This window comes from Nomascus leucogenys, chromosome 18, assembly GCF_006542625.1.
Source record: "Nomascus leucogenys isolate Asia chromosome 18, Asia_NLE_v1, whole genome shotgun sequence".
NCBI lineage: Eukaryota > Metazoa > Chordata > Mammalia > Primates > Hylobatidae > Nomascus > Nomascus leucogenys.
In genome coordinates this window covers 28015281-28158961 of record NC_044398.1, presented here as the reverse complement: position 1 = coordinate 28158961, position 143681 = coordinate 28015281, and the positions used below count along the sequence as shown (strand labels likewise).

At 45.4% G+C, this 143681-nt stretch overlaps 2 protein-coding genes across 7 annotated transcripts; one reads left to right on the top strand and one right to left on the bottom strand.

Annotated features, from left to right (window-relative positions):
* Positions 1 to 72499: 72499 nt before the first annotated feature.
* RPS24 (ribosomal protein S24) lies at positions 72500 to 79746 on the bottom strand. Of its 6 annotated transcripts, none has more exons than XM_003274491.2 (8): positions 79601 to 79746; positions 78092 to 78157; positions 77789 to 77998; positions 75888 to 75998; positions 75752 to 75754; positions 75223 to 75240; positions 72973 to 72994; positions 72500 to 72586 (listed from the first exon to the last, which is right to left on the bottom strand). In XM_003274491.2, exons 1-6 carry the CDS (start codon positions 79601 to 79603, stop codon positions 75235 to 75237), a joined length of 399 nt encoding a protein of 132 aa, XP_003274539.1. In that variant the 5' UTR covers positions 79604 to 79746; the 3' UTR covers positions 72500 to 72586; positions 72973 to 72994; positions 75223 to 75234. The 6 variants fall into 6 exon arrangements, with proteins under 6 accessions (XP_003274539.1, XP_003274534.1, XP_003274538.1 ...); XM_030797606.1 differs by having other exon boundaries at positions 72504 to 72586; positions 75212 to 75240; XM_003274486.2 differs by lacking the exon at positions 75223 to 75240.
* A 4484-nt stretch (positions 79747 to 84230) lies between these two features.
* POLR3A (RNA polymerase III subunit A) lies at positions 84231 to 143178 on the top strand. The gene is made up of 31 exons (XM_030797605.1): positions 84231 to 84401; positions 87843 to 87978; positions 88314 to 88451; positions 88908 to 89079; positions 89347 to 89501; positions 98701 to 98940; positions 99063 to 99225; positions 99403 to 99539; positions 101831 to 101934; positions 103370 to 103511; positions 107274 to 107414; positions 112243 to 112312; positions 112790 to 112917; positions 113106 to 113244; positions 114891 to 115055; positions 118030 to 118202; positions 120843 to 120954; positions 122048 to 122166; positions 123002 to 123139; positions 124962 to 125132; positions 127167 to 127280; positions 132198 to 132284; positions 132372 to 132454; positions 133015 to 133185; positions 134058 to 134151; positions 134345 to 134437; positions 135542 to 135706; positions 136040 to 136204; positions 136783 to 136914; positions 138069 to 138201; positions 140703 to 143178. Exons 1-31 carry the CDS (start codon positions 84358 to 84360, stop codon positions 140849 to 140851), a joined length of 4173 nt encoding a protein of 1390 aa, XP_030653465.1. The 5' UTR covers positions 84231 to 84357; the 3' UTR covers positions 140852 to 143178.
* Positions 143179 to 143681: the final 503 nt, after the last annotated feature.

Below are 143681 nucleotides of genomic sequence, written 5' to 3'. Positions count from 1 at the left end.
ACCCAATATTCCTTTTGTGGACATTTTTTAATATGTTGGTTGAGTCCATAGATGTGGAACCCATGGATAGAGAGGGCCAGCTATATACACACATACACACACACAAAAGGTTTACATCACATTTCTACTGAACAGCCATGCTCTACATCATACAATTGCCTGATCACCTTTTCTTGGGTCAAGCTCTAGTTTGTCAACATCCACTGACAACATGTGGTCAGGACACTACATGCGAACTGATATGGCCTGAGTCTATTGGGTATTTTGCATGAATTTTGGGGGTAACCACTTCACATCCACACCTCTGTTTTTTTGAATGACCAATGTCCTGCCAGGTCTCCCCTAGCCTTCACATGTATTCTCTAGATTTTTGAAATGTTACCATTTTCAAGACATTACAGTTTTCCCCTTCAATTTCTCCTGTTTGTTTCAGCCCATTATCCCTGCCAGTCAGGGTCTCCTTGCATCTTGATTCTGTCACTCAGTATATCCTTCTCAACCTCACAGTTTCCTCATATTTGATAAGCTTGCCTTTGTAGGGACCAGCCCCACAGGGTCGGTGGGTCTTTCCCCCATGCGGCAACAAGAGAGTGTAAAAATAAAGACACAAGACAAAGAGATAAAAGAAAAGGCAGCTGGGCCCAGGGGACCACTACCACCAATGCAAGGAGACCGGTAGTGGCCCCGAATGTCTGGCTTTGCTGTTATTTATTGTATACAAAGCAAAAGGGGCAGGGTAAAGAATGTGAGTCTTCTCCAATGATAGGTAAGGTCACGTGGGTCACGTGTCCACTGGACAGGGGGCCCTTCCCTGCCTGGCAGCCGAGGCAGAGAGAGAGAGAAGACAAAGAGAAAGACAGCTTACGCCATTATTTCTACATATCAGAGACTTTTAGTACTTTCACTAAGTTACTACTGCTATCTAGAAAGCAGAGCCAGGTGTACAGGATGGAACATGAAGGTGGACTAAGAGCGTGACCACTGAAGCACAGCATCACAGGGAGACGGTTAGGCCTCCAGATAACTGCGGGAAAGCCTGACTGGTGTCAGGCCCTCCACAAGAGGTGGAGGAGCAGAGTCTTCTCTAAACTCCCCTGGGGAAAAGGTGACTCCCTTTCCCGGTCTGCTAAGTAGCAGGTGTTGTTCCTTGACACCTTTCGCTACCGCTGGACCACGGTCCGCCTGGCAACGGGCATCTTCCCAGATGCTGGCGTCACCGCTAAACCAAGGAGCCCTCTGGTGGTCCTGTCCAGGCATAACAGAAGGCTCGCACTCCTGTCTTCTGGTCACACCTCACTATGTCCCCTCAGCTCCTATCTCTGTATGGCCTGGTTTTTCCTAGGTTATGATTATAGAGCAGGGATTATTATAATATTGGGATAAAGGGTAATTACTACCAACTAATGATTAATGATATTCATATATAATCATATCTAAGATCTATATCTGGTATGACTATTCTTGTTTTATATTTTATTATACTGGAACAGCTCGTGTCCTCGGTCTCTTGCCTTGGCGCCTGGGTGGCTTGCCGCCCACATGCCTTCATGTCTTCAACCAGGGCAGCAATTAACTTGTTGATGGGGATAGGCCACATCTAGAAACTTATCTCTGGCCCCCAGAGTCCTGCTTCCAGGTTGACAGCAGCCCGTTTATCAGCACCCTTTGGGTACCATTGTTCATGCTGGCTGGCTGTGCCATCACCCAAAATCTGCTCCTTCCTCTATCTGCAGGAAGGCAAAAGAACTTGTCTGCAACTCAGCTGAAATTCCATTGCCAGGAAATTGCCCTAAGGAAATAACCATGGATGTATGCAAAAGTAAAGCCATAAGGAAAATTATAACAGTGCTGTTTATAAGAGAAAATAGTAAGGAATAACTTGCATGACGTCTGCACTAGGAATTGGTTAAAACAGAATATAAGACCACTTACTAGAATGATCTGCATATTTTTAAATGATGTTGTAGAAAAATATTTAATGACATGGAAAATTGTCCTTAATATATTTAAGTGCTAAAAGCATATTATTGAATGATGCTATTTTAGGTATGTATTTATATATTTGGAAAAATGACTGTTACAAAAAATACACTGAAATGGTAAACATAGTTATCTCTCAATGATGAAATCAGTGTTATTTTCCATGCTGCGAGGTCTGTTTGCATTGCCTTGTTTAATACTTACAATTCTGTGGAGTAGGTGGGATCATCTGCCTTTTAAAACAGAGCTCAAAACTGAGATTCAGAGAGATTACCCAGCCTGTCCTAGGCCCTTCAGTGTAAGCACAGGGCCACTAGAGAGCCAGTCTTTCCATAGGCAAAATCAGAGGGCTTTTCCCCAAGATTTACTACACCCTCTTAGAGAGTGGGACTTGAAGGGTATAGGATATCTGAATTTCTACAAAATGTCTAATTACAGCCAACCTTCCATAGTTAGATCCTCCCTTACCTACTCGAGAATGTGGCTTCAGCAACCCATCCTCCCTCTCCTATATCACATTCCCCTCTCTACAGAATCATCCCTTTCAGCATATAAACATGCTATCGGGCCAAGCACGGTGCCTCACACCTGTAATCCCAGCACTTAGGGAGGCCAAGGTGGGCGGATCACCTGAGTTCAGGAGTTCAAGACCAGCTTGGGCAACATGGCAAAACCCTGTCTCTGCAAAAAATACAAAAATTAGCTGGGTGTGGTGGTATGCGCCTGTAGTCGCAGCTACTTGGGAGGCTGAGGCAGGAGAATTGCTTGAGCCCAGAAGGCAGAGGTTGCAGTGAGCAGAGATCACCACACTGTACTCCAACCTGGGTGACAGAGGGAGACCCTGTCTAAAAAAAAAAAAAAAAAAAAAGAATTATCATAGTATCAGCCAACTGTGGTGGCTCACACCTGTAATCCTAGCACTTTGGAAGGCCAAGGCAGGAGGATCACTTGAACCCAGGAGTTTGAGACCAACCCTGGCAACATAGTGAGGTTCCATCTCTAGAAAAAAAAAAATTTAACCAGGTGTGGTGGTACACACCTGTAGTCTTAGCTAACTGGGAGGCTGAGGTGGGTAGATCACTTGAGCCCAGGAGCTCAAGGCTGCAGTAAGTTATGATTGCACCACTCTACTCCAGCCAGGGCAACAGAGCAAGACCTTGTCTGTAAAATTTAAAAAAAAAAAAATGTTTCTTTAAATGCTATTTTCTTTTAAAGAAAAAAAAACAGCCTCTCCTAACCCCACTTTTCCCCCCAATTACCACTCCATGTCTCTCCTTCCTTTTTCAACAAAACTTCTTGAAAACAGAGCACAAAGAAGTTCAACAAATGGTGCCTGATATTGTTTGGATCCGTGGCCCCACCAAATCTCATGTCAAATGGTAATCCCTAAAGTTAGAGGTGGAGCCTGCTGGGAGGTGGCTTGATCATGGGGGTGAATTTCTCATGAATGGTTTAGCACCATACCCTTTGATATTGTCCTCATGATAGTGAATGAGGTTTCTCCTTAGATCTGGTTGTTTTAAAACGTGTAACACCTCCTTCCTCACTCTCTTTCTACTGCTCCTACCATTGTAAGCTACCTGAGGCCTCCCCAGGAAGCTGAGCAAATGCCAGAATTATGCTTCCTATATAGTCTGATGACTGGCCACAGGTACCCACCATTGGTGTGTGCCACAACCTGCCTAGACAGATGGGCCTTGTACCCCTTCACTCTCTCCAAGGATGGGGCTCTTTCCCTTGGCTGCATCTAAGTGGGCAGGAAACAGAATTATTCCTTGCATTTGCTTTACTGACACCTGGAGAGGGTATGTTCTCTGGGTGAGGGCCAACATGGTTGGAGGGTAAAGAATCTGATCTTAGTTTCTTGGAACACAGGAGAAATTCTCTAATTCAGCTTTGACAGTGAGTAAGGCAGATGTCTGTAATTTTACATTTGCTATACAATTTACATATTGTCACCTGGTAAAATTAATGGTGACTCAGTGCTATGGATGGAATTGTGTCCCCAAAAATTCCTATGTTGAAGCCCTAATCCCCAATGTGATGGTAGTTGGAGATGGGTCTTTTAGGGAGTAAGCGGGGTTAGATGAGGTCATGAGGGTGGGACCTTCATGATGGGATTAGTGCTCCCTATAAGAAGAGACTCTAGAGAGTCTCTCTCTCTTTCTCTCTCTCACTCTCCATCGCTCTTACTCTCACTCTCCCTCGCTTTCTCTCCAACCATATGCACTGCAAAAAGGCCACGTGAAGACCATGTGAAGTGGAGCAGGCTCCACCTCCAACTTTGGGGATTACCATTTGACATGAGATTTGGTGGGGCCACAGATCCAAACCATATCAGGCACCATTTGTTGAACTTCTTTGTGCTCCATTTTCAAGAAGTTTTGTTGAAAAAGGAAGGAGAGACATGGAGTGGTAACTGGGAAAAGTGGGGTTAGGAGAGGCTGTTTTTTTTTTTTCTGTAAAAGAAAATAGCATTTAAATATGAAGACAACAAGAAGACAGCTATCTGTAACTCAAGAAGAGAGCCTCACCAGACACCAATCCTGCTGGTACCTTGGTTTTGGACTTCCAGTCGCCAGAACTATAAGAAATAAATTTCTATTGTTTAAGCCACTCAGTCTATGGTATTTTGTTATGGCAGCCCAAGCTAAGACACTCAGTCATTTAATCTGATGTACAAAAAAACTGATGTGTATAATCATAATATTTTGGAGATACTTATCAAAAATATAATATTTATTAAGACAGTTAATCTTTTCCATCAGTCAAACTGTAGGTGCAAAAATGATGACTCAGCAATTTCTGAAGAAATAAATGCTTATGAGATACTTCAGTGCTGTTCTCATGCATCCTGGATCGTTATACAATGCCCCTCCCATCTTGATCTTGGGTGTGAGGCAAGAGCCTTCTTTTAAATTTCCAGGAAAATTAAAAAGAACATAGGTTCTTTGAAAAAGACCAAAGCAGACCTGAAGTGGACAAGAAATTAGACTTCAGGAAAGAAATGAAATAAAACAATAAAATTAATTATAGAAATGCAAACTGTGTTATTATAGAAACAGTTATAATAGAAACAGTAAGAAGTAGATACAGGATCAAGACATGAAGACAACTTTAGAGAAATATGTAAAATTTAAAAATCAGAGATAATCTCTATTGGTAAAATGACAGATATTCAGGACAGATAAACTACATACAGCAAGCACTTTCTTGATGTTCCTGAATTTTAAAAAAAAATCATAAAGCAGAAAAATAGCCAAAGATATGATAGAAAATGCTATGCTTTGAATGTGTCTCCCAAAAGTTTATGTGTTGGAACTTAATCCACAGTGCTGAAAGGTGAGACCTTTAAAAGATGATTAGGCCATGGAAGCACCACCGTCATGAAGGGACTAAGGCTGTTATTTGAGGAGTGGGTTAATTATCTCAGGAGTGGGTTCTTGACAAAAATGATGAGTTCAGCCTGATTTCCTCTCTCTGTCTCACACACTCTCACCCTCTCTTGCCCTTCCTTGTGATGGGATGACCCTCACTAGACACTGGCACCATGCTCTTGGACTTCCCAGCCTTCAGAACCATGAGTCAAATAAACTTTTTGCCTTATAAACTACCCAGTCTGTGGTATTCTGTTATAGCAGCAGAAAATGGACAGAGACAGAAGACAACATCCTAAAATAAAGAAAGATCTGAAATTGCAGATAAGATTTGCAAAGCTACAGTTTGTGCTCTCAGACTAATTTACTCAAGAAATGAAAACTCCAATGGACAACCCAGCAAAGAAATCAAGTCAGCTATGAGGGGACACAGTGAGCTTGCCTCAATGTTCCTCTCTGCAATAGTCAATGTCAAAAGATGAAAGGAAAACTCACAGAATTCAGGGGTTGGAAGTGGGCAGGATATGATCCACAATTTTTATAAACCCTGTCAAAGTGTCACCATGTATAAAAACAAATGAGAATTTCTCAGGAAATATAGCACCAATCAAACCCTTCCTAGTGATAAGATCTAGCCAACCAATAAAGGAACCCAAAAGAGGCCTGGCCTTACTAATTTGATCACTGATGGGCTGGGAATACCAGCTGGGCAGTAAGAACCAGCTCCAGGGCCTCTGCTGGGGACTTCAGGAAAAGGGTACTCTGTCTTCTGCTGGCATTGTTTAGCTGGTAGGATGTACACCTGAAGCAACTGGTGGCAATTTTTGGAGACCCTGCCTCAGAAGTAACCCAACACAGAAGAAGCAAAGCCTCAAGATATTTCTGATAATAAAATAGGTCCAGCAATGCCTGGATTCTCATATTTTCAATTACTAGTGTCAATAAATTTCTCATTTTTCTTAATCTAGTTTCTATAATATGAGTTTGTTTCTGTTCTGGCTAGGACCTACAGGACAAGGCTGAATACAAGTAGGAGGGCAGACATCCTTGCTTTGTACATGATCTTAGAGGGGAAGCATTCAGTCTTTCACCATTAAGTATGATGTTAGCTGTGGGTTTTTCATGGATTTCCTTTATTAGGTTGAGGAAATTTCCCCTCTGTATTAGTTTCTTAAGACTGCCATAACCAATTGCCAGAAGATTCATGACTTAAAATAACAGAAATGTATTATCTTACAATTCTGAAAGCAAGGTCTAAAAATCAAGGTGTTGTAGGGCCATGCTCCTTCCAAAGGCACTGCAGGAGAATCCTTTTTTGCCTCTCCTGGCCCCTGGTGACTCTATGTATTCCTTGGCTTGTGGCTGCATCACTCAATTTCTGCCTCCATCTTCTCATTAACTTCTTCCCTGTGTCTCTATGTCTTTTCTCTCTTGTAAAGACTCATGTCATTAGATTTAAGGCCCACTAGAATAATCTCATCTCTAGATCCTTAACGACATCTGCAAACACCTGTTTTCCAAATAAGGTCACATTCACAGGTTCTGGAATGTGGACATATTGAGGAGGAGGGCACCATTCAACTCACTCCATCTTCTGTTCCTAGTTTGTTATGTGATTTTAATATAAAAACATGTTGCATTTTAAGTGCTTTTTCTGTACCTCCTGACATGATCCTGTGGGTTTTGTTATTCATAATATTGATATGATATATTGCCTTGATTGAACATTTGATGTTAAACCAACCTTGCATTCCTGGGATAAATGCTACTTGATCATGGCATATAATCCTCTGTATATGTCGCTGGACTTGATTTACTAGTATTTTGCTGAGGATTTCTGCATCTATATTCATAAAGGATATAGTCTTTAATTTTAGTTCTTGTGATGTCTTTGGTTTTGATATCTGGGTAATATGGTATCTGACTTCACAGAATGTGTTGGGAAGTGTTTCTTCTGCTGCTGCTATTTTTAAGAGTTTGTGATTGTTACTAATTCTTCTTTAAATATTTGGTAGAATTCACTAGTGATGCCATCTGGCCCTGGTATTTTTTTGTGGAAAGTTTAATTACTAATTCAATCTCTTTACTCATTATAAGTCTGCTCAAATTTTCTATTTCTCTTGAGCCAATTTTTGTAGTTGGTGTCTTTCTAGGAATTTGTTCATTTTACCTAGGTTATCTAGTTTGTTGGCATAGAGTTGTTCATAATATTCCCTTATAATCCATTTATTTCTGTAAGACCAATAGTTACATTTTCTTCTTACTCCTGATTTTAGTCACTTGATACCTCTCTTTTCTTCTTAGTCAGTCTAGCTAAAGACTTACCAATTTTGTTAATCTTTTTAAAGAAACAACTTTTAGTTTCCTTGACTTTCTCTATTGTTTTTCTATTTTCTATTTTAAGTTTATTGAAACTTGGTTTATGGCATAGCATGGTCTAAACTGGAAAATGTTCCATGAGTACTTAAGAAGAATGTGTATTTTGCTTTTGTTGGGTATTCTATAGGTATCTGTTAGGTCTAGTTGGTATAGAGCATTGCTCAAATCTTTTATTTCCCTGTTGATCTTCTGCCTTGTTGTTCTATCCATTATTAAAGGTGGGGTATTGAAGTCTTCAACTATTATTGTTGAATTGTCTATTTCTCCCTTCAATTCTGTCAGCTTTTTGCTTCATGTATTTGAGGGTCCATTGTTAGAAGCACATATTTTTATAATTGTTATGTCTTCATAATGGCCTGACCCTTTCATCATTATGCAAGTCCTTCTTTGCCTCTGGAAGCAAGTCCTATCGTAAAGTCTATTTTACCTGCTAATAGTATAGATGCTCCAGCTCTCTTCTGGTTATTATTTCCATGGTATATTTTTCCATCCTTTTACTTTAACCTTATTTGTATTTTTGAACCTAAAGTGTGTCTTTTATAGATAGCTCAGCAGTTTATTTTAAAACAAATGCCAAACATCACATCATTTCCTCTGTAAATCCTTCTGTAGATATTTCTAAAGGATTGGGACTTTTTACAAAATGTAAACACAATACCATTATCACAACCAAAAAAATTTCACAATAATTTTCTAATATCAACAAATACCCGGTCAGCAATTAACATTCATTCTTGAAATTCCCCACTCACAGGCTCCTAGGCATAGTCCTCTCCTGGTCTCTGCTATGTCTTAACGCGATCTCCTCTTCCTAGGGGCTACAATTCTTGTCTAAATCTTCAAAAGATATCTCTTTTCCCTGAAACTCTGTCTTCAGCTCTCTGATCTTCCATCTCCACATCCTTTCAGGCAACACATCTTTTCCTTGGGGACCAACAATCAGCTCAATATGAGAGATATCCAAGATTTGTTTGCACGCACGAGTTTCACACTTTCATCTGTCCGATGGAGTATCTGCATGGGAGCCCCACTTCAAACTTCACATTTCTCGAACTTAACACCTGATCTGGCACCCAGACTTGCTCTCCTCCCGTCTTCTTCATCTTGGTCACTCACCAGCATCCTACTAATCAGCTACACTAAAGATTCCTGTCATCTCAGCCACCTGCTTACCACATCCCACACAAGCCCACAGGCACACAATCCTGCCAGGACTGCCTGTTGGTGCCCACCACTACCTGTCTCTGCCCATTTCCCTCTGGTACATCCTTGGAGTTTCCACTCTCATAACTCATCCTTCCTAAGGGGAATCCATGTCACTGTACTGCCACTCAGCTTGTCTCATCACCAGCAGGTCCTCAATAAAATCATCCTCTCAGAGTCCCTTAGATTTGTATAGGGTATATTTTCTTTGAGACTTAAAATTAATTCATTTCTCAAGGATGCACAACTATTCATTGGAGGCATTGAGACCTCATCCAGGTCTATCCATCTCCAAGTCATTACTTCTTGCTTGGTATGAGGCATTTCACTGGTTTTCTATTAGGTTGGTGCAAAAGTAATTGCAGTTTTTGCCATTACTTTCAAATGGCAAAAACCAAAATTACTTTTGCACCAACCTAATAGAGGGGACAAAGATGACTAAGCCACAGTCCTTGCCTTCCAGGAGTTCACCATTTTGATGGGAGCCAGAACATAAACAAGAAAAAAGTCTATTTTTCAAAACAGATTTAAAGCTCAGCAAAGCAGCAACAAAAGAGACAAGAGAAGGATTCTCCAGATGCTTGAGGGATAAGTCTATATTTTTATTCCCATTTTATAGGTGAGAAAAAGAGGCTCAGACATGCTAATTATTCTCTCAAGTTCTCAAGGGTAGTAAGTGATGGAGCCAGGACTTCAAGCCCAGCCCATCTGGCCTCTGAGTAATATACTCTACCATTGTCCCTGCTGGGACATTCCTCTTTGGCTAGTTGCTAGACCCACTCTAACTTTGTTTTCCCTATTTCAAATGGACTCAGTGGCCTCTAAGGTACTTTTCAGGCCAAGGAGGCAGAGAGCATAGTTTGAATTTGCAGTTCTTACAGTGAGGCAGGCATCTCTCTCCTCTGCCTGTAAAGTGACACCCTGTAAAGTGACAGTGAGGGAATTTAAGAGGCATAAACACAAGACAGCAAAGAGAACAGGGATAGAACATCAGTGGAGAGAAGATTTCACATATGTCTTGAATATAGAAACTGATTAGAAATTGATGACGTAGGATGGAAGAAAAGGCAGCCTAGAACACATGGGAATGGGGTTACAGCCAGTGCGGAAGCCATCCTGCCATGTCCCACCACAGAGATGTTTGAGACTCAAAGTTGCCACGTAAGAAGGAGGGTGGGAGGGCAGAATGGGGGTGAAAAGGGTGGGGGTTAATTGAAGTTTTTATGAGGAGTGCCTCCCTTTCCCTCCATATCCAGTTAGGGAAGGATGTGAGAAGGAAGTGTGTGCTCTCAGGAACTGGAATAAACTACCTGGGAAGGTGAAAGACAGCTCGTGTGAGCATTGTGGTCCCCACCTTCTGGTACTGAAACTCTCCCATGGTATTAGTAATTTCCTGCTCAACCTCCATGGGGGAACCCTGCAAGCCCTATGTCCTCAGAGTTTCCAAGCACCTCTTTCTTACACACAAAATGGACAACTAAGGATCCTCAGCCATTTGAGGCAAGCCTCCAACACAAAAGCAAGAGACCAAGAGATAGAAAAACAGATCTTTGAGGAAGCATCAATAAAAAGCAGAGCCAGACAGAAGTTAAAGTGGTAAAGGCAAATTTCATTCAGTACTAATGCAACTGGGGAAAAGAGTCCCCAGAATAGAACTAGGCTCCATTCCAAATACAGCAAGGACAAGTGCAGATTTATAGCCAAGGAGCAAGGAGGTCAGTGGACAGAAAATTACTAAGGAGGCATCAAGTGTGGGGGAATTCTGGCTGAAACACTCTAAAAGGATTTCTGCTGAAGACAGGCCAGGTAATCAGATACCCTGGGTAGGGGACAAGGATTTTTTTTATCAGATTCATGAGTGATCAAGTATCAAGGGTGAGGGATTCTTGCTAAACTAACTTAGCACAAGGCTCTTTACCAAAATAGAACTTTGCAAGGAAGCACACAGATGGGCCTAAGAGAAAGTTCAGACACCTACATTTTGTCAAGCAAAGAATCTCTGTCAGAAGCTATGATAATTCAGTAAATGGAAAAGCAGAGAGAGGCCAGGCACGGTGGCTCATGCCTGTAATCTCAGCACTTTGGGAGTCTAAGGTGGGCAGATCACCTGAGGTCGAAAGTTCAAGAAAAGCCTGGCCAACACGGCGAAACTCCATCTCTACCAAAAATACAAAAATTAGCCGGGCATGGTGGTGTATTCCTGTAATCCCAGCTAATAGGGAGTCTGAGACACAAGAATGGCTTGAACCCAGAAGGTGGAGGTGAGCCGAGATCGCGCCACTGCACTCCAGCCAGATGACAGAGCAAGGCTCTGTCTCAAAAAAAAAAAGAAAGAAATGGAAAGAAAAGCAGAGAGATTCAAGAAGATATTTAATTCAAGAAGCAAGAAATATAAGACATGAAACAAGTACAAAGTATGGTGAAGAACAGAACTAGAAAATTGCTGGAAATTTAAAATAAGATTATTGAAATAAAATTTTCCATAAGGGTTAGAAGACAGTCAAGGAAATTCTCCATAAAGTATATGTGCAAAAACAATTGAGGAAAGAATCCAGTGATTCATCCAAGAGGTCTAAAGAAAAGGAGAGAGAGGAACTTCATCAGAGAGATGCCTTCTGACAGTGATGGAACAGGCATTTCAGACAGAGGGAACAGCATGTGCGAAGACACAGAGGCCTGAGAGAGCATGAGCTGTTTAGGAGACTACAAACAGTTCTGTGTAACAGAAGGACAGGAGGCCTGAAAGGAAAGGAAAGGCAGTGAGATCTGAGGTAGATCCAGAAAGGTATTGTGAATAACACACAAAAGTGTTGGCCTTTAACCTACAGGCTTGTGAGAGTTTTTTAAACAGAGGAATAAGATGATCAGGTTCGCAATAAGGAAAGATTCATCTACAGTTCAAAACATAAGACATGAGCTGTTCCAGTTACCAGTTTCTGAGTAACAAATCACCAGAAACAGTGGCTTAAAACAAAATAACAACGGTCTTGGCCAGGTGTGGTGGCTTATGCCTGTAACCCCAGCACATTGGGAGGCTGAGACAGGCAGATCATTTGAGGCCAGGAGTTTGAGACCAGCCTGGCCAACAAGACAAACCCTGTCTGTACTAGAAATACAAAAATTAGCTGGATGTGGTGGCACAGGCCTGTAATCCCAGATAGTCAGGAGGCTGAGGCATGAGAATCACTTGAACCCAGGAGAGGAAGGCTGCAGTGGGCCAAGATTGCACCACCGCACTCCAGCCTGGGCAACAGAGTGAGACTGTCTGGGGGGCTGTTGCGGGGAGGAGTCTTATTTTTGCTTGCAAATTTGCAATTTGGACAGGTCTTGGTGGGGACAGTTGTCTCTGCTCCATGTGGCACCAGCTAAAGAGGTTCAAAGGCTGGGAATGACACGATGGCTTCAAAGCTGGAATTAAAATAGCCGCGGCAGCTCCTGTCTTACATCCCCTTCAGGAAAAGTGAGAGAACGGCTTTCCCTAAATTCCCAGCAAATGTCTCATTGAGCCTCAGAGCATCTGATTGGGTCTCACATATACATCACTGAGCCAATCACCATTGCCCAGTTAATGCAGTGCAATGATTGGCCCAGCCTTGGTCACATGCTGGCCCCTCGCTCGAGCTGGAGAGAAGCCCCACGGTAGCACGGATTGAGAGTGGCAAATGAGAGCATCCCCAAATGATAGGCAGAGGGGAAAACAAGATGGATCCTGGTGGGCAAGCATCAAGCATGTAGGCCTCTTGATCTCCTTGCTATTCCCCTCCCCTTCTGCCTGCTCTTCCATGGAAGGAAGCGCCCTGCTCCCATGTCTTGCTGGGTGGAAGGAATGGTAATTCCTCTAACTGGAGAGCTCTGTACTCAGAAGGGCCATTTACACTCTGCTCAATACGACTGATGAAGCGTAAACTAATTAATTCTTAGAGTGGGAGCATCCCTATCAGGTTTTTCCCAAATAGTAATGAATCATTATCAGCTAAAACCTTAACATCTGCTTAATCAATCCACTGCTAGTCACATGCTATTAATGTCAACTGCACTGTTGCCCCAGTACCAGGCAACCTGGATCCCCAAGCCCCAGAGTCTCATTAGCCTGTGTGGCCAGAGGACCCCAGGACTGTAAGAGGATGAGAATGTTTTTTTACCAGCACTCGGATGAGGTTTGTTGGGGGATGGCTCAAGGGCGCAGTGAAACAGTGACCTACTTCCAACTCTTTATAATCAGAAAATCTCGGAGCTGAAGGGAACTTGGAGCCAAATGCTCTTCCAATCTCCTCTTACACACCTCTGCTAACGGTGAGCTCATGATTTCACATGGCAGCACATACCATTTTACACATCTGACTATTAGAATTTCTCAGTCTGTGCCCAATTAATTAGTTAATTATATCCAAACTTGAGACAGCTTGAATGGTTGTGTCCAACGCCAAGGGGTAAAATGAACAGCAAAATAAATCAAGGAGTGTGACTAGCATGATTAACATTAGAAAAGCAAACCATCCCATTGTATAGAGCTACAAATTTGATACGAAGCTTCCTTGTGGCCAAAAGAAAGAGGGAACCACCATCCCTTACGAGTCACAGCATCAGTAAGAAATAAATAAAAGATACATAGATCATTAGACAGATACATAGATAACAAAAAAAAAAGGTTAAAACAACTTGTTACTGAAGTTTGTTTTTCCTGAACGTGTTTATTCATACTGAACCAAAATCTATCTCCCTCTAATTTCTACACATCAATTTAACTCAACAGACATTTAAGAAAGCCCCAGTGACTATCTTATTCCACAGAATCCCAGTGTCTGTGCTGAGCAAGACATCACATGTGCTCTTCGGAGTTCATACTCCCTAACTCATATCCTTTTATTCCCTTCGAGACCTTCAGCAAGTTTCTTAACTCATGAGCTTCTGTTTCCTTGTCATAACATGGAAACAGACAGCCCTACTTTGCAGGGTGGGTGGTACAAATGATATATGAGCTCTGCTCCAGCCCTCAAAGATTGAGTCCTACTCTACCCGTTCGCTCTTATCATCAACCACTCCCTTTCACAAACTGCTCAAGGTGAATCTACCTTCCCGGTATATCCTCCAGTTTCCACTTCCAGTCTCTCTTGCTCAAGATGCGTCTTCCACTCAGAATGCCTTCCTCCCTACTCCTACTCCTACTCCCACCTCCAATCTCTAAATCCTGCCCACCCTTCACAGCCCAACTCCAATGCCAGCTCCTACCGGAAGTCTACTAGGATTCCTACGGCTGCTAATTATATGTACCTTCCCCAAATCCTTTAGCTCATATCTTCACCTCCCTTCAGGCTAGTGTATCCACTCACAAATTCTTTTCTAAATTTAAATTTCCTTTCTAAACTTAAATTTCTCAGGAAGTCTAAATGTTTTCCAAATCTCAATTCCCTAAGAAAAACTGAGAAAACAAGAGAAAGTATCATAATATCCTGTGAGAATTAGAGCTTATCAATTCAAAGACATTACTGGTTCAAAGGAATTCACTGATGTCGAGCCACTCCCAAAAATAGGAAACGCTGACATCCAGAGTTGAAGGTCAAGTCTGACATCAGTCAATCTTACGTGTAACTGTCGTCATGTTATTGGTGTGTGTTTGTTGCTCTTTTTGCATGATCAATGAGTTATTCTTGCAAATAAAATAATATTAACATGTTTATATGCATAGTATGCTTTACACAAATTCTATGAGTGGTGTTCCAAGACATAAGTTTTGGAAACAAAAGAGAAGTCCCTAAATTCATAATTTTGATGTATGATTCTGCATGGTACTGTTAACCTTGCTAGGAGATCTCAATGTTACATTATTTAAATACTGTCCAATAATGTTCCCTGGCATTTTCCCATGGTTTAATATCCACTATAGGCTACAGTTCTACTCTACTAGCTTCATATTTCTTATTTCTTAAACAAAACTGTAGCTATACATAATAATGAGCAGACAGAATGAAGAACGTTAGTATCTTAAGAATAACTTATGATTTTAAAAATTCCCAAGAATCCCTTGGAGTTCTGATTTTCTTTTCTTTTTTTTTTTTATTCCAGAATCCTGAAGATTGGTATCACTACATTAAGATACTCCTGCTTTATATTTTGCATTACAGTTATTCCCTCACTGTCTCAGCTCCTCTAATAGACTGCTGGGTTTGATGACAAGGTTCACACCCAGGCACCTGCTAACCCTCTTACCTCACCTGCACTGCTTAGCATGGACCCTGCAGACAGAAAATCAAGATGGAGTCTCAAGATAGAAAGAGCACAGGCATTGGGGTGTGAATGTCAGCTTCATTATACTTTCATTGTCTGGATCTATTAGTGGCTTAAACTCTCTAAACTTTAGCTTTCTCATCTGTAAAATGGGGTAATAACAATGTCTATCTCAAAGAGTTGCAATAAGAATCAAGTGAGATAACGTGTATGAAATACACCCAATACATATGTTACCTTTCTTCCCAATAAAAGCTCAGTGCTAATAGGATGGATGGTTGAACAGATAAATGACTAAACTATATTGCAGAAAATGTCAAGTGCTTCCCATATACACATTCCCTACTCCTACCCCCTAGTTCTTGTCTTCATCAGAGAAAGAGACTAGGCTAAAACATTTTAGTGAGAGGCAGTGACGTTGCCCTAGTTGCAGGGAAAGGAACCATCAAAAGCTAGTGTGCTATCTGTGATGGCTTAGACCCAAAAGAAGCAAGAACAGATCCCATGTTCTTCAGCAAAACTGTGGAGATCTGTTGTCTCTTAAAGGGCAGAACCATAATCCTGCTAATAGGGACAAATTTTTTCTTCCATATAGGTTTAGATAGTGCTTCTCTAAAAAAAGAAATAGAAAGAGGGAGGGAAGGAGGGAGAGAGGAAGGAAGGGAGGGGGAAGGAAGGAAAGAAGGGGGAAGGAAGGAAGCGAGGGAGGGAGGGAGGGATGGAGGGATGGAGGGAAAAGAAGGAAGGAAAGCTTTTGAGTAGTGGGCTCACTTAACAGGTCACTCTATTAGTCTCCTCGAGCTGCCATAATAAAATAGACTGGGTGACTGAAAAACAGAAATTTATTTTCTCTCAGTTCTGGAGGCTGAAAGTCCAAGATCAGGATGCCAGCATGGTCAGGAGCGGGATCTCTTCCAGGCTTGCAGATGGCTGCCTTCTCACTGTGTGTTCACATGGTTTTCCTCAGTGCTTGTGCATGAAATTGCGGGGGAAGGGGAGGGTGCAAAGGGGAGAAGGGAGAGAATAAGCTCTCGGATCTTTCTGATATCTCTTCTTATAAGGGCTGGTTTCATCATTAAGGCCCAACCCTAGTTATCTGCCAAAGGCCTCATTCCAAATCCCATCACACTGGGGGTAGAGCTTCAACATATGAATTTGGAAGATACAAACATTTAGTTCTTAACAGTCACCTAGTAAGGAAACTAGCAAGTCAACAGTTCTCACTCATGGGAAAATGAAATAAGAATTAGTGAACCATGTTTTTTTTCTTTTCCTCATTGGCATGAAACTCACTCATACATACACACTAGCCTTCAAGGCTAGGCCAGCTCAGACATGGGATTAGTCAAGACTCTTTCAGCTGCAAGTGACAGGAATCCAGCTTAAAATGACTTTAGCAAATAAAATGTATTGTCTCCAGTAAAGTCCAGGGTAGACCTAAGTTCACTCAGAATTGAATATAGGAGTTCAAACCCTTTCTTCAAGCCCCTTTCTCTCCCTCAACTAACTCTCTCTCTCGCTCTCTCTGTCTCTCCCCTCCATTTTTCAGCTCTGCTCCCCTCTGTTTTGAATTCATTCTCAGGGATACAGCCTCCCTATGGTGGCTCTTGCCTGGCTTACTTTTCACCAGCTTAGCAAACTCTAAAAAGAGAACTTCTACACTAGTTAAAAAAAAAAATTAAAAATGAAATTTCCTCCAGTCACGGTGACTCACACCTATAATCCCAGCACTCTGGGAGGCTGAGGCAGGTGGATCACCTGAGGTCAGGAGTTTGATACCAGCCTGGCCAACATGGTGAAACCCCATCTCCACTAAAAATACAAAAATAAGCTGGGTGTGGTGGCATGTGTCTGTAATCCAAGCTACTTGGGAGGCTGGGGCAGGAGAATCTCTAGAACCTGGGAGGCAGGGGTTGCAGTGAGCAGAGATCACACCACTACACTCCAGCCTGGGTGACAGAGCAAGTCTGTCTCCAAAAAAAAAAAAAAGAAATTTCTTTAAAATACTTTTTCAGTAGCACCAAAAAATACAAAATACTTTGGAATGAACATAATAAAAGACCTCTTCACTGAAAACAATGAATTATTACTGAGAGAAATTAAAGAATAACTAAATAAATGGATAGATATACCATATTCATGGAATGGAAGACTCAATATGGATAACATGTCAGCTTTCTCCAAATTAATCTATAGATTCAATCAGATACCAATCAAAATCCCAGAATGCTTTCTGAGAATCTAATATTTATATAAAAATATAAAGAACCTACACAGTAAACAATTTTTAAAAAATTAGGAAATGTATACTGTCTGGTTTGAGACTTACTATAAAACTATAGAAATCAGGTCAGTGTGATATTTGATTAAGAACATACAAATAAATAAACAGCAGAGAATGAAAAGTTCTAGAACAAGTTCTCTATGTCAGAGTTGAGCAAGATCTCACAGGGCTAAAATCAAGGTATTAGCTGGGCTGTGTTTTCTTCTAGAGGCTTTAGGAGATAATCTGTGTATTTCTGCTCCCAGCTTCAAGAGGCCACCTGTATTCTTTGGATCATGGCACCCTCTTTCATCTTCAAAGCCAAGCCCACAATGGCAAGTGGAACCCCTTTAACACTTTTAATTTCTCTTGCCTGTCTTCCCTCATCTGAGTCATCCTATCTCTGATGGCAGCCAAGAAACTTTCTCAGATTTTAAGGACATGTATGATTAGATTAGGCCCAACTGGATAATCCAGGATAATCCCCCATCTCAAGGTCCTTAGCCTTAATCATATCTGCAAGGTCCCTTTTGCCATGTAGCGTAACATATCCACAGGTTGCTGGGATTACTACATAGGCATATTTGGGGCTAAGGGAAGCATGGGGTTTTTCTGTTTTGTTTTGTTTAGAGACAGGGTCCCACCCAGACTGGAGTGCAGTGGCACAATCATCGCTCACTGCAGCCTTGACCTCCTGGGCTCAAGCAATCCTCTTGCTTCAGCCTCCCGAGTAGTGGGGACTATAGGTATGCACAACCACACCCAGCTGATTTTTACTTTTGTAGAGACAAAGTCTTGCTATTTTGCCCAGGTTGGTCTCAAACTCCTGGCTGACAGCAATCCTACCGGCCTTGGCCACCCAAAGCACTGGGATTACAGGCATGAACCACCTCGCCCAGCCCAATGGGGGAAATTACTCTACTTACTGCACCCTCCAATTATGTTTTACCCCAGTTCAAATAAGCACAGGGAGCAGATCAGCAATTCCCCTGCCTAAGAAGTTAAGCCAAAAAATAAGATGCCAGTTCTATTAGTCCACTCTCATGTTGCTATAAAGAACTGTCCAAGACTGGGTAATTTATAAAAAAAAGAGGTTTAATTGACTCACAGTTCCACAGGACTGGGGAGGCCACAGGAAACTTACAATCACGGTAGAAAGGGAAGCAAACACATCCTTCTTCACATGGCAGCAGGAAGGAGAAGAATGAGTGCCCAGGAAAGGGGAGAGCCTTTATTTTTTTATTTTTATTTTTTAGCTTTCCTTTTTCTTTGTTATGATACTTTAAGTTCTGGGGTATACACATATCCAACAACGTGCAGGTTTGTTACATAGGTATGCACATGCCATGGTGGTTTGCTGCACCCATCAACCCGTCATCTACATTAGGCATTTCTCCTAATGCTATCCCTCCCCTAGCCACCCACCCAACAACAGGCCCTGGTGGGTGATGTTCCCCTCCCTGTGTCCATGTGTTCTCATTGTTCAGCTCCTACTTATGAGTGAGAACATGCGGTGTTTGGTTTTCTGGTCTTGTGTTAGTTTGCTGAAAATGATCATTTCCAGCTTCATCCATGTCCCTACAAAGGACATGAACTCATCCTTTTTTATGGCTGCATAGTATTCCATGGTGTATATATGCCATATTTTCTTTATCCAGTCTATCGCTGGTGGGCATTTGGGTTGGTTCCAAGTCTTTGCTATTGTGAACAGTGCTGCAATAAACATATGTGTGCATATGTCTTTATAGTAGCATGACTTATAATCCTTTGGGTATATACCCAGTAATGGGATTGCTGGGTCAAATGGTATTTCTAGCTCTAGATCCTTGAGGAATCACCACACTGTCTTCCACAATGGTTGAACTAATTAACACTCCCACCAACAGTGTAAAAGCATTCCTATTTCTCCACATCCTCTCCAGCATCTGTTGTTTCCTGACTTTTTAATGATTGTCATTCTAACAGGCGTGAGATGATATCTCATTGTGGTTTTGATTTGCATTTCTCTAATGACCAGTGATGATGAGCTTTTTTTCATATGTTTGTTGGCTGCATAAATGTCTTATTTTGAGAAGTGTCTGTTCATGTCCCTTGCCCACTTTTTTATGGGGTTGTTTGGTTTTTTTCTTGTAAATTTGTTTAAGTTCTTTGTAGATTCTTTGTCAGACGGATAGATTGCAAAAATTTTCTCCCATTCTGTAGGCTGCTTCTTCACTCTGATGACAGTTTCTTTTGCTGTGCAGAAGCTCTTTAGTATAATTAGATCCCATTTGTCAATTTTGGCTTTTGTTGCCATTGCTTTCGGTATTTTAGTTATGACGTCTTTGCCCATGCCTATGTCCTGAATGGTATTGCCTAGGTTTTCTTCTAGGATTTTTATGGTTTTAGGTCTAATGTTTAAGTCTTTAATCCATGTTGAGTTAATTTTTGTATAAGGTGTAAGGAAGGGATCCAGTTTCAGCTTCCTGCATATGGCTAGCCAGTTTTCCCAACACCATTTATTAAATAGGGAGTCCTTTCCCCATTGCTCGTTTCTGTCAGGTTTGTCAGAGATCAGATGGTTGTAGATGTGTGGTGTTATTTCTGAGGCCTCTGTTCTGTTCCATTGGTCTATATACCTGTTTTGGTGCCAGTACCATGCTGTTTTGGTTACTGTAGCTTTGTAGTATAGTTTGAAGTCAGGTAGCATGATGCCTCCAGCGTTGTTCTTTCTACTTAGGATTGTCTTGGCTATGTGGGCCCTTTTTTGGTTCCATATGAAATTTAAAGTAGTTTTTTCCAATTCTGTGAAGAAAGTCAATGGTAGCTTGATGGGGATAGCATTGAATCTATAAATTACTTTGGGCAGTATGGCCATTTTCACAATATTGACTTTTCCTATCCATGAGCATGGAATGTTTTTCCATTTGTTTGTGTTCTCTCTTATTTCCTTGAGCAGTGGTTTGTAGTTCTCCTTGAAGAGGTCCTTCACATCCCTTGTAAGTTGTATTCCTAGGTATTTTATTCACTTTGTAGCAATTGTGAATGGGAGTTCACTCATGATTTGGCGCTCTGTTATTGGTGAATAGGAATCCTTGTGATTTTTGCACATTGATTTTGTATTCTGAGACTTTGCTGAAGTTGCTTATCAGCATATGGAGATTTTGGGCTGAGATGATGGGGTTTTCTAAATATACAATCATGTCACCTGCAAACAGAGACAATTTGACTTCCTCTTTTCTTAATACCCTTTCTTTCTTTCTCTTGGCTGATTGCCTGGCCAGAATTTCCAATACTATGTTGAAAAGGAGTGGTGAGAGAGGGCATCCTTGTCTTGTGCCAGTTTTCAAAGGGAATGCTTCCAGTTTTTGCCCATTCAGTATGATATTGGCTGTGGGTTTGTCATAAATAGCTCTTATTATTTTGAGATACGTTCCATCAACATCTAGTTTATTGAGAGATTTTAGCACGAAGAGGTGTTGAATAATGTTGAAGGCCTTTTCTGCGTCTATTGAGATAATCATGTGGTTTTGTCATTGGTTCTGTTTATGTGATGGATTACATTTATTGATTTGCCCATGTTGAACCAGCCTTGCATCCCAGAGATGAAGCCAACTTGATCATGGTGGATAAGCTTTTTGATGTGCTGCTGGATTTGGCTTGCCAGTATTTTATTGAGGATTTTCGCATTGATGTTCATCTGGGATATTGGCCTGAGAGTTTCTTTTTTTGTTGTATCTCTGCCAGATTTTGGTAATCAGGATGATGCTGGCCTCATAAAATGAGTTAGGGAGGATTCCCTCTTTTCCTATTGTTTGGAATAGTTTCAGAAGGAATGGTACCAGCTCCTATTTGTACCTCTGGTAGAATTCAGCTATGAATCCATCTGGTCCTGGACTTTTTTTGGTTGATAGGCTATTAATTGCTGCCTCAATTTCAGAACTTGTTATTGGTCTATTCAGAAATTTGACTTCTTCCTGGTTTGGTCTTGGGAGGGTGTATGTGTCCAGGAATGTATCCATTTCTTCTAGATTTTCTAGTTTATTTGCGTAGAGGTGTTTATAGTATTCTCTGATGGTAGTTTGTATTTCTGTGGGATTGGTGGTGATATCCCCTTTATCATTTTTTTATTGCATCTGTTTGATTCTTCTCTCTTCTCTTCTTTATTAGTCTGGCTAGCGGTCTATCTATTTTGTTGATCTTTTCAAAAAACCAGCTCCTGGATTCATTGATTTTTTTTGAAGGGTTTTTCATGCCTCTATCTCCTTCAGTTCTGCTCTGATCTTAGTTATTTCTTGTCTTCTGCTAGCTTTTGAATTTGTTTGCTTTTGCTTCTCTAGTTCTTTTCATTGTGAAGTTAGGGTGTCAATTTTAGATCTTTCCTGCTTTCTCTTGTGGGCATTTAGTGCTATAAATTTCCCTCTACACATTGCTTAAATGTGTCCCAGAGATTCTGGTACATTGTGTCTTTGTTCTCACTGGTTTCAAAGATTTTTTTTTTTTTTTGAGACAAAGTCTCACTCTGTCACCCAGGCTGGTGTGCAGTGGCATGACCTCTGCTCACTGCAACCTCTGCCTCCTGGATTCAAGCAATTATCTTCCTCAGCCTCCCAAGTAGCTGGGATTACAGGCACCTGCCAACACACCTGGCTAATTTTTGTATTTTTAGTACAGGTGGGGTTTCACCATCTTGGCCAGGCTAGTCTTGAACTCCTGACCTCATGATCCACATGCCTCAGACTCCCAAAGTGCTGGGATTACAGGCGTGAGCCACTACACCCACCCCCAAAGAACATTTGTATTTCTGCCTTCATTTTGTTATTTACCCAGTAGTCGTTCAGGAGCAGGTTGTTCAGTTTCCATGTAGTTGTGCAGTTTTGAGTGAGTTTCTTAATCCTGAGTTCTAATTTGATTGCAATGTGGTCTGAGAGACTTATGATTTCCATTGTGTTGCATTTGCTGAGGAGTGTTTTACTTCCAATTATGTGGTCAATTTTAGAATAAGTGCGATGTGGTGCTGAGAAGAATGTATATTCTGTTGATCTGGGGTGGAGAGTTCTGTAGATGTCTATTAGGTATGCTTGGTCCAAAGCTGAGTTCAAGTCCTGGATATCCTTGTTAATTTTCTGTCTCATTGATCTGATGTTGACAGTGGGGTGTTAAAGTCTCCCATTATTATTGTGTGGGAGTCTAAGTCTCTTTGTGCATCTCAAAGAATTTGCTTCATGAATCTGGGTGCTCCTGTATTGGGTACATATAGATTTAGGATAGTTAGCTCTTCTTGTTGCATTAATCCCTTTACCATTATGTAATGCTCTTCTTTGTCTCTTTTGATCTTTGTTGGTTTAAAGTCTGTTTTATCAGAGACTACAATTGCAACCTCTGCTTTTTTTTGCTTTCCATTTGCTTGGTAGATATCCCTCCATCCCTTTATTTTGAGGCTATGAGTGTCTTTGCACATGAGATGGGTCTCCTGAATACAGCACACCAATTGGTCTTGACTATGCAATTTGCCAGTCTGTGTCTTTTAATTGGGGCAATTAGTCCATTTACATTTAAAGTTAATATTGACATGTGTGAATTTGATCCTGCCATAATGATGCTAGCTAGTTATTTTGCCCATTAGTTGATGCAGTTTCTTCATAGCATTGATGATCTTTACAGTTTGGTATGTTTTTGCAGTTGCTGGTACCAGTTGTTCCTTTCCCTGTTTAGTGCTTCCTTCAGGAACTCTTGTAAAGCAGGCATGGTGGTGACAAAATCTCTCAGCATTTGCTTGTCTGTAAAGGATTTTATTTCTCCTTTGCTTATGAAGCATAGTTTGGCTAGATATGAAATTCTGGCTTGAAAATTTTCTTTGAGAATATTGAGTATTGGCCCCCAATCTCTTCTGGCTTGGATCTTTCTACAGAGAGATCTGCTGTTAGTCTGATGGGCTTCCCTTTGTGGGTAACCCAACCTTTCTGTCTGGCTGCCCTTAACACTTTTTCCTTCATTTCAACCTTGGTGAATTTGATGATTATGTGTCTTGGGGTTGCTCTCCTCAAGGAGTACCTTCAGGGTGTTCTCTATATTTCCTGAATTTGAATGTTGCCCTCCCTTCCTAGGTTGAGGAAGTTCTCCTGAGTAATATCCTGAAGAGTATTCTCCAACTTGGTTACATTTTCCCCATCACTTTCAGGTACACCAATCAAATGTAGATTTGGTCTTTTCACATAGTCCCATATTTTTGGAAGCTTTGTTCATTTCTTTTCACTCTTTTTTCTGTAATCTTGTCTTCTCACTTTATTTCATTGAGTTGATCTTCAATCTCTGATATCCTTTCTTCCACTTGATCGATTCAGCTATTGATACTTCTGTATGCTTCACGAACTTCTCGTGCTGTGTTTTTCAGCTCCATCAGGTCAATTTATCTTCTCTAAACTGGTTATTCTAGTTAGCAATTCCTCTTTTTTCAAGGTTCTCAGCTTCCTTGCATTGGGTTAGAACATGCTCCTTTAGCTTGGAGGAGTTTGTTATTACCCACCTTCTGAAGTCTACTTCTGTCAATTCGTCAAACTTATTCTCCATCCAGTTTTGTTCCCTTGTTGGTGAGGAGTTGTGATCCTTTGGAGGAGAAGAGGCATTCTGGCTTTTGGAATTTTCAGCCTTTTTGCACCAGTTTCTCCCCATCTTTGTGGATTTATCTACCTTTGGTCTTTGAAGTCAGTGACCTTCAGCTGGGTTTCTGAGTGGATGTCCTTTTTGTTGATGTCGATACTATTCCTTTCTGTTTGTTAGTTTTCCTTCTAACAGTCAGGCCCCTCTGCTGTAGGTCTGCTGGAGTTTGCTGGATGTCCACTCCAGACACTGTTTGCCTGGGTATCACTGGTGGAGGCTGCAGAACAGCAAAGATTGCTGCCTATTCCTTCCTCTGGAAGCTTCATCCCAGAGGGGCACCCACCAGATGCCAGCCAGAGCTCTCCTGTATGAGGTGTCTTTTGGCCCCTACTGGGAGGTGTCTCCTAGTCAGGATACACAGGGGTCAGGGACCCACTTGGGGAGGCAGTCTGTCCCTATCAGAGCTCGAACGCTGTGCTGAGAGATCTGCTGCTCTCTTCAGAGCTGCCAGGCAGGGACGTTTAAGTCTGCTGAAGCTGCGCCCACAACCGCCCCTTCCCCCAGGTGCTCTGTCCCAGGGAGGTGGGGGTTTTATCTGTAATCCCTGACTGGGGCTGCTCCCTTTTTTTCAGAGACACCCTGCCCAGAGAGGAGGGAATCTAGAGAGGCAGTCTGGCCACAGCAGCCTTGCTGAGCTGCGGTGGGCTCCGCCCAGTTCAAACTTCCTGGCGGTTTTTGTTTACACTGTGAGGGTAAAACCACCTACTCAAGCCTCAGCAATGGTGGATACCCCTTCCCCCACCAAGCTCGAGCATCCCAGGTCAAGCTCAGACTTCTTTGCTGGCGCAAGAATTTCAAGCCAGTGGATCTGAGCTTTCTGGACTCCATTGGGTTGGGACCCGCCGAGCCAGACCACTTGGCTCCCTGGCTTCAGCCCCCTGGTGGTGTAGGTATCAGAGGGAATCTCCTGGTCAGGGCCCTGGTGGTGTAGGTATCAGAGGGAATCTCCTGGTCTACAGGTTGTGAAGACCATGGGAAAAGCACAGTATCTGGGCCGGAGTACATGATACAGTCCCTAATGGCTTCCTTTGGCTGGGAGAGGGAGTTCACCAACCCCTTGCACTTCCCAGGTGAGGCAACGCCCCACTCTGCTTTGGCTTGCCCTTCTTGGGCTGTACCCACTGTCCAACCAGTCCCAATGAGATGAACAAGGTACCTCAGTTGGAAATGCAGAAATCACTCACCCTCTGCCTCAGTCTCACTGGGAGCTGAAGACCAGAGCTGATCCTATTTGGCCATCTTGCCAGTAAGGGGAAGCCCTTTATAAAGCCAGCAGATCTCATGAGAACTAACTCACTATTATGAGAACAGGATGGGGGAAATTGCCCCCATGATTCAATTATCTCCACTTGGTCCCTCCCATGACATGTCATGTGGGGATTATGGAAAATACCATTCAAGATAAGACTTGGGTGGGGACACAGCCAAACCATATCACCAATCTTCATCAGCTCCTCCACATCTCTGAGCAATTCTCTTAGAACCCTTCACATGGAGTGGAGGACAAACTCCCCTCTAACCTCTCCCATGAGAAATCAGAGGAGCCACAATCACCATCCTCCAAGGACTCCCTAATCTCTTGAGATAAATTCTTTGAATATCTAAACCAGCACTGTCCAATGAAATATAATGCAAGATACATATGTAATTTTAAACTTTCATCATATTTAGTCATATTAAAGCAAGTAATATGACTATTGGTTGAATTAATTTTAATACTATATTTTATTTAACTCAATTATCTCCAAAATATTGCAACATGTACTCAATATAAAAAATTATTAATGAGATAACTTCACACTATTTTATTGCATAAATCGTCACCATCCATTGTGTATTTTACATTTACAGCACTTCTCAGTCTGGACTAGTCACATTTCAAATGCTCAACAGCCACCTGAGGCTAGTGGCTACCATCATTGGACAGTGCCAGACATACACTTTCATCTGTTAGGCTGGGACTATGTGGGCTTCACACAGGGCTGAGCTTCAGTGATAGCTGGAAGTAGAAGAACCCATTCAGTAGCTTCTGGGGCGTTGCCTGCACCTCTTTGTTTTGAGTATTCTTTTTTTTTTTTTTTTTTTTGAGGTGGAGTCTCGCTCTGTCACCCAGGTTGGAGTGCAAGAGTGCAGTGTCGCTGTCTCGGCTCACTGCAAGCTCCGCCTCCTGGCCATTCTCCTGCCTCAGCCTCCTGAGTAGCTAAGACTACAGGTGCCTGCCACCATGCCCGGCTAATTTTTTGTATTTTTAGTAGAGATGGGATTTCACCGTGTTAGCCAAGATGGTCTCAATCTCCTGACCTTGTGATCTGCCCGCCTCAGCCTCCCAAAGTGCTGGGATTACAGGCGTGAGCCACTGCGCCCGGCTGTTTTGAGTATTCTTTATGACACAAGTGCATTCCGCCTCTTGTCCCTACCTTTACTTCCTGATAATCCATTCTGAGGCAAGGGGAATTCACCATGGTTTTAAACATGTGAAGTGCTCAGCTCAGTGCTTAGCTCATAGTCCATATTCAATAAATACTATTATCCCACCTAATGCCGAGAATAGGGACAGACACATGGAAGGTGCCCCCAAAGAACTTGTTGAGCGAATTGGCTTTTACTTAGTCCGCAAGTAGAACTTCCCAAGTTCCATCAAGTTATCCCAACACTAGGTGCAGGGCCAGGCACAAAACTGGACTCAATGAGCATATCCACCCTACAGTGCCTGGTCCTGGGTGCCAACCACAGCAGGTGCTCAACAAGAATACACTTGCACTTCACAACAAAGTGGAAAGGAGCTTTCAGTGTAGAAATGGAAACTAGACTCCCTTCCTCAAAGCACAAAGCTATAGCCAATTAAGGAATTTAAAACATAGATAACAGTGTAGAATGTCAAAGCTGGGATAAGAGGTCTCTGAAAGGCTGCCTCATCCAACCCTTTTGTCACGTGGATATTGGGAAGCTGAGGTCTAGAAATTGAAAGGGATTTGTAGACCTGGGAAGGACAACCCAAGTCCCCTCTCAGCAAACCCAAGAGCTTAGTTTAAAATAAAGACTCCAAAATGCTTCCCAGGGCTTTTAGTGCAGAGGAAAAGCAATGTTCTGACTTTGGGGGTGGAGGGGTTGTGAGAAGTGGATCTGAAAGCTCTCATCTTGACTTTGCCTCCAACTTCCCATAAGATCTTGAGAAAGCTCCTTTCCTCTTGGATACCCATCGGGTTCCAGAGGACAAAGAGAACAATCGAGCAAATGAGATGCTGCCAAGCTTCTATCAAGTTGCCATAAAATCACACAGACCATCCATCCCAAGTTCCATTTTACAGATGGAAAAACTAAGGCCCAGAGATTGAAAGGGACTTAAATAAGATCACCCAACAAATTAGCAGCATATCCTCACTCCCACCATGAGGTTATAGGGCTCTTTCTTCTATGGTAGAAGCATCTCTCCAGATAACAGCACTCAATTCCTCTCCATCCTATCTCTTTGCTTCTGAAATATTGGGCAGAGGCGGCCACTCCTTCTTTGAAAGACAGAAGGGATCTGGAGGATGGGTGGGCAGTCAGCTGACTTTTCTAAAGATGGCTCTGACACTGGGGGAAAAAAATGGGAGTTCAGGGGCCAGGCTGGGATGATAGCTGGCAGCCAACAATCAGGCCTAGAGAAAAATGCAAATGAAATGCTGCTAAGGAGAAGAAATGCAAAGATCTGAGACCAATTCCACTAAGCTTACACACACACACACACACACACACACACAGCCTCAGCCTTGCATCCTACGTCATTCAATTCCCCTGCGTGTTCTAAACCTAGATGATCAGATAATAAGAGGTTGAGTGGTATGCATAACATCAAGTTGATTAAATTTGTTTACTGATAATTCTTTCAGGTTCCCATGAATATCGTGTAATTTCCTTGCTGTATTTCAAACAGATTTGGGCTAATGCATTATTGACAGCACCCTCGCAGACCATCTCCACAATGTCATTCAGGATAATTATTTCACAACAGATTTCCAGGGCCTCTGGTTCCTGTTGGGATTCACTTGGGCATAAATTACAGAGCCGAATATTTAATCAGGGTCCCCATTAGAACCCTGTGGCTTATTTTTAGGAATTGAGGAGGGAGAGCGGGTGGGAGAGAGGATACTTGTATTATTATGGCATGAATACATTTCTTCTGGGCTGGGTGGGTTGTTGTGGTGATGTTTTTTTTCTTTTTTCCCAAAGCTCAACCAAGCTGAAAAGCAGCCTGAAGCATTCTTGCCTTTTTTAGAAATAAACATATGCATTAATCTTTTGACAGCATTAAATTAAATATTAATGTTAACGGATCACATAATGCGAAGTTAAAAAAATGATTAACATTTACACCACATTCTTTCCTCATGACTTTTCTGTTCCGCAAATCAGTCCCTCTCTTAACTAATAAGACCTAAGAATTGTCACCCTGGAGAGGTAGGACCAGGAAGCAGGAGCTGGGTGATTGTTTGGGGCATTTCTGAAAAAAAATCAAGGCGAAAGGTGTCCACCAGCAGCCACGAACTCAACCTGCCTCCTGCTCAGGTACTTCAGCCATAAGTCAGGTGTGATGGAGTTGCTTCCTTGCAAGGAATAATTCAGGGCCAATTAGCAATGCCGAGTCGTGCTGTGCCAGGTCCAGCAGTGTTTGCATTTCCAACTAGCTGTGTGGTTCGAGCAGCAGCATCAATCGTGCCACCATCATGCCCTAGAAAACCATCACACCGGGCTGCCATGGGCCTCCTCGCTGCCCATTCTAGCCACCTCTCTTCAGCCCTCTACAGACCGGCCTCCTCTGTAGTCTATAGAGTTGCTATTACCCCTCCTTTTGAAAAGGGTGTGCCCCTGGGGTTTTGAGACTTCTCCTGAACCCCTTTTCACTGTATTACATATTGTCCAGCCCATCAGAGGCCACCAGGCAATGTGAGTCTCCCCTGCCCTTTTCCCTACTTTTTTATCTTTTTGTTTTGTTTTGTTTGTTTGTTTGTTTTTGAGACAGAGTCTTGTCCTGTCACCCAGGCTCGAGTGCAGTGGCGAGATCTGGGCTCACTGCAACCTCTGCCTCCCAGGTTCAAGCGATTCTCCTGCCTCAGCCTCCAAGTAGCTTGGATTACAGGCACGCACCACCATGCCCAGCTAATTTTTGTATTTAAGTAGAGACAGGGTTTCACCGTGTTGGCCAGGCTGATCTCGAACTGCTGACCTCAAGTGATCTGCCTGCCTCGGCCTCCCAAAGTTCTGGGATTACAGGCATGAGACACCATGCCCAGTCCTTTTTCCCTTCTTTTTCTTGACTGCTAATTCCAGCACTGGCCTCCCCATGCCTAATTCAGACTCATCAAGCATCCCTGGTTGTCCTCATCCAGACTTTATCTTTAGCCCTGGGCTTCTCACCTTACCATTGCCAGAGCCCACTTCTCAGCACAGGTTGACAGGGCACCTGTGTGGTTCCCACTGCCCATGGGATCAAGCCTCCTTGCAGCCTGGAGAATACAGGGCCTCCTTCAGCCAGCCCCAACACTGAGCCCTGTCTGGCCTCCAGCCACCCTGCCACGCCTCTAGCTACCCTGCCACATACCCCTTGTTCTAGTCACATGAATCCCCTCACCATAAAGCACTTATATCTGTGGAGAGAAGACATGAAGGCAGGAGACCTTTCTGTTTTTATAAAACATTACTGCGCACCTATAATTTGCCATGGGGTGGGCAATATCAAGGAATCCAAGTCCTGGCTGCCGTCTCTGAGGAAAGGATTAATATCTCACTCTGCCTGGGACTCTAGCAATGCAAGAATAAAGAGATCCATGGCTGGTCGTGGTGGCTCACACTTGTAATCCCAGCACTTTTGGAGGCTGAGGCAGGCAGACCACTTAACCTCTGGAATTCGAGACCAGCCTGGGCAATACAGTGAGTCCCCATCTCTATAAAAGAACTTTAAAAATTAGCTGAGCTTGGTGACATGCACCTGTAGTTCCAGCTACTCGGAAAACTGAGGAGGGAGGATCACTTAAGCCCAGGAGTTCAAGGTTACAGTGAGGAGTGATTGCACCACTGTACTCCAGCCTAGGCGACAGAGCTACAACCAGTCTCTAAAAAATAAGAAAAAGGTTGATGGGTGCACCAAAATCTCAGAAATCACCACTAAAGAACTTAGTCATGTAATCAAACACCACCTATTCCCCAAAAACCTATGCAAATATAAAATAAATAAAAATTAAAAATTTTTTTAATTTAAAAACTAAAATAAAAAGATCCAGCCCATAGGGGCTGATCAGGAAACCTCCAAAGAGAGGGGCATTTGACCTGGATCTGAAGGAAGAGGGGGATTTCAATAGGCAGAGATGTTCACTTTGATCAGTTGTCTGACCTGACTGGCACTTGGTAATGAGAAGAGGAAAATGGGACCAGGTCATGGCAGAACCTCTTCCAGCATTCCAGAAGCATCTTCCTCCTCCCTGCAAGGAAGTAGCAGTGGCACCAGCCCAAGGAAGTTCTGTAAGGTCAGCGACTGCCTGAGAATTGCCAGCTCTAACTAATCCAGATCTTGAATCTGGGACCCTGAGCTCTTGCAGCTCGGGCAAGGCAAGGAAAGCTCTCTGGGCCATAAGAGGGTGCCGCCCATCCCCTGTTCAGGTCATTAGCAACCAACAACCTCTTTCCACCATTTGCACTGGACAGGATCTGGAGCCAGCAAACTGAGTTCTATCATCTTGGCTCAGCCACTTACCAGCGATTTGATCTTAGGCAGGTCTGGGAAGAAAGGAGCCTCCATTTTTTCATGGGCAGAAAGGGGTCAATATAATCCTCCCTGGAAAGAATGCAAGAAAGGTGCCATGAATAGGAAGCCCCTGCTGCTCTCCTACTGCCTGGGTCTTCAGGGAGCAGAGTCCTCCTCCTAATACAGAAAACAATACAGGTCTAACACTTGTTTAAAATTTCCCTGCTCCTCTATACGACTAGACTCTAGCATATCACCAAGGAAGAGCCAAACAGATACCCAGGACTTACAGGTGACTTAGACAGGCAGAGTCAGGAGAGAATGAATCTCAACGGTTTAGGCAGCACCTATGTTCACAGGGCACCAGGTTGTGGTCCAGGTACACGTCCATAAGGAACATAAGCTGCATGCTAAGTTTTCCCTACAGCACAGTTTAGACTGGGGTCTTAGTGCCCAGCCACCCTCATCCTGGTTCCCCAGTTTTCCCACTAATGCTCCAAATGATCATATTCTTTTTCAACAAATTTCTTTACTACTTAAATCAGCTAGATCAATTTCTGTTGCTGGCAATAATGAAGTTGAATTAACAATGCTCACCCCAATGCAGAGTCTTCTGAAGCCAAGAGGAAATTCTGTCCTGAACTTCCTTCCCCATGTCATCAGAGTGAGCTGAGCAAGCCATCCCCAGAGAATTCTGGGGCCTTCCATTTAAAGCTAAATGGTAATAATAATTATTTATGCTTAAATATCAATTATACCTTTTTTTTTTTTGAGACGGAGTCTCACTATGTTGCCCAGGCTGGAGTGCACAATCTTGGCTCACTGCAACTCCACCTCCCAGGTTCAAGCGATTTCTGGCTAATTTTTGTATTTTTAGTAGAGTCGGGGTCTCACCTTGTTGACCAGGCTGGTGTCAAACTCCTCACCTCAACTGATCCGCTTTGGCCTTGGCCTCCCAAACTGCTAGGATTACAGGTGTGAGCTACCGCGCCTGGCCAATTATACCCTTTTCAAAGCTATGCTATCCATTGTCCCACCTCATTGTCAGAGCCCACAGGTGAGGTAGACAGAACAGGTCTTTGTTATTGGCAGGGGAGGTTGATAGGGACCAGACAGCATGAAGGCTGGGGCTCAGGACACTTAAGGATACTTTTGTTATCATTACTGTTAACAACAATAATACAAGCCACCGCTTGTTAAGGGATGGCTATTTCCAAGTACTGTGCTACCACTTCATATACATCATGCAACTCTGCAATGTAGGTATTTTGATCGCCATTCTAGTAATAAGAAACAAGCTCAGAGAAGTTTAAAAATGTGCTTAAGAGCATCAGCTACTAAGTTCAGAGAAAGGACTTGAATCTAGGTCTGTCTGGCTCCAAAGCGATAATTCTTAGCCATTATATTAAATGGCTCCCACTGTTGGCCACTGCCTACCTCTCCAGACAAGCCACATAAGCCAGGGTGCAGTGTCACTGGCTGCAAAGTGAGTGCTCTGACTTGTACACACTGACGTTTAGATTCTCCAGGTGAAAACCGAGCTCCCTTGAGACAAGGTTTTCTTGAGCTAAGCTCTGGTGGGGGAAGGAATTTAATTAGAACACAGGTCTCCTGAATCCCAGCACCAAGAATCATTGGACAGGCTCACATCCAGCCAGCCATGGGCCCCTAACTGGACATGCAGCTCATCATTAGTACGTCCTCTCTCTTGCTCTTTGGGCTGTCTTGGAGGCAGGGGGACTGGCTGGACAGGTGGACATCGCCATGTTATTAACTTGGATGCTGATCCACTCTACCTGCTAATTGGGAAGGATTCTAATTACAAAGCCCTGGGAAGCAAGTCCTGGGGGCAGGTTGGATCTGCCCATTACTGTGCCTTCCCGCACCTTGCCCCAGGGGCAATGCAGAAAGGAAGCATAGAGCAAAGGAAGGCTGGACAGAGAGGAGAGGGCCTATCTCTGCCAGTGCGGGTGGCAGCCCTGCCCGGTAGCAAGGAGGAGGACTGGGTTCTAGGATGCTCGGGTGGGGACCCAAAAAGCTAACTCAGCCCTTCCCAGTGCTCAGAGGAGACGGAGCCACACCCACCCAGCCCAGGGGGACCAATTAGGGCATTTACAGGAAAACAGGAGAGGGGAAGCACCTCCCGGCTCCATCTTGCCGCATTGGTTGAAGGAGCGCCTATGACTTTACACAGATTAACACTCCACTGAGCAAATTAATCCTTGGGATTTCATTCATTACCTGTGGCTTATACATTTTAATTGGTTCTAAACTGCCACCTGAATTGATGTGAGCGCTTGGTGATGTGAGGGAAGACATCAGAGACAGCACCACCAATGCACACGTGTAGCTTGGGATGGAGGGGAACCATATTCCAGGTGCCAAAGGTGAAGGGACAAGGGAACATCTTTCAGGTTCCCATCCCCAGTATCTCCATCTGCATTCGAGGGGGTGGGAGGAGGAAAAAAGGGGCAGCCCCCAGCCTTCTCCCACCCTCTGCTTGTCCCACGTTCACTTGACAGCTCAACAAGCTTTGGTGGAACACTGGTGTGTGCCCCGTCCTGGGCTGGGTGACGGGGAGTCAACCATTCCTCATCATTGGGGTTGCAAGAAACAAAAACCTACTCAAACTATCTTGGGTAAGTGGGGGCAGCATTAATTTGAAGACACCCAGGTGTCACAGGAACTGGAAGTCCATCAGAGCCCCATTCTGTCTGCTTCTGTCACATGCAGGGATGCAGGTCTGTTGCCTTGCTCCCTCTTTCTACACAGACAGGCTTCTCATCTCCCTGCACTCAGCCTTCCCAGCCACCCAAACATGGCAGCCCCAGGCCCTGAGTCTAATGACCTTCCAAGTCAGCACCACCTGCCAACTTTCCTTGACCTTGGGCAACAAGCATGCCCTCCACTTTTAGAGTGTTCCACTCTGGTCCTCCTGTGGCCACACCCCTCTCTCCCCGAGGTGAGGAATCTGTGAATCCAAGGGGATATGCCCATGCAGACACCATGGGCCCCTTCTAGACCAGCACTATCTTGCACAACTTTCTGCAAGGATGGAGAAGTTCTGCAGTTGCACTGTCCAGTGGTAGCCACGGCCTGCATGTGACCATGGAGCCTTTGGGATGTGGCTGCTACTACTGAAGAACTGATTTTTTTATTTTTCTTTCATTCATTTTACCTCCCGCTTGGCTCCCATCACCACCAGACTTCTTCTGTAGCCCCAGCCCCACTCAATAGCAGTTTTTGAGTCACTCCCCACTCCTATAAAATGTCAGGTGATCCTCTATCACCTGTATGTCAGAATAAAGTCTAACTTTTCAGTCTCACGCTCAAGGTTTTTGTAATACAGTTTCATCTCCTGCCATTCTTCCTCCTGCCCCCCAGCACGCAGACATACAAAGCAACGTCTGCACCCTTCTCTCTGTTCTTTGAACAAGTCCTGCCCTTTCTCACCTCCGTGCCTTACAAAGACTATTCCCTCTGCTCAAAATGTCCCTCATCCCACCATCACTCCAGTGCTAGAAAACAATTCATCCTTCAAGACCCCAAGTGAATTGTCAACTCACCACCCCCCATGACCTTTCCTGATCCCCTTCTCCTCTCTGCCTGTGGGGCATGCCTCACTTAGTGCCTAGGGACCAAGCTCAGGCCTGTATAAGCTTTGGGCAGACCTGGACCTGTGAAGACTGAACACTGAGATCACATTCATATCACTACTCTTAAATATTAATTCCAGCCAGGCGCGGTGGCTCACACTTGTAATCCCAGCACTTTGGGAGGCTGAGGTGGGCAGATCATAAGGTCAGGAGTTTGAGACCAGCCTGGCCAATGCAATGAAACCCCATCTCTACTAAAATAAATACAAACATTAGCTGGGCGTGGTGGCAGGCATCTGTAATCCCAGCTACTTGGGAGGCTGAGGCAGGAGAATCGCTTGGACCCGAGAGACAGACGTTGCAATGAGCCAAGATTGCACCACTGCATTGCAGCCTGGGCAACAGAGTGAGACTCCATTTCAAAAAATATATATATTAATTCTATCCAAGGTCCCAAAGATACACAAGCATCCCTGCAGGCCTCTGAAAAGGAGTAGTTTGTCATTTTGCAGAGATGTGGGTTTGAATCTCAGGTAGGAAGGCTGGCATGCAGGGGGAGTTGTGCAGCAGATACCTGAGCCCAACTAACCACCAGCATCCACATCTTAACACATATTGGTTATTCTCTAGTCATTATATATGAGGTAAAGTGATTTTTTAATGAAAAAAATCTTTATTTGTTGAAAAACAAATGCCCCTCTCATCAACGCCAACCAAAAAGGCTCTGTGACAGTGATGTATATAAATTCAGATGCAGGCCAGGCACGGTGGCTCACATCTGTAACCTGAGCACTTTGGGAGGCCAAGGCGGGTGGATCCCCTGAGGTCAGGAGTTCAAGACCAGCCTGGCCAACATGGTGAAAGCCCGTCTCTACTAAAAATACAAAAATTGGCAGGGTGTGGTGGCACATGCCTGTAATCCCAGCTACTTGGGAGGCTGAGGCAGGAGAATTGCTTAAATCTGGGAGGCAGAGGTTGCAGTGAGCCAAGATCATGAGGCTGCACTCCAGCCTGGGCAACAGAGCGAGACTCTGTCTATAAATAAATAAATAAGCAAATCAAGATGGTCTCAGGATGTAACCAGTCTCCTGCAGTGGTTCTCAGAGGGTGATCACTACACTTGAGCACCAGTGTCCCCTGGGAATGTGTTAGCTATGCCAATTAGCAGCCCTCTCCAGCCCCACTGCATCGGAACTCTGGGGTGGTGCCCAGCACTCTGTGTTTGAACAGGCCCTGCACTGGTGCTGATGCCCGGGTCCATTTATGTATTGTGAGAGTTTCGGAAGGTGGGGGCTCTGCCAGTCTCAGCTCTCTCCCTAGCAGGCCCTGGCCAATGCTCTCAAGTGATGAGCCTTCCTTAGCTTCATATGTGTGTGCTCAGTGAGTGAATGAATGCATGCATGGTGAATAAACAGAAAGTTCAAAACAAGTGGAAGAGAAATTGAGCATCAGATACAAAAAAAGCTCGGAGCACTTCATTCAGGCATTCATTCAGCCCTGCTGATCCAATAAGGAGGAAGAGAAGGGTGGGAGAGGACAATACAGGTGTTACAGACTCCCCTCCCCAACTGGGAGCTTACCTACCACTCCCACCCACCCCCCACCCCCACACCTGCCCCTGAACTAAGGCCTGAGTGACAACCCTTCACCACTCAGCCCCTCTAAGCTAAGTCCCAGGTGAAAACTGTCCCAGTGATTTCCTCAAACCCCAGAAGCAAGGGAGCACTTGGTCCTAAATAGCCTGTGCAGGACCCATAAATTAATTACTTAATATCAGTTACAGAAGGCCAGTTGCTCTCCAGATGAACGGAGCTAATGCTGTTCTTGGCATCCAACTTAAAGATTCAAGGCACCAGAAATACAAAGGAAGGTTTCTTTCAACTTCCAGACTAGACTGCTAAATAAAAGTGGAAGGATGGGATGAGGGTCCCTATTCAAGAAAGGAATAAAGGTTTCTTTGGTGAAGAAATATTAATCTCAATATTCACATGGCATTAAAATATATGTTTGAGATCTCCAGAATGAGATGTTCATAAATAGATAAGCTCTAAGTGGATGATTTTTTAGCCTTGATTTTCCTTTACTGAAATATAATTAACACTTCCTGAAACCAGCTAGCTTGGAATAATTTAGTTCAATTGTAAGTATGCAAAACACTTAACAATTAGCTCCATGAAATGAGACCAGCAAGCACTGAGCCGACTTCATTAATGCCCTAAGTGCATATGCTCTATTATAAGAGCTTTCAGAAATATTGTATAAATCTGAAATGGCCCCACAGAATGGAACAGGGAGGGAGTTTCGCTTATTTCCATTCATTTGAAAGCTACATCTTATAAATGCAGCAGTCTGAAAGATGATGGCAATTGGTTTTAATATTTTTACAGCCACTTCCGAGGTGGTAAAAAGAAAAGGAACTGAGATATTGTGATGGGGTCTTTAAAGCCAGTGTGACTAAACCTTCCATAAAGAGGGGGAGCTTGGACAGAGGGAAAAGCTCACAGGTTCTGAGAGTTAGAGGCCCTGGTTTCAGCTGCCTGGCTTCACACACATTCTTCCCCTATCTGAGTTGTCTCATCTGTAAAATGGGGATAATCAGGTTTACTATTTAAATACGTAACCATAAGTACAGCACGGGCCCTGACCAATTGGAGTGGATGGTGGCAATAACCTGCTTGCCCATGCATCCTGGTTGAATCCGAGCAGAATAATAATACCTCACTCAGATCTGTTGAGAGCATTGCAGGAGGTAATGAACGGGACGGGGCTTCAAAAGGGAAAAGCCTCTATTCAAATACAGGAGACCCAGATAAAAAGGAAGGTTAGGGGCAAAGCTTTCATGTGATTAAGATCAACTCAGGCTACTTCCCCTTCCAGAAGCTCAGAGTAGAGTGAAAAATGAAGAACTGCCAAAGCCAGAATGCAAACCAAAAAAAAAGTGAAGAATTTTCAATGTGTGCATTTACCAATATATTGTTTTAACCCACCAACCCAAAATAAAGTGCAATGCAATGTGATTTTGCTGGTCATAAAATAAATCCTGTATTCCTGACAAGTATGAAGTCAAAGTCAAGAGCATGACTGGTAATGAGGAGCAGGACTGAGGCATGAGTTCAAAACCCCAACATGTACATCTTCTTTCAGGCCCACCAGCCAGCTCTGGGGCTGCAAGTATGACCTCATGGGGCAATGACCTCAAAAGTCCATATTTGAAGCCTTTGATATTGTAAGCCCTGAGCTGAATGTCCCATCCATGCCCAAGAGGGACAGGCCCCAGGTGAGGACAGTTATAACATCTGGGTCCCCCAAAACAGGGGAGGTATCAAGGAGCTGGTTCAACCTCAGGGAAGCCCTGGCTGAAAGTGAGCTCTTTGTACTGCCTAGTCCTGATTCTGTCCCTGAGGGGACCCCTAAGACAGGAAACACTCAACATGACCCCCAGAGTCAAAGGGGCTATCCTAGGGAAGAGAATCTCCAGATGCATCCAAGCCTAGGAGAAGGAGGTAGCAAGATGGATTGGGTTAGAATCTGCCAAGTGCCAAGCCCACCACATCAAGTACGTTTACTGTTAAACTCTCTACTTTGTAGATAAGGAAACTGAGGCTCAGAGAGGTCAGGTGACTGGCCCAAGATCACACCACAAATGAGAGTGGAGCTGGGATTCCTGCTCAGATCTTCTACATCAAAGCCCACTCAGGCCAGGTGCGGTGGCTCATGACTGTAATCCCAACATTTTGGGAGGCCAAAGTGGGAGGATAGCTTGAGGCCCAGGATTTTGAGACCAGCCTAGGTAATATATGTGAGATCCCATCTCTACACAAAATTTAAAAATTAGGTGGGTGTGGTGGTGCACACCTATAGTCCCAGCTATTCAGGAGGCTGAGATGGGAGGATACTTTGAGCCCAGGAGTTCAAGGCTGCAGGGCTGTAGTGAGCTGTGATCCTGCTACTGCACTCCACCCTGGATGACAGAGAGAGACCCCCATCTCTAACAAACAAACAACAAAAAAAGCCCATTCTGCATCCACTCATCACAATGCTTAGAGAAACACATTGAGGTGAAAGTGCCCAGCAGCGCCTGGCCTAATAGCAGAGTTGCTATTAAATGCCTGTGCAGGCCAGGCATGGTGGCTCACGCCTGTAATCCCAACATGTTGGGAGGCTGAGGTGGGCGGATCACTTGAGGTCAGGAGTTCGAGACCAGCCTGGCAAACATGGCAAAACCCTGTCTCTACTAAAAATACAAAAAAAAAAAAAAATTAGCCAGTCGTGGTGGTGCATACCTGTAATCCTAGCTACTGGGGAGGCTGAGGCACAAGAATCGCTTGAACCCGGGAGGCAGGGGTTGCAGTGAGCCAAGACTGCACCACTGCACTCCAGCCTGGACGACAGAGCAAGGCTCTGTCTCAAAAAAAAAAAAAAAAAAAAAAAAAAAGCCTGGGAAATTTGAGTAGAAAGTATTAAATAAGGATCTTGTATTATTTTCCTACTGCTTTAGTAACAAATTACTACAAACTTAGTGGCTTAAAAAAAAACAAATTTGGTCAGGTGCAGTGGCTCACGCCTGTAATCCCAGCACTTTGGGAAGCCGAAGAGGGCGGATCACGAGGTCAGGAGATCGAGACCAGCCTGGCCAACATGGTAAAACCCCATCTCTAGTAAAAATACAAAAATTAGCTGGGTGTGGTGGCGTGCACCTGTAGTCCCAACTACTCAGGAGTCTGAGGCAGGAGAATCGTTTGAACCCGGGAAGCAGAGATTGCAGTGAGCTGAGATCACACCACTGCACTCCAGCCTGGGCGACAGGGTGAGGCTTGTCTCAAAAAAAAAAAAAATTATGACCTTACAGTTCTGGAGGTCAGAAGTCCAAAATAAGTGGGCAAGGGTGCACTACTCACAGAAGCTCTAGAGGAGAAGCTGCTCCCAGCTTCTAGAGGCTGCCTATATTCCTTGGCTCATGGCCCCCTCTTCCATCTTCAAAGCCAGCAACAAACCACCCTCGTCTTTCTCTGTGTCTGACCTTTGCTTCAATCATCCTATCTTCTCCAACTCAGACCCTCCTGCCTCCTTCTTATAAGGACCTTTGTGGTTACATTGGGCCCACCCAGATAATCTACCACAATTTCTCCATCTCAAGATTCTCAATTGAACCACATCTGCAAATCCCTTTTGCCACATAAGTTAACATATTCACAGGGTCCAGAACTAGGACTAGGATATTTTGGGGAGCCATTATTCAACCACAGACCTTAATAAATGAAATCATAATGAAACTACTCCTATAGGGTTGACGAGAATTGCATGCTTAGTTCTGGACAGAAATATACTTATAATTAAGCATTAATCAGGCTGCACTTTGGCTCACTTCCTTGTTGCTGAAAGTCAGGCAGCACTAGATCCTGACCAATTGTATCCCTTTGTTCCTGTAGACGGGATTTCTGACATTAGGATCATAAGACTGTTTAAGAATTGACTTGCGGCTGGGCACGGTGGCTCACACCTATAATCCCAGCACTTTGAGAGGCCAAGGCGGGCAGATCACCTGAGATCAGGAGTTCGAGACCAGCCTGGCCATCACGGTGAAACCCCATCTCTACTAAAAATACAAAAATTAGCTGGGTGTGGTGCTGCACGCCTGTAATCCCAGCCACTTGGGAGCTCAGGCAGGAGAATCTCTTGAACCTGGAGGCAGAGGTTGCAGTCAGCCAAGATCAAGCCACTGCCCTCCAGCCTGGGCAACAGAGCAAGACTCCATCTCAAAAAATAATAATAATAATTGATTTGCATCCCCATTGTTCCCACATACAGGATCTCTAACATTAGAATCATAAGGCTTTTGTTGAAGGATCACTTAAGATGTTTTTCAGGCCCCAATTCCAGCAACCAGTTTGAAGACCCTGAGAGAGGAATGGGATTAGCATGAGAATACAGCTGCTGCTTCTACCTGCCCAACGACTTCACCCTTCACTCTTCCACCTCCACACTTTGGCCCACTCCAAAACCCTTAAAACTCCTACCCCAACTTCCTTGAGGAGATGGATTTGAGGTCCCCTCCCATCTCTTGATTCAGTGACCCTATGATCAAATCTCTTTATCTGCTGCAACCCATGTCTCCCGTGTCTTGGCATGTTGACTTGCTGTGTGCGTTGGGCAATGAACCTATTATGGTAACAACTAAAGAACTTATTCATGTAACCAAACACCACCTGTTCCCCAAAAACCTATGGAAAAAAAATAAAAAATAAAAATAAAACCTATTAAGATTATAATAATAGCCATGCCTTCTTTAGATCTTAGCCAAAAATTATTGCATTAATCAGACTGCACTAAGTTGCAACAAACATAATTCCAGGTTTTCAGGGTAAGACTCAGTATCAAATACTGGCACTCCTTATCAATAATAATAAAAATTTAGAGCTACCACTTACATCCTTGGCAATATAAGTGTCTTCCAAAGATTGTATCATTTCATCCTTAAAAAATGTCCTGTAATTAGACATTATTATCCCCAATATACAAAGTAGAAACTAAGGTTTCAACAATTGCATGACTTGCTCCAGGTCAGACTTACTAAATGGAGGAGTTGGATTTGAACCTCGCCTATCTGAGGTTAGACTGACCATCCAGTCAGGAATTGCTGGCTCAGGAATTATGGCCACTGGACAAACAAACTATACATGGAAGAGAAGGTGCTCTGGAAGACATAAAGATGGTCTTAATATTAAAGGGAAGCACATGAAATAATATGGAAGTATCTGGGGCCAAATCCCAGTTCTGCCACTTGGGCCTTGATTTCCTCATCTGTAAAATGGCCTTAGTAACACCCACCTCCTTGGGTTGGTGTGGAGATTAAAATGAGATAATGCATGTGATGCAATGTGTTGTAACAGGGTTCCAAAAGGCCAGGCAGTCTTAAAAGCCCCAGAACAAGACTAATCCTGGTTGACCTTGAGCTACTCCCTTCTGTCTGGACCCAAGCCTCCTCTCATATACTGTGAAAAACATGACTAAATGCTCTCCAAGGCCCTGCTCCTCTGACTTTTGGGAACAAGACCTTACAGGCTTCCTCTGACTCCAGACCAAAGACCTCTGGCTTCCCAACACTGCCAGCTTCTCCTTCCCCTGGTCCCAAGGTGGCCTCAGAATCGATGGGAATGTGTAAAAAGGTCTTAAAGAATCTTGCTCAGAACCATTTTGCACAGATGCCCTTCAAGCCTCTACAGCAGAATCGTTTATCAGGCCCGTGAAAACATGGCAATGACTGTGGAACCTGGAGCCTGGACCCAAACTGTGTTCTGCGTGTGGATTAATGACTGGTGTGACCAACTAGGAAAGGCTGGCTAGGGCAGCTTTGTGCTGACACCCTCCGTGCAGCTCCTTTTGTCCCCGGGAAGAGAAGCTCCATTCCTTGCTGCCTCACACTCTTGGGACACAGCCTAGCTGCAGTGGGTGGAACAGGCAGGTGGGCCAGGCAACCAGCTACCCCTGTGGTCATGAGGCCCACGGCCCTGCCCCCAAGCCGGCACCAGGACAGTGGCAACACAGTGGCCCCGAGTGCAGGGAAGTGGCTTGTGACTGTCTGCTCTGCCTCTAATGGCTCTGTGACCTTGAGCCAGTCACCACCCTCTCTGTGCTTCAGTTCCATCAACTATAAAATAGAGGAAGTAATGTTCCTATTTCATAGGGTTGCTGTGAATTAAAATATATAAGGTGTTTAGAAGAGTGCTCACCCATAGTAAGCACTATATGCTATTAGTAGCTACTTACTATCTTAGTAGAACTTGGCTCCAAGTCCCTTGACTGCCACATTAGTGCTCTTTCCATGACATCAAAGCCACCTCTTGCCAGGTTAGGGCTCTGACATTGGTAAGTGTTTTCTCTCATCAGCTAAAATGGAAATCCTGAAGCAACAGGAACCCAAGGTCTTCTCTCATTCTCCCAACTTCTCCAAAATAGGACTGGCCTCTTCACCACATACTCTCAGTGGCGGCTTCTGCAGTAGCTCTAACACAAGGAGTTTATCATAATGACCTGGGAGCTTCAAACTAACAGCCAAAAGCTCCCTCTCTATGCAATGAAGGCAACCAGGCAGAGGGGAGAAGGCTGTCACCCAGGTTCCAGAAAGCCAGCCAAGCCAGTTGGTGCCTGCTGGGGAGAAGCTGTCTCGGATCCAGAGAGTGAGAGAAAAGCTGCTGCTTGCTCCCCAGCCTTCCGAGCATCGAGTGGTGGCTGCCACTTCAAGGAGGCAGGAGGCCTGTATGGAGGGAGCAGGACCTGGTTGGCTGTTGTGATAGCCAATTAAGGACAGTCACCTTGTCACTTTGCTCATTAAAAGGCCTAATGCCAAGGCCTCCTTTTGTCTCTCTCTCTCTCTCTCACACACACATACACACACACACACACACAGCTTGTTATTCAGTAAAGACATGACTCCAACATCAGGAGAGTCCACAGGGGCAGAGGGGACATGGCTAGCAGGGGCAGCTCTGACAAACATGGCCCTGCTCAGCCAGCTGAGCCTGCAGAGCTCCCAGACACAAACACAGTGCCACAGTGTGGAGGCCAAGCATCCCTGTGACCCCAAGATGGGGAGCACTGGGCAGGAGGAGCAGGATCGAGGACAGGAGGCAGAAATTGAGGAGGAAGGTGGGAGGGGCACACGCAAGAACTCCACTCCCCATTCCCACTTCAACACACACAGTAACCAGCTTAGGCCAAGGCCATGACAACATTCTTCCCCAGGCTGCCCCTTGGCCAGCAGAGACTCATCTTTGCCCAGAATTTTCGTATTGCGTAATAAGAGGCCATCAGGCCTGGGCTCCAATTCACATTTTTACACTTACGAGCTGTGTGACCTTCTGTAAGGAACTTAACCTCCCTGGACTTCAGTTTTCTTATTTGTAAAATGGGTTTAAAAGGGAAGTCCCTTTAATTAAATGGGGATATGACTTTTTTAATGGAACTTCTTTTATAGGGTTGTTCTAAGAATTAAAATGGATACGGGCCGGACGCCATGGCTCACGCCTGTAATCCCAGCACTTTGGGAGGCCAGAGCGGGTGGATCTCCTGAGGTCAGGAGTTTGAGACCAGCCTGGCCAACATGGTGAAACCCCGTTCTATTAAAAAAAGTACAAAAATCAGCTGGGCGTGGTGGCGGGTGCCTGTAATCCCAGCTACTTGGCAGGCTGAGGCAGGAGAATCACTTGAACCTGGGAGGCAGAGGTTGCAGTGAGCCGAGATTGCGCCATTGCACTCCAGCCTGGGCAACAAGAGCGAAATTCCGTCTCAAAAAAAAAAGGCGGGGAGGATATATACATGTAAAACCCTTAGTTAGCACGGTCTCTGGTCCATAGTTAGCTTGTAGTAGCATTATCCTTTGTACACCATCATATCCCCAGTACAGCCGTGGTACCCAGGAAGCACTCAGTAAGTACTTGATGAACGAATGGATGTGACTTCATTTGTGTAATGGCAGTAATCAGGTCCTTTTTTACTGGCAGGCTTATGAGAATGAAATGAGATTCCCTGCGTAAAATGTTAAGCACAGTGCCTGGCATGTGGGAGATGCTCAGAGCAGGGTATTATTAGACTCTTGAGTTTGTGGATGTGGGTCTCCCACAGCACTCTTCTTCAGGGGCTCCCAATGACTTGAATTCAAATGGAAACCCATCAGCCAATGGCTGTTTCGTGGTCCTCCCCAAAAGCACAGTCTCCCGGCTCAGAGCCTTCAGAGGCAGCTGCCCACTCTGAAAATATCAGACCACAAGACACTAAGCCCGGGAAGCCATGCTCCAGGTTCTGCCCTCCCGCTGATGGTCTGGAGTGAAGCAAACGTCCTCAGCTAGCCCCTGGTCCAGGCAGATGTGTTAAAGCATCTTTGTCTTAGGTGCAGCTCTAGGAAGTAGGAAGCCATGGTTGTACCACACGCTCTCCCTTGATTAGACTAGAAATAGATACCTGCCCTAAGGACCTCAAAGCAGATCATCCAACAGGATAGTTACTCAGAGGAGGAAGTCTGGCTGTGCAGGGCAGTCATCTACAGCCACACCCTCCAGGCCATCATGGCCATCATCAAGGCCACAGGCAACCTACAGACTGACTTTGCCAACCCTTTCCATATGGATGATGCCAGGCAACTGTTTGCAATGTCTTGCACAGTTGTGGGCCAGAGTGCACTCCCTGAGGACCTGTCCAGATGCCACCTGCAAACTGAAGCTGTCCAGCATCATCCGGAATCTCTGGGCTGCCCACTGGATTTGCTCCATGGGATGCCTGTTTCATCCTGCTTTGGTTACCCATAGAACACCAGCTCCACAGTTTAGCCACCTTCCACCTGAACGACCTGGAGCCACAGGGCACAGAGTGACCACGCTGCCACACAGAAGGTCGAGCTGCGGAGCTGCTTAAAGATGCCCTTCACCTCCAAGGACCTACTCTCTTCAAGATGGCTGATGTGGCAGTCAGCAGTCTGGGCAGCAGTAGACCCGCTGCTTTGAGGGCATTATAGCCACCATCTTCTGTGCAGCCTTGAGCATCTGTGGACAAGCTGAGGACAAGCTGAATCACACACACCAGAACATGAAGCTGGTTGGCAGCATCTGTGTCAAGTGGTCATGGAAACGTCTGTCATCCTCTTCATCAAGAAGAAGGACCTCGGTGAGAAGAAGATCACAAGCAGCCCCCACCATCTGCTTCCACAAGTACACAGAGGTCAGCAAGTCTGACAAGGCTGCCAGCTACATCAGAGTAAGTGAGAGGGCCTGAATAGCACAAGAACACCAGGGAGATCCATGCACACGTCACCTGTGCTGTCACCGACATGAAAAACAGAATGTGCAGAGCACAGTTGATGTCACCATCAAGAACAACCAGAAAGGCTGGGTGTGGTGGCTTATGCCTATTATTCCAACACTGTGAGAGGCCAAGGCAGGAGGATATCTTGAAGCCAGGAGTTCAAAATTAGCCTGGACACCAGAGTGCGACCCCATCTCTACAAAAAAAAAAAAAAAAAGCCAGGCACAGTGGCATGCATCTGTAGTCCCAGCTACTTGGGACTAGGATCCTGAGGCAGGAGGATAGCCTGAGCCCAGGAGTTAGAGGCTGCAGTGAGCTATGATCACACCACTGCACTCCACCCTGGGTGACAGAGCAAGACCCTGTCTCAAAATAAAAAATCACAGCCAGAAGAACTGTGGCCTCTTCTGAGGGGCGGTGAGGCTGGCAGGATGGGCCAACTCTGTGCCCCTAGCCCTGAGGGTGATGGGGTCAAGAAGACCATCCTCCTTCTGTCTGTCCCCCTGGCCACTTTTCCCCTTTTCCTCTCTCTGTTCTTGGCTCCCCCTGTCCTCTCCCTCAGCTCCAGAGATGGGAGGGGTTACCACAGGCCTTCCTGTTTGAAGCCTTCCCTTGTTCTAGGTGCCTGGAATGGCCACAGTACCCACTTCCTAGGCATCTATTCTAGTTTTTAAACATTGCCTTGCTCTGTGATGGGGAGGGGAACACATGCTGAGTCTCCCAAGGCCTGCGTCTGGAGGGACACTCACTTGTCGAGCCTGGGCACCCACTGACCAGCATCCACCCACCCCCTTCCAATGATTCTGAGCCTTGAGTGTGTCTGTGGGTTGATATCACCCTTCCCCTGGGGACACCACCCCTGCCCAGCCTTCCACAGAGCTAGGTTCCCAGGGCTGCTCCAGACAACTGCCAATGTCACCATCAGGCCCACCCCTGCCCTGGCCCAGTCCCCATTAACCTAAATGCAGCTCCTCAGCACTAACCCGGGAGCCAGTGCTGCCTCCTGCCCCCACACTCTCACTCCAGGCCCAGGCTTTCAGCACTGGGCACATCCTTGCTTTTTTCGCATGTTTTACGGAATTCTTCATCTAGTTTAAAATTACAAAATGTAGAAAGAAAAAACATAATGTAGGTAAGATGATGATGGCATTTAGGGTTGTGTGTGGTCGCAAGGGGCCCTCTAGAAAACCAAGCTACCTGCAAACTGAAGCTGGAGGAGGCACACAGAGAGAGAAGCCAAAGCAAGCAGGGGAAGCCTGGCTCAAATTGGAAAACGGAGCAGAGGCTCAGAAATAGGCAAAGAGCTAAGCCACACAGCCCAAGAGAGACGGGAGACAGAGTGAGCAGCTGCTCCCTTTCTGGGGCTTCCAAGATCCAGTTCCCACCAGCCGCTGGCCTCACTTTCCATCTAGAGATACATCCCTGTCCCACTGCAATAACCATGCCCTGCCCGGGCCCCCGCACCCGCAACCCTCGTGCCTGAGCTGGCTCCAAGGGGTTGTGTTCCACAAAATCCCGCCCACAACAATGGGACGGCGCTTCCCGTGGGGCATCCCGAAGGAGCAGTGGGGCATCTTCTTGGCCCTGGGTACCAGCTATGACTCCACACTGTCTGAATGTTCTTCCCAAGGGGCCAACCCCCACATGCCTGCAAAGATTTCCCCAAATTCTTGTGGGAGTCTGCAGATGAGGCCACCACAGAACTCAGGACACCATGGCTCAGGCACCTTTGAAGATGAGAAGAGAGATGTGAAAAATATTCCCAGAGCCACTGCCCTTCACTGAGGAAGTTTCAGCCCAGCCATGGCATAAAGAATTGTTTGTTTTGGTCGCCTGGAACTGAAAGAGTCTCCTCAACCAAATAAAAATATAACCTTTCAAGGCCAATCTAGCATTAGCCAAGCAGGTCATTTGGAGACAGAAGACTGGGGTTTAAATTCTGACTCTGCTACTGCCTAACCCTGTGACCTCAGGAAAATTTCCTAACCTCTCTGTTGCTCAAGTTTCTCCACTCCCATGGAGATAGGATCTGATGGGTATGGTTTGGAAAGGATTTAGTAAAATAATGCATCTCATGTAAAATATTGAACTAGGTTATCCATCTGCCTGCCTTTCTTTCATTGTAAGTAACCAACAACAAGCAGGCACTAAATAAATGTGTTGTGATGGGGTGGGTGGGGGTGAGCTGGTTGGTTTGTTGTCTGGTTTTAAGAAACTCATTTGTGGTGGGGGGAATTCTACCAGAATGAGAGAAATTCAGGTAGAAGTGTGAATAGTGCTTTATTTTTTCACAGGAGCTGATCTTTTCCCAACACTTTCACAAATTATGTGTTTGCTCATAACAAACACTCTGGGGGAGGCAGAACTGCAATCCCAACTCACAGAAAAAGCATCTGACTTCCGCCTGCCCTTCCCGCCTCTCACTGGGATGATCCGACTCCCCTTTGCAGAGACACCAGGAGGGAGCCCCGCACGGGTGGACCAGCTGTTCCTGTCCTGGGCACTCCCTTTCCTAGCTTCAGGGCCCAAAGGAAGTCCCAAGCCTTGGAGCTGCTTCCTTTTGTCATTGGGTGGTGGGAGGGGCCCCTGGAATAGGTCCAGGATTATTAGCACGACCTGACTCTTAGATCTCAGAAAGCAAGGAGGGCTGCCTCTGCCCAGTGAAACAACAGATCACTTCTGCCAACCCCAGAGCCACTCTTGATGGACACGGTTCAGAGCCTTCCTCTCCTGGGGGGGACCTCATCCTCTCTGTATCACACAATATGTCCCAGAACTATACCCCATAGTCTGATGCACTGCAGTTTGTTCCTGTAGGTGGGCCTGCCCCCATACGCAGATTAAAAGCACCCAGGAATTAAGAAGCACCCCTCCCCCTCTGCAGGTGGCTGGCTGTGCTGCCCACTGCCATTAAACACACACATCACAGAGCCTGCTCACAGCTCCCACTAAACCACAAACCCCTTGAGAACAGGAGCTGTATCTTCTTCATTCTGCTATCCTCCAATTCCCAGTGCAGCCTCTGCCAGAGTGGAAGAATGAAGAAATCAATTACTGGTTTCCTTATAGCATGTTCCCCTCCAGAATTGCTTGGCTCTAGTTATCAAGAAAATGCATTTAGAGGCCGGATGCGGTGGCTCACGCCTGTAATCCCAGCACTTTGGGAGGCTGAGGCAGGTGGATCACAAGGTCAGGAGATCAAGACCATCCTGGCTAACACAGTGAAACCCCGTCTCTACTAAAAAAAAAAAAAAAAAGTTAGCCAGGTGTGCAGTTAGAATGGTGATCATTAAAAAGTCAGGAAACAACAGGTGCTGAGGTGCTGAACAGGATGTGGAGAAATAGGAACACTTTTACACTGTTGGTGGGACTGCAAACTAGTTCAACCATTGTGGAAGTCAGTGTGGCGATTCCTCAGGGATCTAGAACTAGAAATACCATTTGACCCAGCCATCCCATTACTGGGTATATACCCAAAGGATTATAAATCATGCTGCTATAAAGACACATGCACACGTATGTTTATTGCGGCACTATTCACAATAGCAAAGACTTGGAACCAAGCCAAATGTCCAACAATTATAGACTGGATTAAGAAAATGTGGCACATATATACCATGGAATACTATGCAGCCATAAAAAATGATGAGTTCATGTCCCTTGTAGGGACATGGATGAAGCTGGAAACCATCATTCTCAGCAAACTATCACAAGGACAAAAAACCAAACACTGTTCTCACTCATAGGTGGGAATTGAACAATGAGAACACATAGACACAGGAAGGGGAACATCACAACCAGAGCCTGTTGTGGGGTGGGGGGAGGGGGGAGGGATGGCATTAGGAGATATACCTAATGTTAAATGACGAGTTAATGGGTGCAGCAAAACAACATGGCACATGTATACATATGTAACTAACCTGCACATTGTGCACATGTACCCTAAAACTTAAAGTATAATAAAAAAAACACCCCACCAGAAAAAAAAAAATTAGCCGGATGTGGTGGCAGGCGCCTGCAGTCCCAGCTACTCGGGAGGCTGAGGCAAGAGAATGGCATGAACCCGGGAGGCGGAGCTTGCAGTGAGCCGAGATCACGCCACTGCACTCCAGCCTGGGTGACAGAGCGAGACTCTATCTCAACAAAAAAAAAAAGAAAAAGAAAATGCATTTAGGCCGGGAACAGCAGCTCACACCTGTAGTCCCAGCACTTTGGGAGGCAGAGGCAGGCGGATTGCTTGAGCTCAGGAGTTCAAGACCAGCCTGGGCAACACGACAAAACCCTGTTTCTGCCAAAAAATAAAAAAATTAGCCCAGTGTAGTGGTACATGCCTGTAGTCCCAGCTACTCAGGAGGCTGAGGTGGGAGGATCACTTGAGCTGGGGAGGTCAAGGCTGCAGCAAGCCATGATCACACAACCACACTCCAGCCTGGGAGACGGAGCAAGACCCTGTCTCAAAAAAAAAAAGAAAATGCATTCTGTGAGTTCTCACCAGTTGCCTGGAAGAGCCAGGAGCCTAGATACGTGCTTTGGACCAGGGATCCCATCAAACTGGGATGGAGCACACCCACCGTGGATCACGTATCTGTGAATGTCCCTGGGTCACTAGGCAGAGACACTCTAGTTCTTCTGAGCCCAGGAACAGATTCTCAGCTGGGACACTGGCTCCCTGCCAATCTCTCTCAACCCACACACTCTAGGGAAGAAGGCTACCAACTGACCTCACCTAGAGGATCCCAATCCTCTTGGACAGTTGAGTGGCAGCCAGGAGTTGTGGGGAGCTGGCCAGGCAGGAACTCATAAAGATACCTCAGGGTCCACACAACACAGGTCCTTTTCCTGAAAACCATCCTGCCATGTGTAAAATGTCAATGCCAACAGAGATGGATCCAACTGAACTGCCTATTCAAGGGACCAGATGAAATCTGGGGGCCAAATTCTGCAGCAAACTGAAGGATTAAGAAAGCAAAGGGAAGTCAAAGATCAAGGAGATTAAGAATTCAGACCAAAAGCGGAGCCTAGAGGAAGGATCAGGGTGAGGGCAGAGGGGCTGGCCTTGGGGTAGCTGTCTTACCCCAAATGGTCCCTCCAGGCCACCTCCCATAGGGGAGACTTCACCATCCTCACCTACTGGCAACATGGCATCCAAGTGAGAAGATACCATGTGGTCAGCCACCCCACCCCATCATTAACTCTGTGGTAGGGTGAACGGCAGGGGTGAAGGTTTGCTGCAGAGGAGTCGAACACAACTTGCCCATGGATGATTGAAAGGAGGGAGGTGCTAGGAACAGAGTCAGGAAACCAGCTTATCTTTCCCACTCCCCACCCTGCACTTTAGACCCCAGGAACATGGAACTGCTCCAAGGTCTCAGCACATGCTAGTCCATGCCTCCATGCCTTTGTTCTTGCTGTTTCCTTTCCCTGCAATGCCTTCCTATTTCTTACTTTGCTACTTATTGCAATTCAAGACTGAGCCCAGAGATCATCCCTCCCGGAAGCCGTTCCTGTGTGCCCAGGAAAGGTGACATATTCATGCCTTGTGCTTACCTTAGCTCTTCCCATTTCATACTGAAGACCTCTCCTTGGGTCAATTGCTCCCACTGTGCCAAGAGTTCTTTGAGGGCAGCAACCATTTTTGGTTGTCCCTGCATCCTCAGCACCTATCACAGGACTTGGTGTACAGTAGCTGCTCAATTGAATGCTTGTGGGGCAAATTCTCACTATAGAGAAAACACTGGCCTGGATTGTGGGAGATGGAAGGGAAGGCAAGATGATGAGGGTGGGTATGAGCAGACTGAAAGTGGTGGGATAGCTAAAAGGACTCCTACAGAGAAAGCTCAGGGCTGGTGGAGGAGGCTTCGGGGTCTCCCGCACGGAGGGGATAATTAGAAGCATGGAGCAATTTGGGTTGGGAGGTGACTTAGGGATAGGAGTGAAGGGGAAAAGCAGGAAGACCCTCATGATGTTTCTAAAATCTTTCCAGTCCTATACCCTCAGTCTAAATGTGTGCAACAGGATCTCAAATGGGAATTTTTTTTTTTTTTTTTTTTTTTTTTTTTTTACTGTTGCCCCAAGACACTGGAAACAAAACTAAGGGCAAAGACGTGCTCACTATCACACATCTAAAGAGACTCACCAGCAGCAGACATGTCCCCAAGGTCTTCATCAGAAAGAAACACAACCAGCCCCTCTAATACCAGGCTCCACCCCAAACCACCAACACACACCATCTATAGGAAAGACTGGGGAGGGAAGAGAAAGAAGAGGGTGGTGGGTGAAGTGGTCATGTAGAGAGCCGTCATTGTGATAAGAGGAGCTCCAAGAGAATCCCTCATAGAAATGGGGGTGCCCCAGGGAGGGAAACATCACACACCGGGGCCTGTCGGAAAGTGGGGGATAGGGGAGGGATAGCATTAGGAGAAATACCTAATGTAGATGACAGGATGATGGGTGCAGCAAACCACCATGGCACATGCATACCTATGTAACAAACTTGCACATACTGCATATGTATCCCAGAACTTAAAGTATAATAAAGAAAGATATTTTAATATTTGCCTTTTCATATTCTTTTGGTTTTTGAATCATGTAAATATATTATTTATTCAAAAATTAAATGTAAAAAGAGTCCCCAATCTTCCTTACCACAAAAAAAAGAAATGGGGGTGCCCGAAAGATGGAAGCTGGTGTTTCCCTCCCCAGCCGGGTGCCTGCCGACCTGCAGGATCTGCAGCCCCACTCTGTGGCTGCAGTGGGAGAGGAACAAAATCTAGGGAGGGAGTGCTCCCATGAGGTTAACCCAGGACACCAGGAGCTTGGGAATAGATGTGAGCATGGAGCACATTGCCCACGTCCCCCTAGAGATCTCAGAAGGTGGAGGGCTTGTGGAAGACCCCCACACCACCAGCAGAGTATGGAGGGCACAGGGTAGACTGCTCAGGAAAAAAAGAGTGTGGGCCTCTGCACCCCCATTTCACAGCCCCTCCTGTGGAGCCACATGGAGATGTGGAGGTCAGAGGATGGGCCAGAATCCCAGGACAGTCCAGGAGACACAATGCCCCACTCAGAAAGAGGGCTGGAGGAGTGCACCACTCATGGGGCTGAAGAGAGCCCCAGCTTCTCTCGGAGGGGATATTCAGTGATGGATGGTGCTGGCATGAGCTGAACTCTGTCCCAAGGACACCTGCCCCACCATCTACATGGAAACCACCACATCAGCCAGGGAAGCAAACCCTGATGGAGCAGGGTCAGAGTACAGTCACCTTCCACCACCCACAGGAAGCCCTGCCTCCAACCCCAGACAGGACGACCCAAGGCTCTGGAGTGGGCAGAGGTGTGAGAGAAGAGACACTGCCCCTCTCCACTTCCCTCACCCAAGCACGGGTCCGGCCTCCGATGAGGAAGGTGGGAGTTCCAACAGAGATGAGCCAGTTTTGAACCAGACTCAGTTATAAGTGACCATAAAACTCTGGACTCTGCTCCAGCTCGTGTTAAGGATAATCTGACAGAGTTCAGCAGAGAGAAGTAGCTGGAGAAAAATAAAATCGGCCGGGAGCAGTGGCTCACGCCTGTAATCCCAGCACTTTGGGAGGCCGAGGCGGGTGGATCAGGAGGTCAGGAGATCGAGACCATCCTGGCTAACACGGTGAAACCCCGTCTCCACTAAAAATACAAAAATTTAGCCAGGTGTGGTGGCAGGCGCCTGTAGTCCCAGCTACTTGGGAGGCCACGGCAGGAGAATGGCGTGAACCCAGGAGGCAGAGCTTGCAGTGAGCAGAGGTCACGCCACTGCACTCCAGCCTGGGTGACAAAGCGAGACTCTATCTCAAAAAATATAAAAATAAAAATAAAATAATTTCACATCTCTATGCCACCAACATGACACTCATCAATAAGCCAGTTACATGGAGGCCAACACAGAAGCCCCTCTCTGGACAGATGGGCAAAGTAAAGAAGGAAGAGGTGGAATGGTCTCAGCCCTCTACCTCTGTTTCTCAATAAGACAGAACTTAAGTCAAAACCTCCTCAGTCTTAATTACCAAACAAAAAAATAACCAGACGAGCCTCTCACTGTATGTCTTTATTTATACTGTCATCTGCTCTGGCATTTTAATATCCAACTTTCCGTTGGAAGACAGATGCCTGGATGTTCACACCCCGTTCTAATGGCTTAATACCCTGGGTACTGGAGCAGGGAGGGGCTGCGAGGAAGGAGGGGGATGAGAGCCACCACCACATTGAGCACAACTTTGGAGCAAATGGGCTTGAATATTCATTGAACAACATTTAATTTAAACACCCAAACTCTGAAAGCAGCAGCATATGGCCTGTTTTATTTTACATAAACTGAATAGGAGGTTGGGCCATTAGTTTCTGCAGACATAATGTTCATTACCAATGAAGAATGCTTTCCTTTGAGGGGGCCCCCGCACTGTACTGGGCCCACTGCCCTACTCCCCCACCATGGGGTCAGACAAGCTCAAATCGAGGGCTCCGTGGCAGCCCCACTCATGGTGGCACAGCGACGTTGATCAAATCCCATTAGGGGGCAGATTAGAGCTTCCCTGGCTCCTTGGTTTGCACCTGGGGAGGGTGGATTGGGTAGAATTCTGATCCTCCTGGATTGGGCCTCCTTAGTGCCTGGGGACGGTATCCAGATGGCATGAATCTGACCTCCTCTGTCCATCCTGCCTAGGACTTAGAATCGTGTGCACATGTGTACAGGAAGCGCTGGGTACAGAGCCAGGTGTATGTGTCTACATGCTTGTGTGTGTGAGCATGTTTTGTCCCTGCAGCTCTGTGGGCAGGTATAAGTTGTGTGTACACTTCTCCGGGGGAGTGTGTGCACATGACCCCATGTGCTGCATACGAGCATGCGCATGTATACATGCAGTGTGTCTCTGACATGCCTGTGGCTGTGTATGTGTGTGTGCATTGCAGGTCCACCTGGAGTGGTAAGAGGTGTCCCCTGTAGCTTTCTCTGTGGGTAGGAGAATCCTGGTAGATGCATAGGTGCATATATTTACAGAATGTAATACACACACACACACACGCACACACAAGCATTTTTTAAACTACCTGTCACCCAGGGGCTAACTTGGGGTGCACAGCCACTACCCATGGGGTCCATGGATAGAATGCAGGGGTCCCATGAACTTGGAAAGGAAAAAAGTTACATCTTTATTTTCACTGACCTCCAAGATTTTTTTTTTTTTTTTTTTGAGACTTTTCTTGCCCAGGCTGGAGAGCAATGGTGCAATCTCGGCTCACCGCAACCTCCGCCTCCCAGGTTCAAGTCATTCTCCTGCCTCTGCCTCCCGAGTAGCTGGGATTACAGGCATGTGCCACCACCCTGGATAATTTTGTATTTTTAGTAGAGACGAGGGTTTCTCCATGTTGGTCAGGCTGGTCTTGAACTCCCTACCTCAGGTGATCCGCCCGCCTCAGCCTCCCAAAGTGCTGGGATTACAGGCGTGAGCCACCGCACCCGGCCCTGACCTCCAAGATTTTTGTTTTTTTTCTTTTGTGTGTTTTTTTGGTTCTTTTCTAAGATTTTTCCATCATGAATGTAGATAATAAATCCCTGTACTTTGAGCATTTCCAGAGATTTTGTGGCCAGTAGAAATCACAGATATTTTCATATAACATCACAGCTGTTACAGATATTTCAAATGTCACTAGGGTCTCCATCCCTACTTTGAATTATAGTAGTAATTAGACCTGCCACAAGATAGTTATTATTGCATTAATAAGGAAACACTTATGTTACTTCATCACAAATGTTTAAATATTTTGCTAAGTGTACTTGAACAGACTTGGTTTTCTTTGTAAGTTCATGTTTTTTCCGCATGTATAAATATTCCAGGAAGGAGCCCACTGGTCACCACCCACCAAGGGGCAAAGTAAGGTAAAGAACCCCACCTGTGGGGCAGCAGGAAGCCATCTGTAGCTCTAGCAAGCGCATGCTAACAGGTGCCCATGCAGATGTGTGCACAGACCTCTGGCAAAGGCATGATCAGTGCTGTCCCCTCTGATCAATACTCTCCCAAAAGGGTACGTGTCCACGGACAGAGCGGAAGGATAAAAAAAGCCAGTGACTCTGTAGGAAGACAGATCTCTTTCCATGGCCCCAGTGGTGCTAGAAACCATGTTGACAGCCCAAGCTGCCCCACTTTCAGGAAGAAACAGCTCAGAGCATTTCTTGGCACTTGCCTTCCAGACCTGGTGGGACAGAAGGCTTCTCAGGGAGTGGGACTTAGGCAGGGCTCTGGAGCACATTTCAAGCAAAAGTCACATCTGGCCAGGCATAGTGGTTCACACCTGTAATCCCAGCACTTTGAGAGGCCAAGGAGGGAGGATCACTTGAGCTCAGGAATTCGAGACCAGCCTGAGCAACAAAGGGAGATCACCTCTCTACAAAAATTAAAAACAATTAGCTGGCCAGATGTGGCGGCTCACGGCTGTAATCCCAGCACTTTGGGAGGCCGAGGAGGGAGGATTGCTTCAGTCCAGGAGTTCGAGACCAGCCTGGGCAATATAGAGAGACCCTGTCACTATAAAAAATAGGAAAAACAAATTAGCCAAGTGTGGTAGTGTGTGCCTGTGGTCCCAGCAACTCAGGAGGCAAGGCAGGAGGACCTCTTGAACCCGGGAGGTTGAAGCTTCAGTGAGCCATCATCACACCACTACACTCCAGCCTGGGTGACAGAGCAAGACCTTGTCTTAGAAAGAAATATATATATAGATATATAAAATATATATATGTGCATATATATTATATATATTATATATAAGTATATAAAATATATGTACATATTTTATATATGTACACATATATATTTTTATATATATATACACACACACACACATTATATATATATTTTAGCCAGGCATGGTGGCACATGCCTGTGGTCCCAGCTACTTGGGAGCCTGAGGTAGGAGGATCACTTGGGCCCAGGAGGTCGAGGCTGCAGTGAGCTTTGATCACGCAACAGAGTGAGTCCTTGCCTCCAAAAAAAAAAGAAAGAAAAAGAAAAAAATAGTCACATCTGTCTGGCTGTCCCCATCCACACCCACACTTCCCCATGATTCCCTATCACCCAAATATCAGTTAAGATTTCTTCCTTGACAGTGCTAGGATTACACAAGGGGCCACCCAGGAACTTGTCACTTCACTTCCTGCAGATGGGCCTTGCCTCTGGGCTCTGTCACCCTGACACTCAAACTGCTCCTACTGCTACACCTACTCTTGATCTTAGAAAGGTAAGAATTTTCCAGAATTCCTGGGGTTCGTGAGTAACATGGAGAAAACCAACATGAAACCAGATCTTTAGAGTAAAGGCCGGGCAAGTAAATGATCTCTATCTGATCAGTGATCAGCCCAGAAAAACTGTTTTGGTTTTGTTTCTGTTCTTCTTCAACTTGGCTATGTGTCTGTCTATAATTATGTGTGATATTTGTGTTTCTTTTCGTTTTTTTAATAGAGACAGGCCTCACTATGTTGCCCAGGCTGGTCTCGAACTCCTGAGCTCAAGTGATCTGCCCACCTCAGTATTTGTGTTTTTTTCATTGCTCTCAGAGGGGAAAGATAATATAGATCTTATTCCCTATACGAATATATTATAGAACCCACCACATAGAAAATCTTTAATACAATTTTTGATGAAAATGGAAAAAATTTTTTTTCTTTTCTTTTTGAGACACAGTCTTGCTCTGTTGACAGAGCGAGTGCAGTGGCGCTATCTCAGCTCACTGCAACCTCTGCCTCCTGGGCTCAAGTGGTCCTCCTGCCTCAGCCTCCCAAGCAGTTGGGACTACAGGTGTGCGTCACCACACCCAGCCGAAAAAAAAAATGTTTTCAATAACAAATGACAGATAAGCCAACTCAAACTACCTTAAACAGTATATAACATTTATTAGCCCCTATAACTAGAGTCCAAGGGTATAGATTCTTCAGGGAGGCTTGAGCAAGACTCTGGCTGTTTCCCTGCTGTTCTCTCAGCTCTGCCCTGCTCCAAATTGTCAACTGTGTCCTCAGGCTGGCTTCACTTGTGGTAGCAAAATGTCTGCAGCAGTTCCAAGCCTCAGATCTGCACATCATAAGCTCTGGAGCAAGTGCGATCTCTCCAACCATCAAATGGGAGCCTTCTTGCAACTCTGCTTGCACCCAGCCTCAATCAACCACTTTGGCCAGGGGCAATTTCATGCACTGATTGGTTCAGGTCTGGGTCACTGCCTATTCCTGAGCTATCGCTATGGAAGGAGTAGATGCCATACTTTCTTGGCTTAGGCCAATCAAGACCCACCCCAAGAAAAGCAAATTTGGGGAGCAGAAGGGGAATAGAATGAATTCTTGAAGAGGCAACCAGAAGATCCTCCAAGCTCTGTGTTTCCTCAAACTGCTAAGCAGGGATTTCAGCTTCCAAACCAACTGGCAGTGCCCTACGACAGGAGCCATCTTCTGACTCCCTATTCACCAACGCCAAGGTGACCACTGAGAAAAGCACTTTGTATGTGTCCTCAGTCACCAAGACAGACCCTCAACCAGCCACCAGGTTCACTAACAGACACAGTCACTGCCACACTGGTCTTCTCCACCAGAGGCATCTCCCCCTCCCCTACAAAAAGAGGAGAAGCCTTTAATAACAAGATGTCCAGCCAGGCGTGGTGGCTCATGCCTGTAATCCCAGCACGCTGGGAGGTTTAGCTGGGTGGATCATGAGGTCAGGAGTTTGAGGCCGCCCTGACCAGCACGGTGAAACCCCACCTCCACTAAAAATACAAAAATTAGCCAGGCATGGTGGTGTGCACCTGTAATCGCAGACACTCGGGACGCTGAGGCAGGAGAATCGCTTGAACCTGGGAAGCGGAGGTTGCAGTGAGCCAAGATGGTACCACTGCTCTCCAGCCTGGGCAACAGAGCAAGACTCCGTCTCAAAAAAAAAAAAAAAAAAGAAGAAGATATCCATCTGGGAGACAAGGGGAGCTAGGTTCTGCCCCTAACTTGGTGGGGAATTCCTTTTGTGTACCACAGTTTCCCCACATGCACTAAGAGGGGATTAGGCAAACTAAATCTAAAAGCCTTCTCGAGTGACCGGTTCATGTGCCACAGCAGACGAAGAGCTTCTAAACTTGGCATTCCGCAGCCCCAAGAACCACTGTCACCTCCTGCCTGAGTTTCCACCGCAGCCTCTACCTCACGGCCCAATCCACTCCCTACACAGCCATCAGTCATTCAACAGTATTTATTTAGTCTACTGCGTACTGCGTCCAAGGCATTGTTCTAGGCGCCGGGGGTACAGCAATGAGCTAATTAGGAACACAGACCAAAAAAAAAAAAAATCTCTAACTTCACGCAGCTTCATTTCTAGTGGGAAAATACCAATAAACAAGAAAATAATAAAATCAACTGCTGAGGAGGAAAAATTAAAACTAGGAAGGAAATCTTTAAATGTGGTAGGAGCTGCTGGAGCTGGAAGGTGGTGGGAGGCCAGAGGCCAGGTCGTGGGGGATTGTGGGGGCGTGGGGAGGTCTTTGGCATTTGGGTGACAGAGATGTGGAGCCCTGGAGGGTTCTGAACAGAGGTGCCAGCTCATCTGACTCCGATTTCCACAGTGCCCTGCCGGCTGCTGAGTGGAGAAGAAGGTGGAGGGATGAAGCATCCTCAGAAATGCAGCAAGGCGGCCACGGCAGTGACACTGGTGGTCCAGACCAGAGAGCCGGGAAGGTGGGGAGAAGCAGCTGGATTCCTGGTGGATTTCAAAGGAAGAGCCAAAAGACTTGTTGATGGCCTGGATGTAGGGTGACAGAGTCAAGGTTGCTGACAAGGCTTCTGGCAAGTGGAGGACCAAGTCGCCATCCACAGGGTGGGGACAACCAGCAGGAGCAGGTGACGCAGGCGACATCAAGGCTCCGTTTCTGACCAGTGCCCTCTCCAAAAGGCACGCCTGGCAGCACTGTTCTCTGTTTTCAGTCTTCCTCCAGGGAACGGCCACCTGTAAATACGTGCCACAGCCCCTCCACAACCTGCCACATGTCCACACGCTCCACAGTCCTGGCATTTCTACCTGCCACACAACCCCCCGGCTTTCTCTTGCCTTCCAGTTCTTCACATCTGTGCATCTCTCTTCCTGGGAAATTCTTCCCAATGCTTGCACTCCAAGCCCCAATTCCCTCATCTGCAAAAGCAGGAAGGAGAGAGTAGTCTCAGAGGATTGTCCAGGTGCCTTCCAGCCGCCCTGTTCTGCACCTGTGGCCTGGGATTCTGCACCTGTGGCCTGGGATTCTGCACCTCCCTCACTTGGTACCAGGGAAGATCAGCAGCAGTCAGAGCCAAAGCTTGATGGAAGGGCACTTGGGAGGGTTGTAAAAAGCCAGGTACCTGCAGGAGTTCAAGCCTCAAAACAGAGGGAGGAATAAAAACAGCATGGTCTGGAGTAGACAAGAACCCCCACACCAATCTGCCTCTGCCACACAGAGCCCTCCACCTGGGCCACCCTTCCCTTCCCCTCCCACTCCTCATTCATGGCCAGCGCCAGTGGCTCCTTCCCTGCACTAGTCCCCAGCCCTCCTCTGCCTGCCCAGACTCTCTGGCCATTCGCCCAGCAGCATTCCGGGCCAAGCCTTAGGATCTTGAGGAGCACCCTAGGCCCCCCCATGCCCTGGGAAAGCTCACCAAGGCATGGCCTTCACCCACACCACGTGACTAGGAGGCAGGAAACTGGACTCCGGGGTGCTCCAGGACTCTTTCCAAACTCAGCTCAAATCCCCCTTCCCCAGGAAGCCATCCTGCTTCCTCCAGACTATCCTGCTCTGGAAATTGGTTTGTAGTAGACATGTTGGTCTCCTCCCAAGCTTGGGGCTCAGGCTTCACCTTGCCCACCTTGATGTCTACCCACTCCCAGCTCTCAAAGAGTCCACCTGGAGACTTACGTACCAATATACTGTGCTCAACACAGGAGCTTTCTACTGGGAAACACCCCTTCATCCGGTGAGCAACCTGCTCTTTATGAGAGGGGAAAGCCAGAGGGGCTGTGGTACAGACGCTCCCCCAGCCCTGGCCCACTCCTGCTCCGCCATTTCCTCTCCCCTTCAGGAGCTGAAGAAGCCAAAGGGGTTCCTTCTCCCTTCTCAGGCTCCCTCACCTTCCACCCAGGGATATTAGGAGAATTAATGGGATAACAGATGTAATGCCTCCAAGGAAACGGGCCACATAAATCCAAAGTGTTGTTATTAAATTCCAAATTTAGCCCTCGGGATGGGTGAGACATGATGAATCTGGGCTGGGAGATATCCCAGCTGCGTGGACAGGAAGTCCCTGTGAAATCAGAAGCTATGACATACAGGCTCTGGGCATTCAAGGAAACACTAAAAACCCCCCAGGACTCTGAACCCAAAGAGCTTCTACAACTGCCTCACCTAGAAAGCAGCCAGGCTCTGCTTGTGTACCACCAGCAACAGAAAGCTTGCTGCTTCCCAGGGGGCAGGCCCCTTCCCTTAGCTCCAAGGTTTTTTCTTTTTTTTTCTTCTTTTTTTTATTGTTGTTGTTGTTTTTGTTTTTTTGTTTTTTTGAGATGGAGTTTCGCTCTTGTTGCCCAGCCTGAAGTGCAATGGCACAATCTCAGCTCACCGTAACCTTCACTTCCCAGGTTCAGGCGATTCTCCTGCCTCAGCCTCCCAAGCAGCTGGGATTACAAGGAACCCTCCACCACATCTGGCTAATTTTTTGTATTTTAGTAGAAATGGGATTTCATCATATTGGTCAGGATGGTCTCAAACTCCTGACCTCAGGTGATCCACCCACTTTGGCCTCCCAAAGTGCTGGGATTATAGGCGTGAGCCACTGCGCCCGGCTTGCTCCAAGTTTTAAAAACTGCCTGCTATCCAGCCCAAACCATTTCCCCATATGTTTCACACTCCAGGACAAATGTTATCCTTCTTTCACATGATAGCCCTTGACCAAGGGTACGTCTCTCTCTCCTCATTTCCAGCTAAACAGGGCTTACTTCCCATTATCTCAAGGCAGCCCCCATCAGGATGCTCTTGTCTGAGTAGACTCCTCCTCGTGGCTTTCAAATCCAACATAACCCCTAAAAGGGGTCCAAAGGGAGACAGGGCAGAGCAGAACCTGCCATGCCTTCGCTCCAGGTGCCCACCTCCCATGGCAGCAGCTGGAGGCAACATTTGCTTTTTTTTTAGCATCCTCATCACACCATGAAATGGGGACAATAATCCCCACCTTGTAAAATTCTTTCCAGGACAAAAGGTAATATATACAATGTGCCCAACACAGTGAATAGTAGGCATTCAATAAAAGGAAGGTATTATTGTTACATTCAAAGTCTCCTGGGAACCCTGACAGCAGTTTCCAAGGACAGAAAAACCAGGAACTAGGCCAGGTGTGGTGGCGGTCGCCTGTAATCTCAGCACTTCGGGAGGCCAAGGCAGGTGGATCACTTGAGGCCAGGAGTCCGAGACCAGCCTGGCCAACATGGTGAAACCCCATCTCTACTAAAAATACAAAAATTAGCCAGGCGTGGTGGTGCACGCCTATAATCCCAGCTACTCAGGAGGCTGAGGCACAAGAATCGTTTGAACCTGGGAGGCAGAGGTTGCAGTGAGCCGAGATCAAGCCACTGCACTCCAGCCTGGGCGACGGGGCGAGGCCCTGTCTCAAAAAAAAAAAAAAAAAATGGACAATTCACAGAATAGGAGAAAATATTTGCAAACCATATATCTGATAAAAGATTTGTATCCAGGATATATAAACTAACACAACACAATAAAAAGACAAATCACCCCATTTTAAAATAAGCAAAGGATTCAAACAGGCATTTTTCTGAAGAAGACATATAAACAGCCAATAAGCACATGAAAAGATGCTCAACACCATTAGTTATGAAATGCAAATCAAAACCATAATGAGATACCACTTCATACCTACTTGCATGACTAAAATCAAGTACAGATAATAACAAGTGTCAGGAAGGATGTGGAGAAATTAGAACCTTCGTACATTGCTGGTGGGAACATAAAATGGTGCTGCCTCTGTGGAAAAGTTAACCAGAGAGTCACCATAAGACCCAGCAATTCCACCCCCAGGTATATATCCAAGAGAAGTGAAAACATCCACACAAAAACTTGCACATGAATTTTCATAGCTGCAAAATTATTCAGAATAGCCAAAAAGCAGAAACAACACAAATATCCAACAACTGATGTTGATATGGTAAATCCACACAAGGGAATGTTATTTGGTAATTAAAAGGAATAAATTACTGATAACATGATACAGTGTGGACATAGCATGGAAACACAATGCTGAGTGAAAGAATCCAGTCATAAAAACCTGTACACTGTATGATTTCATTTACATGAAGTTTCCAGAATAGGCAAATTTATAAAAACAGAAAACAGATTTGTGGTTGCCAGGGGCTGGGGCAGAGGTTGAGGGAAATAGGGAGTGACTGCTAATGTCTACAGGGTTTCTTTTTGTTGTTGTTTGAGACAGAGTCTCACCCACTCTGTTGCCCAGGCTGGAGTGCAGTGGTGCAATCTCAGCTCGCTGCAACCTCCGCCTTCCAGGTTCAAGTGATTCTCCTGCCTTAGCCTCCCAAGCAGCTGGGATTACAGGTGCTCACCACCACGCCCATCTAATTTTTGTATTTTTAGTAGAGACAGAGTTTTGCCATGTTGGCCGTGCTGGTCTCGAACTCCTGACCTCAGGTGATCTGCTCGCCTCAGCCTCCCAAAGTGCAGGGATTATAAGCGTGAGCCACCTGCCCGGCTAAGGGTTTCTTTTTGGCATAATAAAAATGATCAAAAATGACTAGGTGTGGTGGGAAGATAGCTTGAGGCCAGGAGGCGCAACATAATGTAGAGATTCTGTCTCTACAAAAACTAAAAAAAAAAAGAAAAAAAAAAAACAGCTGGGCCTGGTGCTGTGCACCTGTAGTCCTAGTTATGTGGGAGGCTGAAGTGGAAGAATCACTTGAGCCTAGGAGTTCGAGGATGCAATGAGCTATGATCACATCACTGCACTCCAGGCTGGGTGACAGTGAGACCAAATAAAAATTAAAATGTTTAAAAATTAGGTGGTGGTGGTGGTTGCACCACTCTGCAAATATATTGAAACCCATTGAGTTGCACACTTTACAAGGGTGAATATATGGTCTGTGAATTAAACCTCAATAAAGCTCTTATTCTTTTTTTAAAGCGGCCACTCGCAGAGGTCTGGGAGTGACAAGAAGGAGAGAAAGACAGATGTCTCAGCAGTAGGAGTGGTGGCTGCATTGGACACATCAGCAGCCCTCCTGCCCTCAAACCTTCCCAGCAGGTGCTCCTCAGCCCCAGGTAAGTGGGAGTGGGCTCCATAGCTGGCAGACCAGTCAGCGTCTTGTCCCTGGGAAGTGGCAAGGAGGATGCAGGTCTAACTAATCTGGCCGGAAATTTGGAATGGGGAGCAATAAAATCCTGGTTGTGGCAGCCATGGGGCAGAAAGGGGAACAAAGAAAAGCCAGCCTCTAGAGAGAGAGAGAGGCACAGACTCAAAGAGGGGGAAGGAGGAAGGAGGGGAGAAGGAAGAGCTTATTTGTTCTGAAATGATTTTCCAGACCCAAATCCAGGGAGGCTGCCAGCACCGCCTACCTTTTGGTTTTGTTAGACCACCCACAGCTTCCAAGTAAACTTCCCCCTTCTGCTGGGAGGTTTCTGTTGAAAGGATCCCTATGAAGCAACCATTTTCTTCCTGCTGTGGCAAAGACTGGTCATTGTCCCCCAGAACTGTGCTCCCACATCTGCCTGAGCCTATATTTCCCAGCCCACCTCAGTTATCAGGTGTTGCAGGAGACTAAGTCCCAGCCGATGAAAGAGGAGCAGAAAAAACACAGGTGACTTCTGATCTGGCCTTTGTGGAGAGTGGATGGCCTCCCACAGGCCCCAGGACTAGGGCAAGGTACTCTTAGGGTCAAGGAGATGCTGACCTTGCACTAGCACCACCGTGGGTGAAGACCTCCTTGGATTTCACATGCTAAGCGCTTCATTGCCTCACCCAGTCCCAGCCCCACTGCGATTGGCAACTATCCCTCAGAATGGCACCAGCACTGGGAGCAAAGTGGAGAGAGAAAACGTCTAGGCCCTCGAAGACGCTGTTAAACTGCAGTGTCGACCAACCCTGAAGGCCCCTGAGCATCCAGGGGATTCTTACAGGAGCTAATAAGCAACCTCACTGTTCAAGGCAGTGTAAGCTGACTTCCCAGAGACTTGCAGCAGAAGGCCTCCTCCCTAACATACCCTCTAAACTCACGACATAGCCAGCTCAGGAGCACCAGTGGGCGATGTTTCAACTCTAGCTTCCCGGGGAACGTTTCTGTACCAGTGACACACTCTGTGAGACGACACTGGGCAATGAACTGAACAGCAGGGAAAAGGTACCCCAGACAGCATGCAGTGCTTTGTTACCTTAAAAATGCAAGACACAGCACTTGAGTAGCAAATGGCTCATTTGCTGTGGGGAGGGACGTGAACTCCAGGGGAAGACGCCTGAAGCTCACTCCTTTCCCCAGCATGAATGAGCTGAAGGACTTGGGGCAAGTCATCTACCCTCTCTGTGCCTCATCCATAAACAGAAGAAAAAGCAGCCCGTCTTGCATGCTGCATGAAGGTGCCAAAGGAACTGAAGAGCTCTCCTTCCCCGCTCCAAGGAGGCCTGATGGAAAGAGACATCATGTTTAACTTGTTTCCTCCACCAAGGACAGCTGCAGTTAACAATGTTTGCCTATGGGTTGGGCAATTTTTTTTTTTTTTTTTTTTGAGATGGAGTCTCGCTCTGTCACCCAGGCTGGAGTGCAGTGGTGCAATCGCGGCTCACTGCAACCTCCCTCTCCCAGGTTCAAGCGATTCTTCTGCCTCAGCCTCCTGAGCAGCTGGGACAACAGGTGCATGCCCCTATGCCCGGCTAACTTTTGTATTTTTAGTAGAGATGGGGTTTCACCATATTGGCCAAGCTGGTCTCGAACTCCTGACCTTGTGATCTGCCCATCTTGGCCTCCCAAAGTGGAGATTACAGGCGTGAGCCACCGCACCTGGCTGGGTTGGGCAATTTCTAACCAGACTCTCTGAATATCATCATCGACAGTGGGAGCCAGCAGAAGGCTGGACCACTCTCTTGAATCCCCTTATAACCCAGGGATGAGCACATCTATAGCGCTCTGAAAAGGCAGTTCTGGAGATTTCCTGCCCAGGCAGAGCAGTGGCTCAGCTGGGTGAGCAGTCACTGAGAGTATAGGATGCCAATCCCTGGATTAACGAGGTGAATGCCAAAGACCCACCGAGGCAATGTATTTTTGGAAGAAATACACACTGCGGCAGAAAAGAGAACATGGTATAAATTTTCCTTCTTCCAAACAGTGCAGAATAGAAACCTATAAAAGCAAATTCTGGATGTCTGAAGATACGGACTTTTTAAAAAATCTAGTTTGAGAGACTCCACCTTACTGACTTGCACCATATCCCTGGAAACGCTTCCTTAAGTGGCTACTGGAGATGGATGTCATGTAGCAGGGCTTACAGATCCCCTGCAATCAGAGGTCCTTGAGAAGCACAAGGCGGTCTCTTCCTCAACTCCCAGGGCAGGATTTTATAGTGGAAAGGGATGTTGACAGCCACTTTCTCAGCACCACTCTCTCATCCTACAGCGTAGGAAACTGGGTCCCAGAAGAGAAAAGGGTCTTGCCAGAGATCTTAAAGTGTGGTGGGGCAGAGCTAAGGCTTGAAAACAGGTCCTGGACCCAGCACTGTGGCCCCAGACCCATGCTTGTCAAAGAATAGGACAGAGGCATAGCACTGCAGGGAGAAGACTGAAGCAGAATCAGGCTGCTGGGGTTCCCAGCCTTCGCCGCCCCCTCCGCCAACAGAAACCGCAAGCTGCCTGGCTGGGCAGCTACAAAAGGGGGAATGCTGTTTGCATAGGATCTGCAGAGACCTCGCAGCACGGATGGGTAGACATCACCATGCACATATGAACAGCAGAAAGCCCTCCAGGTTCAGCTTCCCTACGAGGGCCGAATCCTATAAACAAGATTACCACCCCCATTAGACCTTCTCTGAGAAGAAAGAGTGACCTCTCCAGTTGATCTGGCATCAGGCTTTTTTCATGCTTCCACAAGGGTAGCGGTCTTGACAACAAAGCAGACCGCTTCCACGCCTGTGCCCACAGTGCCCCCTCGTGGGAGTCTGCATAGTGCATCACACATCTTTATTTCACCAAGTGAAAAGGCAGGGATGGGGCAGTCTACAGCACCATCCTTCCGGGTTTCCACAGCTGTCCCCCTGTGGAATATCCTCCCCTTCCCTAAGTTGTGGTTCTCAAACTTTAGCGTGCATCTGAATCACCTGGAGGGCTTGTCAAAACACAGGTTCCGGCTGGGCACGGTGGCTCACACCTATAATCCCAGCACTTTGGGAGGCTGAGGCCAGCGGATCACCTGAGGTCAGGAGTTCAAGACCAGCCAGGCCAACATGGTGAAACCCCGTCTCTACTAAAAAGTACAAAAAAAAAAAAAAAAAAATTAGCCGGGCGTGGTGGCAGGCACCTGTAGTCCCAGCTACTCAGGAAGCTGAGGTGGAGACTCGCACCCAGGAGGCGGAGGTTGCAGTGAAACGAGATCACCCCACTGCACTCCAGCCTGGGCAACTCAAAAAAAAAAAAAAAAAAAAAAAAACAGGTTCCCTGGCCCCACCCACAGCTTCTGATTCAGTAATTCTAGCGTGGAGCCCAAGAAATTGCATTTTCTAGCAAGGTCCCTGGTGACGCTGCTGCTGCTGTCCAGGACCACACCTGGAGAATCGCTGCCTCAGCTAATCACCTCCACCCATTTAAGGCTCAGGACCATTTCTAGCTCCTCGGCGAGATGTTCCACAAATGCCCCCAGGCTTATCATAGGATGACATAGTTGTGTAACTTTAACCAAGTTCCTTAACCTCTTTAAGCCTCAATTTCCTCAACTATAAAATGGGGGTAATAGTACTTCCAAGTGCAGGTAAATGAGGCCAGGTGCAGTGGATCACACCTGTAATCCCAGCACTTTGGGAGGCCAAGGCAGGTAGGTCACCTGAGGTCTGGAGTTCAAGACCAGCCTGGCCAACATGGAGAAACCCCGTCTCTACAAAAATTAGCCAGGTGTGGTGGTACATGCCTGTAATCCCAGCTACTTGGGAGGCTGAGGCAGGAGAATCACTTGAACCCAGAAGGTGGAGGTTGCAGTGAGCTGAGATTGCACCACTGGTGCAATCCAGAGCTCCAGCCTGGGCGACAGAGCAAGACTCATTCTCAAAAAAAAAAAAGGTAAATGAGATACTTTGTGCAAGACTTAGCTCAGTACCTGGCACATGGTAAACAATAAATTTTAGCTATTCTGCAGTCATTAATTAGCAATAGTATTACTGTTCATTTGCCAGCTTCTTGAAGACAGACAGTATTTCCATTAGAGACAGAATTCTCAGAGGCAGAAGGGATCTTACAGACCCTTCAGTCCAGTTTCCCAAGCAGCCTCACCTGGGAAGCTATTAAAACATCAGGTGCTTGGGGGCTGCCCAGATCTACTAACTCTGAAAACTGCGGCAAGAGGCTGGGCATTTGTTGTTGTTTTTGAGACACAGCCTCGCTCTGTCACCCAGGCTGGAGTGCAGTGGCATGATCTCAGCTCATTGCAACCTCCGCCTCCTGGGTTCAAGCAATTCTCGTGCCTCCACCTCCTGAGTAATTGAGATTACAGACAGGCGCCACCACGCCCAGCTAATTTTTGTATTTTTAGTAGAGATGTTTCACCATGTTGACCAGGCTGGTCTCGAACTCCTGACGTCAAGTGATCGACCCGCCTCGGCCTCCCAAAGTGCCGGGATTACAGGTATGAGCCACCACCCCTCGCCAGCATTTGTATTTTTAACAAGCCCCAGCCTGGCCAACGTGGTGAAACCCCATCTCTACTAAAAATACAAAAAATTACCCAAGCGTGGTGGCAGGCACCTGTAATTCCAGCTACTCACACGGCTAAGGCAGGAGAATCGCTTGAACTCGGCAGGCGGAGGTTGCAGTGAGCCGAAACAGCGCCACTGCACTCCAGCCTGGGTGACAGAGCAACACTCAATCTCAAAAAAAGAAAAAAAGAAAGCCCCCACCTGCCAGGTTTGGGAATTACTCATCTAGCCCGGATAGGAGACCGACACAGAGAGGGAAATAGAAGCCCAGAAAAGGGAAGTCTTTTGCCCATCCATGACCACAGTTGATTGGAAGCTGAGTGGAAATCAGGAACTGTGACTCCTGATTCCTGATCTGGTCCCTTTTTCCGAGTTATTAATAATACTTGGGGCTAGGCGCGGTGCCTCACGCCTGTAATCCCAGCACTTTGGGAGGCCTGGGTGGGCAGATCACCTGAGGTCGGGAGTTCAAGACCAGCCTGACCAACATGGAAAAACTCCATCTCTACTAAAAAATACAGAATTAGCCAGGCATGGTAGCACATGCCTGTAATCCCAGCTACTCAGGAAGCTGAGGCAGAGAATTGCTTGAACCCGGGGAGGTTGCAGTGAGCTGAGATCGTGCCATTGCACTCCAGCCTGGGAAACAAGAGTGAAACGCCGTCTCAACAAGAGAATGCCTACCTACCCACTCTGCTCCCACCTCCCCAGGGTCATCCTCTCTTCCCCTTGCAGAATGACTGGTCTCACCTTGTCCCACACTGCCTGCTCCCATCTCCCTGCTTTCTTTCCTATTTTTCATGGCCTCAAATGAGAACTTTCTCCTGTGCATCCAAATTGGATCATGTCTCTTGCCACCATTGGTGTTACAGTAATCCTCCCTTACCCATAGGGCAAACATTCCTAGACCCCCAGTGGATGCCTGAAACCACAAACCCTATCTATACCAAGTTTGTTGCTATATATACATAATTAAAGTTTATAATTTAGGCAGTCGTCAGTTATTAATAAACAATTATACTGTAGTAGGTTGCATGAACTCTTTTCCTCTGAATACCTGCATGTATTCACATTCTTGATGGGAGATAAAACACCTATGTGGTGAGTGGAAGAGAGGTGAATGACGTAGGCATGGTGACATGTGTTAGGCTACTACTGACCTTCTGATGACACTTCAAGATCATCACTTTTGGGTGATCCCGGATCACTGAGTCATAATTTTCCAGACTGCAGATGATGGACGGCAACTGAAACTAGATAGGTGGGGACTGCTGTATGTCTCCTGGAAGACTTCCAAGACCCAGCCTCCCTGCACAGATCTTCTTGGCTCTCAATTTCTATCATGTCACAGTCATACACTATCTGCTACTTCACAGAAAGGAACAGAAGCCAGACCATGAGATCGTCGTTAACTACCTCAGAGCTTTCAAGACAGAACAGCTTCTTTATCCCCAACTTGCAGAACAGGGACACATAGCAGGCGGTCAGTAAATGGGGAATTTGGCTAGCCATCTAACACTTGCTCAATAAACCCATGGCAACTGGCACCCTGCTGGCAGTCATGAGTTTTATATACCATTATATGCACAGTGCAAAGTAGCTTAATACTGGAGTGCCTGAAAAAATGCACTGAAGTCAGATGATTGCATTCCAATCCCATCCCCACCACTTAATGGGTGAGACACTGGTAAGATGCTTAAGTGCTCTACACCCTTTCCAGCATGGGTACAGTAAGACATGCTTCTTGGAGTTAATATGCAGATTAGGCCGGGCACGGTGGCTCACGCCCGTAATCCCAGCACTTTGGGAGGCCAAGGCAGGCGGATCACGAGGTCAGGAGATCAAGACCATCCTGGCTAACATGGTGAAACCCCATCTCTACTAAAAATACAAAAAATTACCCGGGCATGGTGGCGGGCGCCTGTAGTCCAGGCTACTTGGGAGGCTGAGGCGGAATGGTACGAAACCGTGAGGCAGAGCTTGCAGTGAGATTCTGCCACTGCACTCCAGCCTGGGCGACAGGCAGACTCCGTCTCAAAAAAAAAAAAATGTGTGTGTGTGTGTGTGAGCGCGCGCAGATTAATGGAGATTGTTGTTCAGAGTTTAGGACAGCACCTGTCTCAGCTCCATGACAGCACCATTTAAGATGCTGTCTTTAAGGACAGCCTAAAATAAGCAACTTGCCAGGGAAGAAAGGAAGAATGCAGAGTTGAAAGCTGCCTGATTACATAGGCACATCCAGCTACAAATAGAACTCATGGGTATGGTGCTAGGAAAAGCTAAAAAGCAGCACCCCAAATATTCACTGCAGGTACTTTCCCAGAACCACCTCCAGCTTTTCTCATCACTCTTCAAAGATCCCTGCTATCTCTCATTTAAGCCACAGCTTCCCATCAGTGACAAGCTGAAGGAAGGGATGTGCTCCCTCAATATTGATTCAGCTTAGTAAAGTTTGCATTTTATGGAGGCTCTTCCAAAGCCTGCTGACAGCACAGGGTAGCCTGGTTACTGTGAGGGCCTACAATGTGCTGAATCTGTCCACAATTTGAGTTCCCACAAGTCCCTGCTTCCTGACACACAATTGCTTAGCACTAGTTTCCAAACTGTTTTCACAGTTGTTACATCCTCAGCCTCAAAATAGCCTTGTGAGCCAGGGCAGCTAGCAGATACCCTTGGGAGCCCAATTTAAGACAAATTAACCCAAACAAGGTACCAGGTGACTTCCCCAAAAAACACTCAGATGGACTAGATGGAAGAGAAGCAGACAGCGGGGACAGAAGACCAGAGGGCAGGTAGAGGAGGGTGTTAGGCTGTGGAGACTGGAGAATACCTGTCCCAACAGACGCAGCCAGCCTGGAGCCCTGCCAATTGTCATCAAACAGGAAGGTGGGCTACTACTGCTGCTTCTGGTATTTCAAGAGGCTGAAAATCCAGACCTTTATGTAAAATTTGCCAAGTTTCCAAATGTTATGCCTAACAAGGCTCACAGCAAGACTGCCACATTTTCTATATCACAACCCAAGTGGATCCTCTGGAAAAATAGGCCAAGACTGAGTTTCATCCCACCCCCCTTCCCAAGGCTACTGGCTAAGACTACAACTTCTGCCCTGAGCACAGCCGAACAGAAAAGCCTCCCCACTTTGTGACTTTGATGCCAACCTTCAATCATTCAGGCTCTCTGCAGCTATGCCCTTTTTCTTCACATCAGAAACTATTTCCTACCCTTCAGTTCTCAGTCAAGTGCTTCCTTCCACTCTCCCTGCATCAACTTAGCAACCACCCCCAGCTCCACGTCCCATCCTGTCGCTGCAGCACTGTCAGGATCCTCACCACCTTGCCTCCGCAAGCTGCTCACAGGGTGCCTTCTCTGCTTCCACACTCCAGCTCACTCACAGGAAACTGTATCTCAAACCCCAACCTTTGCTGCCCCTAGCATTACCTTCAGCCTGTATGCACTGTTCATCAAAAAACGTCAGTCACATCAAGGACCCCATTCTCACACATGTTCTGTACTAGTAAGCTATTTCCTGGTCCTAGGCAAAGGAGTAGCAGATTCCTTAGCAAGAGAACCTACAGGGCCAGAGGCCCCACAAACGGAAGTACACAAACCTCTGTAGATATGAAAACATAACTCCAACCACCCCCTGGCCAGCAGGCCCAGCCCCATGACTTAACTCTTCACAGCCCTGCCCTCCCGTCTGTAGGTGCTCCATGCATGGGGCTCTGACCATCTTTTCTCCAAAACATTCCACCACCCTTCCTGCAACCTCAACCCTTCTGCCTTCATGGTATTCCTTTTCCTGGGTCCCCTTCATGCCCAACCAAATCTTTCGGCTCTCTACTGCTTCCTGAGATTTCTCCAGTTTATCTAGACATGGTACTTTTTAGACTCTAAGCCGGAAGTGGTCGCTCATGCCAGTACTTTATGTGGCCAAAGTACAGCACTTTGGGTGGCCAACGCAGGAGGATCGCTTGAGCCCATGAGTTCAATCAAGACCAGCCTAGGTAACAAAGCTAGACCCTGTCTCAAAAAAAAAAACACCTCACTGTAGCCTCGAGCTCCTGGGCTTAAGTGTAATCATCCCACCCAAACCTCCCAAAAGTGCTGATTACTGTGAGCCACTACACTGCGTCCAGTGCGGACATGGTTCTTAACACAGCATTTACAAGCTTGACTCCCAGATGAACCCACCTAAGCTACAAACCAATCAGCAAACAAACACCACCCCATGACATTAAGTTTTCACTGAATGCTTCATGGAGCATGTGAACTTGGGTAGCAACTGAAATCAGCAGACTAACCTCCTAGCAGTCCCAGGAAACTGCAAATACATTTCAAACAACCAGACACATGAAGTTTTTAGTTTATTAATGTTCTCGTGAAACATCCACAGTGGCCACAGATAACATCATTGCAGCACCTTTACTCCTTTGGCTGTGAATCAAGAGAAAGAAGTTTAGTCAGCAACTGCCTGCCTTTAAAATTCTTTAAAGTCTTAAATTCCAAAAGCAGTAACCTTCATGCACAACAATTATTAGTAACCTAGAATATCAACTTATTTTGACGTTATCATAACACAACGTAAGCATCAAGAAATAAAACTTACATTCAAGTTAGGAATAAAACAAAAATGGGCTAAATATTGCTAAACCTTAAAAACAAAACCATGTCACTGTTAGTATTTTAAAAGGTTACAACTCTTCAGAATATTTGTAAATCTACTTCTAGATGTACTACACATGATCTGCTTTTAAATTGCTATGTCAGTACACCAGGGAGTCTAGTGATCTACGTGACTACATGAAAAGCTTGAATTATACCTGTGATCCAATCTCCAGCTCACTGAATCAGTGGCAGGGAAGGGAAAAAGAGAAAGGAGGGAAAAGAAAGATTTCATTAATAGTCCCTTTTCAAACTCCAAAATAATCTGCATTTAAGTGCATGCAATCAGGTACCTTAAAGATGACCATTTTGTTCTTTGCAATTGTATACAGAGCACTCCTTCGAGACTCACTGATTTTATTCCTCCCAATTCTGACAATACCTTGCCTGATTACTGTAGTTCTTATGCAAACAAGGTAGCCTGACTTCACAATGAAGAGATCATTAAGCCAATGTGGTACCCAGGATGGCCTTGCCCACTTGTCAATAAAGTACATACCTGAGCCTCTGACCCTCTGCTCTGCCCAGCAACACTGTGCTGGACACACACCAGGAACAGATATGAGAATCATTACAGATTCAAGTCTAATTTAACCTCAATGGGAGTGCTCTAAATGATCAGGCAAGTCTTTTAAAAGCTGCCTCAGTTCAATAAAAGACACCATTCACAGCCACAAAAGTAGTACAAGTTAGTATTTAAAAAGAGGCATTAATTTAGCTGAACTAAAAATACAATTGCTCCTCAGATATGAGACTACTAATGCCTTAGTATAAGTAACTTAGTATATAACTCCATCGCAACCAAAAGGCAAGAACAAATACTAATTCTAACATCTGAACAAAACTGAATTAAAAGCAATGTTGCTATGCATTTCTTTGGAGCCAAAGAACTCATGTACTCAAATGCATTGATTTTTCCAGCTGGCTTTTCAGAGCAGTGCTAGTGAGAGGCACCAGTGTAACTTGAAGCAGGAATAGTGATGGCTCAGGTCCCCACAGGTAGCTCCTCCGTACTTGTGGGACTCAAAGGCTAAGCGCACTAACTCGTAGGGCTCAAAGGCTGGATGAAGAGAAAAATCAATGTGTTAAATGTCCTTCAGACATAGGTCAGAGGACAAATTTTGACTAATTCTTTTGACTAATTCTTTTTGCAACTTCTCTCAACAGGTACAATCCTCACAAACAGGGAGTGGTTCTTAGTGAATAGTTCTGCTGGCAGTTCATTCATTACATACTCCATGGCGCTGGGTTGTCAATGTGATTACAGTCCTGGGCAGGCAATCCCAGGCTTACTGCCTTGCCTGGCAGGGAATCACTGCAAAAGGATGCCACAGGAACAAGGGCCTTCATTGATTCAAAATCCCACTATGCCCACCCCACTCCTGCCCCACTTTACACATTACAATTTTAGGCTGTTCAGATGTGCAAAGTTTGTTTTAAATGAGGTAACAGGCTGGGCGCAGTGGCTCACACCTGTAATCCCAACACTTTGGAAGGCTTAGACAAGCAGATCGCTGAAGTCCGGGAGTTCAAGAGCAGCCTGAGCAACACAGCTAAATCCTGTCTCTACAAAAAATTGGCAGGGCATGGTGGCACAGGCCTGTGGTCCCAGCTACAAGGGAGGCTGAGGTGGGAATATCACCCAAGCCCAGGAGGTACAGTAACCCATGATCATGCCACTGTACTCCAGCCTGGGTGACAAGAGACCCTGTCTCAAAAAATAAATAAATGAGGTAATGGGCCACTCTAACCAAGTGCTTGTGGGAAAAAGCATATCCACCAGACTTTTATATGAATACATAATTACCTCGAAAATTTTCTATTAAAAAAAAAAAAAGACACCAGGCAGAAAGTTGGGAGATTAAGTAATAAAAAGCAATGGAAATGGTAAAAGGCAGCTTTGTGCGTATCCAAACAGGACAGAGGCTTTGCCGGATTTCACAGACTAGTTTACTACCAGAGCTGCCAGGCTGGTTTCATGGCTCCAGAGAAGACTGCTCCTTGGATAAGAGAGCCCTTCCCAAGCCCAGTGTTAACTGAAGCCATTTCCTAAGTATGTGGACACAGCATTTCCCAAGTGCAAGCTAAAAAGTGCCTACTTGGTAAAGCACTCACCTTCCTCCAGTGAGTCACTTCACATGTAACATGCATTTTGGAGTTTCCAAAATAAACATGATTTTAAACTTTTTCTCCTTTGCTCGTAATATACTATCTTAGAACATATTAGGTTGGTGCAAAAGTAATTGTGGTTTTTGCCACCGCAATTACTTTTGCACCAGCCTAAATAGCACTGGCATTATAATCGACCATACTATAAAACTGTCGTCCAAAGGCCAACATGCAAAGCATCATCAAAGCAAACTCAGTGAAGGTGATGCATCCCCACACCGTGCTTACAATCTCAGTACCTGCTAGACACTTCATTTCTGATGAACAAGAAATCCAAGAAAGTAGAGAGGAAAAGCAAAAACAAAAAACAAAAAAAAAAGTTCACAGAACACTTGATTATTTGTTAATTTAACAAACCAACACCTTAATTCTATTCAATGATTTACAATGTCCAACTATTTACAGCTAGCAAAGCTGGTAAAAAGCTGCTTATTGCTAAAATCACTTGTCTTGGCCAACTGGAGAGGAAAGCAATCCTGAGATCTCAGTTGCCTTTCCAGTGTGCCAGGAAAACACAGGCCACATTGATCCAACTGCTTCTTAAACCAGTGTCCCTATTAGTAAGTAAAATCACAGGGAATGAGATCCGCTCTACATTGAAGGTTCTACGCCAATTAGTAAAATTAAAACTTCTTGTGATAGGCTTGAAAGGTGCCCACCAGGATCAATGTGGCCTCCAGATTGTGCTGTGAGCTGACAAGGGGTGGGCCAAGCTACTCTACTGAGCTGTTAAGACACTATGCTACATAGTTTCTTAAAACATGTTACCTTCTGTAATCCAGAAGAAGAGGAAAAGAAGAAACATTAAGAAAAGTTATTTTAAAAATAAGTAAGATCCCTTTGTTCCTAGAAACTAAAGACCTACAATTAATGACGTTTCTGTATTTTCCTTGATGGACTATACCTTTTTGCCAGCACCAACATTGGCCTTTGCAGTCCCCCTGACTTTCTTCATTCTGTTCTTGCGTTCCTTTCGTTGCTTTCTTGAGGTCTTTTTCTTCTCATACAGGCCATGCTGAATGAGAAAAGAGTACATCCAGGTGACTTGTAAACATTAAAATCATTACCCACCACTCTGGTAGGGAAACTGATCCAGTCTGAGCTTAAGAAACACAGCTTTCTAAACCAAAACTTTTCAAGTACATTTAATGCATATTTTTGCTACAACAGAAAGGATCATCAAGGGATTTTAAGTATAGAATAGCCTCACAGGAAACAAATGGTCCATTCAACATTCTCTGAACAGGAAGTTTGGGAGAATGGCTGTTCTTGTCCAGACTTGAGCTCACAGATCACTATTTTTTATTCTTTTGCACTACCAAAACAAGGCACCTCCCAAGTGGCTGAGGGGATCTCTTCCCATTTCAACTCCCCATTACTCCCTGATGACAGAGAAGCCTTTACAACCCCCACGCCATGGAGATTCAGGATCTACTCATCTCCACTCTGCCCACCTTTGCACTTGCTGTTCCTGGGGCCAACAAGACTGTTCCTGTATCTTTACAAAGACTACTTCCAAATCTTTACAAGGATCTCAGCTTCAATGTCACCACCTCAGCAAGGCCTTCTCAGAACATGAACGCAACATCAGTTAAAAATAATGCAGCCTCGGCTGGGCACAGTGGCTCACACCTGTAATCCCAACACTTTGGGAGGCTGAGGTGGGCAGATCATGAGGTCAGGAGTTCGAGATGAGCCTGACCAACATGGCAAAACCCAGTCTCTACTAAAAATACAAAAATTACCCGGGCATGGTGGCGCGCACCTGTAATCCCAGCTACTCAGGAAGCTCAGACAGAAGAGTTGCGTGAACCTGGCAGGCAGAGGTTGCAGTGAGCCGAGGAGATTGCACCACTGCACTCCAGCCTGGGTGACAGAGCTAGATTCCCTCTCAAAAAAAAAATTTAAAAAGTGCAGCCTCTACCTATGACATCACCAGGATTTTCCCTCACAGCTATCATATGGGAAGGTTTATTTAACAGGATAGGGTAAAGTGGGTTAAAGGAACAAACAAAACAAGCACTTCAAGGTAATGATGCTTCTTTACTAGAATGTAAGCTGGGGAGCTTGCCCAGATCACTGCTGTAGTTCACTCTGCAGTGTTTGGCACTCAGTATACAATCAAAAACCTTTCCTGGTTCCTGACTACCTATGAGTTTAAGCCCAGACGCAGACTTAATCCAAACTAAATGAATTTGGCACCAGGCTACCTTTCCAAACACATCCCCTTACTTCCCCTCTGGAAAACAATCCTTACCCCTAGCCCATCTCCAAGAACACTACTTCAGCTGCCCTTCTGAACTCAGCTCGAATGCCAGACTTCAATTTTGAACCTCCGTACTCCACCTGTGCATTTTATGAAGTAACTTTGTCTTTTTTTTTTTTTTTTTTTTTAGATGGAGTCTCGCTATCGCCCAGGCTGGAGTGCTGTGGCGAGATCTCGGCTCACTGCAGGCTCCGCCCCCTGGGGTTCACACCATTCTCTAACCTCAGCCTCCTGAGTAGCTGGGACTACAGGCGACCGCCACCTTGCCCGGCTTATTTTTTGTATTTTTAGTAGAGACGGGGTTTCACCGTGTTAGCCAGGATGGTCTCGACCTCCTGACCTCGTGATCCACCCGCCTCAGCCTCCCAAAGTGCTGGGATTACAGGCGTGAGCCACCGCGCCCGGCCAACTTTGTCTCTTAATCCCTTCAGAGTTGTCTCCCAGACTGCTTGGTCTTGCCCTTTTTACCACACTCACAACACAACGCTATTGAAAAAATAGGTCTTCAGGAGCTGATGAACAAATGAAAAGACACCTACTCTTGCAAGTCTATGTTTGGGTTCATTTTTCTTTGCATAATCCAGGGAATCGTAAATCATGCCAAAGCCAGTTGTCTTGCCACCACCAAAATGAGTTCTGAATCCAAATACAAAGATGACATCTGGTGTGGTCTTGTACATTTTGGCTAGTTTTTCCCGAATTTCTGTCTTAGGCACTGTTGCCTTCCCGGGGTGAAGGACATCAATGACCTAAAAGGAGATAGCAAGTTTAGCGTTCACTATGATAGAATACATCTTTAGAGTAAAGGACAATTAAGCAAAGATTGACGTGCCGTTCCTTACCATCTGTTTCCTCTGAAGTAGTCGGTTGGTCATGAACTTTCTAGTGCGGATAGTTACGGTGTCGTTCTGAAAACATAAACACTCTGGTTAATAAAACTACTCAAACTTTTCTTGGCCTTGCTGTGATTTTCCAAGACCTAGAATGTTGTAGTCCAATTTGTAGCCATTAGTCATGCAGCAAACTAAAGTAAATAAAACCCACTGGGCAAGGCCAAACTCACAGCATACACCTAACAAATACATAAAATACGAAGAAAATACAATGGTTTTACATGAATCTGTACAACTTACTTCACTAGGTTATGTGTATCACTGGGGCAGGGTTTCTCAACCTCAGCACTATTGATAATTCCATATGGATAATTCCATATGGGTATGTTGTGGGGACTGTATGTTTTAGAATAACTGTAAAAATCCCAGCCCTCTAACCACTAGATGCCGGAAGCACTTCCCACCTTTCCCAGTTGTGACAATCAAAAATGTCTCCAGACTTAGCCAACTGTTCCCTTAGGAGAAAAATCACTCTGGGTTGAGAATCACTTCTCTGGGGTAAAAACTGCTGTGGCTCATATAAAGGTCAATGAACTGCGTTTATCATGTCTTGCACAAATGTGACCCAAACCTTGTACTCACTACCTGCATATAATCTATCCTTCTAGAATGGCCATAGCAGAGATCAGAGAAAACGATATTCCCTTCTGAAGGACTGAACTGCACCTTTACTTAATATCTAACAAAAAATGTGGGTATTAAGCAATTTATGCTAACAATTTTACCAAAAAGGAGGCTCAAGAGACTTTCATGGCAGCAAATGACTTGCTAGACTTTCTCCATTTTACTTCGAGAAACCACACCAAATTAAATCCACGTCAGTGGTACTCAATTCTTGAAAGCAACAAAGGAAAAAAAAAAAGATTGCTGGTAAAGTTAAAAACGGATGCTGGAGGAGCTAATAACGCATGACTTAGGGCAGGACTACCTTTTTATAACATCTCTTTCCAGGGCTTGTTTCCCCAGTATGAAATATGAAGATCCATCCAGCTGACAAGTTTTCTAGCTTACACGTGGGAATGGTTTCACTGGCCGCAACTCGCCCAGGCGCTGCCCGCACCTTCTTCACCTCTTGGGCTGCCATCACCTGCAAGCCGCCTACCTAGCCCAATTTGGAACTGCAGACGAGATGCGCCTCCCATTGCCCATCTATCCCGCCCGCCCCCGACCCCGACCCCCATCCACCATGCTCCACGAAGTCAACAAGCGCAACAGCTCCTGCACTGCCCAGGCGCTAGCGCCCGAAGCCCAGCATGTCCGGGTCTGCAGCGCAGCCCGCCAGGCCGGACTCGCTGCCAACAGCCCCGAGCCCCGAGCCCCTCGACAACTATCCTCCGACATAAACGGCCAGAGAAGAGCAACCGGGCTTCGCGTGCCTATAGCTCAAGTACTGGGACCCGGGGACCGAGGATGGCTCGGATACGCGGCAGATAACTGCACGGCCCCAAGGAGACTCACCATGATGGCGACCTATCTTCAGACAGCCAAGGAGGAAAAGAGAGCCACTATTCGCCGGCCAATCATATCAACGCGCACGGAAGGACCCCCGGGAAGCGCCGGCGTGGGGGCGTGGCCGCGCCGCGAGGCTGACCGCGCCGATGCCTGATTTAGGCTGCCTACGGCCCCGCCTCACAGACCTTTGGCCACACCCCTGGAACTCTAGACTGGCCAATCCAGAGCCAGAACAACTCGAGCGGACTAGGTTTACGCACGCAGGTGTTCAATTTCAGTTCAATTCATTATGTTGAATTGTACGTGCTTGAATTCCGGTAAACCAAATTAGTTTAAATTGATTTCTTCCGAGTTAGAGGTGGGTAAACTTGGAAGGCATCTTAGGATATCCTCTCTCACAGTCTCCTCGTTATACAGCTAGGGAAACTGCAGACACCCTGACTCTAAAACCTTTGTTATTTCAAGTACTTAACATTGCCTATTCTAATTTATTATTCATGAGTATTATTTTTGTGACTTTTATGATGAGTCTTTAAAATAAAAGATCTCTTTAATTCGTATTTTTCTGCAAATCTTGGTCCTTATGCAAAATTAGCTTTTGAAAAATATTTGGCCGGGCGCGATGGCCACGCCTGTAATCCCAGCACTTTGGGCGGGCAAGGCAGGCAGATCACCTGAGGTCAGGAGTTCGATACCAGCCTGGCCAACATGGCGATACCACGTATCACGAAGATAAATAAATAAATAAATACAAAATACAAAATTAGCAGGGCGTGGTGGCTCATGCCTGTAATCCCAGCTACTAGGGAGGCTGAGGCAGGAGAATTGCTAGAACCCGGGAAGCAAAGGTTGCAGTGGGCCGAGATCATGCCATTGCACTCCAGCATGGGCAACAGGAGCTAAAATCCGTCTCAGAAAAAAAAAAAAAAAAAAAAAAAAATTGGAAGCCAGGCGCAGTGGCTCACGCCTATAATCCCAACACTTCGGGAGGCTGAAGCAGGTGGATCACCTGAGGTCAGAAGTTCGATACCAGCCTGGCCAAAATGGCGAAACCCTGTCTCTACTACAAAAAAAAAAATTAGCCGGGCGTGGTGGTGCATGCCTCTAATCCCAGCTATCTGGGAGGCTGAGGCAGGAGAATCGCTTGAACCCAGGAGGCAGAGGTTGCAGTGGGCCGAGATCGCACCATTGCACTCCAGCCTGGGCAATAAGAGCGAAACTCCGTCTCAAGAAAAAAAAAGGAAAAAAAATTTGATTGCTCCAGAAATATTTTCTTTAACGTGAAACAGACATGTAAAGAATGTAAATATATATGTTCCGAAGAAACAATAAGAAGAATTTCCCAAATGTTAGTGCAGATGAGGTGTCCAAGGTGCAGGCTTTCCAGGCAGCTTTCGTATTTTCTTTTTTTTTTTTCCTGAGACCAAGTCTAGCTCTTGTCACCCAGGCTGGAGTGCAATGGCTTGATCACGGCTCACTGCAACCTCCACCTCCCGGATTCAAGCGATTCTCCTGCCTCAGCTTCCAGAGTAACTAAAATTACAGGCCTGCGCCACCATGCCCAGCTAATTTTTGTATTTTTAGGAGACGAGGTTTCACCATGTTGGCCAAGCTGGTCTCGAACTCCTGACCGCAAGTGATCCGCCCCCGCCTCGGCCTCTCAAAGTGCTGGGATTATAGGCATGAGCCACCATCCCCAGCCAACTATTTTCTTTTTTTCGTTTTTTTTTGTTTGTTTGTTTTTTGTTTTTGAGACTGCATCTCGCTCTGTCACCCAGGCTGGAGTGCAGTGGCAGGATCTCAGGTCACTGCAACATCTGCCTCCCAAGTTCAAGCGATTCTTCTGCCTCAGCCTCCCGAGGTGACCAACTATCCTTATTCTTAATAGTCAGCAGGCTGGGCACGGTGGCTCATGCCTGTAATCCCAGCACTCTGGAAGGCCGAGGCAGGCGGATCAAGAGGTCAGGAGTTCAAGACCGGCCTGGCCAATATGGTGAAACCCCGTCTCTACTAAAAATACAAAAATTAGCTTGGCATGATGGTGCGCACCTGTAGTCCCAGCTACTCGGGAGGCTGAGGCAGAAGAATATTTACTGAGTGATTGTAATGTGCCTGTTACCTTCTAATTACTTTTACCTTCATTTTGCTATTCAACCTTCCCATTGACTCTAAGAAATAGGATACATATTACTCACCCATGTTATAAATGGGGAAATTAACACATGATAAGATTAAATAACCTTCCCAAGTTCACACTATATACATATATATATATATATATATATTCTTTTTTTTTTTTTTTTTTTTTTGAGGCAAAGTCTTGTTCTGTCGCCCAGGCTGGAGTGCAGTGGCACAATCTTGGCTCACTGCAACCTCCGCCTCCCGGATTTAAGCGATTCTCCTGCCTTAGCCTCCTGAGTAGCTGGGATTACAGGAATACGCCACCACACCAGGCTAATTTTTGTATTTTTTAGTAGAGACAGAGTTTCACCATATTGGTCAGGCTGGTCTCAAATTCCTGACCTCATGATCTGCCCGCCTCGGCCTCCCAAAGTGCTGAGATTACAGACGTGAGCCACCGTGCCCGGCCTACACAACTTTATTTTTTATTTATTTTTTATTTTTTTTCTTTTTGAGATGGAGTTTCACTCTTGTCGCCCAGGCTGCAGTGCAATGGTGTGGTTTCGGCTCACTGCAACCTCCACCTCCCAGGTTCAAGCAATTCTCCTGCCTCAGCCTCCCAAGTACCTGGGATTACAGGCACAAACCACCACACGCAGCTAATTTTTGTATTTTTAGTAGAGATTCGGTTTCACCATGTTGACCAGGCTGGTCTCGAACTCCTGACCTCAGGTGATCCACCCACCTCGGCCTCCCAAAGTGCTAGGATTACAGGCGTGAGCCACCACGCCTGGCCGCCTACACAACTTTAAATGGTGAAAGCTAGACTCCCATGATGGCACTGTGATTTCATAACTTTTGCTTTTAACCTCTAGATAAGTCACACATGATCCAAACCTTGTTGGTATAATATTGTCAACATTAGAGCCGGGTGTGGTGGTTCACACCTGGAATCCTAGCACTTTGGGAGACTGAGGCAGGCGGATCACGAGGTCAGGGATTCGAGACCAGCCTGGCCAACATAGTAAAACCCCGTCTCTACTAAAAATACAAAAATTAGCTGGGCATGGTGGCGGGCGCTTGTAGTCCCAGGTACTCGGTAGGCTGAGCCTGGAGAATCGCTTGAACCCGGGAGGCAGAGGTTGCAGTTAGCCGAGATTTCGCCGCTGCAGTCCAGTCTAGGCGACAGAGCAAGACTCCATCTCAAAAAAAAAAAAAAAAAAAAAAAAAATATATATATATATATATATATTCAACATTATTCCATGATTAAGTGATGGAGTACCGAAATGAGTTAGGAAAACCCGATATGCCTTGTTTTTTGCTAGTGAGACATTGTGACATTGTGTTTTGCTAGTGAGGATCCATGGCGTCTGAAAATGAGATAGCGTCCCTTCTTAAAAATTGAAAGTTGTTAAACACTTTTGTTAACTTCTGTTTTGAGTTTCTCACAAATAATGAGGACTTAGTTCTAGGTTCTTTTTATTTATTTATTTATTTATTTATTGAGACGGAGTCTCCCTCTGTCACCCAGGCTGGAGTGCAGTGGCGCAATCTGGGCTCACTGCAAGGTCCGCCTCCCGGGTTCACGCCATTCTCCTGCCTCAGCCTCCCGAGTAGCTGGGACTACAGGCGTCCGCCATCACGCCCGGCTAATTTTTCTGTATTTTTAGTAGAGATGGGTTTCACTGTGTTAGTCAGGATGGTCTCGATCTCCTGACCTCGTGATCCACCCTCCTCGGCCTCCCAAAGTGCTGGGATTACAGGTGTGAGCCACCGCGCCCGGCCTAGTTCTAGATTCTATAGCGCTGAGCCCTGCGGTGATGTGAGTTCCTTGCTAGGCTCATGCACTAATATATCACACTAGGATCTCCTCCCACAAGTTGTCACAGACTGTAGACAACTTATTTCAAGACATGAATGATCTTTACTTTCCATTCTCCCTTTTCTTCTGTAGATCACCATGGCTGTTTTCACTCTAACAGATTTTTAACTGTTTTTGTAATCAAGAATATAAGTTTAATTCTTCCCCCCTCCCTCCAAATAACTTCATGAACTGGAGGCACATGTGCGCCCATATTTTCCGCTCTGTTTTCCTTTGTTGGTCCTCCACAGATAGTGCCCTCTGTTGGATGGGCCGGTTCATTTTAGCTTCCACCTTCCCTTAAAACAATTAGAAGCTCTTAATTTAGATGGTACTGATGTTAATGATGATGATTTTCCATTTTATGCAAGTTTTGGCCCTCTGCTTGTCTAAAAGTCTTGAGGCAAAGGGTTATTTGCAATTTCTCTGCAGGTGTCTGATTACCTGGAGAAATTGACCAGAAATGGGATTTTTAAAATACAGCCCAGGCCTCGGTGCGGCTTCCAGGAAGCGCCACCAGGTGACGGTGCGGGGAAAGGGCAAAAAAAAAAAAAAAAAAAAAAAAAAAAAAACGGCGTGCCGGAAGTCTCTCTTGACAGACAGACGCGCGGGCGAGTAGCGGAAGAGGAAGCGGACACGTGAGACACTCTACGGTGGCCGAGAAGATGCCGCAGATGTGTTAGCGGCGAGTCCAGAAGCAGCCCCAGGAGGTGCCGGGGGCATCGTTTCTCTAATCTGGCCTCCCGAGTGCCAAGGAGGCGTCCTGGCAGCGGTCATCATGGTGAAGGAGCAGTTCCGGGAGACGGATGTGGCCAAGAAAATGTAAGACGGAGAAAGAGTGGCCAAAGGGCTGAGAAATAGGGCAAGGGGTCCGAGGTTAGCGGTCCCGGGTCTTGGAGGGTCGGAGATGGGGTGCAATGGGAAGGGGAGGGCCAGTAGTCCATAGGTGTGACCAGCGCCCAGAAGTACCAGCGTTGGTCAAAGAGCATTGGCCAGGCTGAGGGGATTTCAGCACCTCGAGAGGTCCCTGGACTTGGGCGGAGAAGTCGGAGTGGCCTGAGCCTTAATGATTTGTGCACCCTGGGCCAAAGCTCGCGTTCTCCTGAAGTCGCACGATGATCCCTGTTCTTCAGCGAACTACTCCCTGCTGCAGCGAGGGGAGCAATCTGGGGCGGGGACTGTCTCTAATTCTGTCAGCCGCAGAGCGTCTGAAACGGAGGCAGTAGTTGCTTAATAAAAGGATGGGGTTGCCCACTAGAAAGCTGTACCACAGGCCGACGGATGGCAGTGTCAGAAACAAAGCTACTATATTCCGGGCTTTTGCCTTCAGAAATACGTTATTAGGCGGTGGCTCCTTCTTAGAGTTCTCAGTAAGAATGAATCCAGCCGGGCGCCGTGGCTTACTCCTGTAATCCCAGCACTTTGGGAGGCCGAAGCGGGTGAATCTCCTGTGCTCAGGAGTTTGAGACTAGCCTGGGCAACGTGGCGAAACCCCGTCTCTATCAAAAATACAAAAATTAGCCGGCGTGGTGGCGCGCCCTTGTGGTCCCAGCTACTCGGGAGGCTGAGGCCGGAAAATCACTTGAGCCTGGGAGGCAGAGGTTGCAGTGGGCAACCTCCTGCACTCCAGCCTGAGTGACAGAGTGAGACAATGTCTCAAAAAAAAAAAAAGTGAGTTCATCATTCTTACAGCAGACACTGAGGAGGATACTGCGCGTTATTCCCAGTGTTGGACGTTAAAGATACGGTCTGAATAAAACTTTTGCTGCCTAATCTAGTTGGAGAAGGTACATAAGTCAACACTGGGTACGACAAGTGCAATGACAAGGGTAGGTCCAGGGGGTTTTGAGAGCACATAATGGGTCCAGGAAAAAGAAAGCAGACCAAACTGTTTTCTTCAAGGAGCAGACCGGAGGGAGGGAGCACAGGTGATGAGAAGGAAGCAGAAGGCTTGCAGCTGTGTTAAGAAGTCATCTTGCAGGCAGTGAGGAACCTTTGAAGGATTTTCAACAGGAGAGTATCTTGATAAGAGTTCTCCTTTGCCGGGCATGGTGGCTCACGCCCGTAATCCCAGCACTTTGGGAGGCCGAGGCGGGCGGATCACGAGGTCAGAAGATCGAGACCATCCTGGCTAACACGGTGAAACCCCGTCTGTACTAGAAATACAAAAAATTAGCCGGGCGTGGTGGCAGGCGCCTGTAGTCCCAGCTACTCGGGAGGCTGAGGCAGGAGAATGGCCTGAACCCGGGAGACGGAGCTTGCAGTGAGCCGAGATGGCGCCACTGCACTCCAGCCTGGGCGACAGAGTGAGACTCTGCCTCAGAAAAAAAAAAAAAAAAAAAAGAGTTCTCCTTCTGGAAAATCTCTTGATTCATGGTGGAAGGAATCAGAGGTCGAGAGACCTTGAGACGGATATACAGAATGCCTTGCTTGGGCAGCTGTGTGGATGGTTGCCATTCACTAGAACAGGTGTCTTACATAGGTGAATGCAGCATCCTCCCATATGGTAGCTCCACATCGTCACTGGCCCTTCACACCCACCTGTACACCTGCACCCAGTCAGATAAAATACATTCTCACAAAACAGATCAAGTGCTTATGTCAAAGTGCAGATTAGGGGTATTGTCAATTAAAATCCTCTAGCAGAGGCCAGGAGTGGTGGCTCACGTCTGTAATCCCAGCACTTTGGGAGGCCATGGCAGGCAGTTCATGAGGTCAGAAGTTCAAGACCAGACTGGCCAATATGGTAAAACTTCATCTCTACTAAAAATACAAAAATTAGCTAGGTGAAGTGGCACATGGCTGTAACCCCAGCTACTTGGGAAGCTGAGGCAGGAGAATCACTTGAACCCGTCAGGCAGAGGTTGCAGTGAGCTGAGATCGCACCACTGCACTCCAGCCTGGGCGACAGAGCAAGACTCTGTCTCAGGAAGAAAAAAAAAAATTCCTCTAGCAGCTTTCCATTGTGTGTGCCATCACGCCCAGCAAATTTTTTGTATTTTTAGTAGAGACGGGGTTTCACCATGTTAGCCAGGATGGTGTCAATCTCCTGACCTCATGATCCACCCACCTCAGCCTTCCAAAGTGCTGGGATTACAGGCATGAGCCACCACACCCGGCCACATTTACGTTATTTAAATAAATTCCCTACCAAAGTTCTCAAGCCCTCGTGCTTTAGCTCCTGCATGCTTCACTGACCTCATCTTGTACCATTAGCTTTCTATGCTCCAGTATATACAGATTTCATTTGGTTCCTTGAAAATGACAAGCTTGTGCCAGTCCCAGGACCCTGGCCCTAGTCATTCTCTCTACTTCAGATGCTCTGCCTTCTGATTGTCACTTTTACAGAGAGGCTTTCTGACCATGCAACATAAAGTAATTCCTCAGACTCTGCTGCTTACATCACTTCTGCATCTGTTCGCATTTGTATATTTGTTTGTTTGTGGTCTGTCTTTCCCACCCTGACCTGTGAGCTCTGTGTTGGGAAAGACCTTGTCTGTCTTAGCTAATCTGTATCCTCAGCCTGTAGGATGGTGCCTGGCACATAGGAAATAGCCAATTTGTTGGAAAAATGAATGAAGGGACAGACATGGGAGAAAAAGTATTGGGGTCTGTTTTCAATGTGTGGGGTTTGAAGTGCCTATGAGATATCTAGGTGGAACTGTCCAGGAGGAGGTGTCTATGCAGACGTGCAGTTGGGTAGCAGTAGCTGGCCTATAGAGATAGATTTGATAGACATCAATATGTATGTGAGTGGCATGATCACTCAGGAGAATGCGTAGGATGATAAGAGGGTGAAGGTTGTAATGCTAGGTGGTACAGTACACCAATATTTAAGGGATAGCAGTAGAAGAAAAGACCTCAAAAGAGACTGTACATGGAGCAGCCAGAGAAGGGAAGAAGAAAACTCAGAGTGTATGGTGTCACAAAGCCAAGAGAAAAGCACTTCAAGATTGGGCAGGGTGCTGCCAGTGCTGCAGAGGTAAAATGAGGAAGTTCTTATTGGATTCAGCAGCAGGCAGGTTGTCTAGGTGGCCTTGGTGAGCATTGTTCCTTTGATGGTGAGAGTAGAAACTGGGTTCCAGTAAGATGAAGGGATGTTTGTGAAGGAAAAATGAGAGAGGGTTAAATATATTTAATACTGGTAGGAAAAGCCAGTGGAGATAGTTGGAAGGATAGGTTGGTTATGGTGGGCTATGTATGTAATAGACATTTTTGGTCACAGATTTTGCTGTAATTTTCACCTTTTTCTTCCCGTTCCAGAAGCCACATCTGTTTTGGAATGAAGTCACCCGAGGAGATGCGCCAGCAGGCGCACATCCAAGTTGTGAGTAAGAACCTGTACAGCCAGGACAACCAACATGCCCCCTTGCTATATGGGGTGCTCGACCATAGGATGGTAAGGCCCCCTGACCCCTCCCGGTACCTGTGTCTTGCCCTGCTGATAAAACTGGTGACTTACCAGATTGAAAGGAGCAGGGGCTTCCTTCCATCTCCTCAACTCCCCCTGCACATACCAGACTAGGTCAAGAACTCCGGCCTTTAGTCAGCAACCTGATTCTGATTCTGAGTCATGAAAATTAGAAAAGAAAGAAAAACAGTGGGAAATGATCTCAGAAAGGAAATTTAAAAAGCAAAAGAAATGATTCTGTGTCACCTGGCCGGGCATGATGGCTGGGCACTCTTTCCCGTCCAGCAGTCTGTGTTGATCATTGGGTGTGCTTTTTTTCAAAGGGTACGAGTGAGAAGGATCGTCCATGTGAAACCTGTGGGAAAAACTTGGCTGACTGTCTAGGCCACTATGGGTATATCGACCTGGAATTGCCGTGTTTTCATGTAGGGTACTTCAGAGCAGTCATAGGCATCTTACAGGTAAGCACACAGGTGCTGATTTCCAAGACATAAATTCTGGAGTGATTGGTCAGGGACACTGGAATGAACTTAAGACTGTGAGCGGTGGGACTCTTTTATACTAAATACATAATATTTTCATCTCACACTACATTAAATCACTCAAGAATTATTTATTTTGTTTATTTACCTTGAGAAGACGGTACATACTTGTTGTTAAAAAAAATAACAATAGTAATTCAAACAATACAGAATAGCACAAAGAAAAAAGTTAACAAAGTCTGGCTACTGGCCGTGAGTACTGCTAATCTAGTGAACACAGGCTTCCTCTCTGCATATCCTTAGTATAGAGCCATTTTCAGATCTGTATATATGGTCACTTGGTTAAGGGTACAAGACAGGGCGATGGCATTTTTAAAAGAAAATAATTTTTCATTCTCCCTTATGCTTTTATCTGTCTTGCTTAATTTGGAAAAGATGATCTGCAAAACCTGCTGCCATATCATGCTGTCCCAAGAGGAGAAGAAGCAGTTTCTGGACTATCTAAAGAGGCCCGGCCTGACCTACCTTCAGAAGCGAGGACTGAAGAAGAAAATCTCTGACAAGTGCCGAAAGAAAAACATCTGCCATCACTGTGGTGCTTTTAATGGTGAGTGGAATGCACAGAAGTCTAAGCAATAGCCCTTTTCACTCACTGTCTTCTGTTTAGTTTATTAGGTTTACATAATGTTTGGGAGTCAGCTTTTCTCCTTATAAATTAGGCTTAAGAGCCCAACAACTGATGTCCTTTTGGGAAATGGACCTCTCATCTTTCATTGCTATAGTAGTTTCAGTAATTTCATTAACCAAACTACAACCTCTGGCCAATCTGAGAACCTAATTTTTTATTTCTTGGTAAATAAACTAACCCTTATAGGTACTGTAAAGAAGTGTGGACTGCTGAAGATAATTCATGAGAAATACAAGACCAACAAAAAAGTGGTGGATCCCATTGTATCAAATTTCCTTCAGTCTTTTGAAACAGCTATTGAACATAATAAAGAAGTGGAGCCTCTGCTGGGAAGGGCACAGGTGAGCCTGAGAATGCACACCCGCCTTCCGCCTGCCTCTTCCGCATGTCACACGCACACTCCCTCCCCCACCTTCGCCCCACCCCTAGACACCCACTTTCTTCCAAAATGAGAGGTCCAGTTAGTTCGACAGCTCTCTGATAATTCCTTTTTTTTTTTTTGAGACGGAAGACGGAGTCTCACTCTTTCGCCCAGGCTGGAGTGAGTGGTGCAAATCTTGGTTCACTGCAGCCTGTGCACCTCAGGTTCAAACAATTCTTCTGCTTCAGCCTCCCAAGTAGCTGGGATTACAGGCATGTGCCACCATGCCCACCTAATTTTTATATTTTTAGTAGAGACAGCATTTCGCCATATTGGCCAGGCTGGTCTTGAACTCCTGACCACAGGTGATCCAGTTGCCTCAGCCTCCCAAAGTGCTAAGATTACAGGCGTGAGCCACCGCGCCCAGCCAGCTCTCCAGTAATTCTTATTTGACCATAACAGTGTTTATCTGGCACTAAGGCTAATGTGGACTGGCCTTGTAACACTAATTTTTTTTGTTTTTGCTTTTGTTTTTTGTTTGTTTGTTTGTTTTTTGAGTCAGAGTCTGGCTCTGTCCCCCAGGCTGGAGTGCAGTGGCACCATCTCGGCTCACTGCAAGCTCCGCCTCCTGGGTTCACACCATTCTCCTGCCTCAGCCTCCCGAATAGCTGGGACTACAGGCGCCTGCCACCACATCCTGCTAATTTTTTTGTATTTTTAGTAGAGACAGGGTTTCACTATGTTGGCCAGGATGGTCTCGAACTCCTGACCTCGTGATCCGCCCACCTCAGCCTCCCAAAGTGCTAGGATTACAGGCTTGAGCCACCGCGCCCGGCCGCTTTTGTTTTTAATTGAGATGTTTTTAATTGATATGTTGCCCAGTCTGGTCTCAAACTCCTGAGCCCAAGAGATCCACTCACCTCAGCCTTCCAAAGTGCTAGGATTACAGGCGTATGTCACCATTCCTGGCCCCTTGTTTGTGTTTTTACCTCAGTTCTTTTTTTTTTTTATTATTTTATATATTTGTTTATTTATTTATTTTAATTTTTGAGGCAGGGTCTCGCTCTGTCTCCCAGGCTGGAATGCAGTGGTGTGATCAAGGCTCATTGCAGCCCCCACCTCCCAGGCTCAAGTGATCCTCACACGTCAGCCTCCCAAGTAGCTGGGACTACAGGCACACACCACCATGCCCAGCTAATTTTTTAATTTGTTATAGAGACAAGGTCTTGCTATGTTGCCCAGGCTTTGAACTCCTGGGTTCAAGCAACCCTCCTGCGTCAGCCTCCAAAGTACTGGGATTACAGGTGTCAGCCACTGCACCCTGGCTTACCTTAGTTCTTTTTTAACAGGAACACTTTTTTTTTTTTTTTTTTTTTTGAGACTGAGTCTTGCTCTGTCCCCCAGGCTGGAGTGCAGTGGCGCAATCTCGGCTCACTGCAAGCTCCGCCTCCCGGGTTCACGCCATTCCCCTGCCTCAGCCTCCCGAGTAGCTGGGACTACAGGCGTCCGCCACCACGCCCGGCTAATTTTTTTTTTTTTTTGTATTTTTAGTAGAGACGGGGTTTCACCGTGTTAGCCAGGATGGTCTCGATCTTCTGACCTTGTGATCCGCCCGCCTCGGCCTCCCAAAGTGCTGGGATTACAAGCTTGAGCCACCGCGCCCGGCCCACTTTTTTTTTTTACAGACAGAGTTGCTCTGTCACCCAGGCTGGAGTGCAGTTGCACGATCTAGGCTCACTGCAACCTCCGCCTCCCAGGTTCAAGCGATTCTCTTGCCTCAGCCTCCCGAGTTGCTGGGACTACAGGCACCCGCCACCATGCCTGGCTAATTTTTGTATTTTTGTAGAGACAGGGTTTTACTATGTTGGCCAGGCTGGTCTCAAACTCCTGACCTCAGGTGACCCACCCACCTCGGCCTGCCTAAGTGCTGGGATTATAGACATGAGCCACCACGCCCAGCCAGTAACAGTTTTTTTTTTGTTTTAGATGGAATTTCACTCTTACTGCTTAGGCTGGAGTGCAATGGCGTGATACCGGCTCACGGCAACGTCCGCCTCCCAGGTTGAAGTGATTCTTCTGCCTCAGCCTCCCAAGTATCTGGGATTACAGGCGTGTGCCACCATGCCCAGCTAATTGTTGTATTTTTAGTAGAGACGAGGTTTCACCATGTTTGTCAGGCTGGTCTCGAGCTCCTGACCTCAGGTAATCCACCTGCCTCGGCCTTCCAAAGTGCTGGGATTACAGGCATGAGCCACTACGCCCAGCCTCCAGCTACCAATATTTTATGGACATTTTTTATGTCAATTGCTGTGTTTGTCTAGTATCTTTTTTTTTCCCCCAATGGCTTGCTGCTTTTCCACATAGGGATATACCATGATTTTATTTAGCCAATAAACTGTCAGGCTATTTCCAACTTTTCACTATTAAGAACAGCTTTTATTACCTTCCTGTTCTGTCACATGGATAAAAAATAAGAACAACAACAAAAAACAGCTTTTGTGAACATTCTTGTAGCTAAATCTTTGTGTTCATTTCTGAAGTTACACCCCTTGGAATAATTACCAGAAGTGGAATTTTTGGCTTGAACAATTGGAATAAAAGACATACACATTTTTTTTTTATTGTACTTTAAGTTTTAGGGTACATGCGCACAATGTGCAGGTTTGTTACATATGTATCCATGTGCCATGTTGGTGTGCTGCACCCATTAACTCATCATTTAGCATTAGGTGTATCTCCTAATGCTATCCCTCCCCACTCCCCATACCCCACAACTGGCCCCGGTGTGTGATGTTCCCCTTCCTGTGTCCATGTGTGTTTGTTTTTTTGTCCTTGTGATAGTTAACTGAGAATGATGATTTCCAGTTTCATCCATGTCCCTACAAAGGACATGAACTCATCATTTTTTATGGCTGCATAGTATTCCATGGTATATATGTGCCACATTTTCTTAATCCAGTCTATCATTGTTGGACATTTGGGTTGGTTCCAACTCTTTGCTATTGTGAATAGTGCCGCAATAAACACGTGTGCATGTGTCTTTATAGCAGCATGATTTATAGTCCTTTGGGTATATACCCAGTAATGGGATGGCTGGGTCAAATGGTATTTCTAGTTCTGATCCCTGAGGAATCGCCACACTGACTTCCACAATGGTTGAACTAGTTTACAGTCCCACCAACAGTGTAAAAGTGTTCCTATTTCTCCACATCCTCTCCAGCACCTGTTGTTTCCTGACTTTTTAATGATGGCCATTCTAACTGGTGTGAGATGGTGTCTCATTGTGGTTTTGATTTGCATTTCTCTGATGGCCAGTGATGATGAGCATTCTTGCATGTGTTTTTTGGCTGCATACATGTCTTCTTTTGAGAAGTGTCTGTTCATGTCCTTCGCCCACTTTTTGATGGGGTTGTTTGTTTTTTTCTTGTAAATTTGTTCGAGTTCATTGTAGATTCTGGATATTAGCCCTTTGTCAGATGAGTAGGTTGCAAAAATTTTCTCCCATTTTGTAGGTTGCCTGTTCACTCTGATGGTAGTTTCTTTTGCTGTGCAGAAGCTCTTTTGTTTAATTAGATCCCATTTGTCAATTTTGGCTTTTGTTGCCATTGCTTTTGGTGTTTTAGACATGAAGTCCTTGCCCATGCCTATGTCCTGAATGGTAATGCCTAGGTTTTCTTCTAGGGTTTTTATGATTTTAGGTCTAACATGTAAGTCTTTAATCCATCTTGAATTAATTTTTGTATAAGGTGTAAGGAAGGGATCCAGTTTTCGCTTTCTACATACGGCTAACCAGTTTTCCCAGCACCATTTATTAAATAGGGAATCCTTTCCCCATTGCTTGTTTTTGTCAGGTTTGTCAAAGATCAGATAGTTGTAGATATGTGGTGTTATTTCTGAGGGCTCTGTTCTGTTCCATTGATCTATATCTCTGTTTTGGTACCAGTACCATGCTGTTTTGGTTACTGTAGCCTTGTAGTATAGTTTGAAGTCAGGTAGCTTGATGTCTCCAGCTTTGTTCTTTTGGCTTAGGATTGACTTGGCGATGCAGGCTCTTTTTTGGTTCCATATGAACTTTAAAGTAGTTTTTTCCCATTCTGTGAAGAAAGTCATTGGTAGCTTGATGGGGTTGGCATTGAATCTATAAATTACCTTGGGCAGTATGGCCATTTTCACAATATTGATTCTTCCAACCCGTGAGCTGGAATGTTCTTCCATTTGTTTGTATCCTCTTTTATTTCATTGAGCAGTGGTTTGTAGTTCTCCTTGAAGAGGTCCTTCACATCCCTTGTAAGTTGGATTCCTAGGTATTTTATTCTTTTTGAAGCAGTTGTGAATGGGAGTTCACTTATAATTTGGCTCTCTGTTTGTCTGTTATTGGTGTATAAGAATGCTTGTGATTTTTGTACGTTGATTTTGTATCCTGAGATTTTGCTGAAGTTGCTTATCAGCTTAAGGAGATTTTGGGCTGAGACAATGGGGTTTTCTAGATACACAATCATGTCATCTGCAAACAGGGACAATTTGACTTCCTCTTTTCCTAATTGAATACCCTTTATTTCCCTCTCCTGCCTGATTGCCCTGGCCAGAACTTCCAGCACTATGTTGAATAGGAGTGGTGAGAGAGGGCATCCCTGTCTTGTGCCAGTTTTCAAAGGGAATGCTTCCAGTTTTTGCCCATTCAGTATGATATTGGCTGTGGGTATGTCATAGATAGCTCTTATTATTTTGAGATACATCCCATCAATACCTAATTTATTGAGAGTTTTTAGCATGAAGGGTTGTTGAATTTTGTCAAAGGCGTTTTCTGTATCTATTGAGATAATCATGTGGTTTTTGTCTTTGGTTCTGTTTATATACTGGATTACATTTATCGATTTGTGTATGTTGAACCAGCCCTGCATCCCAGGGATGAAGCCCACTTGATCATGGTGGATAAGCTTTTTGATGTGCTGCTGGATTCGGTTTGCCAGTATTTTATTGAGAATTTTTGCATCAATATTCATCAAGGATATTGGTCTAAAATTCTCTTTTTTGGTTGTGTCTCTGCCTGGCTTTGGTATCAGGATGATGCTGGCCTCATAAAATGAGTTAGGGAAGATTCCCTCTTTTTCTATTGATTGGAATAGTTTCAGAAGGAACGGTACCAGTTCCTCCTTGTACCTCTGGTAGAATTCAGCTGTGAATCCATCTGGTCCTGGACTCCTTATGGTTGGTAAGCTATTGATTATTGCCACAATTTCAGAGCCTATTATTGGTCTATTCAGGGATTCAACTTCTTCCTGGTTTAGTCTTGGGAGGGTGTATGTGTCGAGGAATTTATCCATTTCTTCTAGATTTTCTAGTATATTTGCATAGAGGTGTTTGTAGTATTCTCTGATGATAGTTTGTATTTCTGTGGGATTGGTGGTGATATCCCCTTTATCATTTTTTATTGTGTCTATTTGATTCTTCTCTCTTTTCTTCTTTATTAGTCTTGCTAGCTGTCTATCAATTTTGTTGATCTTTTCAAAAAACCAGCTCCTGGATGCATTAATTTTTTGAAGGGTTTTTTGTGTCTCTATTTCCTTCAGTTCTGCTCTGATTTTAGTTATTTCTTGCCTTCTGCTAGCTTTTGAATGTGTTTGCTCTTGCTTTTCTAGTTCTTTTAATTGTGATGTTAGGGTGTCGATTTTGGATCTTTCCTGCTTTCTCTTGTGGGCATTTAGTGCTATAAATTTCCCTCTACACACTGCTTTGAATGTGTCCCAGAGATTCTGGTATGTTGTGTCTTTGTTCTCATTGGTTTCAAAGAACATCTTTATTTCTGCCTTCATTTCCTTATGTACCCAATAGTCATTCAGGAGCAGGTTGTTCAGTTTCCATGTAGTTGAGCGGTTTTGAGTGAGTTTCTTAATCCTGAGTTCTAGTTTGATTGCACTGTGGTCTGAGAGACAGTTTGTTATAATTTCTGTTCTTTTACATTTGCTGAGGAGAGCTTTAGTTCCAACTATGTGGTCAATTTTGGAATAGGTGTGGTGTGGTGCTGAAAAAAATGTATATTCTGTTGATTTGGGGTGGAGAGTTCTGTAGATGTCTATTAGGTCTGCTTGGTGCAGAGCTGAGTTCAATTCCTGGATATCCTTGTTAACTTTCTGTCTCGTTGATCTGTCTAATGTTGACAGTGGGGTGTTAAAGTCTCCCATTATTATTGTGTGGGAGTCTAAGTCTCTTTGTAGGTCACTCAGGACTTGCTTTATGAATCTGGGTGCTCCTGTATTGGGTGCATATATATTTAGGATAGTTAGCTCTTCTTGTTGAATTGATCCCTTTACCATTATGTAATGGCCTTCTTTGTCTCTTTTGATCTTTGTTGGTTTAAAGTGTGTTTTATCAGAGACTAGGATTGCAACCCCTGCCTTTTTTTTTTTTTTTTTTTTTTTTTGAGACAGAGTCTTGCTCTGTCGCCCAGGCTGGAGTGCAGTGGCGCAATCTTGGCTCACTGCAAGCTCTGCCTCCCAGGTTCATGCCATTCTCCTGCCTCAGCCTCTCCAAGTAGCTGGGACTACAGGCGCCCGCCACCACGCCCGGCTAATTTTTTGTATTTTTAGTAGAGACAGGGTTTCACCGTGGTCTCGATCTCCTGACTTCGTGATCCGCCCGCCTCGGCCTCCCAAAGTGCTGGGATTACAAGCATGAGCCACCATGCCCGGCCAACCCCTGCCTTTTTTTGTTTTCCATTTGCTTGGTAGATCTTCCTCCATCCTTTTATTTGGAGTCTATGTGTGTCTCTGCATGTGAGATGGGTTTCCTGAATACAGCACACTGATGGGTCTTGACTCTTTATCCAATTTGCCAGTCTGTGTCATTTAATTGGAGCATTTAGTCCATTTACATTTAAAGTTAATATTGTTATGTGTGAATTTGATCCTGTCATTATGATGTTAGCTGGTTATTTTGCTCATTAGTTGATGCAGTTTCTTCCTAGCCTTGATGGTCTTTACAATTTGGCATGATTTTGCAGTGGCTGGTACCGGTTGTTCCTTTCCATGTTTAGTGCTTCCTTCAGGAGCTCTTTTAGGGCAGGCCTGGTGGTGACAAAATCTCTCAGCATTTGCTTGTCTGTAAAGTATTTTATTTCTCCTTCACTTATGAAGCTTAGTTTGGCTGGATATGAAATTCTGGGTTGAAAATTCTTTTCTTTAAGAATGTTGAATATTGGCCCCTACTCTCTTCCGGCTTGTAGAGTTTCTGCCGAGAGATCCACTGTTATTCTGATGGGTTTCCCTTTGTGGGTAACCTGACCTTTCTCTCTGGCTGCTCTTAACATTTTTTCCTTCATTTCAACTTTGGTGAATCTGACAATTATGTGTCTTGGAGTTGCTCTTCTCAAGGAGTATCTTTGTGGCGTTCTCTGTATTTCCTGAATCTGAATGTTGGCCTGCCTTGCTGGATTGGGAAAGTTCTTCTGGATAATATCCTGCAGAGTGTTTTCCAACTTGGTTCCATTCTCCCCGTCACTTTCAGGTACACCAATCAGACGTAGATTTGGTCTTTTCACATAGTCCCATATTTCTTGGAGGCTTTGTTCGTTTCTTTTTATTCTTTTTTTCTCTAGACTTCCCTTCTCGTTTCATTTCATTCATTTCATCTTCCATCGCTGATACCCTTTCTTCCAGTTGATCACATCGGCTCCTAAGGCTTCTGCATTCTTCACGTAGTTCTCGAGCCTTGGCTTTCAGCTCCATCAGCTCCTTTAAGCACTTCTCTGTATTGGTTATTCTAGTTATACATTCGTCTAATTCTTTTTCAAAGTTTTTAACTTCTTTGCCTTTGGCTTGAATTTCCTCCTGTAATTCGGAGTAGTTTGATCGTCTGAAGCCTTCTCTCAACTCGTCAAAGTCATTCTCCATCCAGCTTTGTTCCGTTGCTGGTGAGGAACTGTGTTCCTTTGGAGGAGGAGAGGTGCTCTGCTTTTTAGAGTTTCCAGTTTTTCTGCTCTGTTTTTTCCCCATCTTTGTGGTTTTATCTACTTTTGGTCTTTGATGATGGTGATATACAGATGGGTTTTTGGTGTGGATGTCCTTTCTGTTTGTTAGTTTTCCTTCTAACAGACAGGACCCTCAGCTGCAGGTCTGTTGGAGTTTGCTAGAGGTCCACTCCAGACCCTGTTTGGCTGGGTGTCAGCAGCGGTGGCTGCAGAACAGCGGATTTTCATGAACCACGAATGCTGCTGCCTGATCGTTCCTCTGGAAGTTTTGTCTCAGAGGAGTACCCGGCCGTGTGAGGTGTCAGTCTGCCCCTACTGGGGTGTGCCTCCCAGTTAGGCTGCTCGGTGGTCAGGGACCCACTTGAGGAGGCAGTCCGCCTGTTCTCAGATCTCCAGCTGTATGCTGGGAGAACCACTACTCTCTTCAAAGCTGTCAGACAGGGACACTTAAGTCTGCAGAGATTACTGCTGTCTTTTTGTTTGTCTGTGCCCTGCCCCCAGATGTGGAGCCTACAGAGGCAGGCAGGCCTTCTTGAGCTGTGGTGGGCTCCACCCAGTTCTAGCTTCCTGGCTGCTTTGTTTACCTAATCAAGCCTGGGCAATGGCGGGCGCCCCTCCTCCAGCCTCGCTGCCGCCTTGCAGATTAATCTCAGACTGCTGTGCTAGCAATCAGTGAGACTCTGTGGGCGTAGAACCCTCTGAGCCAGATGCGGGATATAATCTCCTGGTATGCCGTTTTTTAAGCCCGTCGGAAAAGCGCAGTATTCGGGTGGGAGTGACCCGATTTTCCAGGTGCCGTCTGTCACCCCTTTCTTTGACTAGGAAAGGGAACTCCCTGACCCCTTGCGCGTCCCGAGTGAGGCAATGCCTCGCCCTGCTTCGGCTCGCGCACGGTGCGCTGCACCCACTGTCCTGCACCCACTATCTGGCACTCCCCAGTGAGATGAACCCGGTACCTCAGATGGAAATGCAGAAATCACCCGTCTTCTGTGTTGCTCACGCTGGAAGCTGTAGACCGGAGCTGTTCCTATTTGGCCATCTTGGACATACACATTTTTAAGGCTCTTGCAGCATAGCGTGTCATCCATAGAAATCTCTGTTGTCACTTATCCTTCGTGACAGATAGGTTAGAAAACATGGTGAAGGAAAACCTTGCCCAAGCTATGGAAAACTAACATAGTATCTCCATTTCTGCCTTTCTTCCTTTCCGTAGGAAAACTTGAATCCCTTAGTAGTTCTGAATTTATTTAAACGAATCCCAGCTGAAGATGTTCCTCTACTTCTGATGAACCCAGAAGCCGGAAAGCCATCTGATTTGATTCTCACACGACTTTTGGTGCCTCCTTTGTGTATCAGACCCTCCGTTGTGAGTGATTTGAAGTCTGGCACCAATGAAGATGATCTGACAATGAAACTGACAGAAATCATTTTCCTAAACGATGTTATTAAAAAGGTCAGTGCCTCCCATTTGCTTGTAAGTTTTGTAGTATATCTATCCAAAAACTTCTGGTCAAGAAAATGTGAGAAAAATCAAACTGACCAGGTTTGTTTCTGTTCGGGCTGTGCTGGTTTTAGCATCGGATCTCAGGAGCCAAGACCCAGATGATCATGGAGGACTGGGATTTCCTGCAGCTGCAGTGTGCCCTCTACATTAACAGTGAGCTCTCGGGCATTCCCCTCAACATGGCACCCAAGAAGTGGACCAGAGGCTTCGTCCAACGCCTAAAGGGAAAACAGGGTAGGTTTCCCACAAGATGTGCAGAAGCCAGCCCACTCTCTTTGGTTCCTTTTTGTGGAGTGTCTGTCCAGCTTCTCTGATTGGAGGTCATAGGCTTTCCTCAATCTCTCTGTTCTTATTGTTCCCATCAGCATATGGTATGCCATGGGGACCTATGACATGTTTTTGGCTATTTAGGTCGATTTAGAGGAAATCTCTCAGGAAAGAGAGTGGATTTTTCTGGCAGAACAGTCATCTCGCCTGACCCCAACCTCCGGATTGATGAGGTAGCTGTGCCAGTTCATGTGGCCAAAATTCTAACTTTTCCTGAGAAGGTAAGTGACCACTCAGCTGCTCAATTCTTGTTTTAAATTCAGTCTTTTATGTTATATTTTGGTATTGCAAACAACAGGCAGTAGAAAGTCCCCAGTAACCCACTCAACCCACAGTTTGGTTTATATGAGTGTATATGTCTTCCCAGTTTGTTTTATACATATATGGTGGTATATATTCTGTAAACCATCTGCAGCCACAGTTGTTTCTAGCTTCATGTGTATATACTCATGTATATGCTATACTTTTTTGCAACTTTTTTTTCGAATTAATAACATCTTGACGGAGCATGGTGGCTAACACCTGTAATCCCAACACTTAGGGAGGCCAAGGCAGATGGATCATCCGAGCCCAGGAGTTCAAGACCAACCTGGGCAACACAGTGAAAACCTTGTCTCTACCAAAAATACAAAAAATTAGCCAGGAGTGGTGGCAGGCGCCTGTGGTCCCAGCTACTGGGGAGACTGAGGTGGAAGGATTGCTTGAGCATGAGAGGTGGAGGTTGTGAGCCAAGATCACACCAATGCACTCTAGCCTGGGTGAGAGCGAGAGCATCGTAAAAAAAAAAAAAAAAAAAAAAAGTAGACACTTTTCTGTGTTGGTTCATACCTCATATTTTAAACTAACTAAATGGTAAACATCTGTAGTTAATTTTCTTGGGATAGATTTTTTATTTTTAAAACTTTACAGTCACTGAGTCAAAGCATTTGAACATCTTAAGGCTATTGCTACATACCCAGAAAGCCTTTTATTTTATTTTTTGTGTTTGTTTTTGAGATGGAGTCTCTGTTGCCCAGGCTGGAGTGCAGTGGCAGGATCTCTACTCACTGCAAGCTCCACCTCCCAGGTTCATGCCATTCTCCTGCCTCAGCCTCCCAAGTAGCTGGGACTACAGGCGCCTGCCACCACGCCCAGCTAATTTTTTGTGTTTTTAGTAGAGACAGAGTTTCACCATGTTGGCCAGGATCATCTCGATCTCCTGACCGCGTGATCCGCCCACCTCAGCCTCCCAAAGTGCTGGGATTACAGGCGTGAGCCACTGCATCTGGCCTGGCTTTTTTTTTTTTTTTTTTAAGAGACAGACTCTCGCTCTGTCACCCAGGCCGAAGTGCAGTGGTATGCTCATGGCTCACTGTAACCTCAAACTCCTGGGCTCAAGCCATTCTTATGCCTCATCCTCCTGAGTAGCTAGGACTACAGGTGCACACCACTATGCCTAACTAATTTTTTTAAAAAATTTTTTAGAGATGGGATTCTCAGTATGTTGCCCAGGCTGGTCTTGAACTCCCGGCCTCAAGTGATCATCCCACCTTAGCCTCCCAAGTCACTGAAAGTCACTGAGATTACAGGGCCCTGTGCCCAGCTAGTACTTTTTTTTTGAGACTGAGTCTCACTCTATTGCCCAGGCTGGAGTGCAGTGGCACAATCTCGGCTCACTGCAACCTCCACCTCCCGGGTTCAAGTGATTCTCCTGCCTCAGCCTCCTGAGTAGCTAGGATTACAGGCACCCGCCACCACGCCCAGCTAATTTTTATATTCTTAGTAGGAACAGGGTTTCACCACATTGGCCAGGCTGGTCTCGAATTCCTGACCTCAAGTGATCCACCCGCCTTGGCCTCCCAAAGTGCTGGGATTACAGGCGTGAGCCACCAAGCCCAGCCCATACTTTTTTTTTTTTTTTTTTTTTTAAATTGAGGTCTAGATAACTGCAGGGCCTGCTAACGAGAATATTGATTAGCTTCACCTGTGAGACTCACAGTTAGCCCAGATCATAGATGTTCCTGGTTAGCTTGTGTTGTGTGTCCTCAGCTGAGTTACTAATGATCCAAGAGTTTATTTCTCCAAAATGGTGTTCCACAAGACAATTGTTTAAGAGGTTCCAGAACACATTCAATGCAGACCAGGGCTTGTGGTGCTGGTGTCACAACTTTTAAACCTTACAAGCCCCCGGTAAGTTATTGCAGATCAAGTTGCCACCTGTTTCTAGGATCACAGAAGGTCCCTATAGATCAGTCTAGCCTACCCGTTTTACCAGTGAGGAAACCAAGCACCAGGAAAGGAATTGGCCATGTCACTCAGTGAGCAAACAGCTGAGTTCACACTGGAAGCTGGACGCTTGTTTGCCAGTCTGTTGTTCACATTACACTCAAGACCATAGGCAGCAGGCTGCCCAGGATGCCTCTCTTTCTCCTAGAATCTGTACAAGGAAAGTAAAGATGAAGATGCATTTCAGTATCATTTGTTAGCTTCTAGATACCTGGGAGTAACTTATTGTGGTTTTGTTGTACCGCAGGTAAACAAAGCAAACATCAATTTCTTGAGGAAACTGGTTCAAAATGGCCCTGAGGTTCACCCAGGAGCAAACTTCATTCAGCAGAGACATACACAGATGAAAAGGTAATCTTTTCCCAATCTAGTTGGATTTAACTGCTTTCTCATGGCAAAGCTCACTGTGGTCATACTCAGCCACAGAATGCAATCCAGAATACAGTTTGCGTGACATTTTGGCATGCGGAAAATATCTGTTTAAATTTCTGCGAGCCAAGGTATGTCATTTGCTCTGTTCAGTCATTGAATATACATGAAGTGCTCCTTTGTTCTCAGGCTTGTAATGTTATTGGATCCAGGAGGACAAAATACCATGGATACTAAAGTCTAAAGAGGATCATTATTGCTGGGCTTGATGGCTCACACCTGTAATCCCAGCACTTTGTGAGGCCAAGGTAGGCATATCACTTGAGGCCAGGAGTTCAAGACCAGCCTGGCCAACATGACACAGAAACCCCTTTTCTACTAAAAATACAAAAATTAGCCAGGCATGGTAGCGCACGTATGTAGTCCCAGCTACTCAGAAGGCTGAGACACAAGAATCACTTGAACCCAGGAGGCAGAGGTTGCAGTGAGCTGAGATCACACCACTGCACTCCAGCCTGGGCGACAGAGCAAGACTCTGTCTCAGAAATACAATAAATATATAACGTGGATCATTGCCTGTGTCACCTGGGCTCTCAGGGCTTTTAGCATTTCTAAAATTAGGATATATCTTTTTTTGTTTTTTCAAGACAGAGTCTTGCTCTGTTACCCAGGCTGGAGAGCAGTGGCACGATCTTGACTCACTGCAACCTCCGCCTCCCAGGTTCAAGCAAGTCTCCTGCCTCAGTCACCCGAGTAGCTGGGATTACAGGCACCCTCCACCACACCTGGCTAATGTTTGTATTTTTAGTAGCGATGGGTTTTCACCATGTTGACCAGGCTGGTCTCAAACTCCTGACCTGGTGATCCACCTGCCTCAGCCTCCCAAAGTCCTAGGATTACAGGTGTGAGCCACCACATCCGACCAGACATATCTTAAGATCAATTTATCATAGTTTTTTTTTTTTTGATGTCTCTGTCACTCAGGCTGTAGTGCAATGGCACAATCATGGCTCACTGCAGTCTCCACCTCTTGTGCTCAGGTGATCCTCCCACCTTAGCCTCCAAAGTAGATGGGATTAAAGGCACATACCCCACCACGTTTGGCTAATTTTTGTATTTTTTTGTAGAGACGAGGTCTCCCCATGTTGCCCAGTCTGGTCTCAATCTCCTGGGCTCAAGCAATCCGCCCATCTGGGCCTCCCAAAGTGCTGAGATTACAGAAGTGAGTCACCTTGCCTACCCTGTCATAGTTTAATAGGGAGTTTTTTCCTTGGCACATAAAACTATATGACCTTAAAATGGAGGCATCCTAGATTTGGTGAAATAATGTATTAATGATTGAATCCTGATCTGAAGAGGGAGAAACTTGGTGAGAGAACTTTGTTTTCACAGATCATGTTTATTGTTGCACATTCAGGTTTTTGAAATATGGAAATCGAGAAAAGATGGCTCAAGAGCTCAAGTATGGTGACATCGTAGAGAGACACCTCATTGATGGAGATGTGGTGCTGTTCAATCGGCAGCCATCGCTGCACAAATTGAGCATTATGGCTCATCTGGTGAGTAGCACTGCTTTTTTAATTTTCCATCGTGTAGAAATTTGCCATGACTGTTCAGTGCTAAACAGTGGACTTCTAAAATTAAAATTGCCTGTTATTTCAAGTTTTCATAACTTTTATTTTGAGACAGGGTCTTGCTCTGTCACCCAGGCTGGAGTGTAGTGACACAATCACAGCTCATTGCAACCTTGACCTCCCAGGCCCAAGCAAGCCTCCCACCTCAGCCTTCAAAGTAGCTGGGACCACAGATATGTGCCACCAAATCTGGCTAATTTGTTTTTTTGTTTGTTTGTTTGTTTGTTTTTGGTTGAGACGGGGGTCTCACTATATTGCCCAAGCTAGTCTGGAACTCCTGGTCTCAAGCAATCCTCCTTCAGCCTCCCAAAGTTCTGGGATTATAGGCGTGAGTAGCCCCCACAGCTGGCCCAAGCTTTCATAACTATTGGTATCCCTCTTCTCTCACATTTTAGTTTGAGTGAAACTTTTTAATTTCAAGCTTCCTTTTAGTAAGCTTTAACATTAAATTTTTAATATTTGCAACATAATATTCATACAAAACACTAAGAGAGGATTTAATTGAGAGTGACTAGCATGGTTTCACAAAAACATATACACGTATATGTGTTGTGTGCACAAACTTACGTAAAATAGGTATGGCAGAAAATTGACCTTTTTTTTTTTTTTTTTTTTTTGGAGGCAGTCTCACTCTGTTACCCAGGCTAGAGTGCAGCGGCACAATCTGGCTCATTGCAGCTTTGACCGCCTCGGCTCAAGCAATCCTCCCACCTCAGCCTGCCGTAGCTAGGACTACAGGCGTGTGCCACGATGGCCAGGTTTTTTTTGTTTGTTTTTTTTTTGAGACAGAGTCTCACTCTATTGCCCAGGCTGGTGTGCAGTGTCTCAGTCTTGGCTCACAGCAGCCTCTGCCTCCAGGTTCAAGTGAGTCTCCTGCCTTAGCCTCTCAAGTAGCTGGAGTTAGAGGTGCATGCCACCATGCCCAGCTAATTTTTGTATTTTTAGTAGAGGCAGCATTTCACCACGTTGGCCTGGCTGGTCTCAAACTCCTGACCTCAGGTGATTCACCCACCTTGGCCTCCCAAAGTGCTGCGATTACAGACATGAGCCACTGTGCCCAGCCTTTTTTTTTTTTTTTTAAGTGGAGCTGAGGTCTTGGTGTATTGCCCAGATGGGTCGCAATCTCCTGTGCTCAATGGGTCCTCCCACCTTAGCCTCCCAGAGTGCTGGGATTATAGGTATGACCCACTGTGCCCAGCCAGAAAATTGACTTTTGATTTAACTTTGCATATTAACTAAGCAACTAAAATGCTTAAAAGATTTTTTCTTTGCAGTAGTCCTCTAACTAAGACCTTAAACCATATTTTTTTGGTGATTTAGTTTTGCAACAGCAGCAGTTCCTTTTTCTGGAGATTTAAAATGCAAATGAAATACAGCTTTAATTTGTTCAATATTCATAGATTCTCCTATCTGTAAAGCTGTTAATCCATGAGCCTTTGCAAACAGTGTTTAAGCAGGCTCTTATGGTAATATTTTTTTCTAGATTCATTTTGGGGTAGTCTGAACACATATCAGTCTGTTTACGTAACAGTAGAAATAACTAAGAATTAGTTTGTGATGATAGGATTATGATTGTGAGAATGTAGAGGGTTAACTAAAGCCTTCTCTTTCTGGAATGTTTTGCTTGGCTTTGGAACATTACAAAATATAATTATTAGTTTTTTTTTTGACTAGCAGTGGCACACACCTGTAGCCCCAACTACTCAGGAGGCCGAGGCAGGAGGATCACATGAGCCTGGGAGTTCAAGTCTACAGTGTGCTATATCACGCCTATAAATAGCCACTGCACTCCAGCCTGGACAACGTTATGAGACCCTGTCTCTTAAAAAAATAAAAGTAGAAATTTTTTTTATTTGAAAATTTTGAGGCCAGGTGTGGTGGCTCATGCCTGTAATCCCAGCACTCTGGGAGGCCAAGGCAGGTGGATCACTTGAGGTCAGGAGTTCAAGACCAGCTTGGACAACATGATGAAACCCCATCTTTACTAAAATACAAAAAATTAGCCGGATGTGGTGGCACGTGCCTGTAATCCCAGCTACTTGGGAGGCTGAGGCAGGAGAATCGCTTCAACCCAGGAGGCAGAGGTTGCAGTGAGCTGAGATTGCACCACTACACTCCAGCCTAGGCGACAGACTGAAGCTCCATCTCAAAAAAAGAAAAAGAAAATTTTCAAATGTACACTAAAGTAGAAAGAATGGTCTGATGAACTTACATATTCCCATCCTCTATGTGCAATAATTTTCAAGGTTTAGCCACACTTGTTTTATCTTTCCCATTTTTCTTCAATGAACCCACATCTGTGTCATTTTTCAATATGTATCCAGTTTACATTTGTAAGAAAAATTTACATAACCACAGTGCTGTAATCATACCTAACAAAATTAACAGTCATCTCTTGGCATTCCCAGGTCCATACCTAGTTCATATTCAGATTTCCCCATTTGTCTCAAAAATGTCTTTTAGTGGTTTGTTTGAGTCAAGATGCAAGCAGTGATTCATTCTAATTAATTTATCATCATTGCCTGTGTTATTTTATTGGGCTACAAAATGGAACCCCACTTTTTGAATCTATCATTCCTTTCACATTTATTACCTAGAATTCTTATAATGGAAAATACCCGCTTGTTAATTAGGTCTGTTTGCTTGCCCAGAGGTGCAGCTCATAAAGCAAAGGCTGTGTAAATAGTTAAGTCTTTGTCCTTTATTGTCATTTTGGGAAGTAAGAACTTAGTGCTCTCCTGTGTTAATGTGCTTAGGAAAAAAATTTTTTTTTAAAAGAAAGGGCCAGGTGCGGTGGCTCATGCCTGTAATCCTGGCACTTTGGGAGGCCAAGGTGGGCAGATCATGAGGTCAGGAGTTCTAGACCAATGGTGAAACCTCATCTCTACCAAAATATAAAAATTAGCCTGGCGTGGTAGTAAATGCCTGTAATCCCAGCTACTCAGGAGGCTGAGGCAGGAGAATTGCTTGAACCGGGGAGACAGAGGCTGCAGTGAGCCGAGATCACACCATTGCACTCCAGCCAGGGCAATAGAGTGAGACTCTGTCTCAAAAAAAAGGGGGGGTTAGTGCTCAGTAACTTCCAACTAGATTGATTGGGGTTTTTTTTGTTTTGACTTTCTCTTTTTTCAGTGTCATTATAAACACATGGGTTTTTATTTAGTTGGTTTATTTTAATCAACTTCTGCTGTTAATCTTTTTGATACTTGAAACCATGACATCCTTGGCCAGTGGGAGCCTTCACATTGGCACCTTTGTTGAAATTCACTGCTTTGGTTCAATCTAATAAAGCTTCTCAAATGAGTCTTTTTTTTTTTTCTTTTTTTGAGATGGAGTCTCGCTCTATCACCCAGGCTGGGGTACAATGGCGCGATCTTGACTCACTGCAACCTCCGCCTCCTGGGTTCAAGCAATTCTCCTGCCTCAGCCTCCCAAGTAACTGGGATTACAGGCATGTGCTACCACGCCCGGCTAATTTTTGTATTTTTAGTAGAGATGGGGTTTCACCATGTTAGCCAGGCTGGGAATGAGTCTTAAATGATATATATCACTTGACAGAACATACTGGAAATCTACTTTCTTAAGCCAGTGCCGAGTTTTCCAGGAAGCCATTTTTAATGTTTCAAAACAGAGAAGCTTTTGGATAAATGCCTAAGTCCTCTTCCTGTTTTGTTTTGTGTTCCACAGGCCAGGGTCAAGCCTCACCGGACCTTCAGATTTAATGAGTGTGTCTGTACACCCTATAACGCTGACTTTGATGGTGATGAAATGAACCTTCATCTTCCTCAAACAGAAGAAGCTAAAGCAGAGGCCCTTGTTCTCATGGGGGTACGTAGGGTGGCACAGCCCAGCTTTTGCATAACAGCTGCTTGAAAGGAGGCAAAGGGAAACTTACATGAAAACACCACCACAACTAACAATGCCGAAGAAGCCAGGCTCTTTCTGTTCTTTTTTTTTTTTATTATACTTTCAGTTTTAGGGTACATGTGCACAATGTGCAGGTTTGTTACATATGTATACATGTGCCACATTGGTGTGCTGCACCCATTAACTCGTCATTTAGCATTAGGTATATCTCCTAATGCTATCCCTCCCGCCTCCCCGCGCCCCACAACAGTCCCCGGAATGTGATGTTCCCCTTCCTGTGTCCATGTGTTCTCATTGTTCAATTCCCACCTATGAGTGAGAAGATGCGGTGTTTGGTTTTTTGTCCTTGAGATAGTTAACTGAGAATGATGATTTCCAGTTTCATCCATGTCCCTACAAAGGACATGAACTCATCATTTTTTATGGCTGCATAGTATTCCACAGTGTATATGTGCCACATTTTCTTAATCCAGTCTATCGTTTTTGGACATTTGGGTTGGTTCCAAGTCTTTGCTATTGTGAATAGTGCCACAATAAACATATGTGTGCATGTGTCTTCATAGCAGCATGATTTATAGTCCTTTGAGTATATACCCAGTAATGGGATGGCTGGGTCAAATGGTATTTCTAGTTCTAGATCCCTGAGGAATCGCCACACTAACTTCCACAATGGTTGAACTAGTTTGCAGTCCCACCAACAGTGTAAAAGTGTTCCTATTTCTCCATATCCTCTCCAGCACCTGTTGTTTCCTGACTTTTTAATGATGGCCATTCTAACTGGTGTGAGATGGTGTCTCATTGTGGTTTTGATTTGCATTTCTTTGATGGCCAGTGATGATGAGCATTTTTTCATGTGTCTGTTGGCTGCATAAATGTCTTCTTTTGAGAAGTGTCTGTTCATGTCCTTTGCCCACTTTTTGATGGGGTTGTTTGTTTTTTTCTTGTAAATTTGTTTGAGTTCATTGTAGATTCTGGATATTAGCCCTTTGTCAGATGAGTAGGTTGCGAAAATTGTCTCCCATTTTGTAGGTTGCCTGTTCACTCTGATGGTAGTTTCTTTTGCTGTGCAGAAGCTCTTTTGTTTAATTAGATCCCATTTGTCAATTTTGGCTTTTGTTGCCATTGCTTTTGGTGTCTTAGACATGAAGTCCTTGCCCATGCCTATGTCCTGAATGGTATTGCCTAGGTTTTCTTCTAGGGTTTTTATGGTTTTAGGTCTAACGTGTAAGTCTTTAATCCATCTTGAATTAATTTTTGTATAAGGTGTAAGGAAGGGATCCAGTTTCAGCTTTCTACATATGGCTAGCCAGTTTTCCCAGCACCATTTATTAAATAGGGAATCCTTTCCCCATTGCTTGTTTTTGTCAGGTTTGTCAAAGATCAGATAGTTGTAGATATGCGGTGTTATTTCTGAGGGCTCTGTTCTGTTCCATTGATCTATATGTCTGTTTTGGTACCAGTACCATGCTGTTTTGGTTACTGTAGCCTTGTAGTATAGTTTGAAGTCAGGTAGCATGATGCCTCCAGCTTTGTTCTTTTGGCTTAGGATTGACTTGGCGATGCAGGCTCTTTTTTGGTTCCATTTGAACTTTAAAGTAGTTTTTTCCCATTCTGTGAAGAAAGTCATTGGTAGCTTGATGGGGATGGCATTGAATATATAAATTACCTTGGGCAGGATGGTCATTTTCACAATATTGATTCTTCCAACCCATGAGCATGGAATGTTCTTCCATTTGTTTGTATCCTCTTTTATTTCATTGAGCAGTGGTTTGTAGTTCTCCTTGAAGAGGTCCTTCACGTCTCTTTCTGTTCTTAAATCCGACCACTAACTGCCTATATATCTCTCTTTTTATTGGTTTCTTTTGAGCCTTTGAAGAATCTCTCGTGGAAATTATAGTGTATACATGAGTTAGGGTCTGTAACAGATGATTGAGGGGATTTTCTGGCCTATAAATGTGGGTTCTGGGAGAAAATGTACACATGAGGGCCAGTTATGTCAAGGTAAGAAAAGAATATAGCAATTTCAATGCTGGAGGTCACAGGGGAAGAAGATGTCCTACCTAAGTAAATTTTCCAGTAGCTGAAGATTCTTTAAGCACCAGCACATTTTATTGAACATTCTGAATGGAAACCTTCCTAAACTATATTACATACTTCGTCTTCTTAAAGGATGCAGTATTATACATAAAGATAACTCTTACCACCACTTTATTTGACAAATGTGTAAGGAGTGCCCAGTAGATGCTGCAGGAGATCGGTGATAGTGAGGCACGTGCCTGCTCTTAAGGAGCTTACAGTTGGGCTTTAACTGTTGGCACAGGCTGGCACGGTGGCTCAGGCCTGTAATCCTAGCACTATAGGAAGCCTAGGCAGGTGGTTCACTTGAGCTCAGGAGTTCAAGACCAGCCCGGACAACATGGTGAAACTCCATCTCTACAAAAACTACAAAAATTAGCCAGGTGTGGTGGTGCACGCCTGTAGTCCCAGCTACTCAGGAAGCTGAAGCGGGAGGATTGCTTGGGCCCAGGAGGTTGAGGCTGCAGTGAGCTGTGATTCCACCACTGCAGTTCAGCCTGGGCAACAGAGCAAGACCCTGTCTCAAAAGAAAAAAAAAAAACCTGTTGGCACTACAGGTACTATTCACTCCTGACCCAGCAATAGCACAGTGGGACATGGCACCTGCTGTGTAGGATTCTCCCCTCCTGAACTTCATGATCCCCAACCATTGAGTATTTTAGAGCTTCGGGCTTTCTTTTTTCAGTATTCCAACCTCCTATATTAGGAACTGGTAAGTCTTATAGTTGTAAGTGTCCCTGCCTCCCAAAGCATTTATTACCATTTCTGATGTGATGCTTTTAACCTGTTTTGGTTTAGGCTTTTAGTATTGCATGCATCGTTTTGGGGTTTTAAGTTGTATATATGTTTAGATTTATTTTCTTTTTCTTTTTTTTTTTTTTTTTTTTGTTTGTTTGTTTGAGACGGAGTTTCACTCTTGTTGCCCAGGCTGGAGTGCAATGACATGATCTCGGCCCACTGCAACCTCTACCTCCCAGGTTCAAGTGATTCTCCTGCCTCAGCCTCCTGAGTAGCTGGGATTACAGGCATCTGCCACCACACCCAGCTAATTTTGTACTTTTAGTAGAGACAGGATTTCACCACATTCGTCAGGCTGGTCTTGAACTCCCAACCTCAGGTGATCCGCCCGACTCGGCCTCCCCAAATGCTGGGATTATAGGTGTGAGCCACTGCACCTGGCCTTAGATTTATTTTCTATAATGAGCATATATTATTTTTATAACAAAAAGTAATTTTTAGAATGCTGCTAGAAATAATAGCTATCAGCTTGCAACCAACCATTTAGACTTTGCTGTCGACTCTGCCATTGAGGATCCGTACTGTGGACATTGTGTTAAAACTGCATATTTCATTGGTTACAAATGGCAATAATAAAAGTCTCCAAGGATTTTGGGGTAGAAGAATCCTTAGTTACCATGTGGACAAGTTTCCTCAAGTGAGAAAATACCTATCATTCTGATTTAGCAATGCTGTTCTCAGTGGAGTGCATAGGGCTCTAATTTGGATGTGCGCCCAAATTACCCAGGAGACCTTTTCAAAATACATGAATCTCAGCCCCTTGCACTCTGCTTCTACCCCTAGACTACCTGTATCCCACCTCAGAGAGAGTCTGTAAACCAGGAGTAAGAGCAGTCAGGCAGTGTGCAATAAAGAGGCACATCTGGCTGAATAGTTGTCTCCCACTCTGGTTGAAGGGTCCCTGCTTTGGATAGTGGCTCAGAAGTAGGTGGTAATGGGCCTTTGTCTGAGAGGACCCTGCTTTCTGGGTGAAAAGGCCCAGAAAACCCACAAATACACATTTGCATTTTCATATCAAGATTAGAGCAAATGTACTCTCATACACACAGAGCCTTCTTTACATGAGTTAATTATGTTTTACTACCTAACACCCTTTTTTGCCCAACATAGGCCCTCATTAAATGTTTAATTAAATTCTGTTGTTGGATTGATTATTATTAGAACGTAATGTCTTAACCAAGGGACATTTAACAGTTCTGTCGTCATTGTGGACAAGTGTGGAATTGGTTGGCTTCAGAGGTCACAACGCTCCTCATCATTCACAGAAATGAATTCTCTTTGGAGAAGCGCATATAGTAATAACAATAGGGCTGGGTGCAGCAGCTCATGCCTGTAATACCAGCACTTCAGGAGGCTGAGGTGGGAGGATCAATTGAGCCCAGGAGTTCGAGACCAGTCTGGGCAACAAAGTAAGACCCCATCTGCACAAAAAAAATGCAAAAACTTAGCTGGGCATGATGATGTGGGCCTGTAGTCCTAGCTACTTGGGAGGCTGAGCTGGGAGGATCACTTGAGCCCCACGAGGTTGAGGCTGCAGTGAGCCATATTTGCACCACTGCACTCTAACCTGGGCTATAAGCAAGACTCTGTCTCAAAAACAAACAACAATAAAATCTTCTTACATGGGTAGAGTTTTTCATAGAATTCTGAAACAACTTCACTTGGTATTTCATTTTGGTGTTGGTAGGACCCTCCTAGGTCAATCTTGCTGGTATTTTTTTCTCTCCCCTTAACAGATAAAGGAACTGGGAGTTAGTGACAAAGCTGGGATTCAGACCCCTGGCTTTCATTTCTCAGCCTCGTCCTTCTGCTACTCTGTATTTTTTCATAACTATTCAAAAACCTTGTGATTCAGGCTTTGGGCTGCATCATGCGTCCGAGAACAGCTAACTGACTGCGCTTACTTTTCCTACAGACTAAAGCAAATCTTGTAACCCCGAGGAACGGGGAACCACTGATTGCTGCTATTCAGGATTTTCTAACAGGTAGGTTGGTGAAGTTCACTTGAAAGGAGACTTCTGACTGGAACACGGTGTTCCTCATTCATAGTGATTCATGTGATGACTTGAAAAGCTATTTTAATAGCCTGTGTTTAATTTGGTTTTTTGTTTACTAAGTTTGATCATGAACCTCCCCGTGGTTTTTTTTTTCTTTTTTTTTTAATTGGTTGGTTATTCATTAATTTGGCAAGTCTTTAGTGAGCTCCTCTCATGGACTGGGCATTTTCTAAACCTAGTGTCTGGCTTAGAATCTGTCCACTTTGCCTGGGGATACAGCAGTGAACAAAACAAAGTCACGTTCCTGTGGAGGTAGATCCTAGTTGGAGGAGAAAGCCAGTAAGCGGCTGTTTGTTTCAATTCACGCTGTTGGTCATGGTTCAAATTTATTTTAAAATTGAAACCTTGCAGTATTCTCACAATTTCATTCCTTTTCTTTGTTTTGTGTTGGTTCCTAACGCTTAGGTGCCTATCTGCTCACTCTCAAGGACACTTTCTTTGATCGAGCCAAGGCTTGCCAAATCATTGCTTCAATACTGGTTGGCAAGGATGAGAAAATTAAAGTTCGCCTCCCACCGCCTACGATCCTAAAGGTGTGTGTGGGAATTGTGTGTTGGTGCACAGGTGTGTGTATGTGTCTGTGGGGGTAGACTGGTGAAATGAGTGGAACCGTGTTGGTGCCAGGCTTGAGTGCAGTCCCTGGGCCGCCTGGCTTTGTCTACTGAAGGGGGATTGAGACCAGGCTTAGCCACTGACTCTCAGGCTTCCTCCCCTCCCTCAGCCTGTCACCCTGTGGACCGGAAAGCAGATCTTCAGTGTCATCCTCAGGCCTAGCAATGACAATCCAGTGAGGGCCAACCTGCGAACCAAGGGCAAGCAGTACTGTGGCAAAGGGGAAGATCTCTGTGCCAATGATTCCTGTGAGTGGACAGAACTCGGGTGGGGAGGAGGAGGAACGTGACAGAAAAGCAAGTGGCTGCTCATCAGCTTTGCTGGTACCTTCGCGAAGCAAGCAAATTCATTGTTTCTCTAAGCCTTGGGTGGAAAGTTTTTTCTTCAGGAAAATGTAGCTGGTATTTCTTCTCTCAGATGTAATTCCCCATTTCTCTTAAAAATAGAGATCATGTAGACATGTGACGCAGTGGTTAGAATGTTCTCTCTGTGTTTTGTCTTAAGTGACTAGTTTTTCTCACTTAGTAGTTTGTCTTTATTTTGTCATCTTTTTGGTGGGGGCAATAAACAAGGATTTTACTATTTAAGGCATTTAATTTTTTTTTTTTTTTTTTGAGACCAAGTCTTGCTCTGTCGCCCAGGCTGGAGTGCAGTGGCGCAATCTCAGCTGACTGCAACTTCCACCTACTGGGTTCAGCGATTCTTCTGCCTCAGCCTCCCGAGTAGCTTGGATTACAGGCGCCCACCACCATGCCTGGCTTATTTTTGTATTTTTAGTAGAGACGGGGTTTCACCATGTTGGCCAGGCTGGTCTTGAACTCCTGACCTCAAGTGATCCGCCTTGCCCTCCCAAAGTACTGGGATTATAGGCGTGAGCCACTGCACCCAGCCTGGATTGATTTTTTTTTTTTTTTTTAATAAAGACAAACAGGTTCTCCCTACGTTGCCCAGGCTGGTCTCGAACTCCTAGGCTCAAGCAATCCTCCCACCTCAGCCTCCCAAAGTGCTGGGATTACAGGTGTGAGCCACCACACCCAGCCAGGGAAAGGATTTACATGCAAGTCATCTGAGTCTGTCTAAACCAGTTCAACGCGAAGTGCAGTCCACGGAGCCCTGCTGTTTAGCCAGCATCCATTGAGTTACTTTCTGATGTGAGCGCATTCGCTCACCCAGACCACTACCAAACAGTTCCCCGGCAGCCTAGTTTGAGTAGCACTGATTTAGAATGGGCTTTGCTAGCGAGACCTTGGGACTAGAAATGGATCTCCAGGACTCTGTACTGAAGAACTGAATTGCAGAGTTCTTCTTCTGGTCAGGATTTCTGCTGTCTTCTAATGAAGAGCAAATGTTTTGAAGGGCACTGATACTCCTCAGGCTTATTTCTTTGGAAATATGCTCTCTGATCTTTAAAATACTTCAGCTTCTTGTTTTAGACTGTGTTTTGTTTCTTTTTGGATATGAATTTCATTTGGTTGTTATATAGGCTGTACATGATGGTACCTTTGTTAATATCTTATATGAGTAACAAATTGTTTATAGTTTATAGAGCACTTCACTGTATGTTATTTCATCTGATGCTCAAAATATCCCATAACATAAAGATGACAAGTGCTTGATACTGTTACCCACAGTTCACAGATGAGGAGAGTGAGGGTCAACTGGTATATTTCACGGTTAGGACTACACACTAACTGGAGTTTTTATATTTTTCAAAAATTCCCAAGTTTTCCTTTAACCCCTCCCCCCCCCAAAAAAAAAAGCTTTGAGGAGAATTCCTGTTTGTTCTGCTTTAAGTGTCAGTATGGGAACATATTTTCTCAACTGTCTCAAATTCATTTTGGAATAAGGCAAAGTAATAAATAATTGTTGTCTAAATATATAATCATTCTTCCAGATGTTACAATCCAGAACAGTGAGTTGATGAGTGGCAGCATGGACAAAGGTACCCTAGGGTCAGGATCCAAGAACAATATTTTTTACATTTTGCTGCGAGACTGGGGGCAGAATGAAGCTGCGGATGCCATGTCACGGCTCGCCAGGCTGGCTCCTGTCTACCTGTGTGAGTATCTCAGCATCCTTCTTTTAGTTAAAGCTGCAGTTGTTAGAGACTTAAGGATTTATGTTATTTTGTTCTTTTACTGCCATTTCATCCCCACCACACATATACATACAGAAAAAGATACTCGTTCCAGGCTAAATCATGTATGCTGTTATTAATGAAATTAACTCAGTACTGAATAGTTTCACAACAGATTTGATTTTGCTTTTCAGTTCTCTTCTCAAAACCAGCAGTAGCTCCCTACAGTCTTCTAGACAGGGTTAGATTATAAAACATCCTTGATGGGCTGCTTCCAAGGTACCTGTGGAAGCACTAGAACACTCGGGGCTGGCTGTCCATGATTCAGTTCTCCAAGATTACTCAATATTTGCCTACTATGCTTTCACTGTTCTATTTTGTTTGTTTGTTTGTTTGTTTGCTCATGCTTTGAGTGGGCCATGAGTCAAGTGATGTTTGCATGCCCCCAAAACTTTATTCTACTCTTATACTTGCCTGGGTATACAATTTTAGATTGAAAATTATTCTCCCTCAGAATTTTGAAGGTACTGCTCTACTTTCTTCTTGCTTTCAGAGTTGTTAACGGGTATTGTCATTCTTATTCCCCAGTTTTTGTATTTGATTTTTTTTTTTTGAAGATAGGGTCTTGCTCGGTCACCCACGCTGGAGTGCAGTGGTGTGATCTTGGTTCATGCAGCCTCTCGAGCAGCTAGGACTACAGGCATGTGCCACCATGCCCAACTAAGTTTTGTAGAAATGAAGTCTCACTATGTTGCCCAGGCTGGTCTTGAACTCCTGGGCTCAAGTGATCCGCCTGCCTCTGCTTCCCAAAGTGCTAGGATTACAGGCATGAGCTACCATGCCTGGCCCTTGAATTGTTTTTTCATCCTAGAAACTTTCAGAATCCTCTCTGTTCTCACTCTGAAAGTTCACAACAATATACCTTTGGTGTGGGTCTTTTTTCATTCAGTGTATTAAGCACTCGGTAATTTCTTTTAATCTGCAACTGTGTGTCCTTCCATTCTGGAAATTTTCTTATGTTATTTCTTTAATAATTTTCTCTTTTTTACTTTCTCTGTTCTTTCTTTTTGGAACTTCTGTTAATTACATATTAGAACTCCTAGATTAATTATCTAATTATTTATCTTCTTTTCTGTTTGCCATCTCTTTATTCTAGATTCACTTTATCTTTTAATACTTCTGTTGATTTTTAAAACTTTATCACTATCATGTATTTAATTTCCAATAATATTTTTCAATATTCTTACTCACAGGTAGTGTTTTTTTTTTTTTTTTTTTTTTGGAGACGGAGTCTTGCTCAGTCGCCAGGCTGGAGTGCAGTGACGCAATCTCAGCTCGCTGCAACCTCCGCCTCCCAGGCTCAAGTGATTCTCCTGCCTCAGCCTCCTGAGTAGCTGGGACTACAGGTGCCTGCCACCATGCCCGGCTAATTTTTGTGTTTTTAGTAGAGACGGGGTTTCACCATGTTGGCCAGGGTGGTCTCGAACTCCTGACCTCAAGTGATCCGCCCACCTCGGCCTCCCAAAGTGCTGGGATTACAGGCGTGAGCCACTGCGCCCAGCCTGCTTTGTTTTTAAAGCTTTCTTGTTTTGACCCCTGAATGTATCTTCTCTCATCACTCTGAGAGAATATTATTCATAGTTTTATTATATTTGCTTCCTGAATTTTCTGTGTCCTTTTAGTTTCTTTTTCCCGTGCATTTGTGTCTTTTGTCTTTCATGTTAAAATCTTTCCTCAAACATCTGGTGGTCCTTCAGGAGTAAGGACTGAAACACTGATTGGAAATGGAGCTGACTGGTTGCTGGACCTCTCAGTTTTTTTATTGAGGAAAAAAATCTATTGAGGGGCTACCCAATATCCTTATTAGTAACACTTTTCTCTAGGGAAGCTTGATTTCCCAGAGATGTCTTTTGCAGTCTCCATCTCCTAACTTAGGTTAGAGACCTGGCTATTGGGATTCCGGGAGCTGCGCAGGGAATCAGGCTTAGGGTTTTCAAGCATGGAATATACAGACTTTCCTTCAGTGCTCTTATTTACAGTTATTTCATCTGCCTGGTATTCCTAGACCCAGAGCCTCTCTGATTCCATTTCGCTGGGAGTGAACTCCCATCTCCTACAGGAATAAGGGCCTGGAGCCTTCCTTATACAGCCTTTCCACTAGGTTTCCTTGTTTCCAGCACATTCGTCATCTCCAGCATTTGCAGAACCTAATGATCTCATTTCTGAGCCTTTCCAGGCCCATTAGTCCTCTCATCTACAGATACTTGTAGGTCATACCTTCCTATCCTGCTAAGCCAGAAACCACTCATTCACTCTCTTTATTTCTACATACAGTACATTGTGGCTAGGATCAATGGTGGCATCTAGTTCCATCAAAGGTGGAGAATACTTTTGTGTATGTGTGACACAGGGTCTTGCTCTGTTGCCCAGGCTGGAGCGCAGTGATGTGCTTATGGCTCATTGCAACCTCCACCTCCCAAGTAGCTGGGACTACTGGCATGTGCCACCATGCCCGGCTAATATTTTAAGGTTTTTGTAGAGATGAGGCCGATCACAAACATCTGGGCTCAAGCGAGCCTCCTGCCTCAGCCTCCCAAAGTGCTGGGATTACGAGCCTGAGCCACTGCACCCAGCCCTCAGGCCACCCTTTAGTGTTTAATGTCATTGTGCTTTAGATAATAGTTGGAAACAGTATTGTGTTTCCCCACCAGATCGTAAGGTCTCTGAGAGAAGTCAGTTGAGTCTTAGTCATTTTGTATAACTCCCTAATGACTGAGAAAGAAAGCCATTATTTAATTGAATTGTGATGAATTCTGTGAAGATATACACTTTTTTATACTTTATACATACGTAGTTTATATATAGTACAAACTATATCTAGCAGGCATAAATTATATTTAGTAGGTTTGCTGAGTCTCATTTATGGCCCTTTCTTCCTGCTGTACCAACTCTACAGCTAACCGTGGTTTCTCAATTGGGATCGGTGATGTCACACCTGGCCAAGGACTGCTAAAGGCCAAGTATGAGTTGCTGAATGCTGGCTACAAGAAATGTGATGAGTACATCGAAGCCCTGAACACGGGCAAGCTGCAGCAGCAGCCTGGCTGCACTGCTGAGGAGACCCTGGAGGTGAGCCCGGCCCTTTGGTTCAGGGTCGCCGCTTTCCGTGCACAGTGGCTAAGGTGGTGCCCTCTGGGGTTGTGCTGAGCCATGAAGAGAGGTAGCAAAGGAGTGGGGCAAGTCAAGGCAGTGGCGTCTGTCCCGTTGGGGCCCTGGGCTCACTGTGTGTGTCCTCATTTGTTTCCTGAGGGTAGGGCCTTTCATCAGATCCTCATGTCCCTCATAGCTTTCACATCCAGGTGTTGAAAACATAGCCATCTGTTCATTCAGCCACACGGGGCTGCTCTTGTTCCGGTGGCACACTCAGGTCGCTTCTATAACTGGTACTTGAGTGCTCCTGCCTTTTCTATTTTCAGCATCCTTCAAGTAGAAACTGACACCACAGCTCTTTGGTTTTTGGGGGTTTGGTTTTTGTTTTTGTTTTTGTTTTTGTTTGAGAGGGAGTCTCACTCTTCATAGTTTTATGAAGCACTCCAGCCAGGCTGGAATGCAGTGGTACGATCTTGGCTCACGGCAACGTCTGACTCCCTGGTTCAAGCGATTTTCCTGCCTCACCCTCCCAAGTAGCAGAGATTACAGGCACATGCCACCATGACCAGCTAATTTTTGTATTTTTAGTAGAGACAGGGTTTCACCATGTTGGCCAGGATGGTCTCAATCTCCTGACCTCGTGATCCATCCGCCTCAGCCTTCCAAAGTGCTGGGATTACAGGTGTGAGCCACTAAGCCCAGCCAGTTTTTTTTTTTTTTTTTTTTTTTTTTTTTGAGACGGAGTCTTGTTCTGTCACCCAGGCTGGAGTGCAGTAGCGCAATCTCGGCTCACTGCAAGCTCCGCCTCCCGGGTTCACGACATTCTCCTGCCTCAGCCTCTTCGAGTAGCTGGGACTACAGGCGCCTGCCACCACGCCCGGCTAATTTTTTGTATTTTTAGTAGAGACGGGGTTTCACCGTGGTCTCTATCTCCTGACCTCATGATCCGCCCGCCTCGGCCTCCCAAAGTGCTGGGATTACAAGCGTGAGCCACCGCGCCCGGCTGTTGTTGTTGTTTTAGGATGGAGTCTCACTTTGTCGCCCAGGCTGGAGTGCAGTGGTGCAGTCTCATCTCACTGCAACCTCTACCTCCCGGGTGCAAGCAATTATCCCTGCCTCAACATCCTGAGTAGCTGGGATTACAGGCACCCATCACCATGCCCAGCTAATTTTTTTTTGTATTTTTAGTAGAGACAGGGTTTTGCCATGTTGGCCAGCCTGGTCTCGAACTCCTGACCTCAGGTGATCCACCCACCTCGGCCTCTCAAAGTGCTAGAATTACAGGCATGAGCCACCGCGCCCAGCCTCACCACAGCTCTTTGAATGTATGGTCTTTGAAAGAGACTTGGATGCAGAAGAGGGAGAATTCATGTCTAATAGTCACATCCCCAGCCTGCTGCCCCTCATTTGAAACTATTTTAGCTAAGATCTCAACCAGCATGGGTCAGAATCAGAATCACCACCAGCCTGTGAGAGTGCACCAGGCTTTGACCTGGCTGTCTTCTGCCTCACCGATAACCCATGGCACTGAGCTTTGATTCACCTGAGTGTGGAAGAAAGGCTCTTTAAGCATTAGGAAGTTTTCTGATGAAATACATTTTCTAAAGCAGGGAGAAACCAGAATTTTGTTAGGTATTTACCATTAGCTCATTCTTAATCTTACTTTCACTGAGTCTTAAAGAGAGAGAAAAGGATATCCCTCACTGGTACCTCCTAGAAAATTACACGAGGACTCTGCAGCAGCAATTTTTCATGGAACGAGACTCGTAACTGATTGAGCATCCTAGTTTGTAAGTTGAGGAGTAACTGTGGATGAGCTCATGAGCTGGAATATTCTTGTGAAGTCACCTCATCACATGCCTAGCTTGTGGACATTCAGATGTGTGCTTGGCAAGAAAAAGTAGAAAGACAAATTTACAAACAGTACAAGCAATTCTCTTTTACATACCACATATTATCTTAATACATTTGTATGGGGTGCATGTGTGTGTCCACACAGCTATTTGTATACAGATATTTTGTTGTGTAGGGTAGCATACACAAAGCCATACATTCTACCTTATGGGCCATTTAAAGGATTTTTCAAGTTTTTATTACTGTCAGTTTTAGGCCAGGCTTGGTGACTTATGCCTATAATCAAGGCAGGAAGATCCCTTGAGGCCAGGAGTTCAAGACCAACCTGGGCAGCATAGCAAGACCCCATCTCTACAAAAAAATTTTAAAAATTAACCAGGCCTGGTAGGGACATATACCTGTAGTCCTAGCTACTCAGGGGTCTGGGGCAGGAGGATCGCTTGAGCCTGGGAGTTTGAGGCTGCAGTGAGCTGTGATTATGCCATTGTACACCAACCTCAGCAACAGAGCGAGATCCTGTCACTAACAAAAACAAAAAAAAAGAAAAACTTTTTGCTTTATACACTGATTTTATAGCCTTGTAGAAGATGCATGTGTTCATATAGCCAGGGCATTTTGCTCCTTTAAGGTTCTGAAACATTTATTGATCAGAAATCGGGCATCTTGCCTCAGTATTTTCAAATTTCTTTAAATGTTAGATTGAACATTTTTAATCCACAGAGGCAATGAGGACACCCCACCAAGCATCTCCTTTTCTCCCACTAGGCACTGATCCTGAAGGAGCTGTCTGTGATCCGTGACCACGCTGGCAGTGCTTGCCTCCGGGAGCTGGACAAGAGCAACAGCCCCCTCACCATGGCTCTGTGTGGCTCCAAAGGTGTGCATGCCCCTCTCTCACCTGCTGGCAGTGTGTTCTCCATACAGGCTGTTTGGCTCCAGAAAATGTGACAGTTACAACTCCAAACAGGCATTTCATTTATTCAAGGGGATCTTTTTAAATCAGAGAGAGAGAGACTTAATTATCTGCATTTTGGGAAGTGTAACTGCTTTGGAGGAACTTGTTGGTAATGTGTGTGGATTCTGAGTTCGAGGGTGCTTTGAGCAAACGAAAAAAAAATGAGGCTAGATGCAGTGGCTCATGCCTGTAATCCCAGCACTTTGGGAGGCCGAGGCCAATGGATTGCTTGAGCCCAGGAGTTCGAGATCAGCCTGGGCAATATGCCGAAACCCCATCTCTACAAAAAATACAACAACAACAAAAAAAATTAGCTGGGCATGGTGGCTTGTGCCTGTCATCCCAGCTACTCAGGAGGCTGAGATGGGAGGATCACTTGAGCCCAGCAGGTCAGGCAGGTTGAAGAAGAAGAAAGCCAGGGATTTTTTTAATATACTTAATGATGTGGCAGAATTCTTTAATTTTGTAGATACAGAGGCCCTCAAAGCATTTGGTTTCATGATAATGCATTCAAATTCAAAACCTCTGTGCTTCTATTTCTGTACACTTTTTTTTAGCAGGATAAAGTCCAATCTCTTTAACTTTGCTGCCTTTCACCCCATTGCTCTCCTGCTTCCTGCCCGCAGGACATAGCCCACACTTTCCCACTTCTGTCTTTGCTTCCCACTTTTCCACCCACTTTGGAATTCCTCCCCCTCTCCCTTTATGTCCAAATCATAATGTCCTACAGGAGTCCAACCTAGACTTGCTGAAGCCTCCTTGAAGACTCGCCTGTCACTTCCCCAGCCTTTCCTCCAACCCACGCATGCTCCTGGCTCCTGTTGCCCTCGTTCCGCCTTTCTTGGGTTCCCGACAGCTCCTTGTTGTCTTGATGGTATTTCTGTCTTTTACTCTTCCAGGACCATGACCTTGTTGAGCATAAGGGCCTATTGCTGTTTTACCCTTCCGATCTGCATGCACTTCAATTAGTGTTATTTTGGTAAATGAATGTTACATTTCTGGCCCATGTCCCCAGGTTCCTTCATTAACATATCACAGATGATTGCCTGTGTGGGACAGCAGGCCATCAGTGGCTCTCGAGTGCCAGACGGCTTTGAAAACAGGTCCTTGCCTCACTTTGAAAAACACTCAAAGGTAAGCAGTAGCAGATCAGGTAGAACTGTGAAGATCTCTTCATCTACACTTCCCTCCAAGGAACACAGACCTATTCAGATCAAAGACCATTGGCCAATTTCATGTGGAGTTTTATATATGTATTTTTTGCCATTTTATTAAGATACACTTCAGGCCGGGCACAGTGTCTCATGCCTGAAATGCTAGCACTTTGGGAGGCCAAGGCAAAAGGATTGCTTGAGGCCAGGAGTTCGTCTGGCCAACATAGCGAGACCCCATCTCTACAAATAAATAAACTTTAAATATATGTATACTTCATATGTAATTTATCCATGTAAGGCATATAGTTCAGTGACTGTTAATATATTCACAGAGCTGTGCAGCCATCACTACAATCTACTTTTAGAACATTTTCAGTGCCCAGAATGAAACCCTGTAGACATTAACAATGCATGGTTATGTTTTGGAGGTGGGCAGGTCTGGCCCACAGGAAGGATATCTTGAAGGTGTCATTTCCCAGGGAATGGGCAGGCAGCCTCCATCCACAGGGTGTCCTCTGAGGTCCTTGACTGCTTGCCTACTTTAAGGAGAGCATCCGGATCTTAGGTTTCCCTCTCCTGGGCCATTTGCCTGCCACTGGCACCAGCACCAGCCCTGGCTGGGCCCTCATTCTCCTTGTCCCCAGTATAAAGTATTTCTCCATAAGGAAAGGGCAAAGAAAGCCTGCCATTTCATGAGAATATACTGGCCAGGTATTTATAGTCTCAAGGTGGGGCATTTTCTGATTTGAGTGGATTTCAGAATCGTGGGCCTTGAACTTTTTTTGTTTGATTTTCTTTTTTCTACCTCTCTTTAGCTCCCAGCTGCCAAAGGCTTTGTGGCTAATAGCTTTTATTCCGGTTTGACACCAACTGAGTTTTTCTTCCACACAATGGCCGGCCGGGAAGGTCTAGTCGACACGGCTGTAAAGACAGCTGAAACGGGATACATGCAGGTAACCTGAAGAAATGTAGGCCATTAGCAACAGAGCAGGACAGAGCTCTGTGGGTTTTGACTATTGAGTGTTTGCACGTTTTGCACATGAGCTGTAATTTATCTAGTCTTGGGTTAAATTTAAAAGGAAAAAATTTAGAAAGGTAGATGCCCTGGAAATGAACAACCAAAAAAATGTAGTATGTTCCAAATCATCCTATGATGATCAAGACCAGGCCAGAGCCATGCATAGCAAAGCGTTGTTACAGGAGAACATGGCTGGAAGTACGTTGTGGGATATGTCATTCAATCTCAATAAGCCTCGCTTTACTAACACGTGACAATGAGGATTATTGCGAGGCCTCTGCCTCTCTCTTTGCAACTATTTATGTAGCTCATTATTAATATCATTCTAATTAACTCTAATGACCTATTCCAGTGCTTGCTACAGGGCTTGAATGCTTAGAAGGGAAGCATTTCCTCAGAGAGTGTATAGCTCTGAGATAATAGACTCTAGGGTACAGGGCTAAACTAGAGGCTTCTCAGCGTTTGTGCTTCTCAAACTTTACCACAAAAGTACCCCTAATGGCTGAGGAGTGAAAAATACGTCTTCTTGTGTTCTTCCATAAGACCACAGGCAAAAGATGTCTTTTCAATCCCTGTACTCTCCACTCAATAATTTAACTGTTTTTTGTTTTGTTTTGTTTTGTTTTTAAGTAACGTTTTTAACTACTTAAAACACCAGATAAAGTCAACACTACAAGTTGCTGGGCCACGAACTTGCTGTGGCTTTGGGTCTTCTCTTTCCCTACTGTGGAAGCATGGCCCTTTGCAAGCTGGAAAAGGGGTAGATAAACCAGAGATGTGAATGAGTGGGCCAGAACAAACACTGTGATTAGTGTGACAGTGGACACCTATTTCCAAGTCAGTAGACGCCTATTTCCATCATCTCTCCTGTACCTCGTGTATCATTGTCTGATACTTTTAATCATCTTTTTTGTGTGTCATCTGTGGAATACAATTAATCATCTTTCAATGGGAAATTGCCCTTCGGTGTGGGAGCATGCTGCTTTTGTCAGAAACCCAATAGACCGTGAAATACTTTTACCACTCTTGCCATAATGTGTGTTTTGACTTAATTTTTTTGTCTTTACTTTTTGAATTAGAGAGTATGACTTTGCCAGAGCAGTGTGTTAACGTAAACCAAATTAGTTCTGGCATAAGGGATTTTTTGTTTTGAAGTTGCCTAGAGGAAGATTTCTTTCTCTTTAATTCACTGAGCCACCATAGCATTGCTGGCTGGAGTGTTCAGCTGGTGGACGGTTCTCCCTAAGCAGCTTTGAGAAGTCATTGCTGCCTGCTGGTTCAGACACAATACTGTCCCTGTTCTCTCTTCTTCCCCCTCTGTCCCAGAAGAGGGCCTGCACCTGAACCTCTGTAATTCATATTGAAGTCTGCAGGGGTCCTGGCTTAAGTTCTGTTTAGAAATGCAAAGCTATTGCATTAATTTGTACCTTAGGGAGAAAGAGAAGGAAGGTAAAACAGCCTAGGAAAACAGTGTTTGCAGAGTCCTTTGTGGGTGATGCGGTTTAAATTGCATGTGTTCTAAAATACACTAAAATGCTGGAGGTTGGAGCATATTCCAAATCCCACTGCACAGGCTAGTAGGGCATTCTTGCTCTTGTTCTTGGGGTGAGAGGACTCTTTTTAAAGGGTTTCTAATAAAATATTTTTATGTGATTAAAGTGCTTGTAAACTTGAGACTCTTGAGTTGCAAATCTGATCCTCTCCCCATGTGACTAGTCTTCTCAAAGCAGCTGAGCTTTTTCCTCCTTTTCCTTTAGCGAAGGCTTGTCAAATCTCTTGAAGATCTTTGCTCCCAGTATGATCTGACAGTCCGAAGCTCTACTGGCGATATTATCCAGTTCATTTATGGAGGAGATGGCTTAGATCCTGCAGCTATGGAGGGAAAAGATGAACCTTTGGAGTTTAAAAGGGTTCTGGACAACATCAAAGTAAGATTTAGCATCATATCTGGGGTTAGAGTGTTTTTAAGGAAGTTTCTTTAGGATGGAAGTACCGTTTGGACTATCACTTGCAGTTAATAAATACTTCAGTATTTATAATCCCAAGCACTGGATTAGTATCTTTTTTCTTTGTGTTACTCTGTATAATTTTCCAATATTAAAAGGGAAGGGCCAGGCACAATGGCTTATGCCTGTGATCACAGCACTTTGGGAGGCCAAGGCAGGAGGATCACTTGAGGCCAGGAGTTTAAGACCAGCCTGGGCAACAAAGTGAGACCCCATCTCTATTAAAAAAAGAAAAAAAAATTTTTTTTTTTAATTTCCAATGTTTAAAGGAAAAAGGCCAGACACAGTGGCTTACACCTAGAGTCCTAGTAATTTGGGAGGCCAAGGCAGGAGAATCACTTGAGGCGAGAAGTTTGAGATCAGCCTGGGCAACAGAGTAAAAACTCTATCTCTAAAAAAATATTTTTTAAAGAATTAGCCAGAGATCGGGCAGATCACAAGATCAAGAGATCGAGACCATCCTGGCCAACATGGTGAAACCCCGTCTCTACTAAAGATACAAAAATTAGCTGGGTGTGGTGGTGCGTGCCTGTAATCCCAGCTACTTGGGAGGCTGAGGCAGGAGAATCGCTTGAACCAGGGAGTTGGAGGTTGCAATGAACCGAGATCGCACCACTGCACTCCAGCCTGGCGACAGAGCGAGATTCCGTCTCGGAAAAAAAAAAAAAAAAAAAAAAGAATTAGCCAGGGATTGTGGCATGCTCCTGAAGTTCCAGCTACTCAGGAGGCTGGGGCAGGTGAATCCTTAAGCCCAGGAATTTGAGGCCACAGTGAGCTGATCTCACCACTACATTCCAGCCTGGGTGACAGAGCAAGACGCTGTCTTAAAAAAAAAAAAAAAAAAAAGATGAGAAAAAAGTTATTTTCATATGAAAGTCTAGTGTTGGTAGTAATCAAATGCCAACAGAAGAGTGCTTTGTTTGGTTTCGCTCGTGTCAAGTAGAGCGTACTAGAGACCAGTTTTGTAAGTCATGGGTATTGAAAAGCACTCACACTTCACATATTTTGAGAGTATAACTTGGAACAACCTTTTTGGAGAGTAGTTGGACAATATCATTCTGAGTTTTAAATACATGTCCCTTTTGACCCAATAGTTTCCCTTACAGAAACTCCTTTTGTCCTCTAGAAATGGTCTAACTATGCCAAGAATGTTTTTTCCAGGCTGCTTACAGTAAAGGCAAACCATCAGTAGAGGATAGTTCAAATACATGATGGTCTGTCTATACAAAAGAATAATAATGCAGCCATTAAAACATTGAGTCAGCTTGGACTTAGCAGAGGAGAGGAAAAAAGAGGAAATTCTGCCGGGGCTCACACTTATAATCCTAGTTCTTTGGGAGGCCGAGGCGGGCAGATCACTTGAGGTCAGGAGTTCGAAACCAGCCTGGCCAACATGGTGAAACCCCGTCTCTACTAAAAATACAAAAAAATTAATCATACGTGGTGGCGCATGCCTGTAGTCCCAGCTACTTGGGAGGCTGAGGCAAGAGAATCACTTGAACCTGGGAGGCAGAGGTTGCAGTGAGCCAAAATGGCGCCATTGCACTCCAGCCTTGGCAATCCAGCAAGACTCCATCTCAAAAAAAAAAAAAAGAAATTTATGAGCTTCAGAAGTGGGAGAGTATTTTCACTCTTGAAATGTTTGAGTTTTTTAAATAACAGTTTGTATTTTTAATGTAAATCTGGTGGGGGGCAGCGGGGTGGCGAAGGCTGGGAAGTGATGGGACAACACCTGCTGAATAGCCCAGAAATTTTTGCGTAGGATGGAGTATCCATTTATCCAGTTTTCACCTTCACATGAAAGGTAGAGTCCACAATTTGTTTTGAAAGAAAAATCACAGGTTGCTAAAAGCTCACCCTGGGTAAGGTCATTTTATCCTTTGTAAGTTCTCTCATTTACTACCGCCCCGTCTCTGTGGCACCCACACATAATGTAATTTTCTTTTAATACTCGAGGCAGTCTTCCCGTGTCCGAGTGAGCCTGCTCTCAGCAAAAACGAGCTGATCCTGACCACAGAGTCCATCATGAAGAAGAGTGAGTTCCTCTGCTGCCAGGACAGCTTCCTGCAGGTGAGCTCTGCCAGGTGCTGGCTACTGCACCCAGCCTGGCTGTCGTAAAGAACTCTGTTTGCCAAGGGCTGGCAAGTGGATTTTATAAGCTAGGTTTTTGTTTTTTAAGGTGGGGTTGTTCCTTTGTTAGAAAGTTCAAGAATGGGCCAGGCGTGGTGGCTCATGCCTGTAATCCCAGCACTTTGGGAGGCCGAGGCAGGTGGATCACTTGAGGTCAGGAGTTTGAAACCAGATTGGCCAACACAGTGAGACCCTGTCTCTATTAAAAATACAAAAATTAGCCGGGCGTGGTGGCGGACACCTGTACTCCCAGCTCGGGAGGCTGAGGCAGGAGAATCGCTTGAACCTGGAAGGCGGAGGTTGCAGTACGCCGGGATGGCACCACTGCACTTCAGCCTGGGCAACAGAGCAAGATGCCATTCTCAAAAAAAAAAAAAAAAAAAAATGATGGGCAGTCATTCAAAAATGGCCAAGGCAAAATCTCACCAGCCAACATGCAGAATTTATCTCATGACTTTCTTAGTTTATGTCCTTCACTCAAGCCATTTCCCTATTAGAAGAAAAATGTTTTTTTCCCCTTTTAGAAGAAAAATGCTGATCTTGTTTGAGCCCTGTCCCTAACACCAGCCTACTTATCCTGTGAGCCAACTCTTCCCTCAATCATTCTGAATCCCAATAATTATTAGTACTAGTAGTCTTGTTTTGATACCGTTTATTTTAAACTGCTCTTTCTTTTGCTATATTGTGGATCAAAAATCCATTGAATCAGCCTTTTCTCTTCTTCCAGGGAGCTGTTACCTTGATACCCTCTTAAGGTTTTTTGGCTCGTTTGTTTTTTGTTTTTTTTATGGTTCTGACCTGCTCAGGCAGCTCCTTCATGTTTATAATCATGGTTAGGATCAAAAGCAAAGGGATACAGAAATCAGTAAATGGTTTCCTTTGTGTACTAAATAGTAATTCAAATGTGGCACAAGATCAGCAGCCAAAGAAGAATGTATCTCTTTCAGTAGATCAAAAATAAGAACAGTCAGTGAAGCTTAAATAAGAATATTTGTGTTAAGGAAGCTCCTCGCTTCTTGTGTTCATGTGTCAAGGTGTGAAAGGTGAAAAAGAGACTCTTCCAGATTTTAAAATCAAGAATGTGGCAAGGCTGGGTGCCTTTGTCTGTTTTTCCCCTCCAAAGGCTTTCTTATTCTTTTTTTTTAACTAACAAATTAGAGTTGTAATTTGGTTTTTCTTCACGCTCATGTTTACGTATTTATCTGTTTGTCCTCAAAGACGTTAACTGAGACAGGTTATGAGAGTTATAACGAGGTAACGTACTTAGCATGCTGTGAACGCCAACAGAAAGGGCCCACTCCAGCAGCACCCCAGCATTTGCCAGTGCCAGAAAGAGCAGGTTTCTGTCCCGGTTCTGGCAAACACTGCTTTGCTTTGGACGGGTTCCTTTCTTGCCCTTGAAAAGGTTTAACACAGGTGACCTCCTATCCGGCAGCATTTGTTTATTCAGTGAGCATTGGTTTAGCCCTCACCATATGTCACACAGTCCACAGATCCTGGGGATGCAAGGATGACTAAACATGTCCTTGCCACCGGCAGCTCACAATCTGATAAGCTCAGATTTGCCGAGAGGGTCCAAAATCCACTGGCCAGAACAGATGTGTCTGAGCCCGTGAAATGTTCTCCAGCCCTAGCCCATATCAGGGCTGAGGTGACAGAGGCACTCCTGAGTGGCATTGAGCCCAGGTCCCTGCCAGAGGAGAATGCCCGTGCTCATAGGCCTGCTGTGGAGCATGAGACGCTAACTTCTGGTTAATCGTGTGATGAATTGCCTGCCAATAGCCATGTTGTGAGTTTGTTCCCTCTAGTGTGCATGGGTTGACTCAGTGTGAATTGTTAGCAGATTGTTTCAGTTTTCATTTCCAAAAAGTGAGCTGTTTTTCTTTTTTTATTTTTAAACCTAATTTCCAGAACCTTTGTGTAGGGAAAGTCATTCAGCAAACCCACAGGAAGTGTGTCCATTGAGGTGAAAGCTGAGCTATGTCATTCCCAGTGCCTAAGCTGGCAGATTGTTTTAGGTGTGTTATTTTTACTCCCTATGTGTGCACAGTCCCTTGCAGATGAAAACCTTCTGGGTCTAAGGCTGGCCTTAGGTTCTGCTCCTGTTTTTCCTGTGCCAACAGGTAAGGCAGCTTTTAACAACTGGTGATCAAATGGCAACATCTGGGCCAAGATGGCTTTCGGGACCTTTCTCAAAAGTACCCAGCCACTGCCAGGCAAAGCCCCCTCTTATACTGAATATATAGAGGAAAAATTCAGTGGCAGCAAGTGCAAATGCCTTTGAATATTCTGTTAGAGCCATGCCAGGAGAGGTTGTCTCACTGCCCTCTCCAGCTTTATTTTTCATCTCTGGTTTGCAAAAGGTAACTGTATCTGAAAACACGGTGTCAGACTCATCATTAATAACAAGGAATCAGGAGAGTTTCTCTTTAAAAAGAGTTTCTTGAGAACTCTAAAGTTCTTGCGAATTAATAAAAGTGGTGTTTTTTGTTTTTTTTTTTCTGAGACAGAGTCTCACTCTGTCTCCCAGGCTAGAGTGCAGTGGCACGATCTCAGCTCACTGCAACCTCTGCCTCCTGGGTTCAAGTGATTCTCCTGCCTCAGCCTCCCAAATAGCTGGGACTACAGGCGCGTGCCACCATGCCCAGCTAATTTTTGTATTTTTAATAGAGATGGGATTTCACCATGTTGGCCAGGCTGGTCTCCAACTCCTGACCTCAGGTGATCCACCCGCCTCAGCCTCCCAAAGTGCTGGGATTACAGGCGTGAGCTACCGCACCCAGCTGGTAAAACTTCTTAAATAAAAAGCCCTTTCTATGTAGAATAATGATTGGGCTGCAGGGTCACCCTCCGTGGGCCTCTGCACTTTCTCAGTGGGAAGAAAGAGAGTGGGCCAACACAGGCAGTCATGAGAAAGCAGTATTCATGGGAACTGACGGCCAGGAGGTGATGGGCCCCTGAGGTAGCCCCTTGGCTGCCTGGGCTCCTGGGAGACAGACGGAATTTCCCAGTGGGCAAAGATTACATTGAAGAAACCCCTGTTCAGAGAAAAGACTTTGAAGAAAGCATCTGACTTCATGGAGAGGTTGGTTGCCTTGGCCAAGCGCTGACCTCATTCAGGCCTTCAGTGCCTTCTGCTCTAGTGTGGTGGGGCTAACGCCATGCCACCTCACAGGGAGGTCTTGCCAAGCTGGGCAGCAGCTGGCTGGGAAAGGCATAAGACCATGTGGACACAGATGCTAAGGCTATTTTAACAAGAACATAAAGTTCTAGCGGTTTGCTTGTAGAAAGGGTAGTAACTAGAAATGGCTAGTTAGGAGGCTAATGAGATTTCTTTTTGCAAGGTTAGGATAGAATGGGGCTAGGAAGTCTTAAGCTGTCTGTGAGTACCTTATAGGATTTTATTTTTGCAAAAATGGGCTCTTGGTTCAGGCTTAGGCATTTTCAGCCATGTAATAGGCTGAGTGGACTTTGGGCAGGGCATGCTGGCCTTCTCTCTGGGGGACCCTCAGCCTACCGCAGAATCAAGAAACGGAACCTCACGAGGCTTCTCGGCCACCACAGTATGCAGCCTGCCCTCAAACTGCTTGTCCTCCGTGTGTGGGTGTCTGTACTCATCCAGACACACAGAGCAGCTGGATGCCTGCATTTGGCCAGAGTGCCATTCAAGCTTACCGCCACTGTGATTTCCTTGCTGCTACAAAGGAGGGGCAGTCTATCTCCTCTTCCCCATATTCTCAGAGACTATCCTGTCCCTGGGCCACACCAGAGCAGCCAATGCCAGCTCCCAGGATGGCAGGATAATGGCCTCTGGAGGATGGTTGCTACTGCATGGCAGGTGCCATCACCTCACCCTGAGAATTTCTTTAAGAGCCAGTCGATAGCCCTTGATGATTGACCCACTGTGAGCAGGATGTTAACCGCTCCTCTGTAAGTGCTTCTTCCCTGTGAGCACTCCCCAGGAGAACGTGCTGGCTGATCCTGGCTTTAGGAGTGGTGGTGGGCTAGGTCTATTTCACAGACACACTGTAAATCCTAAAACAGATAGTTTTACCCATTTGAGTGGTTGCCAGAAAACCTGAATCAGGGCTGTAGTCTCTAGCCCTGCCCTGATCTTCCACCTGTGTATTTTTCACCTTCTTCTTGATCTACTTGCTCATCCTCCCAGGGCTGAGAGTGCTATTCTTAAATATAGTGGGAATCGCAGTATGTGCTGATGCTTCACATCTGGCTTTGACAGTGGTTTCCAGGAATCCTTACAGACTTCTGATTGTGTGTGAGAAGACAGCGTAGGCCTAGGCCTGTGGGGAGAGGTGGTTACCAGAGGGGAAAAGATAAGCTGGGTTTGGGGAGTGTTTTCTTTGAAATGAAGGTAAGCTCAAAGTGTGTTTGAAATGCATTTACTGTCAACAAAGCTGTGCTTTAGTTGGTAGTATTTAAACTGATCATAATACCTTCAGAAGAAACCATCAAAAATTAATCTATAGAAGAAGAGTGTAAATGCTTCAGTTGTACCTGTTCTGAGCTGTGTTATAGCCCTCGTGACACGTGGGAGAGCAAGAACGAAGGCTCCCACACACTTTGTGGGCTCTGTAGATAGTGCCATGAGAGCAGTTGGAGGAGAAGGCCTTAGAGACACATTAACCAATGGAGTGTGTGTCTGGGGTTTGGACAGTGTGGTGTGTTCTTTGGAAAACCACTTTGTAGTAGAAGCAGTATCCAGATTGGGTCCTTTATACTATATATTAAGCTAACACTAAAATATGATGGACTTGTCATATACAACTGAGGTTTATGAAATATGTCATCTGCATGACTGTGAAACTTACAAATGATGTTTGTTGTGTAATCTTTCAGGAAATAAAAAAATTCATTAAGGGGGTCTCTGAGAAGATCAAGAAAACCAGAGATAAATATGGCATCAATGATAACGGCACAACAGAGGTAACATTCCTCCAAGACGCATTAGAACCCCAAGCTGTTTGCAGGTGCCGCCGGCCCTAACTCTGTGCTTGGCTTGTATTCTCGCAGCCCCGTGTGCTGTACCAGCTGGACCGCATCACCCCCACCCAAGTAGAAAAGTTTCTGGAGACCTGTAGGGACAAGTACATGAGGTAGGGATGCTTTTGTCTTAGACTGACGGTCATCTACATAGGTCTCATGTATCCCTTCTGTTTCCCCATGTGTACAAAACCCTGCACCAGCTCACTTGTTAACTGCCAGTATTTGATCAGATTCTGTCACATTTTCTCTAGGGGTCTGATGAATTGCCAGGCTGAATGCTCCAAGATACGGAAATAATTGCAAGGAAATTTCTTAGTGTCTTCTTCCCACGGGGAAACTGCTAATGAATATGGCAGATGCCACTGCTCTGTTTGCCATCAGTACCATTTGTTAGCAGACCACTTAGATTTTCTGCATCCATTACATGCTGACCACAAGTAGCCATGCAGAATTGAGTTGCACTGCTGGCCCCTCTCTGACCATTACTTTCCCCTGTCTGCACCTATTTCTGGTCTATGCCAGGCTTTTTCTCTGTCACAAACATACCCTTCCCAACCCTAATAGCATCTATATTCTCTGTTGAAAGGTGATAACCAGAAGCCTCTCCCCAGCAGTTTTGCTGAACTTTTCTTTGGCATGCTGCGTTCTCATCCATACCTTTGCCTTCTAGGGCACAGATGGAGCCAGGTTCTGCAGTGGGTGCTCTGTGTGCCCAGAGCATTGGTGAGCCAGGCACCCAGATGACCCTGAAGACTTTCCACTTTGCAGGCGTGGCCTCCATGAATATCACCCTGGGCGTGCCCCGGATTAAAGAGATCATCAACGCTTCCAAGGCCATCAGGTGCCTGCTTTCATTTCCCTCTTGTTCCACACATGCCTGTCCTGTTTCTTGAGAAACAATGATCCTCGTGTCACATGCATATGTGTGATATCCTCATAGGACTGTGTCTCAAACTCTGGGTGGCATGCTTGTTGTGTTAATCCTATTTTGGTTTTTAAAAAAGCCACTCAAGAAAAAGTCTAAACCGGATACAGTCAAAATAGAAGCAATGGTTTTGTTATGGCCACAAGTAACATGAAGAGAGAAAATGTTAAAAATGACTGGAAAAATTGGAGCAATGTGTCAGTGGAGATTTCATCCTTTTGATGTCATTATTCCAGCCTAACTAGGCCTGACTGAAGTGTCTGCCACTTGCCCTGTGGTCATATTCTGTGAGCCCCTGGTGATTTCATGATGGGATTTCTAGTTGATCTAAGGCTAGAAGAAATAGAAATGTATTACAATGCCTTTGATGACAAAAATAATGATTTTTGCCTATGACCTATATTTAACAAAATGATAATACATAGCATTAAATGAAAGATAGTCGGCTGGGCGCAATGGCTCACGCCTGTAATCCCAGCACTTTGGGAGGCTGAGGCGGGCAGATCACGAGGTCAGGAGATGGAGACCATCCTGGCTAACATGGTGAAACTCCGTCTCTACTAAAAATACAAAAAATTAGCTGGGCGTGGTGGCAAGCGCCTGTAGTCCCAGCTACTCCAGAGGCTGAGGCAGGGGAATGGCATGAACCTGGGAGGCGGAGCTTGCTCAGTAAACTGGGGTTGCTAGTAACATTATGATTCTAAATAGCACTTGGGTTTAACAAAGCAGTGGTCTTCAAACAGGCTCCTCCCTTGTGCTAGTGCCATTTTTCCTTTGCTTCTCAACAGCACTCCAATTATCACAGCACAGCTAGACAAGGATGACGACGCAGATTATGCTCGCCTCGTGAAAGGGAGAATTGAGAAAACCCTCTTGGGAGAGGTAAGAAGAAATCCCTATTGATAACAAGAAAACTAGCTCAGCAATGTTGCAGGGAAGTGTAAAAATCAGCTGCCATCTATTGACCAGCCTGTGGCGTCCACACTACTCTAGCTCTTCAAAAAAAGCAAGCAGTCGCGTGCTCTTAGGAAAGGGGAAAGCGGCTGATTAACACTCTGATCTTTTGACACTCCAGATTTCCGAGTATATTGAAGAAGTGTTTCTTCCTGATGACTGCTTTATTCTCGTCAAGCTCTCCCTGGAACGGATTAGGCTTCTGAGACTGGAAGTGAGTCACATAATTAAATGTAGAGAGGAAGTCATCCTGTTAGTCCCAAGATAGGTACTGATAAACTAGGGCAAGAGCTAAGCAAGACAGAGGAAGCATTGCAGAAGCTTCTGTTTGGTTTCTGGTTTTTGTGATTCTGTTGTCCCCTCACATTTTCTTTCTAAACCTGACCTTGATACAAATATACCCATCTAAAGACACACAGAAAATTAGTTGAAATTTTGTGCAGACCACAATACCAGTTCACCGTGACACGGTATTATGGTAAGTGGTCTTGTTGTCCCTCTTCCCAGTGTCTAGAAGGACTCTAGGGCTGGCTGTGTCTTACTCATCTGTGGGTCCCCAGCGCCCAGCATGGCAGCTAGCCCAGGAAGTTCAGTAAATGTTTTTAGTTGGGGAGATTAACCTGGCTTCTTAAACTGGCACGCATGGGTAATAGGCACCAGTTGAAAGATGATCAGCCTTTCTCACAAACAGACCAACTTGGGATGCAAACTGAGTAACTTCCCGACACCCTTTTCTTTCTGTCGGGTAGTTAAGGCTATACTAGCCCTTAAAACACATTCTCTCAGCTCGTTCTCTCACGCATCAAGTTCATGTCACCTATATAACAGTTGACTCTGAAATGCAGCAACCCGCACTCCAGTTTGGGGATTTCTGTAGCCTGTCTCTTGCTGCCTGCCTTGTGGCTCCTTTGCAGAAGAGATGAGTTGTATCCAGGAACGTAGCACATGAACCATTGTGAAAGTGTCAGGTAAAGGGGAGGCCCCACGGAAGCTTTTAATTAGCCTGGCCTCCAACCTCCAGCCTCCCTAGAGCTTCCCACAGAGGCTGCGTGTGTTGCCATGAACTGAGCATGAATTTTCAAGGGCAAATATTTTGTTGTGGATGAAAAAAACTACTCTTTTTATGAATAAAGCACAGATATATATACACACATAGTACATAAAACAGATATGTAGTATGTCTATGGTATTAATTTCATGGTGCGGGTGGGGGCTGCTTAGAACAAACCTGACTAAAAGGACTTCTTAGAGGGGCAATAATAAAATAAACGAAGAAAAACACTGGAATCAGTAACACCTACACCTGGCCATGTTGCAGGTGAATGCTGAGACAGTGCGATATTCCATCTGCACATCCAAGCTCCGTGTGAAGCCCGGCGACGTGGCTGTTCACGGTGAGGCTGTGGTGTGTGTTACCCCCAGAGAGAACAGCAAGAGCTCCATGTACTACGTGCTGCAGTTCCTAAAAGAGGATCTCCCCAAGGTGAAACAGCAGTCGCTTCTCATGGAGACCCAGCATCTCCCTGTGGTGTGACACCCAGGGCTGGGACCTAAGGGCTTTGTCACTTAGTCCCATTTCTTCATTTCTTCTTGGCCTTATCCCCAAGGAGTTAGTCTGTTAGATTCCTCTCTGTTCTATCAAAAAACTGACGTTAGGATGAGGTGCAGTCCCCTGAGCAACTTCTGTTCTCCCTTATCCCTAAAACTAGCTCTAGTGTGTCACAGATGACCACTGCTGAAAGCTGGGGTGATCAAGGTGATCAGCCCAGGGCATGGCTCACCCCGTCCTCACAGCTTTCTCTGTCTCTGAATCCAGGTGGTGGTGCAGGGCATTCCAGAGGTGTCCAGAGCTGTCATCCACATTGACGAGCAGAGTGGAAAGGAGAAGTACAAGCTTCTGGTGGAAGGTGATAACCTGCGGGCAGTCATGGCCACACACGGTGTGAAGGGCACCCGAACCACCTCCAATAACACCTATGAGGTACCACTCAGCCCACAGGGTCGCCTTAGGGTTAGGCTGTCTTCCTTGTGCCATCTGCAGGCCTTCCACTGGCTCCCAGCATACTTCTTTTTTTTTTTTTTGAGATGGTGTCTTGCTCTGTTGCCCAGGCTGGAGTGCAGTGGCGTGATCTCTGCTCACTGCAAGCTCTGCCTCCCGGGTTCACGCCATTCTCCTGCCTCAGCCTCCTGAGTAGCTGGGACTACAGGCACCCACCACCACGCCTGGCTAATTTTTTTTTTTTTTTTTTTGTATTTTTAGTAGAAATGGGGTTTTACCATGTTAGCCAGGATGGTCTCGATCTCCTGACCTCGTGATCCACCTGCCTCGGCCTCCCAAAGTGCTGGGATTACAGGCATGAGCCACTGTGCCCGGCCTCCCAGCATACTTCTCTGACCATCCCATTTGCCCTGGGTCTACAACTAAAAATTGCCCAGAAATCTATTTCTGGAAAACGGCACAGGGTTTGCTTTGAACCTGCAGGGCAGAGGAGGAAGTGGAGAGAATTTGCAGTGGCTTCCCAGAAGGGGCTGCTTCTGCTCATTCCTGGTTCTCTGTAGGTGGAGAAAACTCTGGGCATCGAGGCTGCCCGGACAACGATCATCAATGAAATCCAGTACACCATGGTGAACCACGGCATGAGCATCGACAGGAGGCACGTGATGCTGCTCTCCGACCTCATGACCTACAAGGTATGTGGGCAGGAGGCCCCCGGGCTACCTGGGCATCCCAAAACTCACTTTCAGGAGAATAAGCCTGTGGAGTTTCTAAGACATGTAGAATACGCTGCTGTGAGACCATCATAGAGAGAAAATAAGATGTGAACATTGCTCAAAAACCAAAGTATGCTGGTCAGGCTGAGTGTCCTGGTGAAATCCCAATATGAGAGTTACAGCCTTATGGCAAACTCACACCCAGTCGGTAGAGTGAAGAGAGCTGGAGCTTGGTTCCGTCCTCATCCTGAATGTCATCCATCCTAAAGCAAAATTAGCCACTGCCAAAGCCCAGAGAGTCCCATGGCAAGTTGAGGTGTTTCTTTCTTATTAAACCCATCCATCACTCTTCTGTAGCCATTCCCAGGAAAGAATAAGTTAACATGATCTCAAGTTGGGGGCGGGAGGCTGAGGTGGCTTGGTTGTTTTGATTTTTTTTCTCTCTTTTCCAAAAAAAAAGTATTTCCCCCTAGCTGTGCCTTAGGGCAGCAGGTTTTCATAAGGCTTCCCCAAACAAGTCGATAGTATATTACAGAATATTTAGAAACCAGGTGAGGGAAATGGCCCATTTCCTACCACCCTGAGGCTGTCAGTTTGACATCTTCTGTGAAGTCCTCTTCTTTGTGCATCTTTTACTTTAGTCGCAGGAAACTGTGTGCATGCAGTTTTTGTTCTGACTTTTTGTTTAACATCACAAATATTTTCCATCTTGTTTCATGGTTTTAATAAATATACTTTTTAAATTATGGCACAATATTCCTTTGAGTAGAATTACCTAAATTTAATTATCTTCATACTTGAGGTTTTTACATTCTTTTTATTTTTAGTTCTTTGAGCCATAAGAAATCTCTTCGGAAATACTCCCCTTTTTTAAAGTTAGTCTCTGAATTCTAGTTCTCAATTCTTCTTTGTTCTGATGGCATCTGGATGCGAGTGTGAAGTTCCATGTTGCCAATGATTGACCACCTCAGTGGGACATAGAGGGCAGACACATAGCTCCCCAGGGCCTTTCAAACACCTGACGTTGGGTCTTGGAGGATTTTTGTTGATTATACTGAAGGTGCACCGTGCTTTGGTTTCGAGCTTTTGCCATTGCTGTGAGTACCACCGTGACTCTTTCTCCCTTGACACAGGGTGAAGTCCTGGGCATCACTAGGTTTGGCCTGGCCAAGATGAAGGAGAGTGTGCTGATGCTGGCCTCCTTTGAGAAGACGGCTGACCATCTCTTTGACGCTGCCTACTTCGGGCAGAAGGACTCTGTGTGTGGTAGGTTTGATGTTTCTATGAACAGCATCAAAGGCCTTTACTATTTACGACTTAGACCATGGCTAGGCTTCTAAGGGAATGAAAAAAACTGAGTGGCAGAGCGTTTATTTTTTCAAGAATAATGTCATAGATCACGAATTGGAACTGCTGGATCTTTTATCTCCAAAGCCTGACTGTAGCATCCTGCATCCCCGTTTACATCTGTTGGATGACTTCCCTGTGTCAGAACAGATGATTTTTGGTCCACGAAGCAAAGAGCAACCCTGGGTGTGTAAGAATTTTTCTAGCCCTTGACTTTGTAGTCAGCCACACTGATCCTGACCCCTGTGTGTGACACCAGGGCTGACAGGAGGGGGTACTGGCTGGGCACTGGGCAGAGCAGAGTGTCCTACTGTCCTTGGGAGGTGGCCATCGATGCCTGCTGAGCCCCTGTGCCAGGCACTATATGTGCCAAGTATCTCAACCCACCCGTGGGGTGTGGATATTAAGCCCTTTGACAAGTCAGAAGACCAAGGTGACCTCACTTGCTGTCGAGTCTACCAGCAGAGTCTTGCTCTGCGCCATGCCTCATCCCCGCCACTCGACAAAACATGGCTTTATGGGGCTGTGCTGGCCTGGGGGAGAGGGAGCACGAGGGGAATTCTCCCCAGTGTCTGGCTTCCCTGCCTCTTCTGTGAGACCAGCACTGACTACTGAGCTTTGCTCGAGCCTTTCTGATTCCCTGCAGGCCTGGGGTGGGAGCTGGTAAGGGGCTGGGGTTCGAGAGGGCCAGCAACCTGCCCCGGGCACACGCCAGCTCACGCAGGGATTCCAAGTCTGGCTGCTGTTTCCAGGCCAGAGCTCTGCTTCCCAGTAGCCCTTTGCTCTCTCACCTCCTGCTCTTGTACAGATTGGCATCATTAGAGTATATGCCTATTTTTTGCCTCTAAGATTAACTCTTTCTGTTTTCAAAAGAGACAGGGATTGGAGATGGAGGGAAAGAAATATTACATAATTCTCTAAGATAAAGAAGGGTGAGAGCCGGGCATGGTGTTGCTATCGTCCCAGCTACTCGGGAGGCTGAGGCAGGACGATCACTTGAGCCCAGGAGTTTGAGGCCAGCCTGGGCAAAATAATGAGAACTCGTGTCTATTTAAATATTTTTAAAATTAAAAAACAAGCGTGGGCCGGGCGTGATGGCTCACGCCTGTAATCCCAGCACTTTGGGAAGCCAAGGCGGGTGGATCACGAGGTCAGGAGTTCAAGACCAACTTGGCCAAGATGGTGAGACCCCATCTCTACAAAAAAAAAATACAAAAATTAGCCGGGCACGGTGGCAGGCGCCTGTAATCCCAGCTACTCGGGAGGCTGAGGCAGGAGAATCTCTTGCACCTGGGAGGCAGAGGTTGCAGTAAGCGGAGATCGCACCACTGCACTCTAGCCTGAGCAATAGAGCAGGACTCCGTCTCAAAAAAAAAAAAAAAAAACGAGCATGAAGGGAAAGAAAAAGGAGCAGCAGTTAGAGTGGGGCAAGAGGGAGGTACATGGAAGACTGGAAGAAGGCCCAAGGCCAAGAGAAGAGCAAGTCGGCCTGACAACAGGGCTGAGACCCAGCACTCAAGCCTGACACCTGGAAACCGGGCCTTTGCTGCAGCTCTGCAGCCCCACACACCACCACCTTTCTCTACCACCAACTTCCTTGACTGCCTGGCACTGCCACCCCACCCCCAATTTGAAGTTTCCCCTCCTCCTGGTCCTTCAGCACATTGTAACCCAGTGTTCGCCCTCATTGCATGTTGGTCTTTAATTTAGTCGTTTGCCTCTCCAGTTCCTTGTTAGCACAAAGTCTACAACACAGTAGCCATTTGCTTGCTCATCGTAGACTCAAGCCTTATGCCAGGTTGACGTGGGGCTTGGAGAAAGAATCTGCACCACCCCCTTGATCCTGTAACTCTATCAGTGCCCTGCCTTCTGGGTGTTTCTCATCAGGGCTGTAGATCATCAAGGCTCAGATGCTCTTAAGCCTGGCCTGGCCCTTTCCCCTGAGCACAGCTAACAGCTGCCTACTGCAGTTTCCAAGGGGATTGTATTCTGCTCACTACTGTCCCAGTCGTTTGCTTTTCTTGGAGGCTCTAAGTTAAGGAAGCACTGGGTGGCAAACTTAGAGTTTCCTGAGCATCCTTCAGTATTCTTGCTAAGTTGTGTTCTCAAAGGCAGGGCCCTCCCAGGATGCCTTTGGCTCAGGTGGGAGAGGAGAACTGGAGGAGCTGACTGTCTCCAACAAGCTCCTGGGCTATGAGCAAGCACTGCCCTTCCCTGAAAGCGCAGAATCCCCCTGTCTGCACTCCACAGCCATGCTTTTTAGATGGGAAGGAAAGGGATTTGCCAAAGTTCAGTCAGTTGATGTGGAGTGGCGCTGGGACTCACATCCTAATTTTCTGACACTTAAGCCAATAGTCTTTCTTCCTGAAAACCTACCTTGTGTTTAGAGGCTCTCTGATGTTCATTCTGGTTGGTTTCAGGGGTGTCTGAGTGCATCATCATGGGAATCCCAATGAACATTGGAACCGGGCTCTTCAAGCTGCTTCACAAGGCCGACAGGGACCCAAACCCTCCCAAGAGGCCCCTGATCTTCGACACAAATGAATTCCACATCCCCCTTGTCACATAGTCCAAGGGAAGAGGGGACCATGCCTGACCTTGACTCCTTGTCCTGTCTCCAGCTGATGTGAAGAGTTTTGTGCTCCCTGGGACAGGGGTCCTGAGGTCCCCACCTATGCCAGCAATCAGAGAAGCCCCCTTGACATCCCCAGGAGCAGCTTCTCCTCTGATAGGGCGCAGCTCACACCAGTGACCCTGACTGTGCCACACTGCTCGGGAGAGCTGCGGGTTTTATTGTTTGCTTGCTTGAAACCTAATCCATAGACAGCCCCACAGCTCCTGCACACCCTGCCTCCCTGGACTTAAGGCCCAGCCAGGTGTCATGATCCATCCCAGCTCACTGCATACATCCATTGGCTCCCCATGGTGTCTTCACACCTGACGGTGAGCCAGGCCTGAGCCCCGCACAGGCCAGGGCACGTTCTTGGATTTTCCATTCCTTGGTCATGCTGGAATCTCTCAATGTGACATACTCATGTAAATATTGTTACTATTATTTATTTGTTCCATTTGAGGGATTTGGAATTTTTGTTATTTTAGTTTTATTTTTGAAACCAAGCATCTATAGAAACCAAGAAAGTCAGCATGTAAGCATCACTGGAAAAACTGGTTTAAGCAAATAGAGCCGTCTGGGATTTGCAACTGAGCTGCAACTGTCATGAGGCCCAGGCAGCTCTGTAACATATTCTATAGATGCCCTGGCTACCCTGTTGTTTTCGTCTACCTCAGACCCCTATCATGGGGCTCTAACCCTGTGACAAGAGCCAAACCCATTCTCCATGGCCTATGGAAGCCACACTGGAGTTTGGGGCCTGCTGCAATGGGGATGAGATGGTTTTTTGTAGAATTATACTTAGGTTCCTTGGATGATCTCTAGTTGATTTTTTAAGTTCTGAGTTGATGCTGTTAAGGTACCCGGGGTAGCCATTGGTTCTTGGATCTGTGTTAGAATGAGTGCTTTCCCTTCCTACTGATGTGATTGTGGATTAGGAATTCTTGACCTGAGTGATTTTTGGCCAGTGGTTGGGTTTAAAATTCTATTAAAATTTGTAGTTTGGGCTGGGTGCTATGGCTCACACCTATAATCCCAGCACTTTGGGAGGCTGAGGAGGGCAGATCGCTTGAGCCCAGGAGTTCAAGAGCAGCCTGGGTAACATGACGAAACCCCATCTCTACAAAGAATACAAAAATTAGCCAGGCATGGTGGCGCATGCCTGTAGTCCCTGCTACTGGGGAGGCTGAGGCGGAAGGTTCACTTGAGCCTGGGAGGTGGAGGTTGTAGTGAGCCAAGATCGTGCCACTACACTCCAGCCTGGGCAACAAAGCAAGACCTTGTCTCAAAAAAAAAAAAGAAAAGAAAAAAAATTAAGCGTAAAAAAAAATTAGTTTTTATAAAAAATTATAGTTTGACCTTTTGATTTCCCTGCATCTACAAGGTAGACCTATTAACTTCTCTTGGGGTATCAGTGATGTGAAAAAAATGCCATTTTTCTTAAAGTTACCCCCCCCCCCTTTATCTTTGAATTGAGCTAGAGCCCCGTTTAGGACAAAGGATTAAGTTCATTAATGAACACTAATTCAGGGCTTCTACTTGAGACTCCACCGAGATCACCAGTTCCCATGTAACCTGGGAAGAGCCATAAAGGGGTACCCCCCCACCCCAACTGCCCTCCTGGAAGCGTGCCTGGGAAGTAAGCTGTAGGCCTGATCCAAGCCAGGACTACTGGGATCCGTGCGAAGGCCAGGGGAGGGTAGAATTGAATCATGGGAGGGAACTCCGGCACCTGTTTTCTTCTGCGGGTGACGCACACTTTAAATGGAAGAGAGGTTGTGGCTATAACTTGTGGCTGGGAATAATAAAGATGGCACCGCCAAGGAGCCTCATCTTGCTTGAGCGAGTACTCAGTTGGGCGCTGCAGAGTCTGGAGTCTGTGTGAGACGTGTGTGATTGTGATAGGTGCGGATCAGTGTATAGCACTTGGGAACAAGGCAGACCTTGGAGCAGAATGGTTATGTGAGGGATCACATCACCCATGGGAAGTCATACATCCTGGAGGTGCTGTTCCTCCTCCTGGAACTGCCAGCCTTGCTAGGACTATCAACATCAACAGCATTGCCTGGTAAACCCTACTGTCTGTGCTCCCCACTGTGTCCCATGACTGGTGTTAAAATTCTCCCTACTTTGATCATCTGCCCTGCCCAGGCCTTGGGCTTTATGCCAGCACAGAGCTCAAAGGCCAGGTAGCAGCACATCCTCAAGCATGAGAGCTCAAAGGGTTACATTTGAGTCTCTGTACCTGCTTGGAAGAAATAAAAATACGTGTGAATTCCATCTCATCCATGAACAGTTACATATTCTTGACTAGCAGTCTGTCCAGTTCTTTGCCGTTTTTATGTCTTTTTTACAAGGGAGATTAAAATAGCTCCTGACTCAGTTACAGCCCCCTGCTGTGTTCAGCACTTTAGGGATGGGAGAGACATTCTGGACTCTTTCAGTATATATATGTGTCAGTTAAACTATGGTGCCATGTTTCTATTTCAGGGTTTATCCATGTGTATTCGCATTGATTCATGTCTGATTGAACCTGACATTGTATGTTTACTGTTCTTGATTTTTGCTGTCTGTTGGCAGACCTCTTTATTTTTCAACCAAAACCCAAGAGAGGAAATATTTGCGTTACCTAAAACTATAGCAGAATCATCCTTGTGGGTTGTGAAAAAGGACATTGGCCTTGTATGAGCTCTAACTCCTAGAATGAGAACCAACCCCTGCCAGGAGCTCACCTCTTCAGGTGCTGGAGGTCAACCGTGAATGCCCCAGTTACCCCTACCCCTGTGAC

What these genes read in the sequence shown, in the direction of transcription:
- RPS24 (XM_003274491.2), bottom strand. An exon ending in TACTTCAGAGGAAACAGATG is followed by an intron (nt 77,999 to 78,091) that starts GTAAGGAACGGC and finishes ATCTCCTTTTAG; the next exon opens with GTCATTGATGTCCTTCACCC. An exon ending in CCAAACATAGACTTGCAAGA is followed by an intron (nt 75,999 to 77,788) that starts GTAGGTGTCTTT and finishes TTTCTCATTCAG; the next exon opens with CATGGCCTGTATGAGAAGAA.
- POLR3A (XM_030797605.1), top strand. Translation starts at nt 84,358, where the DNA reads ATGGTGAAGGAGCAGTTCCGGGAGACGGATGTGGCCAAGAAAAT. An exon ending in ACTTTGAAAAACACTCAAAG is followed by an intron (nt 122,167 to 123,001) that starts GTAAGCAGTAGC and finishes ACCTCTCTTTAG; the next exon opens with CTCCCAGCTGCCAAAGGCTT. An exon ending in AGAAAACCCTCTTGGGAGAG is followed by an intron (nt 134,152 to 134,344) that starts GTAAGAAGAAAT and finishes TTGACACTCCAG; the next exon opens with ATTTCCGAGTATATTGAAGA.